Source organism: Chenopodium quinoa, unplaced genomic scaffold (assembly GCF_001683475.1).
Source record: "Chenopodium quinoa cultivar QQ74 unplaced genomic scaffold, ASM168347v1, whole genome shotgun sequence".
NCBI classification, from domain to species: domain Eukaryota; kingdom Viridiplantae; phylum Streptophyta; class Magnoliopsida; order Caryophyllales; family Amaranthaceae; genus Chenopodium; species Chenopodium quinoa.
This window is the reverse complement of record NW_018745569.1, coordinates 823,652-967,830: the sequence shown is the minus strand read 5'-3', so window position 1 is coordinate 967,830 and position 144,179 is coordinate 823,652. Positions and strand designations below refer to the sequence as shown.

The following is a 144,179-nucleotide window of genomic DNA, read 5'->3' as shown; positions in this document are numbered from 1 at the left end:
CACAATGGGCCCCGGCTTTTTAGTGTTCGTGCCGGATCCAGAAGACACAGTCGTCTGGCCGGCTGGTACCAGTTATGATGGCGCCTGCTTTGGCTGCTACGAGGCGGCCATCAAGGCTGGGCTGCGCTTCCCACTACATCCGGCTGTTCAGCGGATCTTGGATGGGTATGAGTTGGGGTTATGGCAGTTAGCCCCGAACTCCTGGGTCAACGTACTCGGCTATGTGGCCGGGTGCGAACTGCACGGGGTGGAGCCGAGCTTCGAGGCTTTCACCCACATGAACTACCTCAGCCGGACCCCTAAGGCAGGCGGTACCGGCTGGTATCAATTGACGAGCCACAGGGGCTACCTCATGACGAGAGGTAAAGCAAACAAATGGAAGGACTGGCGGAGCACCTTCCTCATCATTGAGAGTTCAGACACAGAGCTGAACAAGCGCTTCAACAGGTGGAACAGGAATCCGCCCCTTCTTGCAGGCGGCCGCATCATGCCGCCTGTTCCCCCCAAGGCTAAGAAAGAGATCCTAGATAAAGGACTCTTCAAAGTAGAGTCGAGGGTGAACTCTACTTCAGGGGTACGAGAGCAAGTACCCCTGCACTGCGTCCCGAGCTTCAAATGGCTCTACGACGAGTACTTTTTGGCTGCCTGTGGCCTCAGCAGTCGGTGCTCAAGAGGTAGCCGGCCTGTCGAATACTCTGTTGTTCCATGCATTTCTTGTTATGACTTTTATTAACTTTGCTATTTGTTTTTGCAGCGGACGCCATGAGCAAAATTACCGCCTCCAAGACTGCGGAGGCCATGTTGCGGGCCTCCATCATGCAATAGTCTTCAACCGACTCCCCCAACAAGGGGGCACCCTTGGTGGGCTTCGAACCTTTCACCCTCTTTTTGGAGTTGTGTTTATGCATATACTGACTCTTTTCTTCTTTTTTAGACGGGCGCTCCAAGAGCTTCTTCTTCCCAACAGCCGGACCCCAAGGCCCGGAGGACGACTGTTGCGAGCTCTCCTGGTTCTGCCAGGAAACATGCGGCGGCTGAGAAACAGCCGACCACTTCTTCTAAAACTCCAGCTGGGCCACCTAGAAGTATGAAATTATCCTTGTAAATTTTAGACTTGCTCCCTTCTTTACTAGGTCTAATCCGTTTGTTTATGCTTGATGCAGCCGGACCTCAGGAGCCTGACTTGGTCGAGGTGGCCAAGTCTATGATCAAAGCCGTTCCTCCAGCTGAAAGGGAGGCGGTCAGGGGTGTCGGCACCCTTGACCTAGACGGGATTGCAGGGGTCCTTGCTGAGGTATACTTAGCATATTTTTTAGTATTTGAATTCCAGGACGCCTGTTTTCTTTTTGTTTGGAAACTGACGCCTGTTCCCCCTTTTTACTTAGGCCCTGCTCCGAGTGAACGGCCTTCGCAAGCCGCTTGACCGGAAGAACAAAGAGGTAAAGGCTGCAAAAGCTATGGCCGCCTCTGACTGTGATAAGGCAATGTTTCAAATTGCCCAAAATGAAGTTCTGACCATTGATATTCTTTATTATCAGGTGCAGGCTACCGCCGCTATCCGGGCTCAGTTAGAGGCGGCCCAGAAGAGGAATAGCGAGCTGGAGGCGACCATCAACAACCTCAAGGTCGAGCTGAGACCTCTTCGCCAAAAGATGTCCTCATACGAAACCTTGGAGAAATCCTTGGCGAGCGTAAAGGTACGCCTGGTGACCCAGGAGAAGAGTCTTACTCAGGAGCTCTCGGAAAAGGCCGAGCAAGAAAAGAAAGAGCTGGTCCGGGAGATGATGGAAGACTCTGCTCAAATCCAGCGCATGACTTGGGGCCGCCTCTTCCCCAATGCCGACTTTGCCTCATGGGAAAAAACGTACCGCCAGTGTTCTGATAGATATAATCAAGAGATCCTGGCGGCTGCTGAGGAAGAGGCGTTGGAGGAGGCGTTGGAGGAGGAGCAGCCGGTAGTGGCGCTTGTGCCGCTTGGGGGTAATGCATCAAAGAAGAATGCAGCTGAAGCCGAGTCCAGCAAGAAGAGTGCTGACCAGGCGGCAGCTGCTGATATTGAAGATCTGCCCCCTTCTTAAGCTTTATGTCTTCTTCCCACGGCCTGCGTGCCGTTTGTTTGTATTTACCCGGCCAGGGGGGCGGGGCTCTGAATATTTTGCCGGTCTTTAATGACCGGCTTCTTTTTAATGAATTTTTTTTTGTTTTGCTTCAAATTTGTTTAAGTATTGAATATTCTGATATCCAATTGTACACTATACCGACTGTTTTACATGGCCGATAGTTGCAGACAGGTACGGATAGTTAGTCACGCCGCCTATGCCCCTGGACGACTGTTGTCTGTTTCCAGGCTAGACGATCAGTCGGCCATTTATCCAATCGGTATTCGAACCATTTTAAAGACTGGATCCCCTTTAGGCAGGCGGTCCTGTCATTTGTAAAATTAACCAAGTAGGAAAGTTGTTTCCTACTTGTCATGTTTTTAGGCTAGAGACTTTAGGCCGTCTAGGCCGACTGTTCCCCGCCATATTTAATCTAGTGTGAGCCGGTGCTGTATGAACACCTTTTTAGTTTCATACTAAATTTTTAAGGAGTGACCAAGTAAACATGATTGTTACCTAGTCGCCAAGTAACTGGGTAGTAGAGGTATCAAGCGGTGGGTACCGGTTGTTCCCCTTTATTCGTCAATGTTTGTTGGCTTTTAACTCATAGATTGTTAACCTAGCAGGAGTAGTGGTTGAGAGCCCCTGTTTTCTAAAAACAGGCGGACGACTCATACCTTTTAGGCTCCATACTAAGTTTGAGAGAGTGACTATGAGTTAACTTTGGTGTTACTCAGTCGCCGTCATTCTTGCTTGAGTAGTAAAGGTACCAGGTGGCGGAGGCCGGCTGAACCTTTTGATTCGCCAATGTTTGTTGGCTATTAACTCAAGAGGTACCCCCTGCATTTATCCCAAGTAATACAGGCGGTCATCTGACTCAGATGTCAACTGCTACCACTGGTTTGGTTAGTGATAGAGTTATCCTTGTCTCAAAAACGGCTACGTGGTTACCCTTGGGGACAGTCGTATAGGTGCCGTGTAATTAGTTTATAGAGAAATGTTCCACCCAAAAGGGAGCTTCTCTCTGCGACGAATTTCATCCGGAGGGATGCCGCCGGACGCCTGCTATGATGTTGGGACAGGTCGAATTAATTTTGAAGATTGGATCAGTTGGCTTGGCGCCTGGTCTGATCATTCGGCCTGTGGCCTTGGTTAGTTCTTGGTGAACGTAGGTGCTAAGTAAAAGGAGGGTAGCCGCCTGTTTAGGCTCAGGGTCGGCAAGGCCCTGATCATTTTTAGTTAAGTATAAGGGGGGTGGCTGTGTGTTTGGAACCAGTCGGCCCTCTTCTATGGAGAGTAGCCGACTATATGTCCAGACGGCGTGCCCCTATAGTAAAATATTCAATGGAGAGTAACCGACTGTAAAGGTACAGGCGGCATGCCCCTCTGAAGATAGAGTAAAATACTCAATGGAGAGTAGCCGACTGTAAAGGTACAGACGGCATGCCCCTCTGAAGATAGAGTAAAATACTCAATGGAGAGTAGCCGACTGTAAAGGTACAGACGGCATGCCCCTCTGAAGATAGAGTAAAATACTCAATGGAGAGTAGCCGACTGTAAAGGTACAGGCGGCATGCCCCTCTGAAGATAGAGTAAAATACTCAATGGAGAGTAGCCGACTGTAAAGGTACAGACGACATGCCCCTCTTAAGTAAGAATAAAAACTATGGAGAGTAGCCGATTGTTTGTTAGTAGGCGTGCCTCTCTTAGTACAAAATTGAATATTATGCAAACTTCTATTAAGTAGCCCTTGACTTTACATCATTCAAAAGAAATATTTCTTAAGATTATCTACATTCCAAGTTCGAGGCAACGGTTTTCCGTCTGGTGTTCCCAGACGGTAGGTACCGTCCCTGACCTCTTCACAGATTCGGTAGGGTCCTTCCCAGTTGGGAGTTAGTTTGCCAGAATCATTAGCCCTACCAACTGCTTCCATTTTTCTAAGTACAAAGTCCCCCACTTTGAGTGGACGCCTGTGTACTTTTTTGTTGTATGATCTATTCATTCTCAGGCGGTAAATTTCATGGCGCAAGACAACATTGCCCCTCCTTTCAGGAAGTGAGTCTAATGCCAGGCGCATGGCTTCCCAGTTTGCCTCTTCGTCATATAGCATTACTCGAAGAGTCGGCTCGTAGTGTTCTATTGGAAGAACAACTTTCGCACCAATGTTAGGAGGAATGGAGTTTCTCCAGTCGCCCCTTTTTCATTCGTCCTAATGGCCCAGAGAACATGTGGTAATTCATCCGCCCATAGGCCGCCTGCTCGTTCAATCTTTTTCTTGAGACCGTCTGAGATAATTTTATTAAAGGCTTCTACCTGGCCGTTTGCTTGTGGACGGCCGACAGATGCAAAGTAGTGTGCAATTCCTTGGTCACCCAACCAGCTTTTGAGAACAGGCGTCTCAAATTGGGGACCATTATAAAAAACCATAGACATGGGAACCCCGAACCGAGTGATGACTTTTTTCCAAATGAATGAAATTACATCCTTCGTCTTGATTCCCTTTACAGCCTCCGCCTCTACCCATTTAGTGAAGTAGTCGACGGCAACAAGTATGTACCTCCTTCCGCCTGTAGCATGCGTATATGGACCCAGAATATCCATGCCCCACTTAGCAAACGGTAGTGGGCTATGAATGGTAGTGAGGTCAGTAGCCGGACGGTGAATTAGCTTGCCAAACCTTTGGCACTTGTCACATTTTTTCACCATCTCCATTGCATCTGCTTCTAAAGTAGGCCAAAAGTAGCCCTGCCGCCTTGCCCGTTGAGCAAGCGTCCTACCGCCTATATGGGAAGCACAGTAACCAGAGTGAAGATCGTCTAGTATCTCTCGTCCCTTTTCTGGAGTAACACACTTTAAGAAGGGTTGAAGGTACCCCCTTTTGTGAAGTTCTCCCTTTATTATTTCAAAACTGGTTGCTCGTTTTTTCAGTGCTGCCGCCTGTTGATGATCATCCGGCAGGGTACTGTTTGTCAGATATGCCCTGATTGGATCCATCCAGGTTGAGCTTCTGTCTAGGATTCCAATAGGGTCTTCCTCGATGCTTCTCTTCTCCATTACTTCCCAAAAAACAGTTCGAGGAGTATCACAGGAGGCGGATGATGCTAATTTTGACAGTGCATCCGCCTGGTTGTTTTCTGATCTCGGCACTTGGGTCAGATGGAAATCCTCAAGGGAGCCGACTGCTTGTCGGACCGCCTGTAAATACTTGATCATGGCCGGATGGGTTGCTTCGTATTCGCCATTGTACTGACTCACTATCAATTGTGAATTGGAACAGGCGTCTATTTTTCTTGCCCCTGCCGCCTTGCACATGCGGATTCCGGCTAGTAAAGCTTCATATTCTGCCTCATTGTTTGAGGCCTGAAAACTGAAGCGTAGAGCATACTCGTACCTGTCGCCCTCTGGCGACTGACATATGACGCCTGCTCCACAACCATTTGAAGTAGAGCTTCCGTCCACATATACCCTCCAGACTTGGTCTGTAACTTGAGAGTCAGGAGGACGAGTCATCTCAACAATAAAGTCAGCAAAGGCTTGCCCCTTCACTGCTTTTCTAGGCTCGAAAGTAACTTCGAGGCTCTATATTTCTATGGCCCATTTGATCATTCGGCCTGACGACTCCATGATGGTCAGTGGCCGCTTGATAGGTTGGTCTGTATACACGGCGACTGCATGTGCCAAAAAGTAGGGCTTCAATTTTTTAACAGCCATGAAGAGTGCAAGACCAAATTTCTCCACTAAGGGATACCTCAACTCGGCATTTTTCAGTACATGACTGACAAAGTAGACCGGGAGCTGACAGCCGTCTCTTTCAGCAAGGAGAACAGCGCTTAACGCATGATCAGAGACGGCCAGGTACATGTAGAGTACTTCTTTGGGCAAAGGGCTGACCAGCCTCGGCAAGGAATGAAAGTGAACTTTCAATTTCTGGAAGGCCGCCTCAGCATCCGGCCCCCATTCAAACCTTGCCTTTTTCTTAATTGCCTGGAAAAAGTATAGGCATTTGTCGCCTGATCGGCTTAGAAATCTTCCCAAGGCCGCCAGACAACCTGTTAACTTCTGAACCTCTCGGATGGTACGAGGCGACTGCATGTCAATGACCGCCTGCACCTTCTCAGGGTTCGCCTCTATTCCTCTCTGATTGATAAGGAATTCGAGAAATTTCCCAGACTCGACTCCAAAGACACATTTCTTGGGATTGAGCATGACATGGTGCCGCCTGAGTGTGGCGAAAGTTTCTCGGAGGTCCGACAGATGATCTTTCTGAAGTTTAGACTTGACAATCATATCATCAATATATGCCTCGACATTTCTCCCAATTTGATCAAAGAACACAGTGTTTATCATTCGCTGGAAAGTGGCCGGGGCATTCTTAAGACCAAACGGCATGACCGTGTAACAGTATAACCCCTGATCAGTGACGAAGGCCGTCTTCTCCTGATCTTTCTTCCATAAAGGAATTTGATGGAAACCAGAGTAGGCGTCCATAAAGCTCATCAAAGCATGGCCGGCTGTTGAGTCGACCAGGTTATCAATTTTAGGCAGAGGGTAACTGTCTTTGGGGCACGCCTTGTTTAAGTCTGTGTAGTCTACACACATTCTCCAGGTGCCATTCGGCTTTTTAACAAGCACCACATTTGCAACCCAGTCTGGGAAGTAACATTGCCGAATGAACCCTGCATCAAGTAATTTTTTAACTTCGGCGGCTGCCGCCTGACTTCTTTCTTCGCCATGGTTCCGCTTCCTCTGCCTTACCGACTTCTTTTTCGGATCCACAGCCAGTTTATGTACCGCCAGGTCAGGACTAATGCCTGGCATTTCGTGGACTTCGAATGCAAAGATGTCCTTGTATTCTTTCAATAGTTTGTAAAAGTCGTTATCCAGGACTCTCAGAGCAGTCGTCCCAACTTTGACTGTTCGGTCAGGACGCGAGTCGTCTAAGATCAGGTCCGTATGCTCACCAGCCGGCTGAGGGCGGAATTCATCCGACCGCTCCTCTGCCAATGATTGCTATTTTCTGTCTTTTCTTGCGGCCCCCGTCTGGGATGCCTTTCTCTTCTTGTCGCCTGCTTCTTGAACAGACGCACTCTCCTTGACATTGTCAAGGTCTATTTTTCCACCACTCGACCCAGTGGCCATAACAGTGGGCTTGACATCCGAGAGATAGCACTCTCGGGCCATCTTCTGATCTCCCCTTAGGGACCCGATTGTTCCATTATCCCTCTCAAACTTGAGCAACATAAGAGATGGGATTATAACAGCCTTGGAATTATTCAGGGTTGGTCGTCCCAGAATCATGTTGTAGGCCGAGAGTTCTTATACTACCAGGAACCGGACTACCATGTGTCGTCCTTCCCCTTTTTCGCCCAGGCGGATGGGTAAATCCACTCGTCCCACTGGGTGGACTCCTCCTCCTCCAAACCCTACTAAAGGGTGGGATGCCGGATGTATGCAATCAGTCTGATATTTTAGTTTCGACAGACATTTGCTACTGATGAGATCTGAGGAGCTTCCGGTATCTATGAGGATTCGGCCAACTCTCTGGTTGGCCACTTTACATTCAATAACGATAGGGTCGTCATGCGGCCCTCTTACCCCTCCTAGATCTTCTTTAGTGATGACAATCTCAGGAAATGAATATTTGGAGGGCCGTTCTTAGTGAACGGAATTTACATCTAACCGTCTGATATTGTCTTTGTTGCCCCTAATAGTGGGGCCGCCTCCTGAGAAGCCGCCTGCAATGGTGTAGACGACTGCATCATCTGTATCGGAGTTGTCGGCCTGTTGATTCTTTTTGGTCGACTGCTTTTTTGAGGAAGTGTTCCCCGTAGATTTCTTGACATAAGTGTCAAGATCACCTTGCTCAGCCAGGCGGTCCAGATACCGCATGAGACTGATGCATTCATTGGTGTGATGACCAACATCTTCATGATAATCACAGAATTTTTCTTGGTTCCGGTTGTTTGCAGAACCCTTCATGGGGACCGGCTTCTCAATTGAGATCCGTCCCTTGATTTCCTTTAGGATAAATTGGCTATCCTTGTTAAACGCATACTTTGGGGAGTATGGTTTGAATTCTTTTTTCTTTTTCTGGGCCGGCTGTTTAGAGGAATCAGCCGCCCAGACCTCTTTTCTCTTCTCGTCTTTGTTTGACGATTGTTTCTGTCGTCCTTCTCTTTTGTCGGACCTTTTCCCGTCTGACTGTTTTACCGTACTACAAAGATCAGTCGCCTGTATATAGGCTTCCGCTTCAATCAAGGCCTCTTGAAGAGTCGCCACCCTCTTTCGGACCAAATCAAATTTGAAGGTCGACCCGTCTTTGAGACCTTTGAAAAAGTCAGTATAGGATACTTCATCCGGTAACCCTTGAATCTGTATTCTCATCAGGTTAAACCGCCTGATGTAAGAACGAAGCCCCTCCTTCTCGCCCTGCTGAATTGTTCCTAAATCAAGGGTCGTCTTCTTCGCAGGGATGTTCATGGCGAAGTTGGAGGTGAATAAGTAAGCAAGCGTCTTGAAGTTATTTACACAACCAGTAGGCAGGTTGCCGAACCATTGTTGTGCGATTCCTTTGAGAGTCGCTGGGAAACACTTGCACCAAGTGGGATCATCCAACCCTTGAAGGTACATCAGGTTGGTGAATGCCATCAGATGGTCTTCTGGGTTAGTAGTGCCGTCATAGGCGCCTACTAATACATTTTTCACTTTGGCCGGCTGAGCGGCTTCAGTAATTTCCTTGGAGAAGGCCGACGGCTGTTCACCAAGTCTAAGCAACCGTAGCTTCCAGTCCATAGGTGGACATTTTTTGCTGCATGTCCACCAAACGGAGGTGGCTGTAAAAAATACTGTTGTTGCGGTACAAACGGTAAGTTTGGTACCGCCTGGTCGCTATGAAAGCCGGACTGACGGGAGGTGCCGCCTGACTGACTCTTATGATACGACTGAGTATGCCTCATCGAGGTATTTCGCAGACTGTCTTGGAGGTTTGAAGTAGAGGCCGACTCTGACAATCGGTCACTCTTCTTCTGCTCTAGCAGTAGCCGAGCTTCTGTGTATGGTTTCCTCGACCCGTCCGCCTGAATACGAACGGTATTTTGTGAAATCAAGGGCAGGTGGCTCCCACTTCCTAGATTTAGGATGAGGGGTCGCCTCTCGCCCTTGAACTGGTTTCCTCTTCTGTGAAGTGGAGGGTTTCTTAGCCGACTGCTCCTTGTCCAGAGCAGGCGGCTTCTTGTTGATCAACTCTTGAATTTCTCCCTTGAAGTCCCTCATGAAGGTCATGAGTTCACTCCTTGTGATGGGAGCAGACCCATCAGTCGGCTGTTGCCGAACAGGCGGTGCGCCTGCTGGCTCGCTTCCTGTATGAAGATGTTCCCGTTCCCTCCTTTCGGTATGACGGGTACGTCGGGCCCTTAGGGTCCCGTCTGAAGCTGTGTGAGCTTCAACTTCAAATTCATTCTCAGTATCGTGGTCCGACTGAACTAGAGGGTCGTCCAGGGGACGTCTCTCTTCAGGAGTCGGTACAAACGTGGATGCCATCTCAGAAGTACTCTCCCCACAGACGGCGCCAAATGTTTCGGGGTTTTCTGATGTCCTGCGGGAGAGTTACAATTCCGAGACTGGAACCGGACGCATGTACCTGCAAAACAAACGGATGCTCCGGATGATTGGAGATCCGCCTCCGACGGTCAAGTTAGTACTTGATTAAGGAGTAATTAATGCGGAAATTAAAGTGATTGGGTCTCTCTAGGTGAGAGTGTTTAATGTGTGTAATCTCCCTTAATGAGGATTAAGGGAGGTATTTATAATCTCGGGAAACGTGACAATCTAGGTTTAGGTTAACCTTGGGCTGATTGGGCTTCCCCCGGAAGTTGGGCCTAGGTGACCGGTTATCCCAGGTGTCATGGGAAGGACACGTGTCGTGTCGTAATTGGTCCATAGTGGATGGATCATTGCTTGACACGTGGCAGACTCCTATTAGCCCATGTGACGGACACATGGCGGAACCTGATTGGTCCACTTGTCAGATGGTAATTGGTGGGGAAAAATCCCCTAATCACCTAAAATTAAAAGATACATGGAAATATTAAGAAGTTTACTAAAATACACCAAATAATATTTCTAATAAATATCCTATATCCTATCAAATATTAGGAAGTATAATATACGATAGTATCAAATATACTACTCAAACGATGTTATCTCAAAAAAAATGATTTATCTATTAACCTATACAATTTTTAATGAAGATACTTAACGTTGTTAGTTTTTTTATTTTTTAAATGTGTTTAGATATCACAAACTCCAGAGAAAACTACTTTGTCCAAGCCTTAAAAAAAAGATTCGGATATACTTTAATTCTAGAGACTTGGCCACTGAGCCAACCCTCCTTCTCACTTATTAATTATTACTCCGTACTATTGTCATTCTTAATTATAGGGATATTTGGCTATTCGGTATTAGAATTTGTTAGATATGTGTTATCGTGTAATTTTTAAATATGTAACTTTTATTAACATGTAATAAGTTAATGATAATTATGAGTTATAATCAAGTTGCATTTGAACATTTCTAATTTGTATGATCAAATATAATTTTGACAATAATCTGAATTGATTTATGTTGAAGAGAACAATAGTAGGAAGTTTGTCTGAAAGGGTAAGGATGATTAATATAAGGTCCAAGAAGAGTTTATGAAGTGTGACACTTTTAAGGGTTGTAAGTTTGTAACTACACATTTTGACACTACAAAAGAGTAAAATGTATAATTTGGGATTCTTTTTTCATACTTTTCATCATTTGGGGACTAATCTTACCTAATTCATCATTGTGACCTAAATTCCCAAATCCACTCCCTAATGTAATTTGATTACAACTACCCCAATAAAATTCATTATATATAATTAATCAACGAATTATTTGTCCTAAATTAAATTATTTTGCTTTTTAGAGATACGTTAATTTTTTTTTTTCCAAAACAAAATAGTACCTCCGAATATTAGGGAGGGTGATGTACATGTTTTAGGTAAACAACAAAAAAAAAAATCACATTTGCGTGACTCTTTGAAAACCATATTGCATGTGAAAATGTGAAACTAAAAATAAATGGATTTTCTTCTATTAAAATGATCTCATTATATCACTGTCTTGTTCTCTGAAGTTTTCTCATTTCTCACCCTTCTAAAACATCCTCTCCTCCTTCACTATCAATGGCGAACTTTTTGCCCCCATCCGTCAAAATTCCATCAACCTTCTTTCCTGAAGTTGGGTCAAAATTTCATGATTTTACAATTGTAGAACACGTAGGAGCAGGAGGATTTGGAAATGTGTATTTAATAAAGCGAGAAGAGGAGTCATTTGCTTTGAAACTAATTCCAGTTGCAAAGGGGGAGTTATCTAAAGCAGTGATAAGGGAAATATCACTGCTTTATGATGTTGAACACCAAAACATCGTTAGGTATTTGATTTTTCTACGTTTTTTTTTAATTTTTTTTGAAAGAATTTCTACATTTGGTTGAGCTTGATTTGTGTTGTAGGTTGATAACCGTTTTCGTGGAAAGAGAAAATCTCTGCTTGATTATGGAGTATGTTGGTGCAGACCTGCAGGGTGTAAGTTGTCCTATAGAGGACAATGACAAAATTAAGGTTCGGTTTTTTATTAATTGTTGAAAAAAATTAATAAATTTAAGGATGGTGGTTTAGGGTTTCGCTTATAGTGGTTTAGGGTTAGGGGTGGCCGAAAAGGGTAGGGGAAGGGGGGGACGATTCCGGTGGGGGAATGGGGAGGGGGGCCGATTCCGGTGGGGCTAATGAGGAGGGGGGTAGTTTCCGGTTCGGGGTGGGGGGTCGAGGCAGCAAGAAGGGAAAAAAGATGGGCGTTGGTGGGGGAAAGGCAGTGGGGTTTGGTCTTCGGCGCCGGCCAAAGCATTGGGCGCCGGTCGCTGGTAGGGGGGAGGGGTGGTGGAAAGGGAGGGGGGTTGGGTGGCTGGGTTTTTCTGTTTATTTAAACATTTTAATTTTTTTTTTTTTTTTTTTTTTTTTTTTGTATTTTCAATATTTCTTCTAATTTATTGTCATATATTTTAATCAAATAGTCATTTCAATAAAATCTTTGTCATAATTTTTTTTTTTTTTTTAAGAAATCTTTGTCATAATATTAAATTGACACACACATTCTGGATTTTGAAATAGAAATTATTAAAGTATTAAAGTACACTGAAGAAATTATCATGGCCGGCCAATTATGAAGGGGGTGACAATACTTTACACTGATAATCTGCGATAAGCCGATAATGAAATGATAATAATTTGTGAAAGAAAGTATTTGGAGTTCAATCTGACAGAGCGGGAAATTTGGGCAACATGATAAACGGAAAACACAAACCCAAAAGGGAGAGGAATTTTATATAGTACGAGTAGTATCTTTATATGTAGGAAATATATTTAGAATAATCTAACATTGTATATATATATTTTTAAATGTAGGATTGGATGTACCAAATACTTTGTGCCGTTTCTTACCTTCACGAGAGAAATATTGTTCACCGCGATCTGAAGCCGGGCAATATTCTCAGGACCGAAGATGGACGGTTAAAACAAGCGGATTTTGGTCTTTCTCGAGGCCATTTGTTTCCCGGAGCACAAATTACTCCCCTGGTATTCTTTCATGTTTTTTTTCTGAGTTGATTAATAACTGTCAAATAATAATTATGAGAAATATTGCTTGCTTGTATTATGCTCTGTTGGCCGTGAATATATAGTGTACAAAGGATAGATATGTTAATATTTGCTATAATCACAAGTTCACAACTTAACTAAATTCTATCTTTTGCCAACTAATAGTATCAAATCAAATCAAATCTTCAACATATATCTGGTAATATTAGCACAAGCTTTAAATTCTGATTTGTGACATATGTTAGGGCCTAGTGAAAGAATATGATTGGTTGCCTTTCATTAGAGAACATTGGAGAATATATACAATGTACAACTACTAATTCTCCTTACAGCCACGTTGGTAGCCAATGATTAAGGACCTGGGAATAGCTATAAATATTCACAAGATATATACGAAGTACTTAACAAAAATAAGATATATACAATAACAACCGAATATATTTGACATATAATCTAACACCTAGGTAATAATATTTGAAAACTTATTTAAATTTGCATTTCGTTGTTCCTCATAATTAGATAATGAAATCCCTTACAAAACTTTTATTGTTATTATATGTCTGATTTTTTTTCTTTAGTGATTGACAATCCATTATATTTCGTTGTATTCCCTTCTTCTAAATTTTCTAATTGGAGTTTTATTACCATCAATCTATTTACTGATTGACTTTGGTTAAATCTTTGTTGGACTTTGGTTAGATCAAAGCCTTCGACAACTCCTCCACCATGTCTTTGCCAATCTTAAAAGTTTTAGATGATCAAATATCAATTTATATGTTCATGTTTCAAGCATATATATATTGGATGGATAATTGGATAAAAATAGAACAATGGATGGGATAGATCTATCAAGCTCTCTGTGCTGAGTCATCCCCTCAATGTTGCAATCAATTACTATTATGATTGTTTCATTTAAGGACCTATATATAGAATCAGCAAGTAAAATCAGTTTCCCCTTCTTCTCAAGTTTCTAATTTACCATCAATCTATCTACTGATTCACTTTGGTTAAATCTTTGGTTGGAGTGTCTCTATGTATACGGCTTGCTTTGATTTTAAAGGTGTTGTGTGCTTGATCTTCGTGTGATCGATTATTTTGATAGTGATATTCCTTTCGTAGTTTGAATTAAGTGATTGACAATGATATTATACTCTAGTATTTCATAAATTTAAAGATATATTGTGTTTGAGAGAGTTCTTGTACCATTATACTGTTGGCTTCTGTTTTGGCCTTTTGAGTACTTGGGATGAGCGATGTGTCGGTTCTGTTGGAAATAAATGGCAATCATGATGTAATTTCTTTTTTTTTCAGGAAGCAACCCCTGAATTTAGTGCCCCAGAGCTTTTACTCGGCTCAGGGATGTATACTACAGCCATAGACATGTGGTCTGTGGGTTGTATTTTTTATGTGATGATCGTAGGTGAAAACCCCTTTAGTTCTTATGCTATGATTGCAAATATGTTCCAGTCTAACCCGCCATCTGATCATAAGTCAACAGTGATTCTTGATACCATATTTAGGTACTTTACATTAATTATTTAAGTATTTTTGTAATTTTTTTAATGTTTGGTTTTTGTAAAAAATAATTGATACTAATAAGAGTTACTATTTAATTTATTTGAAGGCTGTTAGGTACGCCCACGGAATTAAGCTGGCCGGGTGTCACCCAGTTCCCCAACGAGTAGGGAAGTTTACGGTGTAAAGGTAAGATATGATGAAGTATAAAAAATATGTAATTTTGTAATATTTATGAAAATAAGTACTTAAAATATACTTATGTTTGAATGTTTGATTTGTTTAGGAGTTGGATGTTTTATTCAGGAGAAGAAGAGAGGGACCTACTAAAGGTAATGTTTAATTATTGTATAAATTATTTTAAATCAATTTATTATTTTATTTCGTATTAAATAATAATAAAAATTAACTTTTTTTTTTATATTTTAATTTCAGAGATTGCTGTGCGTTAATCCTAACGATAGGATTAGCGCAAAGGATGCTCTCAGTCATCCATACTTCAAGGACCTATGAAGAATTGGTTTAATACTCTTATCACAAACATTTCCCGTTAACTTACTTCCGCTTCCATAAATTACTTGTATTATTCATCGTTAATTTTTCCGTAACGATTTTTAAGATGTATCGGTAATTAATCATGAAAATACGCTTATTTGTTAATCATACACTTTTAAATCCTCCATTCTATAAAGACCTTACTTTTCGTTCAAGCTAGTTTCACTTTTTTTTCCCCTACTTTTTCTTAATGCCCTGTTTATTTGGTATTAAGACATTCTTTCTCTTTATCCTATCAAAGCCAAAAAGGACACACTTCTATATCCTCCCTTTTCCTTGACTTCAATTAGTACAATAATTGATTAAAATCTTAAAGAAGATAAGAAATTCAATATTGTTCCATGATTTTTGAATACCGACAAAACTCAAATTTGAGCCTAGATATGTACCACCAATAACACTAGCTACAAAGCGGGTGTACACCAACTATGAGGTTGGATGCGCTCAATGGCGCGGCAAATTATTGTCGATTCCTCTAATTGATTCCGGTGAGCAAAGAAATGTTATATAACTAGCTCTACCTTCTCTTTAGCAAGCCTTACCTCAACTCAAATGACCTTTTCTCACATGAATAAATTATGAATTTTGAGAGCATATAATAAGTGCATGTTAAATAGGCTAGTTTTCATATTTTATGTTGAATTTTGATAACATTATTGTACTGTCCAATTAAAAGAAAAAAAAAAACCACAAACAATGTGCAAGTAATTGAGTAACTTGAATTGTTCCAAAAAAAAATGAAAAAAATTGAGCAACTTGAACTCCATATCTAAGTTGTAACAACACTATACAATTTTTTTTATTTTTTTGAGGAAACAACGCTATACAATTAATTTCACTCCAAATTTGTACGGAGTATTATTTTTACAATCATTCTGATTGGGGCATTGAATATCTAGAGAAAAATTAAAAATTCACTATATTTACTACTCGTAACTACTAGTAACGTGACAACTAAATCCGAATAAATCGTATATAGTATGTATACATACATATAAGAACAACTAATTATGTAACATAACATAGAGAAGGAAAGAGTTAACTTACCATCATCACAATGAACGGGGACTAGAAGCAAAAGATAAGCATGAAGTAGAACCACAATGACATTCTTAAATTTAAGAATTAAACTTAAACATTGTTCAAAATTAGAATTTTTAATGTCACAAATCTTCAACCAATTTTTTATTTTATTTTATTTTATTATTTTTTATTTTTTATTTTTTATTTTATTAATTTTTTTTTTCTAATTCATTATATGTGTTCCTTGAAGCTACTAATTTTTTTTGATGATTAACATTTATTTTTACTAAATTTAATTTAATTTTACTAAACTTAATTTATTTATATTTATTGAATATACTTGTAGTCTTGTATCAATTTAAGGTGAAGTGAATGTGGCCTAAATTACTGTCTTCATCTTAAATAATTGAATAAGTAAACATTTTACATAATAAATGAAAAGAATAAGAATGTGGTAGCTAGTTTGCGATTGACGACAATTAACATTAATGAAGACGGAATACAATCAAACAAAGAGACAAGGAGAATTTATCGTGGGAAACCCGAGAACCGGGAGATAAACCCAACAAATCATTATAAAGTAATACTTTGATGAAGAACAATGTAGTTTATAAGCTTTCAAAGCACCATGAAAGCTCCCACCTCCAGCTCACCCTTTCCCACTCTCAAACACTAAGAGTTAGGGCATTTACAATTGAGGCTCTTTCTCTCTCTCTCTACATTTTCCCCTTCATCTTCTTCTTTACCCTAATACATGACTAACAAGAGTATATATATAGAGCTAGGCCTAAAAAACGACCTCACGGACATAAACAAGCCACGTCGGCCAATTGCAAAACCCGCAAAAGATAGTGCCCGAGACCCGAGCACATGCTGCGCGAGCAGCTTGACCCTCTGCGCGGGTGCCTTGCTGTTGCGTGCGCAGGGCCTGCCCACTGCTCTCTCGTTTGTTCTTGCTTCATTTTCTGTGTCCGGGCTGCGTGCGTGCATCGTCTCATGCATGCGCAACACCCCTATCTTCCTTGCTCTTCGGTTCTTAATTTCTATTAGCTAATTGTATAATTACTCTATTTTATTCAAATCTATACTCTTTTTTACACAATTATCTATGATGTCAAGATTTATATTGAAATTCAGTATACTATTACTTTAACAATAAAGATACGAAATTTACACACATGAAATATGATTTCGGATTTTAATTCAATCATTCAGTTTTCTTTGAAACTAAAAGTTCAATTAAAAACATCACACTCTTCCAATCCCTTTTTATTACGGCAAAAAACATAAAATTCCAATTGAAAAATTTAATACAATGTCGAATAAAATAAACAGAGCCGACCTTAAGAATCAATTGGGAATGTAATTCAAAAATACATTCTACTAATAATACAATTAATTAGAGATTAAACTATTGTATACACAATCTAATAAAATCGAATTTCTATATAATAATGGGGTTAAGAGATAAATTAATTGGCAATTGAAACTATAAATAAATCCTACCTCTTGATTCAAGTGGCTTATAATGGTGTTGCAAGCTTCAAGATTCTTCGCCAAGAGATTATATTGATTCTTGAGGGGCTCGAACTTCGGAATTCAAGTAGTTTCTTAATGCGTAGCTAGGGTTGAGAGCTGAGAGATTTTGATGAGATTATGCGGTTTTCCAAAATTCCCACTATTAGTCTTTTTAATTTTTTAATAAGCCGCTTTTTTTTTATTAGTCCCGCGTAGTGGAATACATTGTGAAATAAAGGCGGGATTAATTTGTGACCGATTAAAGTGTCGAGATTACAAGATATATACGAAGTACTTAACAAAAATAAGATATATACAATAACAACCGAATATACTTGACATATAATCTAACACCTAGGTAATAATATTTGAAAACTTATCTAAATTTGCATTTCGTTGTTCCTCATAATTAGATAATGAAATCCCTTACAAAACTAGTATTTCTGTAAACTAGTATTTCTTTTAATCATTTTATCTTCGTACATGTTTGTGAATTGTGGCCCATATATGGAATAATTATATTTGTGCAATCTTATTATTTACAACTTAATTATGGTTTTAGTAAAGGTTTATGTTAGGTTATATGTAATTCCATTTTTCAGGAAGCTACTGCTGAGTTTAGTGCTCCGGAGATCTTACTTGGATCACGAGAGTACGATACAGCCATTGACATGTGGTCAATTGGCTGTATTTTTGCTTTAATGATCAGCGGCGAAAATCCATTTAGCACTGTTGTTTCTATGGCTGCGCAGTTGTTTCAAACCAATCCTCAGTCAGGGCATTCGATGTCCACTTTTGTTCTAAACAATATATTTAGGTAAATTACATTATTTATTTAAATTGTTTATTTCAATATTTTATATTTGTTTTTTTTTTCTTTTCGAAATTCGAAACTAACTAATTGTTATTATTTCGGTAGGACTTTGGGCACACCGGATGAGTCGAGTTGGGTAGGTGTTTCTGACCTCCCCAACTATCCCAAAGGAGGAGAAGTCCATAAAATTGATGTAAGTAATTAGTTTATTAATTTTAAATATTTTATTAAACAAAAAGAATTATTATATTATACTTATGTTAATTTTGATCCTAAAATTTCAGGAGTTGGATGTTCCGACAAAAGTTGAGGAGGAAGGGAAGGACTTACTGAGGGTATGTAGGTTTATACCTTTTGTTTTAAATTATTCTATTGTTTTATTTATATTAAATAAAAATAAAAAAAAACTAATTTTTTTTTTTTTGTTTCAGAAATTGTTGACTGTTAATCCTAATCACAGGATTTCGGCTAAGGAGGCTCTTGATCATCCCTACATTAGGAATCGGAAGCTTAAAGTCATACTTTAGGAATCCGGAATTAAAGCATTTCAATGTCATACTTTAGGCTCTTAATCAAGCTTTGTGAGACTGCTTGTTGCAAGCATTTCAATGTTTTGTTGTAGTTAACGAATCCCATGAACCAGAACTCAAACTCATCCGCAGTCACTACATGTAAATACTTTTGTGGCAGCCTTTTCATGTTCTCGCTTTCATTCCATCTTTCGATCTTTTTTAACGGTATCACTATCTGCATATACATGAACATTATCACAAATTAATTCAATTATTCAACATATACATACGTCACCTAATTAGCATGTACATATATATATAATCTATGATTTAGAGTTGATTATTAATTATTAGTTGCATAATGTAGTACCTTGTAGTGGAACCTAAGAGGTTCTCCGGTGGGGAGGAAACTTTTGCGATTGGACTGTCACTGCAAAAGGCGAGTTTCTCTGTTGTTGAATTGACTACCTTATATTTTGATGATTGACTTACGTAAAACAAACTCCGACTAATGATGTTTAAAAGAGTCTTGGTTAAGCAGAAGATTCAGGTTTGAAGTAATATGTTCCGGAGTAGGAACAACAAAGTTTGGAAGACTTGATGATGAATGCAAGCTTTCAAGATGTCCTCATATCTCTATATACTTAGTTACTCAGTGTATGAACTTAAGAAACAAAAGTGTTGGAAGGAACTAAGAAGAAACATGAAGTTCCTGAAGGAACCTGAAGTTCCTGAAGGAACTTGACGATTGACGGATGACTCAGAAAAGTTTTTAACAGTTTTCAAAATCCTTAATTTAAGGAAGAGATAAAATCAGTTTGAAAATATTGGGATAAAATCAGTTGAAAAGATTTATTTTATAAATAAATAAAATCTAAATAATTCTTTAATTTAAAAGATAAATTTATTTTAAATTAATTAATTGTTTAAATATCTTTTTAATAAATAAATATTTATCTTTTTAATAAATGTTCTTTTAAACTGATTTTTGACTTGGTAAAATTCTGTTTGCTTAAAAACAGGATGCACGTTGGATTTGGGAGTCAAGTTAGTGAAATCATGGTTCTCAACTTCCTCCACTTACATCCCAACTTCCCAGTATAGGTGAACGTGGGATTGAGGGGGAAGTAGGAACATGATGGAAGCTTGGATAATCTCCCTATAAAAACAGATCAACGTTAAGTTTTGAAAGGGTGGAAAAACAATCTTAAGTATTCTGAGCATAGAGTTTCAAAGTGTTTAAAAGAGAAGTTCCTTCCATCCTTAGTCTCTTAAGTTCTTTAGAAAATACTTGTAATCATTGTGTAATTGGGTTTGGGTTGTGAGAGTTGTAAAGTGTGAGATTTGAGAGAGTTGTTTACACTGTACAAGTGATTCGGAGTAGAATCACAAAGTGTGAGAAACTGTGATTGAGGGATCACAGTTGGGTAACTTGAGTTCCTCACGGAACTTGAGTCTAGGCAACGTATTAGTGATTGTAAATCATTTTTACATAGTTAATTTATTCATTGCCTATCTCAGTGTCTTTTCTCTTAGTAGTAGATTTAATTCCACAAAATTTACCATAGTCTACATACACTACAATTCACCCCCCCCTCTTGTAGTATACATTGTTCTATCAGTTGGTATCAGAGCAAGGAACTCGGAAAAGCAGGAAGCCCTGTCGAGTCAAGTTCCTGGAGGAACAATGTCAAAGGACGAGAGACTAGCTGAAGGTTACTCTACACAAAGACCACCACTCTTCAATGGGAAGTACTATGCCTATTGGAAGACAAGGATGGAGATGTTCATACAGTCCGAGAATTATCAAGTCTGGCGAGCTATCGAAGTAGGAGATTACGAGGTAACCAAGACCAATGCAGAAAATGAGGTAATTCCTAAACCTATCTCTGAATATGATAGAAATGACTTTGAGAAGAAAGAGATTAATGCTACTGCTAAAAAACTCCTAGTTTGGGGTTTAGGGCCAGATGAACACACTCGTGTTATGGGATGTAAAACAGCAAAAGAAATATGGGATTTACTATAAATAACCCACGAAGGAACTCATGAAGTCAAACGTTCTAAAATTGATATACTGCTTTCTAAATATGAACGTTTTGAAATGGGTTCAAAAGAAACTATTCAAGAAATGTTTACTCGTTTTAAAAATATTACTAATGAATTAGTTTCTCTTGGTAGAGTTGTTCCTATGGATGAACAGGTACGCAAAATTCTAAGAAGCCTTCCTGAAGATGAACGGTGGAGAGCCAAAGTGGCTGCTTTGCAGGAATCAAAGGACTTTACAACCTTTAACCTTGAACAACTTGCAGGTTCCTTGATAACTCATGAGCTTCACCTATCAAACAAAAGTCAAGAAAGCTCAAAAAGCCGAGGAATCGCTTTAAAAGTTGCCTAACCAAGTGATGAGGATTCCGAATCTGGAGAGGAAGAAGCTGCCATGCTAGTCAGGAAGTTAAAAAAGCTGTACCGCAACAAAAGGTTTGGTGACCAAAAGAAAAGGAACTTCAAGAAGAACCAATACTCCAAGGAAACAGGAGGTTGCCACAAATGTGGGAACACAGATCACTTCATCAAGGAATGCCCTCTCTGGGAATCAGAAAAAGGAAAAGGCAAAATGAAGGAACACGGAAAATCTAATACTCCTAACTTTTCAAAATCTGATTACAGGAAAGCCATGATAGCTGCGTGGGGAGACACAAGTTCTGAGGATGAAGAAGAATCCACGGAAGAAGAAACTGCAAACCTGTGTTTGATGGCTAAACACAGTGAAAGGTCAAAGGAGGTAAATCTCGAACCTAAATTTCTGAAATCCCTGTCAAAAGACAAATTAATTTCTTTGCTCATAGAAACATTGGATGAATATAAAGAAATATGTCTTAAACTTGGACAAAATGAAAAAGCTCTAGAAATCTATAAGGATCATATGAAATATTTGAATAGTTCAAGAACAGATGTTCAGGGAAGATTCTTTGATTTGCTAGATAGAAATACTATGCTTAAAGAAACACTGGAAAGAGTCAAAAATGAAAATATCATATTAAATGTTGAATTGACTCAGTATAAATTGCTATGCACTAACATTGATTCTAATAATGCTCTTCAATTGCCTTTAGTAACCTTTAATGATGATCTTGAAAATTTGAAAAAAGAATTGCAGGTTACTAAAGACAAAAATGAGTTCCTTGAAAAGGATCTAGAAAGAGCAAGAAACAATGAGAGTGTAATCCACATGGGAGTTCCAAAGTGGATACTTGAAGCTCAAACCAGAAGGACAGAAGGTTTGGGTTTCAACCACAAAAAGAAGAGTAGTAGTAAAAAGAAAAACTATGTGGAACTTCCTAGTGAGACTGTGTGTTCCTTCTGTGGCAAGTCAGGACACAAAGATACTGAATGCAAAAGAAAGGAACTTAAGTCCACTAAAAATATAGTTTATGTATGGCAAAAGAAAAATGAGTCTGCTGTATCAACGAAGGAACCCATGAAAGATGGGGTTCCTGAATCTAACCCTTAGTTTCTTTTGCAGGTCGTAGTGAGGGGGAACAACCAATGGTACCTCGATAGTGGTTGTTCCAAGCACATGACAGGAGATGAATCAAGATTTCTCTCACTGACGGCCTATACAGGAGGAACTGTGACCTTTGGTGATAATAAGAAAGGCAGCATTGTTGCCGTAGGAAAAGTTGGAAGGTCAAGTTCCCAAGCTATTGATAACGTTTTTTTAGTCGAGGGCCTCAAACACAGCTTATTAAGCATATCACAATTTTGTGATAAAGGAAACTCAGTAAGTTTTGATTCTGAAAAATGTAGCATCATTCAGAATGACACTGGGAAAGTTTTGCTGGAAGGAACTCGGAAAGGGAACACTTATACAGTGGATCTCAATACAGTTCCGAGGAACAACTTAACTTGCCTCAGTGTCATTGAGGATGATCCTTTACTGTGGCATAAACGTTTTGGTCATGCAAGTTTCTCTTTGATTGATAAATTAAGAACAAGGAACTTGGTAGAGGGACTTCCTTCAATCAAGTTCCTATGTGACAAAATTTGTGATGCTTGTGTGAAAGGAAAACAGGTCAGATCATCCTTTAAATCCAAGAAAATGGTGAGTTCCACGAAACCTTTAGAGTTAATTCATATGGATTTGTGTGGTCCTATGAGGATTCAAAGTAGAAGTGGAAAGAAGTATGTCTTAGTAATTGTTGATGATTATTCTAGATTCACATGGGTAATTTTTATGTCTAGCAAAGATGAGACTTTTGATGAGTTTGTCACATTTTTCAGGAGAATTCAAAAGTCCACCGGACATCAACTGATACACCTTAGATCTGATCATGGCACTGAATTTGAGAATTTTAAATTTGATGATTTATGCAGGGAACAAGGCTTAAGTCATAATTTCTCAGCTCCAAGAACTCCACAGCAAAATGGAGTTGTGGAAAGGAAGAACAGAACCTTAGAAGACATGGCTCGAACCATGTTAATAGCCAGCGATCTTCCAAGGAACTTCTGGGCAGAAGCCGTGAATACAGCCTGTTATATTATAAATCGTGTCATGCTAAGGCCTATATTAAATAAGACACCCTATGAACTTATGAAAGGCAGAAAACCGAATATATCTCATCTGAGAGCATTTGGTTGTAAATGTTTTGTGCATAATAATGGTAAAAGGAACATAGGGAAATTCGATGAAAGAAGTGATGAAGCCGTATTTCTCGGATATGCTACTAACAGTAAAGCGTATAGAGTTTACAATAAACGCACTATGTGTGTTGAGGAAAGTGTGCATGTTATATTTGATGAAACTAATCCACTTCCATGTACACAGGAACATGAGGACTATGACTTTGAAATTGGTCTAGTACGTCCTCAAGAACAAGAAGAAGATGCAGTAATTCCAAATAAGCAGCCAACTCGATTAAATGAAAATCATGAAAATCCAGAGAAGGAACTCGACATACAGACTGAAGTTCCTTCGAGAGAACAGCCTCAGAATGAAGAACCTGCCGAGGAACCAATAACACAAGAGGAAATCACTGAAGAAGAAGCAACAGGCTCAGGAAATCAGAATAGTCGAGTTCCTATCCAAACCTTCCAGCCCAAACCTTGGAAGCACCAAAAGTCACACCCACTGGACAAAATTATCAGTGACTTATGCAAAGGAACTCAGACTAGATCGCAAATGAGGAACTTCTGTGCCTTCAATGCTTTTCTATCTACTTTGGAACCTCGCAACCACAAAGAAGCCTTAGAAGACCCTGACTGGATTATAGCCATGCAAGAGGAACTCAATGAATTCGAAAGAAATCAGGTATGGCATCCTGAACCTAAGCCACTAGATAAAAAGGTCATAGGCTTAAAATGGGTCTTTCGAAACAAACTTGATGAATATGGTACAATTGTACGAAATAAGGCTAGGTTGGTTGTAAAGGGATATAACCAACAGGAGGGTATTGATTTTGAGGAAACATTTGCTCCTGTTGCTAGACTTGAGGCTATTAGAATTTTAATATCTTTTGCTGCTTTTATGGGTTTTAAACTGTATCAGATGGACGTAAAGTGTGCGTTTTTGAATGGTTTATTAAAAGAAACAGTTTACGTCGATCAACCCCCTGGATTCGAGAATCCAAATTTTCCAAACCATGTTTTTAAACTTGATAAGGCTCTCTACGGACTAAAACAAGCTCCAAGAGCATGGTATGAAAGATTGTCTAAGTTCCTTTTGGAAAATGATTTTAAACGAGGAAAAATTGATAAAACTTTGTTTTTAAAATCTAAAGGAACTCATCTTTTAGTTGTACAGATCTATGTTGATGATATTATATTTGGTGCAACTAACGAATCTTTGTGCAAGTACTTTGCTGACTTGATGTGTAGTGAGTTCCAAATGAGCATGATGGGGGAACTCAATTTCTTTTTAGGACTGCAGATCAAACAAACAGAATCAGGAATATTTATACATCAGCAAAAATATGTCAAGGAACTCCTGAAAAAGTATAACCTTGACAACGCAAAGACTAACCACACTCCTATGGGAACTAACTCTAGATTAGACGAAGATCCCTCAGGAACTTGTGTGGACCAGACAATGTACAGAGGTATGATTGGTTCCTTATTATATTTAACTGCAAGTAGACCTGACATTTCTTTTAGTGTTGGTCTTTGTGCTAGGTTCCAATCAAATCCAAAAGAGTCGCATCTAACTGCCGTAAAAAGAATACTGAGATATCTTAAAGGAACGACAGACTTGAGTTTATTCTACCCACTAAGTGATACATTCGATCTCAAAGGATTTGCTGATGCAGATTATGCCGGAGACTTAGTAAATCGCAAGAGCACGTCAGGTATGGTTCAATTCTTAGGCTCTTGTCCAGTTTCTTGGAGTTCCAAGAAACAAAACACTGTTGCTCTATCCACTGCTGAAGCAGAATATGTAGCTGCTGCTGCATGTTGCTCCCAATTAATATGGATAAAGCAACAGTTGCGTGATTTTGGCATAATTTTAGAATGTGTTCCTATATACTGTGATAATACTAGTGCTATTTGCATCTCAAAAGATCCAGTACATCATTCACGTGTAAAGCATATTCATGTTAGGCATCACTTTCTAAAAGACAATGTGGAAAAAGGCTCTATTAAATTAGAATTTGTACAAACTGAATATCAAATTGCTGACATTCTAACAAAGCCTTTGAGTAGAGAAAAATTCGAAAAGATGCGATTGGAACTCGGAATGATAAAGCTGAATTGAGCAGTTCTTCTTGGAACCCCAAGGTATGTCTTAGTGAAACGACTGAGCATTGCTATATATAACCTTGGTGTGAAAAACATAATCTCGAATCTTGCAATGAACAAGCATGTAATTCTAATGAGTGTGTGATCATGTGATTATGTCAATAAAGAAGACAAATTAAGCCATATTATTTTCCAAGTTTTTTTTTTTTTTTAAAAGCTCTGTACAGGTCAACCAGTATTTTACTCTGAAGTAACTTACTGGCATTTTTATTTATCTTTAAATTTTTAATTTTATCTTTTTTCATCTTATAAATTCCAAAACAACAAAAAGATTTTTTTTCTCAATTAGATTTTATCTTATTTTTATTTTTCTTTTTATTGTAAATAAATCACACAACCTTTCAACCTCCCCACTAACACGCTTTCCCACATTCACTCCCACATTCACTTCACCTAAACCGTCACTTCACCACACCCCTTAAACCGTCACTTTTTACAAACCCTTCAACTTCATCACCTATCATCACCCGTCACTCCCCACAAACCCCTCCTCACCTTCACGTTCCCACCAACCTCCATTTATACACTTCTCCTACTTTCTCAAAATTCACCCAACCATGAAAACCAACATAAATTCCAACCCCTTAGAACGACGATCCGGACGGAACTCACCATCAAAACCCGTCCCTCCAACTATGATAATCCCTTCCTCCTCTCACGCACCAAAACGCAAGGCTACTCAACCCAAGGAAAAACCAGAAAAAACTAAGGCCCGTCGCACCAAAGCCCGGCAAACCCGAAACGACAAATTCTTACTTGGGTATGCAATTGATCACTCATGGTGCACGGATTGTAAGTTTTCCGAAATTTTAGAGTTGTTGGATTATCAAAATTGGATATATTTGTTGGATGTATGTTCAAAGTTTCCAATTTATCCTACATTAATGGATGAATTTTGCTCCTCTTTTGTTTGCGTTGATGGTGTATGTAGTGCTACGGTTGGTGGTGTGAATATTGAGTTTGATGCAGGTTATTTGGCCAAATTGTTTAAAACCCCAAATATTGGATATAGAACCTATGTCAAAAACAAATCCAAATACACCGTAGATGGCCACAATGAAACCGAAATTGTCACATTTATTGGTGGAAACCCGAAAGTTACTACAACTAACCACAATGCCTTAACTCCTTTGCATAAACTATTGTTCAACATCATTTGGAGAGGAATTCTTCCTCGTTCCCAAAAACGCAGCACTGTAACCCTGTTAGATGCATCCCTTATCTTCTGTCTAGCAAAGAAAGTTAGCATTAACTTTCCTGCCTTAATGATAGCCCACCTAGACCATTGCATTCCCGACCTACACATACCCTATGGTTCCCTTTTGACAGTGGTGTTTCAGGATTTGAAAGTTCCTTTGCCACAAACCGAGACATACATTCTCAAACCTGAACACATCCTTCAAGAAAAATCATTGTTAAAGCTGAAATTAAAAGTGGTGAATGGGAATGTTTGTTTTGCATCTAATGTGCAAAGTGATTCCGAGGGGGAACACAGTGAGGGGGAAGGAGACAAGAAAGAGGAAAATCGTGAGGAAAATAAAAATGCAATTGGAGAGAAAGAACCAGAGAAGGATTGTGAAGAAGAGGTAGAAGAAGTTAAGAGTGATGGGGTAGTAGAGAGTGCAAATGAGGAGGAGGAAGAGGATGATCAAGAGAATGAGAAGGAGAAGAGGATGCTCAGGAGGCATTACTGCAAGAGTTACTTCAGGAAGTTGGGGGTTCTGTCAAACACACCCCTATACCAGGCAGACGAAGGAGGAGTGTCAGACTTGCTTCATCCAAACCCAAACCCTTGCATTCTGAGCTTGTCATTGTTGAGTTGGATGAAGAATCAACTAAAGTTTCTGAAGGAACTTCCACCCAAGTTCCTCCGGGCCCCTCCTCTTCTGTTCCAGAGGGAACTCCATCACCACCTCAAATTCCATCCCCTGCTCACCACACCATACCTTCTCCCCTTGCTTCCCAGCCTTGTACTTCTGGTTTCGGATTCAGCGCTTTTAGCTCTGGTCCAAGTCTCTTGCAAATCCAGGAGGAACTTCAGCATTTGTCCACTACACTTACACAGAGTATAACTACCCTTACCTCTAAAGTGGATCACTTGGCTACTACAGTTGAGGGGCTGCAAACTCAGATGATTTCTCTGGAAAATAAAATCAATGCTCATATGGACTCCTCATCCCAGGAAGTCAAAGCTACGGTGAAGGAACAGTGCTACAAGACCATTCTCAAGGCAATCAAAGATGTTCCTTTACCATGAAGCTCCTACCACTTCCACTCTCTGCCAAACATACCTACCCCACTGTCTCTTGTGATTTATGAACAATGTTCTTCTGTTCAGTTTTTCTTTTGTTAATTTTGGATCTTTTTTGGTTTGTTTTATAGATTTTTTTTTTATTCGGTTTGAAATCAATTGGCTTGATTTGTTTTTTAATTTGATATTCTCATTCTGGTTGCATATGAACTGTGTGCGCATGCTTAATCGTTCATGAATTCAGATTTACTACTCCCTCCGTAGTTTAGTACTATATATAGCATGCTCTTTCTATCATTTTGATAATGTCAAAAGGGGGAAGAGAAGAAAACAAACTCAGAAAGCTGGACTCAAACCGATTCCTCTTCAAGTCTTCATCGTTTAAGCAAAGGTATAAATCTCATAATTTATTAATTTGTAGAATGATGCAGACTTCTTAATACTTAGTTTATTTTTTTTCTGTTTTGTTTATATAATTAGTTTACTGTTAATAGTTCCGAAATTTGCCTGGATGATTATTTTGTTTTAACCGAGTTTGTTTTTGTTTGTCATCATCAAAAAGGGGGAATATTGTTGAATTGACTACCTTATATTTTGATGATTGACTTACGTAAAACAAACTCCGACTAATGATGTTTAAAAGAGTCTTGGTTAAGCAGAAGATTCAGGTTTGAAGTAATATGTTCCGGAGTAGGAACAACAAAGTTTGGAAGACTTGATGATGAATGCAAGCTTTCAAGATGTCCTCATATCTCTATATACTTAGTTACTCAGTGTATGAACTTAAGAAACAAAAGTGTTGGAAGGAACTAAGAAGAAACATGAAGTTCCTGAAGGAACCTGAAGTTCCTGAAGGAACTTGACGATTGACGGATGACTCAGAAAAGTTTTTAACAGTTTTCAAAATCCTTAATTTAAGGAAGAGATAAAATCAGTTTGAAAATATTGGGATAAAATCAGTTGAAAAGATTTATTTTATAAATAAATAAAATCTAAATAATTCTTTAATTTAAAAGATAAATTTATTTTAAATTAATTAATTGTTTAAATATCTTTTTAATAAATAAATATTTATCTTTTTAATAAATGTTCTTTTAAACTGATTTTTGACTTGGTAAAATTCTGTTTGCTTAAAAACAGGATGCACGTTGGATTTGGGAGTCAAGTTAGTGAAATCATGGTTCTCAACTTCCTCCACTTACATCCCAACTTCCCAGTATAGGTGAACGTGGGATTGAGGGGGAAGTAGGAACATGATGGAAGCTTGGATAATCTCCCTATAAAAACAGATCAACGTTAAGTTTTGAAAGGGTGGAAAAACAATCTTAAGTATTCTGAGCATAGAGTTTCAAAGTGTTTAAAAGAGAAGTTCCTTCCATGCTTAGTCTCTTAAGTTCTTTAGAAAATACTTGTAATCATTGTGTAATTGGGTTTGGGTTGTGAGAGTTGTAAAGTGTGAGATTTGAGAGAGTTGTTTACACTGTACAAGTGATTCGGAGTAGAATCACAAAGTGTGAGAAACTGTGATTGAGGGATCACAGTTGGGTAACTTGAGTTCCTCACGGAACTTGAGTCTAGGCAACGTATTAGTGATTGTAAATCATTTTTACATAGTTAATTTATTTATTGCCTATCTCAGTGTCTTTTCTCTTAGTAGTAGATTTAATTCCACAAAATTTACCATAGTCTACATACACTACAATTCACCCCCCCTTCTTGTAGTATACATTGTTCTATCATCTGTGGAGATGAATAGGCGGCCTGCTATCGCGCCTGCCGTGGTGTATAAACTGCAACGAGAAGCCCTCAACAATTGTCTCCTCGAAGGCTAAACACTCTTCTGAATAACTTGTCAACTCCTCCTACCAAGCTCAATTTCCCTTTCACTACATAGTTTGAATAACAAAAGTTAATTATAATCCTTAATTCATATTTTAAAAGCGCTAATTCCCTGTTACTCATTGTGTCATAGTGGCATTTATTTACAAAAGTCAAATAATTTTACATAGATGTGCGGGTAGGTCAACATTTATTTACAAAATATACATACCAAGCTTGTTCATCGTGGTAAAAACTGAATCCACTTTACGATGTTTCCAAGTGATCAACGATGATTGATCTACTTGGCCTATAGAAGGCCCAGGCAACAATTTGATGGTAGATGTTTTTCTTGTTTGATCATAACTTAATTTTGACAACCCATTTCGAAGGAGGTGATCTCCTAGCATACTCTTCATACTCCTTGACTTAAACGCCTCGGAAGCATTCATTTTAGCTTAATTATGATGAATAATAATTAATCGATCTCGATTACTTAATCTAAATTTTTGAGACAATTGAGAAATTTGTTTATAAGACGATGGAGCACATAGTGTGTAATTTGGTAGTTGGCGGTGGGAGGGGAGTTTGTGAAGGTGAGATTCAAGTTATATATATAAGGGTTGTATGAAAAAATTTGTACAATTTTTTAAGATAAAAATTAGGTGGAATTAGTCATCCATGACTCATCAAAAGGAAAACTAAAAGTAAACATTTAGGGCCATCAATTTACTTACTAAGTAAGTTGGTGATGATTCAAATCCATTCATATATTTTGATTGGCTTTTCAAAAAGTGATGACGAAAATCTATGTAATGTTCTCTTTAAATATAATTAATTAGAGTGATATTAAAGCACAAATAGATCATAGAAATATGTCATTCGTGTTTAAGCCTTTTAGCTTTTGAGTCCGCAGTGTTACTTTCTGATGCAACCACCCATCACTATTGTAGTCAAGAGCTAATTAAAAGGTTAATTTGTTTTCTAATTAAAAATTAACCTTATTTATTTTTAAATTAGTGAGTTAAACATTAGTGGTATGTATAATTTCGTGGAAGCCATAATATATAATGCGGTAATAGTTATCAACATATGGAAACTACCATGCACGTACATTACCATAATAGATAAGATCGTTGACACCAATTCAACTTGACCATCTAAAATTAATTAAAAGAAGTTTGGTTTGCTTATAAAAAATGGTGGTTTGTGATAATCAACGAGAAAAATGATATTATATAAAAGTTATGTGAGTGAGCTTATAATATTAACATGGGTCTTTTTAATTTATATTTATACGAGTAATAAAACCTAATGCTCTATATTGACACTTGAGATTGTCGATAATGTTAGACCAACGTGCGTAAAACATGACTGCCACCGCCTAATTGCTAAACCATCTTATCATATGTTTCAAAATCTACAATTTATTAATTTTGTAAATTCTAATATAAACAACATTTTATTGACCAATCCGTAGATAATAGGCATAAAAATACTTTTTACCAATTGACTAAAAGCTTTCTTAGGAATATGAGGAAATATCTTCTATGGAGTGCTTTTATGTACATATTAAAAGGTTAGGCGGCCTTAAAGGATAAGTAAAATTCGCACCTCAAAATGTTCATAGTAATCCCGGCCCATAATCCCTACATGATAATGGTTAATTACAATTTGATCATATCGAGCCGATCGATAGACCTTGGTAAGTATACACGCATGGTATTTCATGATTGTTAAAGTAACACATAAATTTAGTTATGTCTTGTATGTACTAGATATTCCCTTTATTCTTTAATGATAATAGACCGAATTTTTATATTTACCTCAAATTTAAAACATTTTCATAATACTCTTTATTTATGCACAATGCGATTCACCTAGAATCTATAAGGGCTGGTATGATAGAGATTTAAAATTATAAGTGTAAGCCTAATTGTTGCTGTACTTCATATATACTGATGAATTCCTTAAAAATAACCCTTACAGTTTAATAGTTGTGGACTAGTACGTACAATGGTTCATTTGCAAGCATTTTTGTTTTTGCCATATTCTCGTGTATTTATCAATGTAATTCTATAGTATATTTCACCTAATTAAGCTTTGAATCTTAGCAATCAATTCGTGTCCTTGAATTTGAAAAGTTATATATAATAATAAAAAATAATTGAATTAGATGGTCTCAAACAAATCACTATGTACAAGCTCATCAGCTACTATCAATCCTAGACAAGACAAAGTTGTATTTACAGAGTTACTAAAGCCTTAATTAATCAATTTTTACGTCACAAGTCAACAGATTAAGCTTTGGGAGACTGCTTGTTGTAAGCATTTCAAAGTTTTGCTGTAGCTGACGAATCCCATGAACCAAAACTCAAACTCATCCGCGGTTACTATTTCTAGATACTTCTGTGATGGCTTTTTCGAGTTCTCGCTTTGATTTAATTTGTTGATCTTCCTTAACGGGATAACAACCTGCACGAACACATTTCATTCGCGTTAGAAATTTAATTCATTTGATACCTAATACGTACAAACATACGTATAGATAATCAAGTGCATTGATTTAACAGTAAATCTCTGTTACTCACTGTGAGAAACATTTTTGTTTCTCACAATGACAGTTTCGTAAATAAAATGGTACCACCGTGACTAAAGTGGTACAATTTTATCATCCATTTCGTAAATAAAATGTATCACCGTGATTAAAGTGGTACATTTAATTTACGAATCTGCCAGTGTGAGAAACAAAAACGTTTCTCACAGTGAGTAATGGGGGCGCCCACTTGATTTAAGTAAGCTAAGGGTGGTATTACCTTGTAGTGGAACCTAAGGGGTTCTCCGGCAGGGGAGGAGACTTTCGCGATTGGCCTGTCGCTGCAGAAGGCGAGTTTCTCGGAGGATACGAATAGGCGGCCTGCTATGGGACCTGCCGTGGTGTACAAGCTGCAACGAGAAGTCCTTAACAACTGTTCTCCTTCTCGTACACTAAATACTCGTCTAAACACTTTGTCAAATCCTCTTACCAAGCTCAATTTTCCTTTCACTGCATTAATTTAAATAAACGACCATTAATATTGTACCCTCATGATTTTCAAAAAAATTATCCAAAGTATTATTACATACATGTAGGAGTATATGAATTGAAGGTTGGTCATACGTACCAAGTTTATTCATCGTGGTAAAAACTGATTGCCCTTTAATACGTTGTTGTTTTGAAGTGATCAAAGCTCCATCCACTTGGCCACCGGAAGAAGGTCCAGATAATAATTTGATCGACGATGTTTTCCTTGTTTGATCATAAGTTATTCTTGGCAAACCATTTCGAAGCAAATGATCTCCGAGCATACTCTTCATGCTCCTTGATGATTGAAATGCCTTCGAAATGTTCATTTTCGCTAACTTCGTGTGAATTAATGATCTCTCTTTTAACTCTTGATAAGACTAGAAGTTTCTCCTAACATGAATTGATGCAAATGCTAGTTGGTGATGGAAAATATGTTTGTCAAAAGGAGGTTTATATAGGAACAAAATGTTATAAAACTTTATAAATTTTGATGCATGTATAATTGTATATATTTCATTTGCTTTCCAATTTCTTTAATTAAACTATCTGTATATTAACAAAGTTATAATATTATATATATTTTCAAAAATGTGAAGTCTTAGAATGAATTAGAATTGAAAGTGGTGTGGGGTTAGAGAATATATATCATCCATGTGTAAGCATTGTAGCTTTTGAGTCGGCAATGTTGCTTTCTGATGCCATCTTTCAAATATTTTAGACCTAAATTGAAAGAGGCAAGGTAGGTTTTTGTAAAAGTTTTACTATACTAATTTACCTTATCTAATTGAAATATTATACTATATAAAACGAAAAGCTAGGTATATACTCTTGTATTAAAAATGAGATTGACATTGAATTGGCTTGCTTAACTAAGTAAGGATATCGATTAAAAAAAAACCTAAGTAAGGATATATATAGTTATATACTCACTAGTTGATGACTAACATAAGATACCCAACCAAATCAAATGCAGCGTAAGATTAAATTTGTTTGTTGAGATTGTGTTATGTGATTTTGAAGAAATCTATAGATTAAAAGAAAAAAGTTATCATAGAATTTATCTAAAAATTCATCATAAAATTATTTTTATCGTTAAATTTTTACATAACTTTAATTAATAGACCAAAATCCCTCACGCAAGCGTTACCAGTCCAGCCACCTACGTTACACAAATCAATATCTAGCTCTAACTTGACAAGTTCCTAGCTTATGACTACTACTAGTATATGTTTGACTACTTTTTCTTTTTTCTTTCGTTTGGTTTTATTCTGGATATTTTTCAAATAATGTTATAATCCAATTCAATGAGCATTATACAAGATGACTGGTTGCTGACAAGATGACACATGGAATTGTCGAAACGTGCAATTAATTTTGTTAACACCAAATATTGCCACTAAAAATTCAGCTTAATTGGAAGCGAAGAAATCTTATATTTTGTCACTATCTTCAAAATACATCATCTTGAGTTGACAATAATATTTTATATACGATGAATTTTTAGAAATCTGGATACCAACCCAAATATATGATGTCAGGAATCAATTTTCCTTAGTTATATTTTTGTATAAATAAGTATATATATATACAATCTAATAAGATATTAGGGCAAGTAACTTGGCTCATTAGCTATATAATATTAGACTTAACACCCCCCCTCAAGTTGGAACATGCAAATCGCAAATGCCCAATTTGCCAAGCAAATACAAAAATTGGTGTTTGCTTAAGGCCTTAGTGAATATATTTGCGAGTTAATCAGTTGTTTTCACATGAGATGGACTAATATCCCCTTCCTGAATTGCATCCCGAACATAATGACAACCGACCTCAATATGCTTAGTGTGTCATGAAAGACCAGATTCTGTGCAATATATAACGCTGATTGACTATCACAAAACAAGCTCATCGCACGTCGATGCGAAACTCCCAAACTGTCCAGCAGCGCCTTCAACCATTTCAACTCATAAGTAATGGCCGACATGGAACGATACTCTGCCTCCGCAGAAGACTTAGTGACAGTATGTTGTTTCTTGGTCTTACAAGAAACCGGGGAACCACCAAGAAACACCAACCAACTAGAAATCAATCGTCTCGTTAAAGGACAATTAGCCTAATCCGAGTCACACCAACCTTTCAAGTAGCGTACCGTACGAAGTGCGGCCTCCTAATGATCTTGACGAGGTGTTGCATAAATTGAGATAAGATATGAATTGTATAGGCCAAGTCAGGTCTAGTGAAAGACAAATAAATCAAATAACCCACAAGACGACAATACATATTGGGATCATCAATAAGAGGTATTTTCGATTTCACCAGAGTATGATTTTTCTCAATCGGAGTACCAGCTGGCCTTGCCCCTAACAAACCATACTTTGCAATAATATTAAGGGTGTATTTCCGTTGACATAAAAATATGCCTTCCGAACTTCGTGCAACCTCAATACCAAGAAAGTACTTCTAACACCCAAATCTTTCATATGAAAACAATCACTTGAGTATGACTTGAATGTAGAAATTGCAGAAGAGTTATTCCCCAAAATAATAAAATCATCAACATACACAAGGACACTAAGATGAATAGCCTCATGATTCAGAGTAATTAATAAATAGAGAATAATCGGAGTACGATTGTATGAAACCGTACATTTTGAGAGAGCTAGACAATTTGGCAAACCAGAAATGGGGTGCTTGTCGAAGACCATACAACGACTTCTGCAGGCGACATACTATCCCAGATTGAGACCCATGAAATCCGAGAAAGGGCTTCATATGATTGATCAAATATACCGCCCCAAGAACACATTCACCCCACAAATCAATCGGCAGATTGCCTTGAAACATTAATGCTCGACCCACATTTAATATATGTTGGTGTACGCTCAACCCGACCTTTTTGTTGTGGAGCACCAACACAAGAAGTTTGAAACAAAATGTCATGTTCATCAAAGTAGGGAAGCATGTGTTTAAATTCCGTACCATTGTCACTCCGAACATATTTCACAGACACATCAAATTAAGTCTTAATCATACCAAAGAATGAGCAAAAAGATGAATAGACCTCGGTTTTGTCATTCAACAAATAAACCCAAACACCCCTTGAGAAATCATCAACAAGGGTCAAAAAGTAGTGTGCACCACAAGTAGAGGGAGTTTTATACGACCCTCATAGATCACAATGTATCATTTTAAAAATATGCCTAGCACGACTACCACTTATAGGAAAGCAATCCCTGGTTTGCTTAGCTTGAGGACAAACTTCACATGCCTTATGTAAATATTTACTACAAGAGTACCTCTAATAGCAGGAAGTAACTTGACAACTCTTTCAAAAGGATGCCCCAAACGTCGATGTCATAACTCAAATATTGAGACCTCCGGACCTGTGACCGCACATACTTTAGGGATACAGTGGAAATAGTAGAGTTTATCTATTCGTTCACCTCCTCCAATCAGGCTCCCCGAATTTTGATCTTGGATAGCACATAAAGAATTAGTGAATCGTACATAACAGTGAGAATCATCAATTAATTTAGACACTGATATCAAATTGCAATTTAATTTAGGAACAAATAAGACATGTTCAAGAATAATTCCATCCTCCAGGAAAACACGGCCCTCCTTTATAGCGATTGCTTGAGCACCGTCCAGAAGACCAACAGGGCATGGTAGAATGGATTGAATATCTATTAGAGAAAACTCGTCACCTGTTACATGATGAGAGGCACCTGTGTCAATAATCCACGACAAAGAAAAATAATCAGTGATCCTCAAGTCTGGCGAACAATCGGGGGTGAAAGTATTGCAGGCTGCTGTCGTAGCGTGAGCCAGGACAGCAGTAGGCGACACATTAGCACCAGCAGTAGATAGAGTAGTGTACGGGGCAGCGATAACCTTCATTATTTCGTAATTGCCGTATTTTTCAAGCCACCAATCAGGGTAGCTATGGACCAAAAATCAAGCATCGTAATCGTGACCCGATCAATTGCAGTGGGTACAATATAAATTCGCCTTATCATGTTGCTTTGATAGAGAATCAGCATAATGCAAAGTACTATGTTGATTGTATAAGTGAGAAGAAGAACAACCTTCATCCACCGTTGTTCATAAGTAGTAGAGAATTACAGAAGAGAAGAAAGGAATTATTCTTTTTAGGGTTTAGAAATTTAGAGGCCTCGATAACAATGTCAGGAATCAATTTTTCCTTAGTTGTATTACTGTATGAACAAGTATATATATACTCCCTCCGTTTCGCATTAGTTGCAACAGAGACTTAGCTCATAGTTTAAGAAAATTATATACTAGGCTTATAGGCTTATAATATAAAGTAATGTTACTAAGAGATAGAAATAATGTGGGTGGGGTTGGTAGGAAGGATAAATAATAAAATATTTGTGAAAGTGGGGTTAGTGGGAGAGAGAAATTATAAAAAAAAGGTGGGTCCTTTCCAAATATAGTAGTGTTGCAACTAATATGAAACGGACGAAAATGAAAAGTGTTGCAACTAATGCGTAACGAAGAGAGTAAAACCTAACAAGAGATTAGGGCCGGTATCATTGGCCCATTAGCTATACAATATTAGGCTTAACATATGATGCACAATTTGATTATAAATTGAGTATTAAATAGATATTATTTTGACTATGACAATGACCATATAATATATATTCTACGCCTGGTCTCTATAATAATGGGCAAAATTTGACTACGCCTTGGCTCTTAGCCGCTTATTATTAGGTATGTTCACTTAGACATATTGTATGTAAGAAATTATCATGCATGCATGGAAATCATTTTAAATGAATTGAGTTAAATTTCACATTTAACCTTCTTCTCCACTTAAAATTTTAAGTTTTCAACATCAATTGCATACAAATGTCTTTTAATTATCGTCATTATAACGTAAGAACAGAAAAAGAATAATTTTGACACAAACTCAAATAAACATATATTAATTTTAACTTTGTAAAAATAACACAAAATCATAGCATATAATAATCAGAACATATAATTAAACCCAAATACTTCGTAACATAAGAAGTAATTGTATATAGTTAAATTCCAAAGAACATAAGTTGTTATTTTGACAAATGCCAAAATCCGTTTTGATTTATCCACCTACTATGTAGCTAGGGAGCATCTGAGTGTTATACACTTATGCAACAGAAGGAAGTAAATATATCCTCATGAATAAAATCCATGTGTTTATATTACACTCTAGCATCTTAAAAATACTCATAGCTCAATGAATATACACAGGTGAAGTTGCTTCTACCGCGGCCATTGCAATGCCATTAGAAGCGCGTATTTAATGTACAAATTCATCTGGCTGATAGCCTGTACTTTCCCTACATACCTTCCCTCCATCGCCGAATATAGTCCCAACCAATGTATTTACAGGTCAGAGCTATCTACTAAAATAATCATGTGTATCTACCTCTATACAAGGCCTAATTGGGCTAGGAAAACAATTCATTTTCCTGTTTTTCTAGAGTTCAACATTCAGTTCATCTTGTGTAACAAAGGCTCACAAGAGAGTGCCTGATGTAGGATTCTGAACGTCTTTTTGTAATTTAGGAATCCCACGAACCAGAACTCGAATTCATCATCAGTTACTACTTGAATGTACCTTTTCGATGGCTTTTTCATGTCCTCAATTTGGTTGGCTTTCTTGATCTTACTTAAAGGGATCACAACCTGCATTATACAGATCAATGCACTTTAGCTAAAATAATATAGCAGAACAATCTAAGTAACAAAAAAAGCAGCTGATAAATAATTGTACTGACAGTAATACTGTATTTATGGTATGTTTAAAGGCCTTTAAATTGATTTACCTTGTAATGGTATCTTAGAGTTTCCCCTGAAGGAGAAGAGTACTTTGCAATGGCTTTGTCGCTGCAAAAAGCTATCTTATCAGTGGAGACGAAAAGGCGGCCTGTAAGCTGTCCTGCTGTGGTGAACAAAGAGCATTGAGAAGCCTTCAGAAGCTGTTCGCCTTCATTCAGGTTAAACATACGTCTGAATACTTTTTCCACTCCGCCTACACTTAGAATCTTTCCTCCTAAACTCAGCTTCTCTTTTGCTGTGGAACAAAATCAATTAGCACAAAAATTTTAATTAGTCCTCAGTAAAACAGAATCCTCCTTAAAATTTACAGAAATAAACAGATATGACATGATACACTAGTATACATATATCGTGACATACCAAGCTTGTTCATTGCGCTAATTACTGATTCCTTTTTACCCTTCTTCATAATTTTAGAGTTGCACCCATCTACATTATGACTAGAGGGTGCAATCAATAGTTTCATTGGCTTGTGCTGATGTCTGAGGACATGATCCTCAAGTGTACATTTCGCGGACTGAAATGCATAAGCAACATCCATTTTTTTACCTTGTTTGTTTTTTTGTATCTCTATAGTTCAAAACTTGAGAATGGGTGTAGCAAGTTTTATGTGATGATTAGTGGAGGGAATGAAGCGCGTTACAACCATGGATATATATAATATAGCAAAGAAGTGAAGCAAGTTGGTGAAAGAATCTTGAAACTTTTACAAGGAATGAGTCATCCAAGGATCAGCAAGTATGAATTCTTAAACAAAAGAAGTTGATACCACTGTGTTTGATTGCTTTTTATAAAGAGGCGAAATCTACTTTAGAAAAGTATTTGTCTCCCTTTTTTTTTCTTTAGGTTTAAATCTTTTTTGTTTAGTTATAGTAACAGGTGGAGACAGTTGATAAAAATTAGCAAGTGGTGTTGGTGGACTTCAGGTAATTAAATGTAACATGTTTGTATACATAAATAGGTAAGCAGGGAATTTCTCGCTTTGAGGGTTAGTTTCCAAGTTTATCTTCTTGATAAACAATCAAAAGATCGTTTCAAAACACATCAAGATTTGTGACTATATTTCCTAAAAATTGTGACTGTATTGTAGGTAGAAGGTTTTTATAAGAACAAAACTTTATGTTTCTTTTACTTAAAATGCCAAATTAATATCTTAAGGGTCATTATTCTTGTACAAAACAAAACTTGTACAAAAATATATGGTGCTGAACAGATTTTTTATAAGGCCTACTGCAGCCTGTTATAAAGCCATTTTTTTTTAAAAGGACCTAACAATTGACCTGTACAAATCTGAGTTTAGCCAACTTAAAACTGACTTGGCTGACAGATTTGATAGTTTACTAATAACTGATGTTGATTTATACATCGATCAGCATATTCCACACATTACTTCCATTGTATTGCTATTTTCTTTTGGCTGCGTCTATGTTTTGTCGTTCTGTTTTTGTTTGATTCTGCTGAAGTGTAAGCTTGCAGGATTGAGGTGTGAGTGTGACACAAGGATTGCCGTCGTGGGAAAGATTAAAAAAAAATCATGGACAATAGCAATGTCATATATGAATCAGCAACATTGCAATCTATAACAACTTTTGAGTCAGAAATCATATACTTTGGGCAAGGATAGTTTACTTTTTCCTTTGATTTCCTAATGAAGGATATTCCTTAGGCTTGGATTCAGGTAGATTTGCTTTGGAAAGGGTAAAAATTAAAGCTTCCCCAAACATTTAGGATACTCACATGCAACAAAAAGTTTGCTGAATCAGCTTCTGGTCAGATGAAGGTCTGTTGACAGGAAAAATATCAGGAAGAGGTTGATATATAATTTATAAAATATCAGGAATTGGACATCCATTGATTCTTTCACTATCAATTAAGATTCAGAGTTACATAAAGTAAAATTAGCATCAAGATTAGACATCGACTATTTACTCCATTTCTAAATACAAGTAACGATTTGACTTTCATGCTTATTAATTAATGTCGAACTTTGATCATCAACATCTCTAAAAAAATTTCAAGGAATGACTAATCAAACGTTGATACACTGAATATATGTATTGAATCAAATGTCATGACATCTTATATAATAACACTTATGTTTTATTTATTTAGTCAAAATTAAAGTTAAATTTTGTATGTAAATAGTTCAGAAGTCAAAATGTTGTATATATGTACTAACCAAGGAAGAAGCATATATTACAGAATAGCAATAAGCAAGAGTATGAGTTTGGGGTAAAGGTTACCCCATGTATGACTACTAACACTTGGCATATCCAAATACTTCAGCAAGTACTTAAAACTGTTTTTCTGTCCTGCGCGTCCACTTGGTGATGCCTTGGTTGTATGATCAACTACTGGTCCATATCTATTTGGTCAAGCTAAGTAACCACTAACCATCTTCATTATGTGACCGTGTTCCATACATGTAGACGTCCTAAGGCAAACCCAACTGTAGTTGTTACGCAACCAAGGAGCCAAAAAAATAATAATTAAGGCAACAAACCTGACAATAGCTGTTATGCAACCTTAAGGTACACCATGTTGTAAGCTCTTCTGATCTATGTAGACAATATGCTGTAATTTTTTGGTGCAGCCGTAAATGCTAGGTAGAAATTCAAATTGCTCTAAAAATATACTTCGTATTTCCTCCCTTCTTTTACCAGATTTAATCTATTCCTTCTACATATTGTAGAGGGTACATAAGCATATAGAAACTTGTGTTGATTTTCCTCTAAATATGTAAGTTTTTCCATTGTAAGTAAGCATGTTAAACAAGAACAAATAAATCAATTGAATTCCACAAGTCTTTCTTTGTATAAAACTCGAGAAAAAGTAAATCTTATTTTACAATTCTCTTTTTCACACAAATGAATTCCTTGATTTTGATTTCTTAAAAATTATTCAGTGCTACTGATATGATATTTTTTTTAATATCTATGCTATTGAGTTGTAATACAATATGAAAATCAATTCGGGGCTCAGATATGTGCTGTTTATTACGTCTGTGTAAGGCCTAAAGATAACCATATCAAATCACAAATCATAATCATTTATTCGAACATTCATCAAATCAGAGATGGTTTAAAGTTTAAACCATCCTGTTTCTGAAATTTGAGTTATACAATGTTTGTCTACTTAATACTGCTGCATGGACAGGTTCATTTACTGAAGATAAAATGTTTCAGTAATCCTAAACAGCATTTACAAAGCTACTCTTGTATACATATATATCTACAGAAAGCTAGCCTGATTGATCATTGTGGAAAAATAAATGGTTTTCCTACTGATCCATGTCAAACTTTCATTCACTCGATCTCATCTAATTAAGGCTCATAGAGTCCCGGAAATTGCTTGCTGTAGGCTTTTGAAAGTTTTCTTGTAATTCAGGAATCCCGCGAACCAGAACTCATACTCATCATTGGTCACAACTTGTAGGTACTTTTTCGATGGCCTCTTCACATTTTCACTTTGGTTGGCTTGCTTGAAATTTCTTAGAGGAATTACAACCTGCATTTAGATTCAATAATACACTTCAGTTTAAACATTAAAACAGAACAGTCTGCAATATATTACAGATTGATTGACAGTACTATATGTTTAGTAAGTAAAATTGATTTACCTTGTAATGATATCTGCAAGTTTTCCCTGAAGGAGAAGAATACTTGGCAATGGCTTTGTCGCTGCAGAAAGCCAGATTTTCCGTGGAGATGAAAAGGCGGCCTGTAAGAGCTCCGGCTGTGGTGAACAAACAGCACTGAGAAGCCTTCAGAAGCTTTTCTCCTTCATTGACAGTAAATATTCTTCTGAATACTTTTTCCACCCCACCTACTTGCAGAATATTTGCTCCTAAACTCAGCTTCCCTTTTGCTGTAAAAAGAAATCAGTATACACAAAAATTAAGTCCTAGAAATCATTAAGAGTTTGGTTTTTAAATTTACATAATTTATTCTGTTCTAAACATACCGAGCTTGTTCATTGTGCTGATAACTGATTCTTTTTTACTCTGCATCATATTTTTCGAGTTATACCCATCTGCAATACGGCTAGATGGTGCTGGTAATAACTTCACAAGTTTGTTTTGATCATTTATCGACGACTCAATTTTAAGGACATGATCCCCTAGCATACACTTTAAGGATCTGAATGCATCTGCTCCTTCCATTTCTTGTAAAAATTTGGACCTTGTTAAACAATTTTTTTGCTATCAGTAAGCTCTTTTCGAGTTTGAAATCGAATGAGGACTTAGGATGCTTATGATGGTGAATGAAGACGAGCATATGTATATATACTAGTAGTAAGAAATTGGAGCAAGTTGGAGATAGAATAATCTTGAAACTTTTAGACAAGCATCCAAAATTTTATGATATATTTTTCTTATTCAAGAAGTTGGTAGTTGATACCATGTTCTGATGTTTTGTTCCTTTTTGTAAAGAGGAAACAAATAGATCCAAACTCAACTTTAGATAAATTGGCCTTAATTCGTTTATTTTAGTTTTACCTATAAACTTTCTTTTGGTTACATAAATAATCTAGTCTAACCATAATTAGTAATATATTATTAAGGCAGGTGATGATGCACAAACCATCCATGAATGCTTGTGTAAGCAAAGAAGCTTTTGAAGGATCGGAAAGGCCAAACCAATAGTACAAATCAAAATCTACCTTAAAATCGACGAATTTTGTATTAGCAACTAATTAAGGTTTGTTAGAGAAGGGTTAGAGGTACGTCGAGATAATTAACAATACTATATTGCAATAAATTACAATATTTTTTTATTGATCAACATTATTATTGTCCATTATTTTGAAAGAGGTTCTTCAATTGTTTACATGCATACTTCGTATTATAATACGGAGGCTAACACGCGCGATGCGCGCGTTATAGTTAGCTATGTCCGAAAGTTCTTTCGATTTGGAGTTGCTAGTAACTTTAATTAAGGAAAATATGTAAACAAATATTTTAGGGTTATAAATGTCCACATACTATTCTTAAAAGTTTAAAAAAGAATTAACATTAATGAGGGTAAATATGTCCACATACTATTCTTAAAAGTTTAAAGAATTAACATTAATGAGGGTAAATATGTAAATAAAAATTTTAAGGACATGATCGTCTCAATACTATTCATAAAGTGTGGTCATGCTTTTAATAGGAGTAAATACGTAAATAAACATTTTTAGGGTATAATAGTCTTAACACTATTCATAAGAGTTTACTCATACTTTTAAAAAAATAGGGATATATATAGTCTTTAATTGGTTATCTATTTGATTACTAGAGGCTAAAATCTAGCACTAGCTAGGTGCACTCGTTTATGTGGATGCCGTTAATAGTACTAAATTTACTGTAGTGTAATATTTTCTTTAATATCGATCTATTTGTTATAACGGAAGTGTGCAATGGAACGACTTGGGAACTCACACTCAAACATAATATAGAATAAATAGCAAAATACGATAATAAAAGAGACAATGTTTATGAAGAAATTTAGATATCTTCCCATCAAACAAAATATTATATTATTAAGTTCCGACAAAATAAGACAATAACCCATTTTCCTCCTCAATAAACCATCGTCTTTCACCCTCTTGATGATTTTCCTCCTCAATAAATCATCATTGATGAACCATCTTTAAACCATCATTTAATAATCTAGTAAGTCTAAACCCTCTTATATAGGCTAACCTAGAAACCCACATCAATTAGGATATTTTACTTGCTACCCAAGCCTAAATAATCTTAGATTGATTATATTTCTAAAATCTATCTAATTTCCTAATTACAATCTTCATCTAATTAGGAAAGCATAAAAGATAGATATAAATAAAGGATACTATATATCTTTTCCTAAAACAAATCTTGTTGATATTTGATAAGTTTAGTTTATTTCCTAACACTATTTTTATAACGGTGCTTCTATAATGATTTTTTTAGACTTTTTACCCGAAGAAGAACCACTCGACAAGTTAAAGTTTGGAACATGTTTTATTTATTTCCTATCCCAAATTGATTATAAAGTTGACGTATATCCAAACCTGAATTAGTTTGACACGTTTAATTTCAGTTATATTTCACTTTCTTGCTGATGTGTAAACTTGCAAGATTGAGGTGTGAGTGTGACTCATGCATGGCAAGTTTTGCCACCATGGAATTGAATTAGTAAAAACATGGCCACCATTTCATGCTTGAATCACCATCATGTCGTTGCAATGCGTAGTAACTTTTGAGTCATAAAACATACTTTTGGAAGTTGAAAATGTGCTTTTTTCGGTCTCAATGATGGCAATCTAATGATCTATTACTTCATGAAAATATATAGTTAAGATAAAAAGTTCTTTCATATTTAAGGATATTCACATGCAACAACGATTTCTAATTTAGCTTCATAAATCGTAACACCCAAAAGTTTGTTTGACATTCGGGTATAATTATAATCTCATTTAGAGTATTCCCTTTTTTCCCTTGTTCCCTCTTCTTAATGATGTTATTAAATAATTAGGTCGTGTTTAGTTCACATTATGATAAGAATCTAATTAGCTTGTATTTTCTCTTCTTGATCATATTCGCCGTACATTATTGGTGATTTTGATGTTTGATATTGAAGTAAAGCATCTTGAAGCAAACTGTAGAAAATAACATGTTTTCACATGTTATTCTTCGTATAGCTGTAATCTTTGGTGTGCATAGCTGTAGCCCCTTTTGTTTCTTTTTGCTAGCTGTTTTTGTCTTTTGTCCATGTGTACTATATAGGGTTGGCATATGTGGGGTTGTATATATAAAGCCGCAGTCTAGGTTGTAAAGGGTGAGATCCGCAATGCAGAAATCAATATAGATTTCATTCTTCCTCGAAATTCAAAATCATAAACCAAAAGATCAAAACTTTTACATGGTATCAGAGCAGCAAGGTTAGAAAAGTTTCAAGTTTTTTCCTTTCTCCTTTAGATACATGTTGAAACCAGAAGAAATTTTTGATTCTCTACTAATTAAGATGGCATGAGATAAGAAAGCAAAGAATGAGATTGGGTATGCAGGCCCATTGTTTCTTGCAAACTCAGACAATGCTAATGTTCCACTTGGGAATATTACATTTAATGGAGAGAATTTTCTTAACTAGAGCAGGAGCATCAAGCTGGCACTGGGATCTAAGAACAAGCTTGGATTCTTGGAAGGAAAAGGTGGTGAAACCACACACTACTGACGCAAAGTATGCACTTTGGATGAAGAACGATTACATGCTTAGAGGATGGCTTTGCAGATCTATGGATGAGAAGATTGCTAACAACTTTACATACATAGATTCTGTAGAGAAGTTATGGAGTGAACTCAAAGAAAGATATGGAGAGAATAATGCACCATTGCTCTACCCTCTAAAGAACCAAGTAAAGAGCCTGGAACAAGAACACATGCTAGTATTTGAGTATTATTTCAAGATAAAACAGATCTGGGATGAGATACAAGATGCAGAAGGATTACCTGAATGCACTTGTAGTGCAATGAAGAAATGCACCTGTGAACTACTCAAGAAGTTCATAGAGATACAAGAGAGGAACAAAGCCATAGACATTGTAATGGGATTGAAAAAGAAAAATGAAAATATAGCTGGAAATATAATGCAATGGAACCTCTTCCCACTTTGAACAGAGTTTTTCACTTGGTGCATCAAGCAGAGAAGCAAAGACAGAAAATAAAAGGGAAGAACACCACTAAAGCAAGTGCGTTTGCTGTGAACAGAATGAATCAAGGAAGAGTATAGCTGGAGGTTTTCAAGGAAGGGAGACAAGAGAAATAAAGATGAAGAAATGGTGTGAACACTACAAAATGAAAGGACACACAAATACACAATCGATGGATGCTTCATGATCCACGGATTTCCAGATTGGTTCAAGAAAAATCAAAAAGGAAAAGGTGGTATGAAATTATGCCGCTAATGCTGGCATACTGGGAGAGAAGAAGATGAGTATGTATGTCGAGGAAAAGCCCTTGGGATGTGGAAACAAGAACGGGAATGGAGAAGGAAAAGCTGACAACAAACTTGTATCTACAATGGTATAGGAAGTAATGAAACCTTTCAACAATTAGCAATCCTCTAGAACTACCAGTAGAAAAATGGCGAACTTTGCAGGTATAATCTTAGTTTCAAATGTTATAACCTTTAGTCGAAAGTATGATATAAGAATACTTGGATTGTTGATTTTGGAGCCTCTGATCATATGTGTGGAAATGAGCAAGTTTTTACTTGTTTTAGAACACTTATTAAACCTATCAAAGTAGGTTTTCCTGATGGAACTGTGAAATTAATTAGTTGAAAAGAGTCGAGAGGTAAGGTTGTCAAGCAAGCTGATTCTTCAAGATGTGTTGTTTATTGAGGAATTTAAACATAATTATTATCAGTGAGTAAACTAATTGAAACCAACAATCTCAATGTGGTGTTTGATACGGAGAGTTGTATCTTACAGGACCCTTATTCTAAGGAAGATGTTGCGAAGGGAGTGAAAGAGAATAGGCTGTATAGGCTGGTGATGAAGTGTGATGAAGGAAAAGAGAAAGAGAGAAGATGAGAAATAATGTAGCTGTCTGTAATGAAGAAAGTAAATTGAATGTTCTACATGCTAGATTAGGACATAGTTCTCTTTCTAAGATGAGACATATTGATTATTTGCAATTGTAATTCCTTAAAGAATTTCTTTTGTGATACATGTTGTGTAGGAAAACACCATAAACTTCCTTTCAAATTAAGTAATGCAATTGCAAATGGGATTTTTGATCTTATTCATGTAGATCTTTAGGGACCGTATACAATCCCTACCATAACAGGTGAAAGATATTTCCTTACTATAGTAGATGACTATAGTAGAGTTGGACACATATGCTTTCCTGCAAGGAACAGGGGAAGGATATTCTCAATACTTTCTTTAATTACATTGAAAATCATTTTAATGTACGAGTGAAAAATGTGAGAAGTGATAATGGAACAGAATTGTTCCAAAATGAATGTAGAAGAATGTTTCATGAGAGAGGCATAATGCACCAGAGAAGTATTGCAGGTGTTCCTCAACAAAATGGAAGGGTTAAGCGAAAACACATGCATTTGATTGAAACGGCCAAAACTATGAGAATTTATGTAGAGTTACCAAGGTATTTGTGGGGTAAATGTGTGATGGCAGCAACTCACATTTTCAATCTTCTTCCTGGTGTTGAATTGGATGGAAAACACCTTATGAAAGATTGATGAAGAAGAAATCGAGCTGTGATCACTTGAGAATCATAGGATGCTTATGTTATGCATCAAATACTGAGAGAAAGGTAGACAAATTTGGAAATAAAGGAGTAAGATGTGTTCTGGTGGGATATGCAAGTGATCAGAAGGGATATCAAGTGTTTGATCTTGAGAAAAGGAAGGTATTTACCAGCAGGGATGTTGTCTTTAAGGAAGAAATATTTCCTTTCCTTATTTCTATACACAACAAGGAAGGAAATAAAAGAGTTCTAAGAGAGTTTACAAATGAATAGGAAAGGATTGAAATTGTGGATGATGAAGAAGAGCCATTGTTTGAAGAAAGGCCGGAGAGATGAGCCAATTGAAATAGAAGATGAAGACAGAAATGACAGAGAAGAATATGTTGCAGACCTAAACATTAATCACGATAATCAAGAGATGATGAACATGGTGAAAGAGGAATGCAGGAAGTTCAAGAAGAGGAAAGAAATAAGTGGAAGGGAAAAAGAAGAAGAGTTCAAAAGGAACAGCCGAGAGTCTGTTCTTCCTATAAAGTAAAAGACTATGTTTATTCTTTTCCAGGAAACAAAAAAAGCAGCAACATGGTTGAGAAAACAAGTTTTGCAGCAACAAATTTAAGTGATCTAAGTTCTTATTCCAGAGAATACATTGGCAGAGGCGGATCTATATTTAAGGTAACGGCGTCAATTGACCCCACTTAATTTTGTAAAACAAATACTTGTTATAAATACTTGAAAGATGAAAAAAATAATAAGTTATATATTTAACATTGAATTGTTTTTCTTTTGTTTTTTTTAAATATAATGGCTACTCGACTATCGTAGTTGGGTTTTAACATTGAATTGTTTAATATGAGAAAAGTGATATAAATTTATAATTAATTTATCAATATCAATACTTTTATGTGTCAATAATGTTCAATATAATATATACATACTTTTCATGTAATTTGATAATTTATAAATAATTATAATATAATTTATTTATTTTTGATTTAATTTGAACCCACTTGTATAAAATGCTAGATTTGTCACTGTACATTGGATCCTTAAATAATAAATTCAAGATAAAAAAAACCACACAGCTATTATGAAGCAATCAAGGATGAAGGTTGGATAGTTGTAATAAGCAAGAGGCTTTAGAGTTTAGAGCAAAATGAAACTTAGGAGTTGACTGAGTTACCAGAAGGGAAGAAAGCTCTAGAATGTAATAAATGGGTCTATAAAACGAAGTTCAAGAAAGATGGAACTATCGAGAGATTGAAAGCAAGAGTGGTGGCATAAGAAGACAAGCAAGTGAAAGCAAAAGACTACATAGACACATTCTCTCCTGTAGCAAAATTTATATTTATATATATATATATACATATATACATATATATATATATACATATATATACATATGTATACACACACACACACACACATGAAGCCGCCATAAGGATACACTAAAGCAAAGGAAGGACAAGTGTGCAAGTTGAAAAGGAGTCTATATGGCATAAACTTACTAAATTCCTTAAGGAATTTGGTTAGTTGAAAGCAATCAAAGAGAGATAATTCTCAATTCACCAGAGTGAAAGATGGGAAAACTATAATGGTATTGGTGTACATGGATGACTTGTTAAATTAATCGCAGGAGATGAAGAAAGTTACATCGAAAAATTGAAGAATAGCCTTGATGAAGCAATCACCATCAAGGACTTGGGAGAAATAAGATAATTTCTAGGGATAGAAGTATCTAGAAATTAAGAAGAGATCATCTTAAACCAGAGGAAATACATTCATGACTTGGTGGAAGACTCAGGGCAAAAGCATAGCAAATGCAGCAAATTCCCTATGCAAAAGGGATTGAAACTGTTAGTTGATACAAGAGATTTACTTCCTAACCCTGAATAGTATAGAAGAATGATTGGAAGATTACTGTATTTGAGGTTAACTAGACCTGACATTTCATATTCGGTATAGCAGCTTAGCCAGTTTATCCAGACACCTAGAAAACCTCACCTTCAAGCAGTTCTACATGTGATTTCCTACTTGAAGGGAACAACTGATTGGGTAGTCATGAATTCTTAATTTTAATCTCTTTTGGAGATCAATATCAATGGTGGGGAGTCATGAATTGTGCAGTTCTATCTTTCTTATATAAATTCTTATACATGTGCTGACACACGATAACCCCAATCATGAGATCATTTTATTAATTAAATTACTTGTATATATTATATACCACTATATATGGTGAACTTCAAGTCACCTAATACTTGGCTACATATAAGTTATTGTGGTGAACTTCTGGTCACCTATTACTTGTTTGCACATAGAGCTGTTCAAAGTCAATACTTATCTCTTCATTTTTTTTTCAAATCAAACTAAAAAAAAATCACATGATTCAAATAGTGTTCAATCACAATGTCATGTCTTGGCTTAGCTTTTAGTCCATTTTATACATGGGACATGAAATAAAGTCAGCACATTATTTCTGTATACAAATTAAAGTTCAAGTTTTCATAATGGGTATGTACTTTAAACTCAAATGGCTTAACTTATCACATTCAATAATTTTTCGAAATCTAATTTCTCATTATTCTAACAACATTAGTGATCACTTTATACTAATTGCTTATGTATATGATGTGACATAAGAATGTCAACATTCATTTTTCAGCAAGACACACAATCGACTAATTATGCTTTATTTGATGATAACTTATTTTAAAATATCAATTACAATCGTGATACATGTCAAATTTATTGATCAAACATATTTTACTCTACAGGAGCATCCTATATATAATCTTGGCATATACCAGTTTTACTTGATATAATAATTCTTAACGATGCCTAATTAATATAGACAATGATATATGTTCATATCCATCTTCAAGATGGTGTCATGGTAAATATTTAATAATTATATTTCGATCCTTGACATTTAAGCTAATGTATATACCAAACATATCATTAATATAACATAATATTGGCCATGTGTAAGGATTATTACATAAAATAAGGTAATCTCCCCCTAAACCTTATATACGGGGAACGAAAATTCAACAACCTTTTAAGATGCCTTGCGCCATGTAAGTCTTTTAGTGTCTTGACAATCTCATGGATCAAGCAAAGTTTCATATACACATACATTAATACTTAATTATAACAATGTACATACATAATATGCTTAAATTAATATAATAATTAATTCTTATATTACTCTTAATCATGTCCCTCGTGCCTAATTGCATCAATCATTGAATTTAAAAAACCTCTTATAAGCATGGGTATAACAAATAAACTAATCAAGTTAAGTTGCTATACAGTTATATATGGACTCTCATAGTCAATTTCTTAAAATTATAAGTCATATGTCTTTCGTTATCAATTAGATAACTTTAATCATGTTTGAATTGCTCATGACTTTCACATGAATTGTAATCAAGAAATCAAATATCATGTAACCATAGTTGTTATCCTTTCCATCAAACAATCTCACATTCACTTCTAGGAATGAGTGTATCTAATTGGTTATAATTATCAATATTCTTTTTCTACCCATACTTCACTATTTTGTTCATTCAACAATAGATAATATATCAGTGATCTAAAATAAACTTTCTTAAAATTATCTGCATTAATACTGTGTCGACAAGATAGTAGTTTCATGAAAATAGAGCATATTGTCAAAGTATCCTTTGTCATTTCTTTCTAGTATTACTTTATAGGAAATTACATAATAATTGTTTTATAAAATTGAGGAACTTCAAGTCCATATATATATATACAGTTTTCATATCTTATTATGATTCTTGACAATATTATAATCCAATGTACTATTTAATTAATTAGTACTTCACTACACACTTTGACTAGCTCATCATAATGAAACTTTATTCTACAAAAAGAGGAATGTAGATGTTATAATAACTTGATTCAATCAAAGTTAGGCTCCTAAAGTTTATTTGTAACACACTATATTTATATATACGCTCCACAATAAAAAAAAATACAACGTTTATTAGTAGTGAACTAGAAAATAACATATATGCTTTAAACATGTAGGAGTAACTTATAAAAATAATTATTTAGCCCATATAAATTCGACTTGTAATTACTAATTTGGAAAAAATATAAAGAATATGATTTTTTAAACATATAATTGAACCTGATAAATTAGTCCTAATCCAAAAACATGCTTTCTAGTGAAAATTTATCAAAATATATACACAGCTCATGAGAACAGGATTTAAACAAAAATATTAAATCATGACATTTCTTATACGTACATCTTTCGATTAAAGAACAATCACTACAAGCACATGACTAATGACAAAATAAGCAAATTTTAAACGCATTGCATAAAAATGATCATAACGACCATCGTTGATTGTAAAACACACCCAATAATTTTCTTGAATTATTGGACCAACATAACAACAAATCTTCAATGGCTATAATATGGAGACAAGAAACAAAATAACTAATTGCAACCTAATTCCATGTATAAAGGCCATGCAAAATAGTTAAACTTTAAGGCTTTCAAATAATCTGTGGTAATATCCGCAGTACAACAACCTAGACTATCCAAACTATACATGAAATATAATAATAATAATAATTAATGTTTTATAAGATTCAACATAATACAATATACAAAGCACTACTAGAAATAGGACAACTTCCGACGGACACTTATTTCCATCAAAAAATTCAGAAATTCCGACGGATTTTTATTCCGTAGGAAATCCGTCGGAAATTTCCGACATAATATAAAATCCGTCGGAGTATATGGGCTTTCCGACGGAATATTCCGTCAATAATTATTTCCGACGGAAATAAAGTCCGTCGGAATATTCCGCCGAAATAATTATTTTCGACGGAAATAAAATCTGTCGGAAAATTCCGACTGTATATTCCGTCGAAATATAATTATATAATAAAAAAAAAACCCCGTAAAACCCTAGATCTACCGCCCCTCCCCCTTTATTTCATCAATTCTCTTTCTCTCTCCTTATACTGATTCTCTCTCCTCCTCCTCCTTTCTCATTTCATCTTTTGTCTCTCCTCCTTCTCTTCCTCTACGCCCTTCTCTTCCTCTCCTTTCCTCTCGTTCTCCTTCTCCCTCCTCTTCTCCTCTCTCGTTCTTCTTCTCTTTCTCTCCTCTTCTTACCCCTCTTTCGTTTTCGCCATTTTGTCAACAACATCAACAACAAATTTGGCCATTTTCGCCATCAACATCAACAAAAAAACACCGACATCAACAACAAGGTTTTCAAGTTTTCACCATCAACAACACAAGGTTTTCAAGTCAAATTCGACCATGAAAACCTTAAATCTAGGGCTTTCATGGTCGAATTTGGCCTCGTAAACCCAATTTCGAGGTTTTATGCGGTGGAATCAAGGTATGTATCTCTTTTTTTTTAATTTGTTTGTTGTTTTTTTCGGATTTTTTTGGCTATTTATGGTGGTGGTGGGTGGTGGGTGGTGGGTGGTGGGTGGTGGCTATTGGAGTACGACTTTTAGGGGGGTTGGCGAGGTGGAAATATGGGTTAGGGTAGGTTTATGGGGTTAGCATCTGGGTCGTCGTGGATATTTTAAAGATCTGGGCTAGGTGGGTTAGGGTTCGGTGGTCGTGGTGGGTTAGGGGGTAGGTTAAGGGTGGGGGTGGGGTTATGGTGGTACGGGTGGGTTGTGGCTAATGGGGTTACGATGGTGGGGTGGGTTGGGGTGGTGAGTAGGGGTGTGGTGGGTGTTAAGGGTTAGGGGGTGGCAGTGGGGTGGGTTGGGGTGGTGAGCAGGGGTGTGGTAGTGGTGGATCTGGGTGGGGTAAGGGTTAGGGTGGGGCTGTTTTTATTTTTTTTAACTTTTTCGACGGAAATTTCCGTCGGAAGGAAGTAGCTTACGTCGGTGTAATAACTCGGAAACTACTTCCTTTCGACGGAAATTTCCGTCGAAAACCACTTCAACTCCGACGAAAAATTCCGTCGGAAGAGGTATATTCCGACGTAATCTTTTCCGTCGGAAAATTGCGACAGACTCTCGATTAAAGTCAAAAACAGCGCCGACTGAAATAAATCCGTCGAAAATTCCGTCGGAAATCGGTCTTCTGACGGAATTTCCGTCGGAATAGGTCGAATTTCCTACAAAGGGTTTTGCGACAAAACATTCCGACGGAAGACCAATTTCCGACGGAATTTCAATTGTTTCCGACGAATTTTTTCCGTCAAAATCAAGTTGTTTTCTAGTAGTGAAGCAATATTATAGAATCAGGATTTAGAAAATTGAACATATTCTATAACGCTTAATCACTTATATTATATTACATACTTCTTATCTATAATCATATATATGAATATATACGGCTTTGGCCATACATATACATACCAAGCTACATTATAAAATACATGTATGTGACCAAATGCTATATATACATTTGCAATTCTACTAAAAATAATGGTTAGTATCATAATCAATATGATTGTGACAACAAGATCCAAGCATACAACAATTTCAATTCAACGAAATAACAAGACCAGACATATTAATTTGATATCACATGGAGAATTGTCTCATCATTTAAATTACACATTCAACATATACAAGGCTCATGATGAACTACTATGTATCTCGTTATTAAAGTTTTAAGAAAATACTTACCTCAATAGCAGTAATATCCCTTTTCTTTTGATTGTTCAGTTAGCTGGAGTTGGTGCTGATAACGTGTTATAAAATACATGAAATTAAAGGAAGAGTAAAAGAAAGATCTATAGAGTTGTTTTTATTGTCTATGTCCATTCTTCATTAGGCCATGCCCATACATATATATACATGTGAGTAGTAACTTCTCGAAGAAAATGTAAAAACGTCATTATGTGAAGAATTAGAGTAGTAAAAACATAAGAGGGTTACAAAGGAAGTAAAGGCATAAGGGGGGTTACAAAGGAAGTAAAGCTAGGGAGTTACAGAGATGTAATGGACATACATAACTCTATTTCATAACAAATCCCTCTATTTTCTTTTGTTTGTTCTATTTGCCTTTTCTTACACAGCTTTTAATGCAATAGAATATCTTAAGTTATGTATCAAAAATAATAAAAATTACATATTCATAAACTAAAAAATCAAGACGAATTAAATAAAATTGGATGTAATTGTTTTGAAAAATAAAAAATTGTTAAATTGTTAGATTCTATTTATCATAGAGTCTCTCAAGATAGATTAAAACAGAGAGGAAGTCGTCCTTAATGAATCAAAACAGATCATTATACTTTTGAAAATGCAACAAAGTACAAAAAAAAAATTATAAATAGACATTTTATTTTATATTAGTTGTCTAACTGTTATGCTGTATTAGGCAATCAGCTTAGTCCAATAGAGATGGAAAAATATGTCAAGTTTATTCTGGTTACAAAGAAACAATCAAGAAAAACTTTGCTTGGTTCTACTATACCTACCTATTGGCATACAAGTTAATATATTCATGAGACACACACACTCACACAAATAAAAAAAAACAAAATTAAAATATATATATATATATATATATATATATATATATATATATATATATATATATATATATATATATATATATATATATATATATATATATATATTTTTAAAGCGGTTGAGGCAGTTAAGGGATGTTAGTTGGGTAAAAGTGATTAAATCTTGTATACTTTTGGAACATCAGCACTGAAGCTTTTGTGCTGGCAATGCAACTTTTTGATGCCTAGGCTCTTTTGTTGTAAACTTATGATCGATCAAATTTTCATGCTTGAAAAAATTAGTACAACAATTTTAAACATTGCCATTTTTTCTTGAAAAATCTTGCCTTTTTTGACTTGTTTTTCCTTGTTTAATATAATTTATTAGTTTTTGTCTTCAAATTTTAATATATCTACATGTAACAAGTGTAATTTATTTTTGTTAGTTAATCTCCATTGTAAATAGAGTATTATTGGTCAGGTAACTTGTAATTGGTTGTATATAATTTGATTTTCAAGATTGAGATTTATGTGGTAATGTGGTATCATTATATCAAAACATAAGTGAAAACTTCGTTCAAGATTAGTTAAATCGTATCAAATTCAAATTAAATAAGTGCATGCCAAAGATCAATATATTTCCTCTTGAGAGGTTTTTTTTTAATATAAAAACGATTTAAAATTGGACAACTTTTCATATTCCATATACGACTAATTTAGCTATGTAAATTTTCAATCCTCCAATTTGATCATATACGTATATATCTTTTAGCTATCAATTTATATTGCAGAAGTCATATGACATTCAATTAATGAAATATAAAGTATTTAGCTTAAAATAAGTAATACACAATATTACAGAAAGACGATTTGGATGCAAAATTTATGCCAGGAGGGATGGCAGCAGCTCAAAAGTATGTATGCTATCATTATATAAACAATCAGTTTAGTTGGTCAAACCAAATCAAATTTTGTCATCCTATTGCTAGGGAAATCATTCATTATATTTAAACTATAGCCAATAATAACATTTGAGAATTATTGCAAAATTATGCGTAAAAAGTAACAAACTATATAATGCAAAAAGATTAATATAAAAAGAAAAAAGAAGATATCCTACCATGCTTTTTAAGATATGGAGTAAATGATTAATGATCGTAAGTCATAACCTATGTACATTGAAAGAATATGCATGAATAGTTTCATGAATATTATCAAATCTTCTTTTTTTCATGAATATTAGCAAATCTTCTTTAATTTCCTTAAGAATAAGACATTATTATTACTTCATCCGTTCTTTTTTTTATTGCATCATAAGGATTTTGGAGGCAAAATTTAGTAGTGGGAAAAAGTAAGAGAGGGAAACGTAAAAATACAAAATTGTCCATGTAATGTAAAGATAAAATAAAAAGTAAGTGTGAAAAAGTAAGGATATGTTCGGTATTTGCAGTGTGAACATAGATATTTTTTGTCCTAAAATAAAAGTGATGCAATATTTGTGAAACTTCCTTAAAAGACAAGTGATGCAATATTAAAATAACGGAGAAAGTATTACTAAAGTGATACATCGTACATGCATGAATATATTCTCATGTATTTGTGGTTGGAGGAAAAATACGTCCAGAATATTAATTATTGTCTAATCAAACAAATTCCCCACCTAAGATTGGGTTGTTGGAATTAATTACTTGCAAATTTTAGTTGGATTTTGTCGTGTGATTGGCTAATTTTTGAATGAAGCATATATCTTTTATGATAATCATGCAAAGAATTTAATTAGTTGGCTTCGGTGGTTGTATTAATTCATTCTTCAGTGCTAAGCAGCTGTTGCTAAAATTTTATGGAGCCATAACCTTTAGTTTAGCATTAAGCACCGAATTCTAAATGATGATTAGCATTCAGTCCATATATAATATTTGAAATAATGTACCAAAAAACCATGTTACTTTCAAGGATTAAAACTCAATATTGTAGGTATGTATGTTACATTCTAGTATTGTAACTCAATATTGTACGTTTATTTTCACGTCATTGAACAATCCGGGTGTATGTTCCATTTTACCAAAGTCTCGTGCAACACATGCATACTAATATCAACATATAAAGTATGTATAGACCATACAAATTGCTCATCATATAAATTACTTCGTATTAGATAATAACTTAAACGATAATGACCTTCACGACAATAATGATCATGAAGCTAAGAGATTATCTCAGGCAAAATTTCACATTCAAGAAGGCGTCCTACATGCGCCATGTCGCCATGTCATCAAGTTTGATCCCTTGTACAATGAGCTAGGCAGACAGGCAACACTTGATTTCCTCTGTTATATTTTCCTTGTTTTGTAATAACAGTTTGTAAAAGCAGTTGAAGCAGTTAATTGAGTATGGTAAATCTATCAGCAATAGAGCTTTTTGTGGTAGCATAACAACTTTCTGATGCCACACCCACCTTCTTGATTAGCGCGGTTTAAGTTAGCTTATCCACTTTTTATAAAAACTCTGATCCGATCAGCTGATTTTTGTAGCCTACGTGTATAGCCCATGGGCATGCATGTGAAGATGTTTTCTTTTGCAGAAAGAAGTACTAGATTAGTATAAACATTACCTTATATAAGTTGGTCCATCAAAAAGATGATTAAGGTCTAATTAAGAATTGTGATAATGTTGATTTAACATCTTGCTTACCTAGATTGATAGCTTTTTCTAACATTTTTTTTTTTTTTTTTTGAACTTTGTCATCTATATCTTTAATTATTTTCATATAGTAATCTTTCCTTATGTTATGAAACTTTGTGGTTAAGTATAAGTATAACTTACATGCATGTAAACTAAACTTGTATTTCTCTCCGTTTAATATAATAGTCATATATACGGATTATTGTTTTCTATCATCATCACAACTAATCGATTAAGAAATAAGGGGTGAATTACCAGAAGTTATATATGACAGTATGATAGATAAATTTGAATGGGGGTGTCATAATAAGGATGAGTTAATTGGAGGATAATATTCTTTAAACTTCAATACTTTAAGCAATAAGATTACATTAAATAAACTTCCTTGGCTTCAATAGTGTTAGAAGTTGGGGTCATACATTAAAGGTGGCTTTATTTTTACTCTAATTATAGAAGTGATTACTTATTAATTCGTCATCACTTTAGGAAAAGCAAATCAAATAAAAATGCATGAGAGTTGAATTGGATCATCAACTTAGCTAGCAAGGAATCATTTGTAGTCATTTTTACTTTTGCTGAGTCATTGACTTATTCCCACTAAATTTTAATTCAAAAGATATCCCAACCGACCTCTATAAATAGATTCAATCTTACATTCACAAACTCCCTTCCCACCATCAACTACCAAAATACACAATATTTGCTCTCCATCACCTTAAACAATCTTCTCTATAGTTTAAAAAAATTACTTAAATTAAAATATCGAGATCGATTAGCTTATCATACTAATTAAGCTAAAATGAATGCATCTGAGGCGTTTAAGTCAAGGCATATGAAGAGTATGCTAGGAGATCATCTCCTTCGAAATGGGTTGTCAAAAATAAGCTATGATCAAACAAGAAAAACATCTACCATCAAATTATTGCCTGGATCTTCTACATGCCAAGTGAATAAATCATTGATCACTACAAAACAGCGTAAAGTGGAATCAGTTTTTACTACGATGAATAAGCTTGGTACGTGTATACATTTTACTTTTAGTACACACAAGCTCAAATCACCCTTGCATTTATGTAAGGTTATGTTTGGATATGCGAAATTCAAGTTTATGAAAATAATTTGATTTTTTTTAATAATACATGGATCAGAATTAATTTTTTGCTGACAAGTTATTCAAACTATGCAGTGAAAGGAAAACTAAGCTTAGTAGGAGGGGTTGATAAATTGTTTAGAAGAATCTTTAGTCTTCGAGAAGGAGAGCGGTTGTTGAGGGCTTCTCGTTGCAGTTTGTACACCACGGCAGGTCCAATAGCAGGCCGCCTCTTCATCTCCACAGAGAAACTCGCCTTCTGCAGTGACAGGCCAATCGCGAAAGTTTCCTCCCCCACCGGAGAACCTCTTAGGTTCCACTACAAGGTACTACATTATGCAACTAATAACACTTTAACTCTGAACATTTTGAGTACTAATACTGACGTATGTCCAATTGAATAACTTAATTAATGTGGAAATATTCGTGTATATGCAGATAGTGATACCATTAATGAAGATCGGAAAATGGGATCCAAGTGAAGACATGAAAAAGCCGTCGCAAAAGTATCTACAAGTAGTGACCGCGGATGAGTTTGAGTTCTGGTTCATGGGATTCGTTAACTACAACAAAACATTGAAATGCTTACAACAAGCAGTCTCACAAAGCTACATTTATAGAAATACTACAAGCTAATTACACTCCTAACTAGGATTCAGACTCTGATGTAGCTAGGTGTAGACGGTAGTGTATGGCTAGCTCTGTGACTGTTAATTGATCAACTTCTCTGAGATGGAAAGAAGTTTTTCCACTCGAGTTTTTGATGGCATGCAATTCGGTTTTGTGCATTACTCCTTAATTATGTTTCTCATTCCGGTTGAGTACTGCATTTCAATCAGTTGCTTGCATTTCCAAAATTCAGAGAAACATTTCCGATTTCACTTGAGCGAAACATTTCCACCTGTAACAATTAGCTATGATTACTGCAGTAAAATTAACTTCAACTAAACAAAATTCAGAGACCAGAGTATCAGCACAGATGCAAAATGTCTTCGTATCTTACAATAACAAGCTAATGTCACTTTTTTTTTGACATAGCATTTCCATTTTTTTATGCCCAAGAGTAGAGAATCCAATACATCGATGCCATAGCGTTGTTTATTGACAAATTTACACTAAATGCTCATACAATCAGATTGATCACTATATTTCAGTATAAAGATCTGTGTTGAGAAGTTCTAAATCGGGTAAAACACATGGTACGAGATAGCGATATGCTTGTCCACCTCAAAGTGTCCGAAGAAAACTAGGTACGGAGTATATCTTTTTACAGAGTATGCAACACAATGACCAACTAAATTCACAAGGGCCAAAAAAATCTTTTAACATAATCAAAAGTTAATAGCCTGATTTAGATTGCAGCTACATAATGTTGGATTGGATTGAAGTAATTAGTTTAAGGCTATACGATAGAACCATAGAGTTAGCATGGCAGTGTCAATACTTGGATTTCTATTTATAACTAATTCAAGCTAGAAAACAATTGATCAGACTAGACTAGACCAGACCAGACCAGACCTTAGAAAGAAATAAATTGTGGAAAACCGAAGTTATTAATTCATGAATTATTGTTGGCCAAAAAATATGGACGGCCTTCTCAGATACAATTTTGAAGAATACCTAACTTCCATTTAATTTTGTCGCATGCCTTTCTAACATCATTATTTCAGGTAAAGAACCCAGATTTCCGTTATTCTTCCTTCCTCGTATAGTGCAAGATTCCATACTGCCTGATGTAAAATACCATGCGATTTTCTACATAAGGCGCATGTCCAGATCAGCAAGACAATAACAAGCCATATTAATTGACCACAGGTGCGCAATTATTTACTTCAGTCGGTCCAACACGACAAACAAAGGTGCGGCACGTCAGTGCTGAATCATTATACACAATAAACAAGGGTGATGCTCAAGATTTGAGATCGTATTCCGTCGATGTCATTCGTCCTTGATGATTCTCTAAAAATACATTTATAACAACCAGAGACCGCAAACAGTAGCACATCTTATCCCAAAACAAGAAATGGACCAAAGAAAGCGTAAAAAATAAGAAATTTATCATAGCAACATGTAGCCATTTCTTCTGCAGTTATCGGGTAGTGTGAAACACAGCACAAGAACTGCTTGCAAAAAGTCCAATTACAAATGAAAGAGGTCTTAAATGAAAACAGCTCAATAAAAAAAAATAAAAAATAAAAAAAATAAAAAAATAAAAAAAAAAACAATCCACAGATGAACATTGGCTAAGAGAAGCTCCTACACTACTTGCACTAATTAGCTGCTAAATAATAGCACGACAGTCTTTGTAATAAACTAGGGAACGAAAATGTCATTCCCCCTAAAAGCAGCAATAACCTACCACAGCTGCCTATACAAACTAAAGAAGACTGCATAGTTTCACCTTCCTATGAATTATTTTAGGTTTGTATAAGAATGATAATTTTGAGTGACCAAGGTTCCTCAGTACAACTGGAATTCCCAGGCAAGGCAACCATATTCTAACTCATTTCGGAAAATAAAGAACCCATTACCCACCCAAACTTGGGGGAAAGCAAACTTATCTTTCCTTTCCATTTGTACATCTAAAATAGTTGATCATCAATTACCTTACCTATGAGCAGAGGTGTGCGGCATCGGATACGTCAAAGGAGCCATGCCCATAGGGGCTCCAGGGACCACTGACCCAGGCACTGGTACCCGCACACCATAAGCCATGTGAGGAGGTGGAAGATTTACCGGAGTCCCAACAGCAGTAACCAATGGCCCACCAATTGGTTGTCCAATAGTTGGAGTGCCATACATACCCACTCCTGTAGGAGCAGCAGGGGGCTGAGCAACCTGTTTTTCAGTTTTTCCAGGCGCAGTCCCAGACGCAGGTGCATTTGCCTGACCAGTAATTGGCCCCTGGGATGCTGAAACATCCCCAGAGTTCACATTGGTGATATCATGAATGCTTGATCTTCTCCTATCTTTATTCATAGAGTTCAACCTAATGAAATACTTTTGAGCGTGGCTTGCCACTTGAGTTGGTGTTCTTGTCACCACAAAGTTCCGAGATATACTCCGCCAATCACCTTTTCCATATTTTTCCAGGCCAAGAAGAAATAGCCTGTTCACAAAAGATACACACCAAAATGAAAACCACACCAAGTATAAAACATACAACAGGTAGGATATATCTGAGACCACTATAGCACAATGTAATTTTATTTCATTTTTTATTTTGTTTATTTATTTATTGTTTAGAAAAGGTAGCACAATGTAAATTAAGAGACCCGCATACAAAGTAAAATGATTGCTGAGGCATAGCCAACAGAAAAATATAGCATAAACATGTTTCGTGCTCAAGCACTACTCTTCTTTATATCAAATTATAAATTGGATATATAGATAACACATATAATGTAAAAGTTCTTCCTTCAACTTAGTTTTTTAGCAGCTAAATAAGTTAAATGCCACTGTGTTACCCCAATTAAATCTGCCCAGATCAGCTAATCTTTTTCTTTTCTTTTTTTTAAAAAAAAAAATCCTATAAGGATAGTACACTGCCTCATATAGAGTAGTAACCACCAGGTACACCAAAAGGTTCATAACAGAAACATAGCAAAACACCCAACAAAGGCAACAATGAAACTAACACAAACAAAATAGAAGCAACTTCATAATATCTGAAGTTGCCTGTAATTATACAACATCCTAGGACTTTCCAATCCCCACCTAAGTCCTTCAAACAATGGAACGGAATCATTGGAGTGTTACAATACACAACCACATGGGTGTGTCCCCTAAATATACACTTTTTAAGACATAAACCACACTGTTTTTGAGTTTCCACTTTCATTGCTCAATTGCGCAGCGCTAAAAAGTATGCAATTTTTTATTTTTATTTTTAATTTACAAAGTTCCAGCAGTTTCCAGAATAAAAGTAAAATGGACAACAATCACAAAATTGACATACACTGTGCAATGTGATCTAAATGAACAAAAAAGTAGAGTGGGTCTTGTGTACAAAATTAAATCATCGAACTTAATCCCTATACTTCAACCATGCACCGTGAGTATGTTACTTACAGGTGTTAAAGCTGCTTAAGACAGGCAACAGAATAGCTATGAAATGAAAAGGCAACAAGCTGTTAAACCTTTAAGTTAGAAAATCAACTGTAACCATCAAAGGAATTCCAATCAAACTCGTTTTATGAAGGTAATCTGAAGCAGGAACTCGGACAGGTCTTTCCTGAATCTCACTGCAACTCGTGTCATATCAATGACATGATGGTTGTAAATCAACCACCATTTCTACAGTAAGGCAACAACATACTTGAAGCCAGAAATAATTTTCACTCTTTATAAAGCCATCATGTCAATTTAATCAATAATCACAGATCTTAGTTACCTTTTACCACAATCATGTCAATTTTCACCAAAGAATTCTCAAAAACAGCAATTTAAGTAAATAGAGGTTCCCCTTGCAACATTTGAGGCCAATCTATGCACCTTTATTTATTATGTAAACATAACAACATAGTCGTATTTACCATATACGATGAGCAAGCCAATAAGTATGGCTAGCGCAATGAACTCCCCATATGCATGGAGTCTCCTTTTGAACAATGTCCCTGGTTTTCCAGGATATGACAGCAAAGACAAGAAACAAAGTATTGGAGGCTCCAAGAATACTTTTAAAAGAGACATAACACTAGAACTCTCAATCAAACACACACAATAGAGACTTTTAAAAGAGACATGACACTAGAACTCGCAATCGTTCTGAAAATAAATGGTCTGAACTGGACATGCCATATACATGACAAAATTAAAGCTCTCACTGGGCTGCCGCAGTCTGAACACACCACGAAACAGGAATGGTCTGACCCAGCATGACACTTTGTGTTCTGGACCATGCCTAGGCCACATTTTCGGAAAGTGTACTCCCATCATGCCACAACAACAAAGTATGATAAAAGCACAATAATTAAGCCTAGGCACAGCACAACAGGTATGTGGGGTAATGCTGTGCTATGGGCCAACCCTTTGTACTTGATGGCACAAATAGCACGGCCTGAGGCCACCGTGCCACACCACAGGCCATTTCTGGTCAGCCCACAGGCACGAAGGCACAACACAGTAACATCCATAGTCACACCACAGCTAACAATGCTCAAATAAAAAAGTAAAACGCCTTGATTAGAATTAAAGTACATCCTCTTTGAAGCCATATGGTGACACCCCAAGCTCTAATAAAACTAGCTGGAAAACAAAAAAAAAAAAAAAAAAAAAGGGCAATGCACCATGATCAAATAAGCTCTCACGATAGGAATCTTGGTGATTTCAACTAGAGGAAACATAATGACTAATTCTGTTGTGCAGGCAATATAAATGCTCCCTGCACCACATATAACATTTTGCTATAAATTACTGCATATAAAATATGGTGAGGTTCTGCCTTTTCATTTTCCCAGAGCCTTAATTAGGCTCCAGATGGAGTTGGGGAAGGGGAAGACATTCATAGCCTTCTCTATACAACTACAAAGAGGATCTTTTAGTCCTGGACATATACAAAGAGGTTGTTTCTAAGGACGGAAGGACCTTTGATTTGAATAGCAATAAATTGACCTACCTACTACTTGACAACAGACAAGAACGCTAGAACATCAGAATTTGTTGTATGGTCACAAACAAAACCCTCGTGGAAACAGGTTCATATTATACTATGTAAGCACGAACTACAAAGTTGTCCCCAAGATCCATAAAGTTGGTGTGACCATCCACTTAGTACAAAGCATGATCTTAAAAGAAATTTCTTGTAAAATTGAAACACTGCTTCAGAAGAGAGCTTTTTGAATAGTAAGCTTCTGCTCCCTACCATCTTCTCAAGCAAATCAAGCAACTGAAGAGCAAGAGACATCAAGGAGCATTTACCAGACAATCTCAACTCTCAAGTCTTCTCACAACTAATGCAAATGTTGAAGAAATTATGCCATGTACTAAAAGACTTGGCTCTTGTCATAAAAAAAAGCATCACTGACTCACAAGATCAGCCAAATGTAGAAGGGAGTAGAGACTGCTGACACAATGTACAACCAAACTATATTACTGTCTTACGCTTGATGACTGAGCCATATTCATATTTAACCAATTACAATTCTGGTCCCAACAGAAATAAAATAACAGTTATCCACATGAAATTAGGACTTCATAATTACTAAAGCCCTACAGATATTGGCCAAGATGTGTGGTCCCTAGCAAGCTATTGAAAGAATTGCTTCATATGATATATGGCATAGATTTATGATAACTCTAGTTTCTTACCCTATTTAGTTTTTATCGTCCTATTGACAAACACCTAGTGCCTTGACATCTTTCCTCTTCATTGTAATTATTAGAGGAATCACCAGTAACATCCTTGCTAAATATCCTTTTTCCGGATGCTCAAACATAATAACGAAAACTCTTCATATTATGCAGTTGGTTTAGCTGTTGGGGGCTGTAATGAATCAGGCCAATACACCACCTATCCTTCACAGTTGCAGCAGAAGGCAGAAAAAAGGGGTAGGCTAACACACCACCACAAGGGGAAGCACTACCTTAAAGCTACTGTAGTTGTTGTGTTGGCTTATTAGCTGCCAAGTTGGCTTGTAGAGACAAAGACAAAAATAAGTAAAGTTAGCAATTAAAGTTGTACTTGCTTAGCTAAGTAGTATAAATAGGTAGAGTAGTAGAAGGAAGATAGGCAGAAATGTGTATTGCGAAACCTAGAGAGTTATGGCCTCAAGCCATGGTTAAAGAGTGATAGCCTCAAGCTATTTTGAGACTGTACTTGCTTAGCTAAGTAGTATAAATAGGTAGAGAGTAGTAGAAGGAAGATAAGCAAATATTTGAATTGGGAAACCTAGAGAGTTATGGCCTCAAGCCACGGTTAGAGAGTGATAGCCTCAAGCCACGGTTAGAGAGTGATAGCCTCAAGCTATCAACCTATCTTTTGTGAAACTTTTGTCATTGTCAACCAATATTTTTACCAAAAATCAGATTAACTAGTTTAATAAAAGAACCAATCTTTTTCTCTATTTTACTGTTATTAGCGTGAGTAATCTCAGTCCATTACAGGGGCAAGGTAAAAAAGCATCTAGCTATCTCACACGAGCATATTTAGACCTCCTTCCTCTTTCTAATATCAAATCTGCCACAGATCCTCTCCATCATCGGTCTCTGGCCATTGTTCTCCAGCACCTACAGCCTTTAGATACTCCCTAATCACAATCAGCATATAATTCCTTTCTATTTTATTATATACACAGATTATACTTAACCTAATCGTCAATTCTATCTATGTGTTTAATGCATTACTCAACTTAAACTTATTCCTTTCTGTTACTTCACACTTTCATCATTAAGTAAAAGCAAATTGCAAACCCAACCGAACCATAACTAAATCACAAAAATCCAATTTTTTTTTGTTAATATGCACTGCTACTCACTGCAATATAATCCAATATTGATCTATGTCCACTAACTTAACCCTATCCATCTTTTTTAATACGTACTATTATCTTCCCCTTTACAGTTGTATTAATTTTATCTCCTCTCACCAACCAATTTTTGAGCGGACAAAAAATTATCCACTGAGTCTTCCAGCAAAGTAGACAGAATTGGCTACACATTCTTCAGCCTGTTCTTTCAGCCAGATTCACATACATACATTCCCAATAATACCCACAACAAAAATAAGTTAGTACGACTACGTATTGCACTACATGTGAAGTTTGGAAAATTCTCAAAAAAAAAAAAAAAAAAAAAAAAAAAAAAAAAAAAAAAAACCTAATTGGCTAGCAAAGTATTACACAGTTTAAAAGGCATTATTGATATATGTCTACTAAGAGAAAGGGGACAGCTAGGCAAACCTCCTATTGACTATCCTTACTCTAGCTTCCTCAAATTGGTGCAAATATGCGCATTGCTCACTCATCAGGGCATCATACAGCTCCCAGTTGATGAAAGAAATGGAAATTGTACATAAAATAACAGTCTGCACCATATGGACTTACACTATATTAACTTTTTCATTGTGAATGAAGCCTGACTTACAAGTAAATAGAGATCTACCGCCCTAGATAGAGACTAAATGAATAAGCATCTTTCAGTTGGAGTGTTGGACATGGAAAAGACGGGTGAGAAGCTGCCAATTTTATATATTATGGAAAAAAAAAACCTGCAGTGTCTTATTTGCAAAACAAAAGACACTCTCATATAAGCAAGAAGCCAGCACCAATTTCATTTCTTATCTCTACTTGGCATTTTCTCAAGGAGGAGAAGGGGGAAGAGAAATGAAGGTTACAGTGCTTTCTCTTTTGCCTCATCACTAATCACAAGAGTAATATTAAATATGAAAATTGAAAACATCTAATGAAAAGGTGACACAATTTGCTGAAATAAACCAAATATCAGGGAAAGAAAAAAAAGAAAAAAAAAAACCAAAATAGAAGCAGGCAAGCAGCTGCTTATGCCAGGCAGGTAGAGGAACACAGAAATCTAGAAACAAAACCAAAATCAGATAGAAAACTTGCCTGTGTTCATCCTCTGTCCAGGCAATCCCCTTCCGGCGTTCCTGATCCGCCTTTGATGCCTTGCTGCCTTGATTGGGTTCACTACCTGCATTAGCAAACTGGCCCTTTTTCCCGCCATTACCTTCTTCAGCAGCAAGACCTGAAGATCCCTCTGAAGAAGAACTATACGACGGCAACGGAACACGACCAGCCTCGATCTCCTTTACATCCTCAAATAGAAGCTCATAATGATTCTTGACCTCTTCTAAGGTCTTCCCAGGCACATCTGCGGCTATCTTTTCCCAATTATCTTCCAAATCATCAGAATGAGTGGCAATTGCATTCTCAAATGCCTTATCCTGCTCTCTACTCCAAAAACTGCTATCACCCTTTTCGTCTACAGTCATCTAATCTTGTTTGAATCTACTCTCAAACATTCAGCCAGTACACTTGAAAAGGTTTAGCCAATTGAAGCAACAGTCAGACCAATATGGGCTTCAAAAGCACAGGATCCAGTACTAGGAAATAGAAGATAATAAACTTACTTCGGCTGAACCAATAACTAATTAGGATATAGGACAGTGAGATACAGGTGTTTCAGACAAGATTCGTAAACAATGATGGTGCAGACTCAAAAAAAATTTAGAGCTGACCGGTGAGGCGGTGACTAGCAGCTACCTCCAATCAGATTCATGAAATCCTGAACAAAGAGGGGGTGGAATGAAAGGTGACTGAACTATAACTCAACAATTGGAGTCATGTGAAATGCGGACCTATTTATTGAAAGCAAAAACAATATTCAGTTAAGCCTCAAAAAAATATCTCAAGAGGGCATGAAATCATATATGCAAGATTTGACAGGTGGATATTAAGAAATAGATGGTGTCAAGCTCACTCAAATAAAACAGAACTTGAATGAAAAAAAAATAAAAAATTTAGGCTATACACAATTAGGGCAATAGATTGCTGCCTGTAGAGAAACAAATCATACCAAACAGAGAAGCTAATAGCCTAATTGGTGGTTGATAGATTCATAAAGATAAAATTATCACTCAAACTGCCATTTCTGTATAAAACCACCAATTCCTACTTGACAAAGACAGAACTTACAGCCACAGGCCCACAACAAACTTACTAGTCTTTCACTCCTACTGTGATTTTGATGGTTTCTACCCCTTTCTTTCGGTTAATTTTTTATGTTTGGTAAATTTAGTTCAGGATTGAAGGTGAACAAAATTCAAACAATAAACTTTTATCTTTTATCTTTTCCTTATTCAAAATCTACCTTTAAGCCAAAAGACACATAATCCCCAACTTTAATCTCCTTTTCTTGTTCAGCTTTCTAAATTATAGCAATTACAGTTTCGAAATATCGAAACGACAAAATCGGTATCATAACATGACAACTCAACCGACACCTTTCTTATTCTTACATCTTCCCTTTTAAATTCCCCTTGTGCACACATATTATGCTAATGAAAACTCTAAAGAATTAAACCAAGCATCTGACAGTATGAAATTCCTTTAAATCCCAAATAAAATTGGATCAAAACTTCCAGTATCAAAAATAGAAAATAAACACAAAGATTATTGCAACAGTTGGCAGGAAAAGTGCATACAAAGATAGCAATAAATTGTTAGATATTTTGCCAGCCTTAACAATATAAACAATTCAGGAAAGCATCTAGTAAGCAAAAAACCCCCACCTCAAAAAAAAATGAAAAAATTTAATAATAAAAATAAAAATTCACTCCCATATAAGTTATATACCGATTTAGTAGGTATAAGCAAAAAAGAGAAAATCAAAAAAAATTATTTCAAAATTAGGAAATTACAAGGAAGTAGGCAAATAATGGAAATGATGAATGATGTAAATGGATTTATCCAAATTGCAGAAGATGAGATGGGGTCAGCTAAGCTGGTCCCAGCAATACCCTACTTGCATTTGCTCATTTACACCTCCAACCTCAATTTCACTCACCTTGTGTGAAGAAAATGACAATTAATTTACATTTTTAGGACTTTTTTCTGGGGTTCTTTACACCTACATAATTTTATAATAATTAAAGGGCCTCCAAGTTGCCTAAAGAGGAGGGGCAATCACTGGTATCTTTCATCCTTCCCCCATTAATTCAATATTTCAACATCAACATGATGAGAGTGACCCACAATATACAACTAAGGCGCGTACCCAGTAATCTAGAGCCTACTCGACTCCGTCTAATCAGGGATTTATTAAGATTTAAGCAACAGTGGTTTATAATCATTGTTACTCATCATCTGTAACCTATAATTCGAAAAGAAATTACATACCCATTAAACAGAAATTAAATAGAAGCATTTCAATTAATCTATGCATTCAATTGCAGAAAAAAATAAATAATTAGGCATAAATTCGAACAATTGCTTCAAGCAAAATCAATCCCTAGAACAAAAATACAATTTTTTTATTAGGGTATTAAGAAATTATAATCTGGGTATTACCTTGAAGAATCAAACTTCCCTTGAATCATTCATTCTTCTTAATCTGCAATTGGTCAAATTCAGAAATTTAGGACCCAAAATCACCATATAAAATTCAACAAGAACAATAGAACTTCAAATTCATCAAAATTCTTCTTTCTCTCTCTATCTTTTGAATCTCTCTTTCTCTGTGAGTAGACTGCTTGCTCAAATGATTCTCTAACTTTCTCTCTCTAGAAATGAGGAAGTATCGCGGCGGTTTGGATAATTTGGTGGATGATCCATTTTTAATATTTGTTTAACTTAATCAATCAATCATTAAGTAGATTATTTAGGAATACACAAGTACTAAGATATTTTCTTATCCGTATCATTAATTTATCATAAGACCCCACCAATCCTCATTAGAATAACAAAAACTTTTGTATACATCTGTTTTACACTAATTTTACTGTACATCGAGCAGTATAAGGGTAACTTTTACCTAATTTTAGGGTAACTTTTTGCCTTTTTTTGGGTAACTTTTAACATAATACAATTTTTATATAAATAGACAATAAGAAAAGTTTTATAATGGTAATTTAATTACATTTAATCACAAATAATTCATTTTTAGTCATTTAAAATGTGATTCTTTACTAATAATTTTTATTTATATTGGATTACTTTTATGCATATTAGGGTAACTTTTATTTATTTTAGGGGTAACTTTTAGTCAATCTAGTCTATTTGTATAGTGGATGTACAATAAATTATTGTACACCCCATTTTTTAAAAAGTTAGGGTTAGAATAAAGATTTTTATTGTCAAACTCTAGTCCACACTTGTGCTATTTTTACTCTGTTTGAAAAAAAAAATGCTATTTTTACTTGAAATTTTACATTAAATGAAATACAAAGTATATTATACTCGTTTTATTTTTCTTTTGAGGGTGTTTCAATTTACACGATCCAGGTATATTAAAAAAAAAAAAAAAAAAAAAAAAAAAAAAAAAAACTCTTTTAATATTGAGTTTACATTGTTACTACCCTTTCTTTTTTCCTCTACATTTTCTCTTGAATATACATAGAGTACTCACCATGACTTTTTTTAGAAATACGAGTACTTATTTATTTTCCCACTTGAAAATTATGTATTTACGTCAATAAAATTACTCAATAAGTTACCCACTTGCAGGTTTTATCACAAAATGTCATGTTAGCTAAGTATTTTATTTACCACCTCTATTTCATATTATTTTTAACTAATGAGTTTCCATGGTCTACTAAGCAAAATTTTGTTTGTGAGCATTAAAGTAAAAAAAAAAAAAAAAAAAAAAAAATGGTAGAGATGCAAGTCATAAGGAGAAAAATAAAAAGAAATGACAAAATTAAAAATAAAAAATAAAAACATTTACTACACATAATATAAAACGGAAATAGTCAAATAGTATATAATATAAAACAAAAATAGTCTAACAGGTCTAATATTAAAAATTAGCAAAGGGCCGTCTCAAGCGTTTAGGAGGCCCTTTGCTAATACTATCACTTAATTCTTATGCCTTTGAGTTTGTTAACTATACCAATGTTTTACCTGACTTAGCTTCTACACAAATGTCAATTGAATTGCAACACGCTCTTCCCATGACAATGCACACGGAGAGCCTCTGCTGAATATCTCGGATCCCAATGCTTATTTGACAATAAATTAAGAAAATGTTTTTACATCCACATGAGTTATTTTATTGTCTATCTTTCCCAGCTCTTCTCTTGACAATGCACTATGCACATCAGCACATGATGGGCCTCTGCTTGATTTCTCGGGGAACCTACGACATCGATGAAATATGCAATTATCTGGCAATGGATTCAATTCCGACAAAGTTTATACATCTTTATTTCAGATGTTGTCTGATGCCAATGCACCATAATCAATAGCAGCACCAAATGTACTTTTACTATATATGTAACCCTTTGTCCCAATCCTCCTCGGCTTCCAATTGAGACTATAACCTTCTGAACTCCTACATTGCATGTTTTCTGACAAAAGAAAAGATGATGAATGTTTACGGTTGTTATTATCAGAAAGTAAACGTGAGAGCCGGGAAATTTGGTGAACCGCTTATGAGGTCATTGGCATTCTTCACTCTTCGGAGTTCCCAGTGTTTTAGCTGCTAGAGGAGGCCTAGTCATTGCTCTATTTTGGTCTTCAAATTGATGCTGCATGTGTTGTTTTTGTTGCATTTTTCTTTGTTGTTGCAGCTCAGCTACTTTTATGTCTGCATGTTGTCAAGGCTAACTCTCTCTACCAAAAGCTGTGCCTCAAGTTCCTTCAGCTGAATCGTAAGACTTCTATTGATATTTCGTGCTTCCTTCAGCTGAAACTTTAAAACTCACCATGAGATCTATTAATACTTTGGTGCTTCCTTCAGTCGTTCACCTTTTGAGCTTTAGTCTTGTTTAACTACCTGCTAGCTTAGATCAACCATCCACAACTTGCTTCTAGTGCATTTTCTGTTCAGCAACTTTTTTCCTTTTACCATTATGTTGAGCCTTTTGGTTTTGATGGACAAATTGACAAACTCGACTAATGAATGTTTTGAGTCTTTGGTGAATAAAGGGTTCAAGCAAAGTTCGTTCCGGAGTAGGAACTTGGATGCGGAGTAGCATTCTCTAAATAGCCTCATGAAAATCTCACGTTCTAGTTTTAATTGTGAGCACTCAATAATATAAAGTCGGAAAGGAACTCAATGACTTATGTTATTAAAAAGACTACTGGAATAAAAGTTAGTTTTAAAAGATAATTTCTTAAAGAAAAGATAATTTATAAAAGTTTTATTTAGTCATCTATTTTTGAATAAAGACAATTATCGAAGATAATTATCTAGTTGTTTTAATATAAATAATAAATTTATCTTTTCAAATAAAATCTTTTTAAACAAACTTTTGATAATCTTTTTAAACAAATATTTGATAAAGTTAGCAAGCAGCGAAAATCTCTGTTTATACGTTTTTTCATAGCTAATGTTTATCAAGTTGTTGAGATAGTGGATTAGTGAGATAAGGCTAGGAAACCTCCTTCATGATCACCATCTGCCAAGATAACTCCACAAGTTGTTAGTGGGATGTTGGCATGTGGACGTGATTATAGTGGAGGTTAATGACTAAGCCTTCTCTATAAATACTCATGCAAACTATCTCAGAAAAACATAACTCTTGAGCATAAAAATTCCAGTAGCCATCTAATAACATAAAGAGAGTTATTATCCTTCTTATATTCTTGAGTGCAATAGGTATTTGTAATCACAGATTGTATTCAAGTACTTAGGGGTTGGGATTGTGAGTTTGTAAAGTGAGGTCAAGGAAGCTTCGCTGCTGAAGTCTTCTGTGAGAGTTGGGAACAAGTTCCTAATTTGTGGAACTTGTTAACGGGTTTGAATCTTCACTTGTAAAGAGTTTGATTACATAGTGGAAATTTAGAAAAGCCTATATCTTCTCTCGTCATTATTTCATTTAGTTAAATTCCACAAAAGTTTTTAGATTTCACCTCAATTACAATTCACTCCCCCTCTTGTATTAGCCAGTTAGACTTTCACATTACATAGTAGTGTATGCTGCAACAAAAAGAATGATACAAGTAGATTGATAATGTCAAAAGCTAGGAAAAAACAGAACAGAATAGAGGGGAAATAGTATGAACTCGGAAGAGAGCTAGTGATTTTCATTAGTACCAGTTTGTAGAACATTCCAAGAACCTAAGCCTCATTATAGTTGCTGGCATGTGCTTCAATCAATACATGAATTGAAGCACTCCTTCGCTGGTTTACCTTATCTCAAGCCTATAATATCATTACACAATTACATATCCACCCAAACCATAATATTGGACTTTTTTCACAAACACGATATTTAACAAATAAGATACTTCTATCATCAGTAATCCCTAATTATGATCCTGACCTGGCAATAAAAGCCAAAATTATGCTGAATTTCCAGCTAAATGCAAACCACAAGAAGGGAAGTACAAGCCATTCTAAATTTAATAGAGCAGCTAATCTGGTAGTGATAAGATATTGGTGAAAAGTTACCGCATGGTAGACAGTGGAGAGAGCGTACAACATTTAATAACCACAAATTAAGAGCAAAAGTACTGAATCTTGTTAATGATCTAGTAAAGTAGCTAATGTTGGTGCAGCTGTACTAGGAGCCTTTAAATGGACACCGGACACACTGTTGGAAGCTCAAGATCATATGTTGCTAAATCAAAGTGATCAGGTGCGACTCAGGGTAAATTCCACAATTGAAGGTACAATGCATTCACCCTATAGCCTATACGAAAAAAGTTTACTCACTTAATTAATTGGTATTTATCTTACATCTAAATAAGGTTCACAAGTTATAAAGTGATGTTTGATGAACGAAATATGAATCCCACATGAACAACAATTTCTAACCTTATATCCATTGAGAATTAAAGAAGCATAAACAGCCTACGTCTATGAAGCTACACTAAGCTGAGTTCCTGACTTCTAGAGCTTAAAAGTCTGTTATTTGCTAACTGTAAACCTCCAAGACACTCGCACATATTTTATGTTAAAAAATAGCTGATAATTTGGAACAGCACAGCAAGAGTCCTATAATAATTGATATCACGAGCATTATCTATCTTTCGTGCCCTCCATTGTGAATGTTTTACCAATCCCAGTCTACCCGTCAGTAAAAATACAAACATTGTATCCCTGAGGTCCTCAAATATATCAACTGGTTAAGGAAAATAGAGGATATGTAAAATATTCACAATTGAACTATTAAGTGATTGTTAACTATATCAAACTACCCTCATATGCTTGCAGACCAAAAGCAACATCAAACTTAATTGAATAACCATTTGACTTACGGTAAGCTCTTCATCTCTCGCAGATTCAAAATTAACGGATGCCTTATCTCCCGTGGATAATTCCTTTTGTTTCAAATAAACTCGTATATTACCTGCAAGCAGAACACAGGTCGACTGGGATTAAGTTCTCTACAATTCTTATCGCTACTTCTAGATGTTCAGCACAATGTCAAACCTTTAAACTTGGGAGAAATAGACCTCATTTTGAACACTCCATTACTTAATAAATTAAACCAACACGCATTGACTTGCGCATGAGCCCATGTGTAAAGTCATTTGTCAAACCTCAAACCATATTTAATTAAATTAGTAGAGTAATCTATGAGTGAAATTGTTACTTGTGCCAAGTGCCAAAACAATGGAAAACTTCGAATGCCCAAAATTCTGTTTTGGAATATCAGGAGAAACAGAACACTCAACCAAATCAGGCGCAACATCAACCTATCTGCAAGGGCTGCAACCAGTACGAGAAAACATATATACTGAGGCAAATCTTGTTATTCGGGTACATTATTAATAGAGGAAATTTATTCAGTATTATCCTTAATTGGATCAGTAAATCGCTGCGAACTAATTATTATTTTTAAGCTTTGATGTAATCCAGTTGTACCTGGGACATCCAAATTCACGTCTAATAATCATTTGGAAATCACTTCAAGCAAGTCGAAATTTCAGGTAGGCAAATCATCAAACATAGGGGGGGTAATTATCCAACATGATTCTTGAAGGTTGTGCAATCAGCTATTTATACATGATAATTTTAACATAAGCTACCCCAAGTAGCTAAAACAGTTGATTAATTAATAAATGAAATATTATTTGAGAGTTGGGAGAAATACTGTTAAAATCTGTTAACTATTTTTAACCGATTTTCCCACCAAAATCAAACTATTTGCTATTGAGCTTGGTAGGCGTGTCGCGTACCTATCAAAAATAACCTAACAGACCAATACTAATGTAGACTGGCAAGTAAGGGTCGGATCCCAAGAGACTAAGGTTCAAAAATAATTAAATAGACTCGAATTTCTACTAAGCAAGAATCAATTATAATCAATTATCTACGGAACTAAGTATAAGAAGAATTCGAAAATAAGCTAAATAAGATGATTAAATCAAGCACTTAAAACATCCAAGATCTAGTTTCACCACAATTATTATCGATGCAATTGTAATTCTACCCTTAACGTACGATTTCAATCGAACGGGGAAAAGTAAACCCTAATAATTACCAAGGATCTCTCTCGAGTATCAATGGCTTCCCTAACATACAATCAATCCTATTCTCATGGTATCATGCATATTAAAGACATTAAACACGTTACTCCCACTTCCCAATTATCAAACATAACTACTCTCGTGTTATGAATCAAACCCTAAATTAATTTACTCAAATCCGTTTATACCCAACTCTCGCTGTGATAAAAACAATGGAATAATCGCAATACTATAGTTACGTCTAACCTAGCATTGGCATAATCACAATCAAATTAGCAATTCAATTGTTAAAGTTGTTAAAGAATTTAAAGATTTAATTCATGCATCAATAATAATAGGGCTACACTAGATCTTGAATTAAAGAATCTACTCACACATGATTAAAGAAACAAAAACAAAAATAAATAATGAAAACATAATTAAATAACAAAGGATGAAAAATAAATACCAAATCTTGAATAAAATTGAAAGTAGAAAGCTTGAATCTTGAATTACAAAAACTTAGAAATAATAATGAAGAACTAGTTCTTAATAAGAGAAAATAAAATAAAACAATGCTTAATTAACTAATGAATGACCTCTAACAAAGCCCTAAAAGAAAATAAATATAAGCTAGAAAAGATAAATATTCGATCTAAGCTGGGCGCATTGCGTATTAGGGAGGCACGGACGTGCCTCTCTAAAAATAAAAACGCTGCTGAGTCTGATGATGGGCACGGACGTGCCTGCTCTGCTGCGCGTATCACTCATCTTAAATCAGTCATAACTTCATATCCGGAGCTCCGTTTGAGGCGTGTAATATATTGTTGGAAAGGTCTTCAAGTCTACTTTCCAATGAAATTTGAATCACTCCATTACCATTTGTATATCAAAAGTTATGAGCATAATAGTGAACAGGTGTCATATTTGTCAAGTATTTCATCAACGTTTTGCTTCATTTTCACTCAAGTTCGTCTCAAACACATGATTTAATATTCGTGGGCCTCGGCATAGCTTCGTGACTTCGCAAAATCTCCAAATTAGCTCCGTTAATCCTGAAATACATCAAAAACAACGAAACTACCCATAAAAGCATCGAATCATCGAAACTAAACCAAATTACACCAAAACGGACTCAAACACTCAACTAAACTAACAAAACTAACTAAAAATAAGCCAAATAATATACACAAAACACGACATATCAGAGCTTTATAACTCGATTATCATATCATCATCTTTGAATACATAATAATTTTATTAAGGGAGGATTAAACCAATATAAATTAGGAGGTGACAGGAAAAGATAGGAGGTCGACAAACTTTTAAAGGTATTGACAATGCCAATATTATTAAGAATTTTGAGAAAAATAATGTTTTGAATTTAAACCCGTGCATCGCATGGGTGACGGGTTAAGTAAGGTGAAAGATCTAATGTTGCAATTAAAAGAGAATCGATGAAAAACGTATATAGGTTAATTAATAATAAAATATAAAATATATTATTAAGAGTATAAGACATATATATTCCTAGGCATCAACCATCGACTTAAGCTTTTAGTTGAGTTGGTCCTTTAATAATTAAGTTGCATACTATTTACTTTACGATAGATCTTCACATCTTGCGTTATAAAATGATTGAGTACTAATGTTAATATCTCAATTTGACATACTTCACATCAAGTTTTCATGTTATTCTAATGACGATGATATTTTTACAATTTACATTTTAAATAAAGGAAGGAAAATGATAAATATAATCCTTAAGCCTTTGTATAAGAAGTCAAAAAAGAAACATAAAGGATAAAAAACATTAATTACACCGATTTGCTTGTTATTTTGTAACAAATTTCCAACTTTATTCCATTTTAGAAAGTTTATTCATTGCTTATAATTTCTGCAATGCCTTTCACTATTGTCTATTTTAAAGGGTAAAAATAAAGTCTTATAGGCCTCCAAAACCATTTAATAACTACTTTGATCAATAAATTCTAATGAAAAAAGTTAATCCTATATAAGTATTATTAAAAAAATTGCAACAAATTTTATATCATCAAGTACACATAATCCACCACTAATAATATATTTGGCTAATATATAAGTGAAATTTATAAAAATTTGATATTTGGAAAACATTAAGGTGAATCTGATAAAATTGCATGTTAATTATAACTCAATTGCACTTCGTATTATTTACAAGGCTTTAATTAAGGAATTTTGTGAAAAGCTATCTAATACATTTTAGATTTTATGAAAAACTACCTTATAAAAAAAAACGTTGTAAGAAACTATCTTATAAAGCACTAAATGTTGTAATAAATTACCCTTTGTTGAATTCTTGCATTGAATAAGAGACGATTAAAAAAAACTTTAATTAATCTACTCTAATAATGGATGGATTACACATGTCAAAACATTAGGGTAGTTTTTAGTTCTTTATTTAACAATTTATAGTTTTGGCTCTTGAGTCTTGACTCAAGTTGATCAAAGGGGGAAGAGATATGGTCCAAAAGCCATGCATGGAGGGCAACTCTTGACCCATCAACAATTCAACATGTACGTCACCATTATAGTGTACTAGTGTACAACAATGGGTCAATGTGACGTTGTAGCTTCTCAATAACATATTACCCCATATCATTAGGTTATAATATATATATATATGTACGTAGTGCATTATCATATATGCCATATTCATAATATTTTTAATGTATATTACATTTTTGTTGCTAAAAAAATACGAGTAATTTATTTGTTCAGATTAAAAAAATGTATTGAACTCTGCATTATATTTGGGGCTATAATATAATGTACCTTGTTTTAATTAAAATTTCTAATTTTCCCTTGATCGATTGATTACAAAAAAAATTATATACACACGGGTGCAAGGATCATCCAAGAATAAAATGCTCATTTTAATAATTTCTTTTGCTTACTTTAAAATTTAAAATGATGAAAAAAAAATCAAATAAGCAATAAGCTAGCCTGGGGTGCACCTACCTCTATGTACACCTACCTCTATGTGCACACGAATAATGTATATAAAAAGTGTTGTCGATTAATCACTCTACCTTTTAGCACGTTCAAGACAGATAAAACCTCATTAAAAGGCCACTACTAGTGCCGTATCATCCAAGAAGAAATCCAAACACAATGGACTTTCATTTGTAAAGGGAAGTAGATCGATCAAAAGAGTAATATATAGTTCGTTTTTGATAGGATGACCAAGTACCTAATTTATTGGTGCATGCGATCTGAGATCGTATATATAGTTTGATAGGTTATCTAAAACTTATTTTAAAGGATAATAAACATAATAAGAGGCATTATGAAATATAATCGGATCTGATCTTTTAATTTGGCCGTTAAGGATATACTTAGCTTGTATACTGTATATCAAATTAAATGATGTACGTGAAAAGATCGGACTTTATAAGTAATATGGAGTATTAGGTGTAAACCTCTTAAAAATTAAAAATAAAAATCAATATTGACCTTTGTAATGTCTGTAGTCCTGAGTGGAAGCAATATGCAATCCTACTAAGTACCGACCCATATCCATATCCTGCTTGCTTCAATGTTGTTTGGTGCACTACCAAGATCGATTAATTTAGGTCATTTTTGGGTGATATTATAGCCCTACTTGTTGCATCTTCGCCGACAATTATACATATATACTTCGTATATATTCTTCGTCATATTTTCAAAACTTATGTTTTCGGGTACATTTAAACTTAGTGTATATTTGGAGGTTGGGAATTTAAAATAACAATAACGATAAAATGAGCACATAAAAATCAATCAATAACTAGTTAAAAATTTTACCGCCAATTTTTCTTTATTTTTTTTTTCAAAATCTTCAAGAAAAGTATTTATAGTCTATAATATATTCTTTCAAGTTTTACAATTATATTTTTTCCATATACATTAGGCTAGAATTTTTTTTTTTTTTTTATTTTTTTACATATTTTTCATACTTCGTATATATTATATTATGTATTAAGAAAATTATAGATATATTAATAATGATTAAAATAATATTATCAATCTAAGATTTCTATAATATTATTTTTTGTCCTTTGTTTTAAATTTACTATTTTTGCAATGAAGTTTATTTCAATTAAAAAAATTCATTTTGGTAACATATCTATGTATATATATACTTTATTTTTCTACATTTAAAAGTTACTTAATAATAGCACGGGTATCAACCTAAATATTTTTTTAAAAAAAAAAGTAAAACCTACTCCCTCCATAGACCCAAATTATTAGTATTCTTCTTCTTATTATTTTTTATTTTTTTTTAATAATGTCTAATGCTTCAATTACCTTGATATTGCACATTGGTATAAGTATAAAAAATAATTTATACCATTATTTATGTAATTATATTTGAATTAGCATTGAAATTGGTTACAATATAAAATTTAGTAACAATAAAATAATATAAAATAAAAATACCCTTGGATACACCAAGCTCTAAGTATATCTAAGCTAGGAGCAAGATAAAGTTTCTATCATTATTTGTTTTGGTGTTTTCCACCCACTTCACTCTTTGGACTAATCCGAATTCGGGACCTTAGTTCTGAGTGGTTAGGTTCAAATCCTCTATTAATTGTTGTTGCGGGGAATCAAACACACGCTCCTCTCTACCAAGTACATGCGGTCTCAATCATCACTGCAGCAACAACCAATTGGTAGGTTTGTATCATTATCCGCAGGTTAACAATGCAATTATACTCATTACTTCGTATAATTTACTTTTTGTATACCCACTTGCCTCACCATTACACTACTAATTTATATGCACACAATGCATGCTTTAAATTTCAAATTAATTAATATATACCATAGTAAGTAAAAATTAAGGCATTTTTTAGGTATTAATCGTTAAAAACATGCGTTGGCAACCGTGATAATAGAAATGTGTCAACAAAAAACAGAGGAAGTATAATAATACTACTTTTCATGTCTCATTGCCCAATTAAATTTTACATTCTGATACTATTTTGTAAATATAGTGATACGATTATTGACGGTGCATACAATTTTATAATTGAAATTTAGGAAATCAATTTACATTTTACTATTTCAGGTTAAAGTCTTGAATTCGACTTTTTGGTAGTGGACCTTAGAGCATCTACAATGGGTAACTCACTAACCTCCCCACACCACTCTCTCTCATATTTTGGGGTTAGCTCACCATTGTAAATGGTGACTTCTGAGTTACTCACCCCATTAGGCACTTCTCTCTTCCAGGTAACTAACATCCTTGGACTGTGCGCATCAAGTTCATTATTTTAATTTTATTTTTGCCTCTAATTGTGTAAATCGACGTCAATTTTGCAAGAAAGTACCTGATTTCTGATGTTACGTCAGTACCACAACAGACACTTGGTTACCATTTGAATTTTGTAGCCGTTAGCTATTTCCATGAACATTTGCCAATAACTTTTATAGTTTTATAAGTGTTAAATATCTTATAACGGTAATAAAAAAATTCTACATTGCTTTTCAAAAAAAAAAAATTACCGTTGAGATTGTCATAATTTTATCTATAAATAGAGTCCAATATTGACATATTTTTTCACAACTAAATTTTTACCCTCTCTCTATTAACCCACAACATTCAATTTTCACATTGTCTAAATCCAAAAAATATTAACCCTACTTATGGATCCTAATAATCCAAATTAGGGAAATAATTTCTACTCCCCAAACAATCCAAATTACCAAATGAATTCCAATTCTCCAAAATTTCAAGCTAATTTTCAATTTGACCCAAATACCCTTTCTAATCCAAATGTTCAAAGAATGTTATATTATAACATTCCTAATCGGCCAATAATACCTCCAAATCAACAATTTTCTAACAAGTTCCCAAAACAATTTCCAAATCATTTCAACAACAATTTATGCATCAATTTCCCCAGAATTATTCATCTAGTGCAACGTTTCCAATGTTTCAACATTTTGGTAACCAACTAGATAATAATCCAGCAACTCCCGGGGGTGATGGAAGTAGTAACAAAACTCCTCTCGAAATTAATGCTACTGATGATGACAATGATGATGAAAAGGTTGACGTGGTAGATCCAAAAGAGAGCAACAACATTCCAGTAGTAAGTGGGGAGCACAAGAAGACGATGCACTTGTATCCGCTTGGATTCATTGTGCGCTTGATGATCCAGAGAAGGCGACAGATCAGACTTTGAGGGATATATGGAAAGGTATATATGATTTGTATGAGCTAGCTAGGGTAGAAAAGTCTTCTATCATCCAACGTAGAATTTTGAGGGCTAGGAAAGGTTGATGGGGTAGAATTAATAAAGAATTAAATAAGTGGGTTGGTTGCTACGCAGCAGCACAATGTAGAAATGAGAGTGGTACCAACAACCACAATGTCATGACTGATGCTCAAGAAATGTATAGAGCAACACAAAATGGAGCACGATTCACTTTACTCAGTGTATGGGAAGAGCTGCGTAATTGTGATAAATGGAGGCCAACAAACAAGCAAGCGTCGGAAACCGGTGAAAGTGATAACTCCAAAAGATCTCCTACGGATGACGGAAGGCGTGGACGACCCGATGGGGTGAAAGTGGCTAAAAGAAAAGGTAAATCAGTTACTAGTTCTGGAAAATAGTTTAGATTCATTCACCCAAGCCCTATCAGAGATGAATATGATGAAAGGGCAATACTTAAATGTTGACGATGAGAAGCGAGCAGATGTAGCAAAACAAATGTTGGATTATCAAAAGGAGCGATATATCATGAAGAGACAGAGAAAAGCGGAGAAGAAGAGGTTCAAATTATTCAGTGTTCTACTTGCAAAATCACACCACACCGAAGATGATGAAAAACTTCTTCAGAAACTAAAAGTGGAAATTAGCCATCTCTTAGGTTAGTTTGAGCGGCTTTTAAGTTAATTTAAGCTTAAATTTGTAGTTTGTCTTAAGTTATGATGTTTAGGTTATTAATTTGTAATGTTATGGTTATATTCTTTAATGTTGTAATGCTTTTATTATTTATTTAAGGAGTGTTTTAATTAGTTATTGTTATATCCTTTAATGTTGTAATTCTTTCATCTTCTAGAATGGGATGTCAGACATTATGTTGTAATTGGATGGCAATCTGAGAACATTATCAATAATATTATCTACTAGATTACCGTGTGCCCATACAATGAATCGTAATTGGATAGAAATCTAATCCTTTATCCAAAATCTGATCGTCTAGAGTTGTGTGCATTAACTTTAATTGTTATTGGATGGAAATTTAGATATCTCATCAGAAATCTCATCTTCTTGAATTGTGTGCCCATATACCTTATGAATTTCTATATATAGTAGTTTACCTTTGTAGTTAATACACGCAAATAAAAATACCTTTTGTTAACAAAATAAAAACCTAAGTCTAAACACTACATTCTACTTTCCATTTTTTTTTTAATTTTCAAAAATGGACTTTGATTCAAATTCATCAAGTTCAAGAGTTTTTGAATATATGGTGAACGATTATGTTGAGTGGAACGAATCAATTACTCAGCGACGTAAAGAAGATGAATTGATTGAGGAAGCAATCAATTCCACTGTTGTCCCTCTTGTGACCTCATCTTTTCAAGTCCCATCCACTCATGTTGTGAAGAAAAAAAGGGAGTATGTACCAAGAGACCGTGAAGATCAGATGTTGACTCAAGGCTATAAAACGACTACTTTAGTCCACAACCACTTTACAATGACACTATGTTTCGTCGAAGAATTCACATGCGTAAACATATTTTCCAGCGCATTGTTACAAAACTAAGTGAAAGTGATGTATACTTTCAACAAAGGCCTGACGCTACAAGAAGACTCGGTGCATCTGCATTACAAAAATGCACTGCAGCTATGAGGATGTTGGCTTATGGTTCAGCAGCGCAGTTGATGCAGTTGACGAATACCTCAAAATTGCAAAAAGTACAGCTAGTGAGTGTCTTGGACACTTTGTCGAAGGGGTTATCTCAAATTTTGAACAAGAATATTTGAGGAGGGCGACACCCACAAATGTAGAACGACTTCTTCGTGAAAGAAATGTTCGTGGATTTCCTGTTATGTTGGGGAGCATTGATTGTATGCATTCGGAGTGGAAAAATTGTCTACGTGCTTGGAAAAAAATGTACCAAGGAATAAGTAAAACAACAACCATCATTTTAGAAGCAGTTGCGTCACAAGACTTGTGGATATATATGACATGCTTTTTTTTGGCATACTAGGCTCCCTCAATGATATAAATGTCCTTCAACGGTCGCCCATATCATGTTTGATGATATTTGTGAAGGTCGAGCCCCACAGGTTAGTTTCAATGTTAACGGCAATACATATCATATGGGATACTATCTTACAGATGGTATATATCCAAAATGGGCAGCATTTATCCCAGCAATCAAGCTTCCACAAACCGCTAAACAAAGATTATTTACACAAAAGCAAGAAAGTTATCACAAAGATGTTGAACGTGCCTTTGGAGCGTCACAAGCTCGATCGATTCGCTATAATACGCCAACCAGCTCTCGCATGGATGGTCAACATAAATCTTTTGGAAAATTATTATGGCATGTATTATCATGCATTATATGATTGTTGAAGATGAACGAGAAAGTTATTTGCATTACGATACATTTGAATTTATCTCTGACCAACCTCAAAATAATGTTGGCGAATCATCAAATTAAGGTGACAACGAACCATTCATAGTGAGACGTGGAAGATTAGACAAACTAAGTTTAGCGGGTTATATGTCAAATAGAAATAATGTATGAAATAGAGAGACTCATATGTCATTGAAGAAAGACTTGCTGGAACATATATGGCGTCACTTTGGTAATGAATAATGATGGTAACTAGTAGTCGCAGAAAGCTTTTTATTGTTTAGGATATTTCCGTTGTTATGTTTTTATTATTAATCCAATAATTTGATTGTAACATTGTTGTTTTAATTTATATAATAATTTAATGTATGTTTAATAATTTTGAAACTAATCATGCTCAACAAGACTAATTAATAATAATTAAAACATAAGGTCATTAATTAATTATTATTGTAGACATTAATTATATTATTAAATTAAGTAGTGACTACTTTAATAATTAAAAGAATTGAATTTGTTAACATTAAATCACTATAATAATAATAATAATAATAATAATAATAATAATTGGTGGGGTATCGATAAAAGTAGGAAAGATAATGTGGGGTAACTCACCATTGTAGAAAAAATTAAAAGAGTGACTTACAATGGTAACTCATAATAGTGAAAAATGACGTGGAGTAAAAAAGTAAAAAAGAGAAAATGGTGAGCTAGCCACCAATGTGGGTGCTCATAGTTGTCGAGCAACATTGTACCCTGCACTTTTAGATAGCTGTACGTGATCTTGCACTTCTATATAAGAATCACCACATGTATGTAGTTTCCTAAACTTGCATATCCTAAACACTTCCCTATCTACACCATATACATAATCATCATTACTAATAAATTTTTCTTCTTTAATTACTTATTAAGCAAGCTTGCTTGATCGATCCTTTCATCCAATAATCCCTCCATACATCTATACATACATACATTTATATATACTATATAGAAAAAAAAAAAATGGATTCAAAATTAGGTGTTAATAAACCAGGCATAGAGGTTGTAATCGGCGATACACCAATGAGTTTTAATAACAACCATAAGATGGTTGTTGTAGGTTTTTACGATCATTTTGTGTCTTCCATACTAGCAAAATTCCATGCAGGCTTTTTTAGAATAAGCCTTGCCTTATGTGCTCAAGTGTTGTTATGGAAAAACCTAGTCCAAATTACAAAAGACAACCATGCTCGTCAATTCCACCCTATGCTCTTGTCCCTCCCATCGACGGCCACTAATTTATTATGGTTGACGGCCTTACTCGTTTTGATCTCGTTATCTATTCTCTACACGTTAAGGTGTTATCATCACTTTGACAAGGTGAAGGACGAGTTTTTGCACCATGTAGGAGTAAACTATTTGTTTGCTCCTTGGATGTCAAGCCTGTTATTGCTTCAAACTTCGCCTATGCTTGTTGTTCCTGATGGTAGTATTTGCCAACAATTAACTTGGTGGATGTTTGTAGTACCTATAATTATGCTTGATATCAAGTTATACGGGCAATGGTTTATTAAGGGAAAACGAGTTCTAACGAAGGTGGCTAACCCGGCTTGCCAACTATCCGTCATAGCAAATTTGGTAGCAGCAAAGGAAGCTATGTTTATGGGATGGTCAGAGATGGCGTTGTGCTTTTTCGCATTGAGCATGGCTCACTACTTGGTGTTGTTTGTCACCCTTTATCAAAGACATCCAGGGAGCAATGGTGTTTCGCCGTCACTAAGGCCGGTTTTCTTCTTGTTTATTGCGACTCCAAGCATGGCTAGCATAGCATGGTGCTCAATTGCCGGGTCCTTTGATGTTGTATCAAAGATGCTCTTCTTTCTCTCCATGTTTCTCTTCATGTCCTTGGTAAGTACGCACTATTTTTCCTATCTTTTCATCTACTTTAAAATTGCCCTTTGAGTCACCTTATGTACCTAATTATTCCACCACTAACAATAAGATTTCTTTTTCATTGACAAAAAACACGTGTTTAGCAAGAAACTATAATCTAACAATCTTTTACATAATAATAATTATTTTAAATATTCATTACTCCATAGTTAAGAAAATACTTCATATGATCAAATTTATTGCAAAACTTTACGTACAATTACTATAGAACAAAATAATGTTAGAAATTGAGGATTTGACTCAATATTACATAGTCCGATCTGTACATAAGAGTATATGTAGACGTGTTTGTAGTTGATTTATTGACCAGTGTTTGCTAATGTTGCAGGTATGTAGGCCAACATTATTCAAGAAATCACTAAGAAAGTTTAGTATAGCATGGTGGTCTTTTTCACTTCCTTTGACAACACTGGCTTTGGCATCCGTCAAGTACGCTCAAGAGGTAAAAGATGGTGCAGCACAAACACTAGCACTTGCCTTATCAATTGTTTCTATGATGGTTATCCTTGCTCTAATGGTCATCTCCACCATCAAGATCAACAAATTGTTCCTTGCTACTCATAAACCAAAATCAAATACCAATAATCCTAACTAATTGTTAGCGTAATTATTAATGAATTACATTAATGTACTAATTGGTTTCATATTTCTCCTTTCCTTTTATTGGGAACGAGGGAAATTATATTAAGAGGGAGCTAGTATTTCATATATGCACACCAGCCTATAATTATATATATGTAGTGTGATCTGCACATCTCAACTATGAAAATCCAATACTATTTGTGTTACCAATCGATGTACTCATTTAAACATATCATTATTCTTTTCTAAACCTCGAAAATAAGTTGAGGATGATTTCAATCATTTTTGGATTGAAACAAATATAGTATAGGATTTTATAATAAGATACTCACTATATAGTTAATTAAAGACTAAAGCTTTTGGGAGTGGGAAACTAAGGGAGTGTTTGATATAGGGATTTTATAGGGATGGAAACGGAATCATATTAGCGTTTCCGTTACATTGTGTTTGGTTACGGACTAAAGTAACACAAACCGTTAGTTAGGGGTAACCCAATCCACCCAATTGTTTCCCCTGTAATAGGTGAGGAAACAAATCCCCTTTCCTTCCTCTAACACAAAAAATAAAGAAAATTCTTGTCTCTCCTCTTCACTTGCTTGATAATTCTTTGAAAATTCCCAAAAAATTTCGACGATTCTACGAGGAAGATGCAATTCTCCAGATCTTACTCCTAAATTTTCGATTTTCTTCTGCAAATCTTCAGAAATTATCACAGGTTTGCTATCTTCATTTCTCTCATTCAATTTCTAGGGTTCATGTAGTATCAATTTTTGCGTTTTTGGTATGAATTTATTACTTGCGTGTTCAATTGCAACTTCAGAAAGTTGTTTTCGTTCAATTTCTAGGGTTCATGTAGTATCAATTTTTGCGTTTTTTGGTATGAATTTATAACTTGCGTGTTCAATTGCAATCTTAGAAAGTTGTTTTTGTTTGATTTTTGATTGTATTATTATAATTACTTCAAGTTTCAGCTACGAATGTTATTGTTTTAAGCTTCAATTCACTTGAAATTATTTAACAAACATTGGAGTTTTGTATAATTTCTTCATTTGGTAATTATATCTATGTTATGAATGTAATAGATTATTGGTGGTGCTGAACATGTCTTATTTTGCTCCATATGTATGCATTACGATGAGAAAGTTGCTGCTACTATTTTGAGTATATAGACCATGGTTTTCTGGTGCTATACATGTCTTATTTTGCTCCATATGTGTATACATTACAGTGAGAAAGTTACTGCTACTCGAGAAATCTGATGGGGGCCAAAAGGCTGACTCCGCCTCAGAGCCGAACGACTCTGATGGCCAGCCGCGGTCAGGAAAGTCTGCTAATATTGATAGCAGGCCGGAATTCGAGGAATCCAACTCTAAGAGCATGGAGACGGATGACCTGACCGAGTCAATAGAACTGACCGTAGGAGATCCGAACAGATGTGTTAGCATCGGGTCGTCACTGGAGCCAAACACCCGTGCGGCACTCGTCCAACTCCTACGGGCCAGTGGAGACGTGTTCGCCTTCTCAGCCGCAGAAATGCCCGGGATTGATCCGGACTTCGTCTCCCATAGGCTTAATGTCGACCCCTCCAGTCGACCCATTAAGCAGAAAAAAGCGAACTACTCCGCCGAAAAGAACCAGAACATCGCAGCTGAGGTCGATAAGCTCCTAGATGCTGGGTTCATTGAACCCTGTCAGTATCCGGAGTGGCTGGCCAAATGTTGTAATGGTTCAGAAGGCAAATGGTAACTGGAGGATGTGCGTTGACTTCACGGACCTGAATAGGGCATGTCCCAAGGACTCCTATCCGCTGCCGAGGATCGACCAACTGGTCGACTCGACAAGCGGGCATGCTCTGCTCAGTTTCATGGACGCATTCTCCGGGATACCATCAGATCTTCATGCACCCCGAGGACCGAGCTAAAACAGCGTTCATAACAAGTTCCGGGTTGTACAATTACAGAATGATGCCCTTCGGATTGAAAAATGCGGGGGCAACATATCAGAGGTTGGTTGATCAGGTTTTTCGCCGAGCAAAAAGGCCGAAACATGGAGGTTTATGTTGACGACTCAATCGTCAAAAGCATAAAAGAAAAAGATCATGTCACGGACCTAGCCGAAACCTTCGCCACCCCTCAGAAAATACAAAAATGAAGCTGAATCCGAAGAAATGTGTCTTCGGCGTGAAGTCAGGCAAGTTCCTCGGCTTCATGGTCAGCAAGAGGGGGATTGATGCAAACCCCGCCAAAGTACAAGCTGCTTTAGACCTCCCCGAGCCGAAGACAAAAAGGGATATTCAGCGTCTAGCCGGGAGAATGGCTGCCTTGTCCAGGTTCATCTCACGAGCCTCAGACAAAGGGCTCCCTTTCTTCAAGGCGCTGAAGCTCCAAAATTCAAAAGGCATTGAATGGGGAGACGAACAAAAGTCAGCCTTTCAGCAGCTCCGTGAACACCTGGCTCAACTCCCAACACTGGCAAGGCCAGTCGTAGGAGACATCCTATACTTATACGTGGCGGTCAGTCCAGCCACGGTAAGCGCGGTGCTGCTAAGGGAAGAAGAAAAAAGTTCAACAGCCGATCTATTTCGTCAGCCACACCCTGACGGATGCCGAGACGCGCTACCCATTGTTAGAAAAAGTGGCTTATGCAGCGGTGGTGGCTGCTCGGAAGTTGCGACCCTATTTTGATTCTCATCAAATAGCGGTTCTAACTGATCAGCCGTTAGAGAAAGTCCTCGGCAAGGTTGAAAAATCCGGTAGACTAGCAAAGTGGGCTTTCGAGCTCACCGAGTTCAGTATCGGTTATCAGCCGAGAACAGCCATCAAGGCGCAAGCCTTGGCAGACTTCTTGGCCGAGTGCTCCTATCAGGAGACTCTGGATGCAAGGAGGAAAATCTGGACCGTCTTCACGGATGGGTCCTCCACCGTGAACGGTTCGGGGGCAGGGGTCGTCATCACCTCTCCCGAAGGCAAAACCTTCGAGTATGCACTAAAATTTTCATTCAAAGCCTCTAACAACGAGGCCGAATACGAAGCAGCCATTGCTGGCTTAGACCTGTGCATATCGTTGGAAGCCGAGCATGTCTACCTCAAGACAGATTCTCAGCTGGTCGCCAATCAGATCCGGGGGGAGTATGAGGCTAAAGAGCCTTCAATGGCAGCTTACCTCACAAGGATCAAATCGACAATTGCGAAGCTGAGATCTTTCGAAGTAGAGCTGATCCCAAGGGGTCAAAATGCTCAAGCGGACGCACTCTCCAAACTTGCAAGCTCAACTCTGACTGAGTTAAGCCGTTCTGTCTATGTGGAGGTGCGCCGAGAAAAGAGTGTAGCCGAAGCAATATCAATCTGCTGCGCTGCACTCGAGCCGAGCTGGATGGATGACATCCTGGCTTATAAACTCAGGGACGAGCTCCCCGAGGATAGGAATTCGGCCTCCAAGATAAAGCGGATCAGTTCACGATTCCTCGTCTTCGGCGGCCAACTCCTCAGAAAATCCTTCTCCGCTCCATTATTGAAATGCGTGGGTCCAACGGATGCCGACTATATTCTCCGAGAGATTCACCTCGGCATCTGCGGAAACCACATAGGAGGGAGAACCTTAGCCCACAAAGCTCTCAGGGCAGGGTATTTTTGGCCTACAATGATCTCGGATGCAAAGAACATGGTCAGAAAATGCGAGAAATGCCAAAAAATTTGCACCGGTAATCCATCGGCCATGCCTAGATCTCCAGCCAATTCTTAATCCTCTTCCATTTGCACAATGGGGGTTGGATATTCTGGGACCCTTTCCCGAGGCCCCATACAAAAGAAAGTGGCTGATAGTCGGAATCGACTATTTCAGCAAATGGATTGAAGCGGAAGCTGCTTCAGGCATATCTGAGCAAACTGTCAGACAGTTCATCTGGCAGAACATAATAACTCGGTTCGGCATCCCAAAAGTTTTTGTGTTCGACCACGGCAGACAGTTTGACAACCTGCCCTTGCGCCGATACACTGATCAATTCGGGATAAAATTGGCTTACTCCGCGGTTTGCCACCCTCAGAGTAATGGCCAAGCCGAAGCCGCAAATAAACAGATCCTTAACGCTCTCAGAAAAAGAGTAGAGGATCAAAAGTCCCAAGTGGGTAGAGGAACTTCCGGGAACCCTCTGGTCACTCCGGACAACCGAGAAGGAGGCAACGGGGCATTCACCTTTTCAGCTGGTGTATGGATCCGAAGCAGTGCTTCCAGTGGAAGTGGGCTCAGAAAGCCTACGAGTGAATCTCTTCTCAGCCGAGGAAAATGAGCAGCTCATGAAAGAGTCCCTCGACTTCCTTGACGAGATTAGAGATCTAGCCCGAGAAAGGATGGCTGCACACAAGCTCAGAATGAGCAAGTCCTACAACCGAAGAGTCTATCAACGACCTCTCAGAGTTGGGGATTTAGTTTTGAGGAATGCTGCAGCTGTTCAAAAAAGTCGCATTCATGGCAAACTCTCAGCATCTTGGGAGGGACCTTATGAAATTTATCAAGAGCTTCAGCCCGGTACCTTCAGACTCAAACAAATGGATGGCACCGAGCTGAAAAACCATTGGAATGCCGATGTGCTCAAAAAATACTATGTGTAAATCCTTCGGATAGTACAATCTATGTAAGTACACTGATTTTGTTTATAAAAAGGCCATCGAGCCAGTATTCATTCAGATTGCGTGTATTCTTTAAGTCTTTATGCTTTCTACGGTTTTTCAAAAATTCAAGGTTTCATTCGGCGCTGTCCGGGGTATTGCATAATGATGCCTTGTACCTCGGCAAGCCGTAAAACCTGCCAAAAAAAGATACAAGCCCGAAGTATTGCATAGTGATGCCTTGTACTTCGGAGAATCTGTTCCTTTGGGCAAAAAGGCCATAGACTTATCCGAAACATAGCCTAAAAAATAGGAACTGATAAAGCCCCGAAGTATTGCATAGTGATGCCTTGTACTTCGGATGAATCAGTTCCGGGTGGTAGTTGCAACTCTGAAGTATTGCATGATGATGCCTCGTACTTCAGATAAACTGCTGCCCCGGCATGGTGTTTCGGATAGTTGTTCCCTTGGATGAATTGAAGAAAGTGTCACAAGAGTACCATCTCTAGAGTGAAAACTCTCAGGTGGGAAATCAGTACTTTAAAAACAGATGTAGAAAATAAAGCAAAGTGTTCAAAGATCCTCGGCTTAGCCGAGAAAAATTATCAGCCATTCCAGAATTCAGAAGACCTCATCTTCAGATTTCTGGGGGGCAGAGGGAAATAGAGAAATGGCACAACTGATCTAATACCCTTCAGCTCAGCCGAAGTTTGATACTTATGTCAGTTTTTTCACAAGTTGAAAACATCCGAGTACAAACGGCAAAAAGAAGTCTCAGCAGAAATGATTCTCGCTAGCCGAAGTTCTGCACTTAGCAAATATTTGAAAGATCATTCAAAGAAAGCAGTAAAGTGCGAAGACTGGTAAAGCGAAGAAAAAAAAAAAATACACAAGAAAGCTGAGAAAGTGAACTTCTTTGAAATAAAAATGTTGAATTACAAAAATAGTCGGCAGCCGCCCACAAGCGGAAAGTAACAGCTGCCGAAATACGTACAGGCAAAATAAAAATATAATAAGCTGTTGTACGATAAGGCAAGCTGAAGCAAAAAAAAAACAAAAGGCAAAAATTCAGAAAGCGGCAAGTCTAAAGTTGAGCGCATGATGAACCGCAAGATTCTGAAGACGACTGCCCGAGTTCCTATGCTTCAGCCTGAGGATCAGACTGATCAGCTTCATTGGGCCCAATGGTGGTCTCAGCTCCAGCAGCAGAAGAAGCAGGCTTTGCACTTTGCCGAGCCTCCCTTTCCCTCTGCTCAGCCTCCAACTCCATCCTCTCAGCTTCTTCCTCGGCTTCCTCAGCCTTAAGGATTTCAGCTTCGATTGGAGTGGCATACTTCATGTGAGGGTCTTCGGGATCTTGGACCCATTCAGCACATTTGGACCAGTCCAGCTTCGGCTCAGCATGAAGGCAGACCCTTCGGCACACTCTGAACCCGTTTCTAAAACCCATTTCATACTCTTCTTGGGTATAGATACGGACTTTGAGTAGAGCCTCAGCATCGGCCAACTTCTTCTTCGTCTCCTCCAAGTCTTCCTCGGATCTCTTCAGCTCATCGACGAGCTTGGAGGAGGAGCCTTTCAGCTCGGTAAACTCTTGCTGAACCTGGGAAGCCTCGGCCTGAACTTGGACCATTTCTTCCTTCTTGGCAGTGAGCTGATCCTCAGCCTCTTGTAGCTTAGCTCTTTGAGCTTCAGCAGCAGCAGCAGCCCTTGAGAGTTGGACATCCCTAGCTTGGAGCATCTCTTCAGCAGCCATTCTGCTGGCTTCAAGAGATTCTAGCTGATGCTGCACTTCAGCCTGTGCAGCAGCTCCTTCTTGGATTCGGCTCTCGATAGCAGCCTTGAACTTGGAGATGTCCACCCCCAGGTGCTCTTAGAGGAATTTTTCCCCTTCCATCAGTGGGGGAAAAACTTCCTTCTCCATAGCGTCGCAGAAGGTCTGGAGGGCTTCAGCAGCCTTTTTCTCGTACTCCTCAGCCTTCTGCTGCTTCTCTTCAGCTGCTGCCTGCTTCAGCTTAGCAAGCTTTAGCTCTTCCTCGGCTACCCTTTGATCGTGCTCGGCAGCGTCCACCCTATCTTGTAGGGAATCTATCAGCTCTACAGTGAGAGTCTGATTGTGCACGAACTGAAAACAGGGGCACAAGTTAAAAAAGTAAAAAATAATAGCTGAAAGGTTGAGTTCAGAAAGAAATCAAGGCAAGGAGAATTACCTGCATCATCAGCAGTTGGTTGGACCTGGCAGGGTCAGGAACTGATCTGCTGGATTCGCCCATCCCAGCAGTGGCCTTCAGCGACCAAATCCTTGCCCTATCTACTTCGGACAGGCCAGCAAAATCGCCGAAGTAGGCTGCAGCACCTTCTCGGTTCTGACCCATATGAGGTCCCAGATGTGGTCTGGGACTGGAATTCGGGGGGCCGAGAAACCCATTTCTCCAGACTGCAGCGTCTGGAAGGAAGGGAAGGATGACGATGGAGCCTCTTTAGCTTTGGGTGGCTCAACGTCCTCCTCCTGCTCAGAAGAGTCAATTATTGTGACCTCTTCTTCTTCAGGTGTGAGGACGAAGGCCCCAACCTCTCTGGCAATGTCCGCCGTGAAACCCTCAGCACTGGGCATCACGGCGTCTCCATCCTTGTCCTCGGCGGCACTCTCTCGAGCTTCTTCCAGAACCTCTCCCTTAGGTTTGGGAGTTCTCTGATCCACCTCCATCTCGGGGGGTGGCGGAGAGGCCCTTGGGGGTGATTGAGGCGGTGGCCGGGGAACCCTCGGCGATCCATTGCCTTCCTCGGGTTCCCTTATTTCAACGCCGATGGTCATCGGCCTCCGCTGAAAGTCATGCGGGCCGATGATGGCCATTCTTCGGCGCCTCTTCTGAAGCGGCTGCTCGTCCATACCCGAGTCTGAAGACTCTTCTTGTACTTGGTCTTCGGGACGAACAGGGGCTTTCCCTTCCCTGTGTCTGCTGCTCTCTTCAGACTGTAAAGGGCAGGCAGGGGGAAGAATGTGAGTAAAAAAAAAAAAAAAAAAGAAGAAAGACAAAAGTTAAGTCTAAAGGCTCACCGAGGTCTTCAGCAAAGCCTCGTCTTCTTCAGCTGCCCTAGCCGCAGCTTCTTCAGCAACTCTGGAGGACCCTTCTCCACCTTCACAAGCTTCAATAACCCGTGCAACCTCTTCGGCTGTACGGGCAGCTTCAGCTTCTTCTTCCAGCAGCTGAAACAAGGGATCTCTCTTCTTCCACCAAGGCTTCTGCCTCTGATACAGAGCAACAGCCTCAATTTGGAAGTGGGAAGAGTCTAGGTGAACCTCTCGGCGCCTTGGTTCAGTGATAGGGGGAGCCCGATCAGTTACGACTCGTTCTCGGTTGACGCCAAGGCGAGCGTAATCAATGCCGACGTTGGTCTCGTCCCGTTCTGAAAAAGAAAAGGGGAGAAGTCAATTCAGTTAGTTCGGCACATCACAAGAAAGCAAAATGAAAGAAGAAAAGAGATAATTAAAAGGCCTCGGCCCCAGCCGAAGAAGATTACCATCCCTAAACTTTCGGCTGAGGCCGACAGCTGCCAGCATATTCTCTTGGAAAACATAGTGCGTATCGGGGAGCCAAGTCTCCGGGATATGCTGCATTCGGCCGCTGCCTCCCCGGTTCGGCAGCTTGCCGAAGATGTTCTGCTGATTAAGGTTCGGGTCTGGCCCGCTATCTTCGGGAGGACCTAAACTTCCCATATCAGGATCCGGCTCGGCAAGATACCGGGGAGCGCTGAAAACGTAAGGGTGGCTCGGCTCCGTGGGTGCCCTAACCCAAATCCATTGACCTCTCCAGTCCTTGTCTGAAGAGTCGTTCGGCCACATGGTTAGGAACGGGGGCCGAGACTCAATCCGATACCACCCAGAGCCATGGCATCCGTGCCCACTTTGAATGTTTGGCACTAGCCGATGGAGCCTTTTGAAGCAATGCAGGTTCGGCACGTACCTGAAGAATTTGCAGACCCATAAGTACGTCATTACCCTTCGGATGCTGGTGGGGGTCAGCTGGCACAGGGAAATGTTGTAATGGATCAGCAAGTCTCGGACGAATACGTCCAAAGGGAACCTCAGCCCGTACTGGAGTTGTCTTGTGTACACCCCCACATACCCCGGGGGTGGACGGTGGATTCTATCGGAGGCCGTGGGCATTCGGCACCAATACCCATCGGCTTCAAGGATGCCGTAATGCAACTCAATTTGCTCGGCAAACCGGTACTGATCAGCATTCTCCACCCACCATGAGTAGGGGCGGTTCTTTATCATGGCCGAAGCTACTTCGGCATCCTCCCACTCTGAAAACCCTGGGAGGATATCCCAAAGGACAGCGGGAACTTCATCATCCCGTCCTGAAGCGCTCACCCCCTCAGCCCTCTGAGGAGGAGCCGAAGAAATGGGAGTCGCCCTAACCCCTTCAGCAGGGTCAGACTCTGTCCTTCGTCCATTCCAGGTCCCAATCCTGTCCCTGGGATCGGGGATTAGCCTTGCTCTTCTTGGAGCACGGGCTCCACCTCTAACTCCCCTCACCATTGACGAATTTCGAAGGAGAAAGTCGAAAAAGGGGAAAGAGTGCAAAGTCGAAGAAAAATGAAATAAAATCAAAGGAATTTACCTTGATCTGAAGCAAAAGTCGCCGATTTACGAATTGGTAGTGACAAGTCTCAGCTTCTAAGCTTAATGCTCGGGGAATTTGCGAAGTTTTGATGCGGGCTCTTGAGCGTTCTTGAGAATTCTGGGTTTGTGTTGATGAATGAGTGGGGAGAGAAGACGCGCCTCTATTTATATCTCCAGAAATGGGAATTCAAGGAGTCTGCGTTTCAATTTCTCTCAAGCACCCCACTAAGTAACCGTTAAACACACGACCTTGCAGTTAAATCGCCCACTACCCGTCCAACTTCCGCAATTATCCACATTAACTGTTGTTATCTCATTAATCATGGGTTAATTACGGTTTAAATTCACATTTTTGGATTAACAAATCATTCACTTCCCTCCTTTTCTGATTAAATCAAACCCGACCCGTCATCCTTCCAAATCGGGTCTGGGGGGCAAGTTGTTTGGGTCCAATTTAGTCCAATTGGGCCTGGTCACTGAATGATCCAATTAAAAGCCCAAGGTTAAGGTTCAACTCTCCAAATGTGCTAAAGTCAAAAATCAAACATCCTCAAAGCCATGTCAAGGTCAGTCAACGGCCCAATCAGCTTGGCCCAGCCCAACTGACTTCCGGGCCCAATCCGCCTCCTTCATTAGCCAAGGTATAAAAGCCAACAATTTTGGTCAATTCTTGGTAAGACAATAAAGCCTCAAGCAACTAAACTCTTGCACAGCTTTCTCTCTCTAATATACTGACTTAAGCATCGGAGGGGCCTTCCTCGGCGTCCCCCCCGAGGCTAGTTTACGTGTATTTGTTGTGCAGGAAACCCTCGGCTCCTGCGTCGTTCGGACCGAGACCAAGTTCCCTCAAGATAAAAGGATCTTCCGAGATTCGATTGTTTTCATCCGAAACACTAGCAAAATTCCATGCAGGCTTTTTTAGAATAAGCCTTGCCTTATGTGCTCAAGTGTTGTTATGGAAAAACCTAGTCCAAATTACAAAAGACAACCATGCTCGTCAATTCCACCCTATGCTCTTGTCCCTCCCATCGACGGCCACTAATTTATTATGGTTGACGGCCTTACTCGTTTTGATCTCGTTATCTATTCTCTACACGTTAAGGTGTTATCATCACTTTGACAAGGTGAAGGACGAGTTTTTGCACCATGTAGGAGTAAACTATTTGTTTGCTCCTTGGATGTCAAGCCTGTTATTGCTTCAAACTTCGCCTATGCTTGTTGTTCCTGATGGTAGTATTTGCCAACAATTAACTTGGTGGATGTTTGTAGTACCTATAATTATGCTTGATATCAAGTTATACGGGCAATGGTTTATTAAGGGAAAACGAGTTCTAACGAAGGTGGCTAACCCGGCTTGCCAACTATCCGTCATAGCAAATTTGGTAGCAGCAAAGGAAGCTATGTTTATGGGATGGTCAGAGATGGCGTTGTGCTTTTTCGCATTGAGCATGGCTCACTACTTGGTGTTGTTTGTCACCCTTTATCAAAGACATCCAGGGAGCAATGGTGTTTCGCCGTCACTAAGGCCGGTTTTCTTCTTGTTTATTGCGACTCCAAGCATGGCTAGCATAGCATGGTGCTCAATTGCCGGGTCCTTTGATGTTGTATCAAAGATGCTCTTCTTTCTCTCCATGTTTCTCTTCATGTCCTTGGTAAGTACGCACTATTTTTCCTATCTTTTCATCTACTTTAAAATTGCCCTTTGAGTCACCTTATGTACCTAATTATTCCACCACTAACAATAAGATTTCTTTTTCATTGACAAAAACACGTGTTTAGCAAGAAACTATAATCTAACAATCTTTTACATAATAATAATTATTTTAAATATTCATTACTCCATAGTTAAGAAAATACTTCATATGATCAAATTTATTGCAAAACTTTACGTACAATTACTATAGAACAAAATAATGTTAGAAATTGAGGATTTGACTCAATATTACATAGTCCGATCTGTACATAAGAGTATATGTAGACGTGTTTGTAGTTGATTTATTGACCAGTGTTTGCTAATGTTGCAGGTATGTAGGCCAACATTATTCAAGAAATCACTAAGAAAGTTTAGTATAGCATGGTGGTCTTTTTCACTTCCTTTGACAACACTGGCTTTGGCATCCGTCAAGTACGCTCAAGAGGTAAAAGATGGTGCAGCACAAACACTAGCACTTGCCTTATCAATTGTTTCTATGATGGTTATCCTTGCTCTAATGGTCATCTCCACCATCAAGATCAACAAATTGTTCCTTGCTACTCATAAACCAAAATCAAATACCAATAATCCTAACTAATTGTTAGCGTAATTATTAATGAATTACATTAATGTACTAATTGGTTTCATATTTCTCCTTTCCTTTTATTGGGAACGAGGGAAATTATATTAAGAGGGAGCTAGTATTTCATATATGCACACCAGCCTATAATTATATATATGTAGTGTGATCTGCACATCTCAACTATGAAAATCCAATACTATTTGTGTTACCAATCGATGTACTCATTTAAACATATCATTATTCTTTTCTAAACCTCGAAAATAAGTTGAGGATGATTTCAATCATTTTTGGATTGAAACAAATATAGTATAGGATTTTATAATAAGATACTCACTATATAGTTAATTAAAGACTAAAGCTTTTGGGAGTGGGAAACTAAGGGAGTGTTTGATATAGGGATTTTATAGGGATGGAAACGGAATCATATTAGCGTTTCCGTTACATTGTGTTTGGTTACGGACTAAAGTAACACAAACCGTTAGTTAGGGGTAACCCAATCCACCCAATTGTTTCCCCTGTAATAGGTGAGGAAACAAATCCCCTTTCCTTCCTCTAACACAAAAAAATAAAGAAAATTCTTGTCTCTCCTCTTCACTTGCTTGATAATTCTTTGAAAATTCCCAAAAAATTTCGACGATTCTACGAGGAAGATGCAATTCTCCAGATCTTACTCCTAAATTTTCGATTTTCTTCTGCAAATCTTCAGAAATTATCACAGGTTTGCTATCTTCATTTCTCTCATTCAATTTCTAGGGTTCATGTAGTATCAATTTTTGCGTTTTTGGTATGAATTTATTACTTGCGTGTTCAATTGCAACTTCAGAAAGTTGTTTTCGTTCAATTTCTAGGGTTCATGTAGTATCAATTTTTGCGTTTTTTGGTATGAATTTATAACTTGCGTGTTCAATTGCAATCTTAGAAAGTTGTTTTTGTTTGATTTTTGATTGTATTATTATAATTACTTCAAGTTTCAGCTACGAATGTTATTGTTTTAAGCTTCAATTCACTTGAAATTATTTAACAAACATTGGAGTTTTGTATAATTTCTTCATTTGGTAATTATATCTATGTTATGAATGTAATAGATTATTGGTGGTGCTGAACATGTCTTATTTTGCTCCATATGTATGCATTACGATGAGAAAGTTGCTGCTACTATTTTGAGTATATAGACCATGGTTTTCTGGTGCTATACATGTCTTATTTTGCTCCATATGTGTATACATTACAGTGAGAAAGTTACTGCTACTATTTTGAGTATATAGACCATGGTTTTTTGCTTAATTTTGCTTGTTTCTTGAGTAGTTTACTCCTCATGATTTGGTTGACAATATTTGTTATTTGATTAACTAGATATTGATATAACTATTGTTTTGCCATTTATCAGGTTCAATTGCCATTTATTTTCTGTGTTTCTTGTACAATGCCTCGACTTATGCATTCTATAAGGAAGAAAAAGCTAAAACAAATACAAATAGTAATTGCAATGGTTATTATTATGTTGATGATGTATTGGATGTGGTATATAATTAGCGTTGTTACAATAAGGGGGGTTCAAATAAAAGATAGGAAAAGAAACAAAAAATTGTTACGGATGTTAGTATTGAGAGGGCTTTATAGGAGAGTGATGTGAAATGAAAGAGTGAGCTTCGCGTTAATAGAAAAACTTTCAATATTATTTGTGAGATGCTTAGAGACATTGGGGGTTTGAGTGGAACAAAAAACATGTCGCTTCAAGAGATAGTAGCCATGTTTTTATACACGTTGGCTCATCATAAGAAGAATAGGTCTATTGGACATTACTTCTATAGAAGTGGAGAAACCGTGAGCCGGCAATTTCACCTTTGTCTAAGGGCTTTTCTCAAGTTGCATGAAGTACTACTTTACAATCCCACACAAATATTGGATGATTGTGAAGATGAAAGGTGGAAATCCTTCAAGGTATTGATATTTTCAAAGCCCCTAAATTTTGCTAGGATTTTCTTATTTTTGCTTGTTTGTAAGTAATATTTTTTCCTATTTTTGTAGAATTGTTTAGGGGCATTAGATGGGACTTACATTAATGTAAATGTGCCTTCAAAAGAACGACCAAAGTATAGAACAAGAAAAGGAACGATTGCTATGAATGTATTGGGTGTTTGTGCACCTAATATGCAATTTATTTATGTTCTTCCTGGTTGGGAAGACTCGGCCCATGATATGCGTGTACTTCGAAATGCTCTTTCTAGACCAAACAGTTTTAGAGTACCTTGAGGTAAGTGAAGGCCTTTTTTGTGAGTGTATATGTTTTATTAGTTTTGGTTGGAAGTAATTATTTTTTTTCAATAACTTTGAAGGTAATTATTATTTGGCTGATGCGGGGTATACGAATTGTGAGGGTTTTCTTGCTCCATATAGAGGTCAAAGATACCATTTAAAAGAATGTTTTATTAGTGTGTTTTTATGTATTGTTGTAATCCCATCATTCTCAATTCAAGATTAGTTAATCCTATTATGTTGTTTTGATTGTAAAGTTTGGTGTACATTGATCTTGTATTGAAACATAAGGCTTCATTGGTCTAGATTTACTATTAGGATTTTGTCTTGGACATTATATTTTCTAGTTTTCATTGATTTGTACTAGTGTGCTTCATTGCCTTCATGGTTATAGGCTAGGAAATTTTGCTAAGGCACTTTAATACTGATGCATCTTAGGCACTCCAGCCTCTTTTGACACAATTGATGGATCTTTGGGTGCTAATTAAATTTATGTACCTTTTAAATCTATTGTTGAAAAAAAAAACTCATTAATCTCATAATCTCGATAATTTTACTCTTAAGTCTTGACATCTCATAACCTCTACTAGTCTGCTTGTTATCCTTTCAGTCTTTATTGCATCTGTACCACTACCTTTTTTATGGTGTTATGTTTTTGTATGTTAACATTTTCAATGGTGATTGTTAAATGATGTCTTTATTTTAAAAAAATCAGCATTAGGTCAGTAGTAGCTTCAATTGATTTTTGGTTTTTTATTTTTTGTTTTTAATTTTTCAGATGGAGGCTAGTCAAGCTAAGGGTGAGGCAAGCAATCGAGGTAGAGGTAAAAATAAAAGGTATTGGACGTATGAAGCTCAGCATCTTCTATCAAGCTCCAACTAATATGAAGAAACAATATGCAATTGATCTTCTTAAGAAGAAGTAGAAAGTTTTGTCCTAAGTTGTTATTGGAGTTAATGTTTTAATGGTTTTTAAATGCTTTTTTTTTATTATTTTTTTTTTTTTTTGAGAATACTAGAATTTCAATGCTTTTGTAGTCAACAACTTATGTGACTTTGCCTATATATCTAGCATATGATATATTATGGTAATCGGTTCAAAAAATATATATATGTATATTATGGTAATTAGTGTTGCTCTACATTGTATAATGTATATCAAAAGTTAGCCAAGACATCAAAAATTAGAAGGAAAACTATTTGTTTCCAAGTTATCTATGCCAAACAAGAGGAAAGGGATTGATTACAATTATTTACGTTTCCTTAGTAATACCAAACAACTAGTAAGGGTAACACTATATATTACCCTTTCCCCTTCTAATTTGTTTCCATTCCCTTACATATACTAATTTGATACCAAACACCCCCTAAGAGTGCGTTTGTGCGTGGAATCCCTTTCCCTATATTGAGGTCTTATTGTTGAGTCGAACCTATGATACTGTGTAAAAGTCACAAGCTTTAACAACTGGTATACTATAGTATTCTACCACTAGATAATATCTGACATAGCTTAAAGAGTTAAAGGCTTAAAGCTATAAATAAGAATTGACAATGAGCTATTTAATTATATACTAATTTAATGTTGTACGGAATCAACAAAATGCCTTCTTATATCAGTTATATGCTTTGTCCTCGTGTATTTTTGTTGTAACAAAGTGTGTATGGGTGTGAATTTTGTGAAAATCACAAAGTCCTACATTAGTGGGAAATGAGAGTTTTTTCCTCCTTTATAATGTATTGAGTGGAGTACTCGGGTGCGGCCCAAGGGCTACCCACATTTTGTGGAGAGTGATGACTTACCTATCTCACATACCCGCGTGTCGAACCGAACTGGGTTGATTTCAGGTCGGGTCAGGCTATTTTTTGGGCATGATTAACACTTAATATGCCGTTATACTGTTAGTGAGTTTCAAAATGGGGCTATAAAAGGAGAATGAGTTAAGCTTTTTAAAAACACAGAAAAAAATTATCTTCTAATTTAATCTCTCTTCTTCTTAAAATATTCGAGCAGTTTCATTACATTTTTCAGTGTTTAGTTGCCCGGTGGTTCCGTGCAAATCCACCGGTACTTTATAGCTTTGAGAGGCTGTTTTTATCCTGGGGGACATCCGGTGCTGCTTGCACAAATTCAAGGCAGTGCCGTGAATGTTCTAAAGAGAGCGACATAGTCCGGTGACATTATTCTTATTGTTTTTGTTCCTGCAGTTCTGTTTACGACAATTTTTACTCTTTACATAGGCACATATATTTCCTTAGAATTTACTTCTTATGCACCAAAATAACTAAAATTAAACACCATTGTTTTAATTCTTAAGGTTTCTTCAAGCTGCCACTCACGCACGAATATTTATTATCTCCTAAAACCGATTCCATAATAATTTTCTAGACTTCATGCATGGATATATGGAAACTTAGACAAATCATTATTTACAAACATTAACTAAGGGGGGAGTTGAGACATTTTTGAAGCTACATAATACGGAGTACGAAGTAGTTTACGAAGTGGTTTATCACCATGATTCTTCTGTCTATCAATAACTGCGTGCATTGCACGGTGGATGTGAAGAAGTAGACCATTATCTCGGCCTTATTCTAGGCATTCTACATGCATGATTTTCATTATTTGAATGTTTAGTCTTGTTAAAATTAGAGCTGTCAAAAACTGATCCAACCTAAAAAATTTACCCGAGTTCGATTATTAACCGACCCCTTTAAACCCGAAAAAATGGCGACCTGAACCCAATATGATCCGACCTGAAACAAACCCTAGACCCGAGTTAACCCAAGTATTTGAGACCCTAACCCGAACATGAACCGACCTAGAGATGACCCAACCTAGCCTGAATATAACCCATAAATTATTGACCTGAACCGAACCCGACCTGAACCGAGATTGACCCAAACTCGTTTTAACCCGTTAAAATCCAAATTTAATCCGACCTGAATTCAACCTAACCTGTTCCTAACCCAACCCGAATTTTAACCCGACTTGTTACTAACCCGACCCGAAATTTAACCCGATCTATTACTAACCCGACCCGAAATCAACACGACTTGTTATTGACTTGATCCAAATTCAACCCGAATTGTTCCTGACCCATTTCGAACTCAACCTAACCTATTATTGACCTGACCCGATTTCAAATCTCCTTAAATTCAACTTAGACCACCTTATTAATAAATAGTTATATAGTTACGTTGTCACTTGTGTAGTTGTGTGCTTGTGCAAACGAGTTAATATGATAAGTTCAATAGTCAATTATTCAATTCATACGACTCCTTACATAGACTAATAATTATAGCTATTTGCTCATTTCTATTTGTTAGAATATATTTAGTATATATTCTCTAATTATTGTATATATCTTTATTATTGTAGATATTAACTAGCTAAATAAAGATATATACAATAATTAGAGAATATATACTAGATATATTCTAAGCTACTTGTAAAGTCATAACTTCGTAAGGCTAAAAAATGATATAAATGTAGTAAATGTAGAAATTGATAATGATTAAACATAAACGTCAATACATGAACTATTAACAAATCGACCCAAAAAATGTACCCAAACCCGATATGACCCGACCTCAAATCAATCCGAGACTCAAATTAACTCAATATTTGAAACCCGAACCCTAACATGACCCGACATGATTATAATGCGCAAATTATTGACTTGAATTGAACCCGACTCAAACCCGAGAATGACCCTAACTCGTTTTAAACAAGTATGACCTAGTAACATGACATGAGTTAAGAAATTGAACCAATTCAAGCTTGTCATTGTCGTTCCACCTTAATTAAACAATTAACAAACCAAAATTTGTGATTAAATAAAATGCAAGTCAAAAGATTAGTAGGAGAAAATCAGGATACTAGTAGTAATCTAGATTTAGTACTCGTACGTACTTCAATTCCCAGCAAACTCCAAGATTTGCCTTCAACAACAATCTGCACGGCTACCCCGTGTTACATCACACCACCTCTCTTCCTCTCTTTCTCTCTCCTCCATTTTTATCTGAATCAGTCCACATTGGCAACTCCAATCTCTCTCCTCTTTTCCAACAATGGTGAAACTATCTATAATTCTCTACATTATCATCGGAATCTCTCTCCTCCTCTTCCTCTCCCGTTCTCCAACCCGTGACGACTCGCACGGCCACCTTGACACCCACCGCAATCACCGCCGCACCAACCATCGTCGCCTGAAACTCCGGTCAAATTTCACCTTCACATCGCAAGACCACCTTGAACACCCTGACCCACACTTGGAGTTCCGCCACCATCACCATGACCCAGTTGCGTTCGATCCGGTGGTTGCGGAGATGGAGCGCCAGCGCGAGGACAAGGAGTGGGAGCGGATGTACTTCGAGGAGCACCACCAGGAGATCGCCGGACTTTCCCGGCACGGGGAGGAGAGAGAGAGTGAGCATCAACACGGCCGTGTCGAAGAACATCACGCTCCCGGGTATGAGCAACAGCCGGAGTGGGAGGATTTCATGGATGCTGAAGAGTATTTGAATGATGAAGAGAGATTTAATGTGACTAGTAGATTGTTGGTGTTGTTTCCAAAGATTGATGTGGACCCCATTGATGGGTTTGCCTCGGAAAATGAGCTGACTGAGTGGAATTTGCGGCAGGCTGAGACGGAGGTTTATCATAGGACTCAAAGGGAGATGGAGTTACATGATAAGAATCGTGATGGGTTTGTTTCGTTTTCTGAGTATGAGCCTCCTAGTTGGGTTAAATCTGCAGGTTTACTTTCTTTCCAATTTTTATGTTTTTGATTGATTTTATGTTGAATTTGTTTTTGTGAATCTGTAATGTATGTTGAAATTAAACCAAGAATGATTGGGGTTCGTAACGAGTTCAAACGGGCTCGTGGGTGTGTGGTGGTAGTGTTTGGGATGGGGTGATCACATTTGGCTGCTTTACTGAAGTTGATTAGAATTTTAGAATGTATTATGGTCTTTTCAAGTGCATGACTTGTTTTGGGTTTGTGGTGGCTTATGTTTGATATTGAAGATGCTGAATTATGTGATTAATTTGTCTAAGATATGCAACACTTTTATATTAAAATTCAGAGGGAAAGTAAGATACAATTTTTGAATGGTGTGGTCTAGGGTTTGGTAGTTTTCAGTGATTTTGAAAATAAGGGATCAAGGTCTCTAAGATAATGCAGCTTTCAAGGTTTGACTTGAGTAATTTGCTTTAGTCTTGGTGGGTTAACAGAGAACATTTTGGTTTGTTTCTCTTGATTCAATTACATCGTTCTTGATGGATATTATTGCAACTTGATGGACTGGGAAGTTATAATTTCTGTTTCCAATAAAGATCTGATTTTTAAATGCTGGGCATTGGTGAATCCTGAATCTAGTTAGGTTTAGTGAGTTTGGCAGTTATGTTGTTGGATAATCTCTTAATAATCAAAGTCCCCTGTTTATCAAGGAAATATATCTTTAAAGAGTTTGCAATTAGAGCTAACTCAGGGGAAAAGAAAAGAGGGAGGGCTTTGTATATGTTAAATGTTCTTTACTCACATTTTGAAGTTTTTGATGCACTGACTCCTATTGGTACACTGCTATCCTATGGTAAATTGATAATGGACCCCTTAATGAAATGAGATAGTCATACCATCAAATTGCCTAATTGAGCAAGTTTCTTGCATAACAAAGTAATTGCTGCTTAATGAACATAGCCAAAAGTTGATATTGTGCTTAGATTTATCTCAGATTTGTTTGCAATTGATACTTTTCTGACTGCTGGATACATATAGCTCTTGGACCCCATTGATCGGTGTTTCTAACAAGACGTGCAAAGAAATATTGTTTTTTGTGATCCTTTTATAGTCGTCAATACCGCTAATCTCTGTATATGTTTTCATTTTTTTCCCCTCGAGTCTTGATTAATATCTATTAGTGTGCCTAAGATCATCAAGTGTATGTAATAAACTATTAAATTCAATTGTTGTAGGCCATTCCTCAGAGTTACTTAGTTTTGTCATGAGTTGTAAGGTTTGTTAGGGTCGTGGGGGCTTTACTTATCCATTGAGTGAGTTGATTGATATATCTGTGCTTTACATTCTAAGCCCACTTATGCCCAGGGGCATGAATGTTGGTTGTGCTTGCCAGCAAAATTGACATTTCACATTGTTGTTTGAAGTTACTGGGTTGATATTTTAATGGGAAAAGGGTGTTAGTACCAAGTTTCAATTGTTTATTTAGTTCAATCTTTTCTATATCCACATTTTGATTTCCATTCAGAATCTTGATATTTTACAGAGTATCATATTTTGCCATTTATCCAGGTGCTAGTGTTAAACTGCTACCAAATCTATTATAAACTTTGCCTTAATTATTGAATAACATCTAATTCTGCAGATAATAGTACCTTTGGATATGAAATGGGTTGGTGGAGAGAGGATCACTTCAATGCTTCTGACATAAATGGAGATGGTCTTTTAAATATTACAGAGTTCAAGGAGTAAGCTCCCATTGTTACATCTGTCTAAAATTCTCACTTGTGTCGTTGGGTGCTACTGGTTTTTCATAGATTTCCTAATCTTTTCTCTTTGTAATTGATAGCTTCTTGCATCCTGCTGATACGAAGAACCCAAAGTTACTTCAGTGGCTGTGCAAAGAGGAAATACGGTATGTTGAATAGTTTTCTCTTTATCATAATTTTGTCTTATCTTTTATGTTCTTTTGAGTTTCTTCGAACCTTTTTGCATGTTTTCCACGGAGTATTTTAAAGTTTGTCCATGCTGCAATGGGTTGCCATAAGTTTATACTGTTCACTGATAGGGTGCCTTGCAACAATAATACCAGTTTTGGAAGTAAATTCCGTTGATGTTTAGTGAATCTTTTCGGAAATAAGCTATTCTTTTTTGTCCCGTGTTTTCAAGAAAATGCAATTGAATGATTGGACAATTTATGATGCTGGAATTGCTGAACTTACAAAGATCACTTTTGCTGTATGTCATGTGTAATGTGGTATAATGTTGATGATCCTCTTCATTTTAGACAAGGGGGAAGGGTTTCTGCTATGAAATCTGGGTGCATTCTAAAAGGACAACCAAAACGTTGGTCTTCCTCAATCAGGCTCTTAATTCAATCAATGATTCAATTTCAAATCCATTCTAGATAAACTTTTGGGTTATTAAAGCAAAAACCGCACAGAATATATTTATGATTTAAAAAAACCAAAAGGGATTTAGGTTTTGAATATCGAGAATTCCCTTTCTTTATCCCCTCATTTGAGTGCCACTTTTGGAGTGACTTACTTTATTGCCTTTGAATCTTTTATTGATGCATGCTAGTTTCTTATTATGAATTCTGTGAGTTAAGAACACCAGAAATTCTTTCAAATATCTTGAGTAAATGATTAACATTGATGTGACTGGGAACTTTGCTGCAACGATGTTCCTATCTTGATAATTTTAGTAAGACTATCGTGTGTTTCTTAACTATTGTCTGATGGTTTATATGTTGTGGTGTTTGTCTATATTGTTAGAAACGTTTTAACTGGTTCTAGATTTGCCATATGATTTTGTGGCTTGATGGTCAAGGATCTTTCTGATCTTGTTGTGTCCTTTTTAATTTGCAGGGAAAGGGACACAGATAAAGATGGAAAGGTCAACTTCAGCGAATTTTTCCATGGGCTTTTTGATTTGGTGAGAAACTACGAAGAAGATGGGCATGGGCACAATTCTACTCATCATTTAGATGATTCTACTGAAACTCCTGCTGCTAGGAAATTGTTTAATGAGCTTGACAAAGATGGTGATGGGTACATCTCAAAATTCTTTGGATTTTTTATTCGTGCAGGACTCTTCTTCTTTTCATTCCCACATATTACAAATTAACTGTCCTATTGATTTGGGCTCTCTGATTTTTTTTATTTTTATTTTTTTTTTTTAAATTTCTTAGGGCTCTCTATTTATGGCTTGTAATAATTCCTTAGGGTAAAACATGACATATTTCTGCTTACAGGTTATTGTCAGACCCAGAGTTGTTACCTATAATTGATAAGCTTCATCCTTCAGAACGCTACTATGCCAAACAACAGGCAGATTACATCATATCTCAGGTATTCCTTTATTTTACTTGGTTATGCTTATGCATTAAGTTCTACTTGTGGCTAGAACATAGTGTTGATTTGTGAGAGCATTATGCTATGTTTTTACTTTTGTATGATTCTATGATTTCTGCTAAGTGGCTAATGCTTCAATTCTTTATCATACTTAGCAACTGTAGGGTTAGGTTGGTAACAAAGGATTGAGTTATTACCCTGTGACTTGTGATTGTGGTGTGGTTGGTTGGTGTCATGGTATCATTGTCTTTGCTGAAAGCATTAGAGAACTAGTTTGCTCAGTTAAATGCATAGCTGAATTGGCAAAGTCATCACCAGTTCTCCAGTTGTCATGTTTGGCTTTTGAAAGACTGTGTTCTGTAGAAGGAATTAGTAGACTCAGTTGTGTAGAACTTGTTGAAATATGGCTACAAGTTATGGTGCTCCTAGAGGGAGGATGCTATTTTCTGTTTAGCTGTTCTTAGATTGATTACCTGAATTTTTAATGTTTACATTTGATGTAGATGTTATAACATTAAGTTACAGTGTGGAAAAGGAGCCCTGGTCTAAAGTTTAGGTTTTTCAACAACTTATATAGGCTTTCTCTTGACTTAGTATACTTAATTTGAATTGTTTAATGCTTGAACTTTTCATGAAAAAAAAAAAAAAAAACTCTGAACTTTGTTCAACTCTTTTGGAACATTGTTAAATGATTCTAAATTCTTAATTTGTAAATTTAATAACTACTGCTCATCATGCTCTTATGGGTTTGACTCTTCTTGGAACTTTCGTTTTAGAAGTGATCCTCATGAGTAGGGGTTAGGGGAGCTTTGTGAACATCCTCATGAGTGAACTGATGATTCATTTGGCTCTTTCACATGCTGCTTATTCATAGCTACCTAGAATGCCCTAATCTATAACTTGCCCATCTGTCAACCCTTATTTGGAAGGCTGTAATGGTTAAAGCTGTCTTTGTCTGTTGTAATGCTAAATTGGAGTGTGTATACCTCTAAGCTTCAGTTGTTGTAGACTTCTCGTCCCTTATTTTGGGTAGAGGGAGAATTCGACCACGTAAGAAAAGCTACATCTACTACAATAGACTAAATCAAGGCCATTCGATTATGCAGTATTTGGTTTAGGATTTCAACTTCCTTGTAAAAATAATTTAAAATTTATCAATTTAGGTATCGAGCCTCTTATAATCAGGAGAGTGAAAAGCAGAGCTCATAATGAGCTATCTTTTTATTTTCATTAAACGAAAGGAGGGAGGATTCCTATTTATACGAGTAAGAGCTTACAAAGCTTTGTTACAGCAAAATCTGGAAATAAATTGAAACTAATTAGTACTAAGAATATTAAGTTACTAACTAGCCACCTCAGCATGACGTAATTAAAGTAGAGAATTACAGTTTGTAATTCCCACATATAAGTAATTATTAAAGCTATTATGTTTACTAATGCTATTGGAATCACTAACAAGCTTATTATAAGCACTATTTGTTTTGAGTTGTGAAGGTTCTTTAAAGTTGAGGCATGTGGCAGTAACATGTATCATACAATTATCCACACATTTCGCATTTTACATGTTTTTTTCCACCTAAAATACGATCCACCACAGGTCAACAGGCCTTGATATTCCTTGTTTGTGCATAAGCTTAAATTTAGGTATTAGTGTCTGGTTATATTTCTGAAATTTTGTGGTCAATGGTCCTACCCAAGTACCCAACAATCTAGTTTTCTATTGTTAATGTTGTGACTGATTAAATGAATTTACTGGCAATGGATATCTGGGGGTACTGAAACTGACGGGTATTGACTCTGTATAAAATGTGATGCTGATAACCAAATGAGGCTACTGGCCAATCATATATGGAGTTACTGATTCTGATAAGCAATGATTTTGGTGCTAATGATTCGATGGAGTTAATAATAAAGTTTTAGAGGAGTTTACCAATATTGGTTTGAGGTTACTGGTTTTGTCACTGTCAATTCAGCTTGTGATTATTCACTTGGAAGACCAGCTGCCCATTTTGTCTGTCTGTAATTTATGTTATCCTCAGTTTTTCAATAAGTTTCACTTGTAAAACAAAGAGTAGAGAAACTTTAACAATGGAAAATAATTTGAGGGAGGATAGAAATTTCCTGACCTTTGGCCACTGGATTTTAGCGAGCATTATCATGGATGGAAGTTGCTGTTGCATGGAGTATCCGAGAATTCAAATTTCTAACATTTATATGTTTCTCATTGGTATCAGTGTACTTCTGGGTTAGTGTATTTTGAATGCTAAGCCTAAATAGTAAATATACATAGTTGGACTGATTGCTAACAAATGAGGTGTTTGCTTAGACTGAAGATGAGAACAAAGGATAGAAAATTGATAAGCAGAGGGACACAATAGAAAAGAAGAGAAGAGAGGATTGAAGAGGTGAGAGTGACTTGTTGGTTGTTGAATAAGTTGTGAACCTACATGAACAAATTGTTGGCAGTGAGTTGTTGAGAGTTGGAAATTATTTCCCTGCCATCAAAAAAAATGTTGGACTGAGCCTTTTCCTTTGTATTGTGCTGGATTAGCTATAATTTCCTTAAATCATGGTATTGCTACCATCAATGACTTAGCTCTTTTTTCTCCTTTTTGGAAGGAGTGGGGATGGAGAGTATTCTGCTGATTTCTGCATGTTAGCCTAGTAGTCTTTTGTTTTTTTTTCCCTCCCCTCCTATTTGTCTTTGGTAGTTCTAATATCCCTGCTCTATGTATCTCAGGCTGATACAGATAAAGACGGACGGCTTTCACTGGGAGAGATGATTGACAATCCATATGTTTTCTATAGTACTATTTTCAGTGATGAAGACGACTATGACTACCATGATGAGCTTCGTTAATTTTACAATAGGTAATTGACACGCTATCCATATAGTAACAATTCCAATTTGAGCTTCTTACAGTATGTTTAATCCTTAATCTAATGTAGTTGCACTTCTCTGCATGCAGGATGGAATTTTTTTTTATCAAGTAACATTTGCAAGTTGTAGAGTTGGTATAACAAAGATTTAAATGTGATTAGGAGCTCAACTGTCCAAATTTTAAGGTGCATCTCCTTTACTCTTTTACCATCACGATAATAGTGTAAAATAACTTGGAATGTTATCTCTGATGTTATTCATCTATTTTGCAGATTATGGCTCTCATGCTGTTTTCGGAACTTCCTCGGAGTTAGATGACATCAAGAATTTGACTTTGAAGCGATGACATTTAGTTTTTGCACCTAGTTTAGCTACATACTGTTTTTCCTTGTATGTTTACTAGTAATCTGGTATGTTAATAGCATACGATAGCCTATTATAAAAGGGTCATATAGTTGAAATACATGAATAGGGTTAGGTGGTTTTGGGGGGGGGGGGGGGGGGGTGGGGGGGTTATGGAGGCAGTTGCCTTGGTTGGCAATTGGATGTTGGCTAGTTTGATAGATTGTTTGTAATGGCTTATTTGTTGGATGTCTGTCTTTTTAATTGTTACAAAAAATATTGGGTTAAATCGGTTCTTAAATGTTTTTACTCCCTCCATTTCAAATCAATTGCAACACTTTTTTTTTCATTTGTTTATGATGAACTGCAACACATTTATGTTACTAAGCTCATTATTGTATATTGTTCATTGTTTTGTAGATATAGTTAAACAATATACACAAAGGAATTAAAGTTTCGTTTTGTTCATCTGATTGTATCTAAAATTATTTTATCTGAAATTATATTATCTATTCGATGTGGCCAACCACCACAGATTACTCGGTTAGTGTTAAGGAGGGTTATAAGATTACTTAGTATAAGGATTACTTAGTAGTAATAAGAGGTTACTTTGTCAGCGACGTAGGAATTACTTTGTTGTATAAGGGTTATTCAATAAGTATAATATGACGTTAATATATAAGCATATTGGTTACTCTATCATTTATTATAGAGGTCACTCCATTTATTAATTTTTTTGGGAAATTCTACACCATAATCCCAAGTATTGACTTTTCCAAGCCGTGTCCCCTCCTTTTGAAAATTACACATTGTAAGCTTCAACTTACAATTATGTCTCAACAGTGACCTTGTCATTATCCTACTGTAATGGTCATCGTTAGTGGGACCCACTTTGCACTTTTTAATATTTTTTCTCGATTTGCGTGTTGAAAAAATATCCCGTTAAAGGTTTTAGGGGTCATTTTGGTTCTTAAGGGACCAAATTGAGCTCGGATTTGACAAAAGAAACGTAAAAGCCCCGTTTTGTGAATTCTAAATTTAACTACAGAAATCTGAATTCACAAAATGGGGTTTCTATGTTCTTTTTTTGCAAAATCCGAACTCAATTTAAATCTTTTAAGGATTAAAATAACCCCTAAACATACATTTAAAAACACACATCGAAATTCAGTCAAACTTAGCATGGAGTACAAATCAAAGTTACCTAAATTACTTTTAAATTAATCGTCTTTTTAACACGGAGTAACAAATTGGATCAAATTTTGTTTCGGATAAATGTACGGTTCCTTAATGTCTTAGTTAATGTGCTCGTGCATTTTGTTGGACTTGAAAGAAAAATCCAAGGCCGGCTAAGGCCCTGTGCAAGCTGGTCCAAGCACAGGGCCCCAGTGGCCCAACTTTATTTCAAGGGCCCCAAATTTAAATACAAGTATAATACTTAAATTTGTAGTTAATATAATTAGATTACCTTGATGGCTTAGTGGTAGAATAGATAGACATGGTTAATGAGTTTACACAGAGTTTGAGAATCGAATCTCAAGGAATACATTTATTTTATTTTATTTTGTCTTTTTTAATTTTTTTTTTTTTTTAAATGCGTTCTTCTCATTTTTCCCCCTTTTTGACTTAGGTTTGGTTAAAATATTCTACCGTACTTTTTTACTGTTATTATTTAATGAAATATAAAAAATAGGAAAAATTTGTCAAAAAAAAAACCTTTTAAAAGCACCATTTTACGAAAAAAACCCTTTTAAAAGCTTTTTGGTTACAAAAAACCACCACATTCATTTTTTTTTTTGCGAGAGGAAACTTATTTCCCTAATTACCCTCTAATTAACTTAATTAAACTCTAATTTCTTCTCATTTCTTCTAACTAACCTCTAACCCACCCAATTACTCAATTATTAGATTTAATTAATATATATATATAAAAAACCACCATCCCTCCCCTTCCTCTTCCCATGGCATCAACCCTCTCCCCCACTGGACCTGCTATCCAGAGCCCATCCACCTCTGACAACCTTTTCCATCGCCAGATGACCTTCCCTTTCCCCCTAATCACCGCCCGACAACCACCTCCTTGATTTTGAAAAACCCTGAAAAATTGATTTGGGGGTTTTTAATTTTGTGCATCTTGCTTGCAATTGATGCTTGTTTTGACTTTGATTATGTATATATGTGATGCTAGGGTGATTTAGAAGCAAATTGCAATTGATTTGGGCTTGATTTGAGCAAGTTTGAGTAACTAGGAGCCAAAAATTCGAAGGGAGGTGGCGGTCGCCAACGGGGATAAGGGGGAAAGGGAGGGTCATCCAGAGGTGGAGGTAGGTTGCCGAAGGTAGGTGGATCTGGGTGGCGAGTCCGGTGGGTGAGGGGGTTGCTTCCAAGGGAGGGGGAAAAGGGGAGGACGAAGGGGAAGGGGTGGTTGGTCGGTGGTTGGGGTGGTTGTTTTTTTTACGTATAAATTAAATCTAATTATTAAGTAATTGGGTGGGTTAGAGGTTAATTAGAAAAAATAGGAAGAAATTAGAGTCTAATTAAGTTAATTAGAGGGTAATTAAGGATATGGGTTTCCTCTCGCAATAAAAAATGGACGTGGTTTTTTTTTTTAACCAAAAGCTTTTAAAAGGTTTTTTTTTTTTAACAAATTTTCCTAAAATTTTTTACCATATATGATATATTTTTTGTCATTTTCACATAATTTACTCGATTTTTATTTTTTTTATTTTTTTATTAACTAGATGGTTTTTTTTCATTACAATATAAACATATAATATTATCTACATTTTACATATATATCACTTACAGAGTTACATGGTATATGATTGTATACCATAATTTCTATATAAAAAAAACTTAAATGTTTATATCATTTTCTTTTCATTATTACCGATAAGTTAAACTAACATTATAATAAAAGTAGCACAGGCCCCTAATTTATATAAGACGGCCCTGGAAAAATCAATCGACTTCTTTCCTCTAAATTATCACTACTTCCACAGAACACTCATCAGTGTTGTCACTTTAATTAGGTAAAATTCTTTTTCTAAATTTCTTCAATTATCTTTGGTTTGAATTGTATTGCATATATCTTCTCAACTGTACTCTAAAATTTGCATCAATTCTCAACATTATAGCATTTTTTATTGTTTAATTATGAAAAATTGTTCAATTTATTGGTAACTAGGGTAATTTGGTTGTTGATTTGCATAAAGATTGCATTTTTTCCCCTTTATTTGTGGTTGTTGTTGTATTGTCAAATGATGAGCATTGCACACCAACTGTTTGATATATTGTACAAATGAGAATTGGGTTTTGAACTGCTGTTTTTAGAAAATTCGAATTATTTCTCTATACATGTAAACTCCAATTGAGTGGAGAGAGATGAAATTTCATAACTTTTAACAAAGTTGCCCGTTTTATGAAATATTCTCAAATCCAATGAATATGATGTTGAATGTATTAAGAAACGGAGGAATTAGTTTTTAGTTGATGAATGCACATATATTTTTTTTACAGTAAATATGGAAAATTTGCATTCAAGAGAATGAAGAGATGGGTGATTTTTATTAATTATTTGGGTTATTTTAAATGACAAATGGGGTGATTTTTTTTTTTTTTTTTACTTTCGTGTTTATACATTCAGTCATTCATCTTATTCTTTGTGAACAAGTTTTTTACTTTGCATCATAGTTTGAGCTGTTAAATCTAAGAAACATCAATGCTTTTGACAGGAAAGAATGGTTCTCCTATGTTGGAATCGTCCGTCATTGAAAGATCAAAAGGCTTGCTTGGAAAAGTAAATCAAGGTTTTAATTTCTGTTTTATGCCTTTGTTAACTTTTGTCTGTTTCTCAACGTGATTTCTTTTTGTTTCTTTTATGTTATTTGCAGGACTGATTCCTTCAATTATGATCTTAAACGCATAGGAGCTACTGATAGGTCAATATTTCACTGCAGAAAGATGATCAGTTATCAGAAGAGGTTTTTTTATTAAATCATGCTCGCGTTCTAATTGGTTCTGGTCAAGAGACATATGAGAAAGGAAAGAATGCACTTCAGAATTGGAGGTAGTTTTGTTCTCAAGATTTAGATAGTGTGAATATAAGAACCTTATTTTCACTGATTAATTTCCCTGATCGTCATGTATATACAGGCATTTCCAAATGAACTGGACATTCGTTGAACCAACAACTCCGATCAAAAGTGGGGTAAAATTTTGTGTTTGTGTCAAGGAGTTCCTTCCATGGTTGATGATGCCTCTTCAGGTGGTGTATGTGAATGAAAACAAGCATTCTGGGAAAATGAAAGCCTCCTTCAGCTTTGGTAGTGGCACCCTTCAAGGTCACCTGCAGGTCAGTATCTTTTCCTTCTTCACTGCTCTTCTATACCTTTGTTCTGATTTTGTGGTATGTCATACATGATTGAATTTTGTAATAACTTTGCTCTATTCTAGTGGTATGTGATTGAATTGTGTACTATTTTTCTCCTTTTCCCTACAATCCCCTCCCTCTAACCCTCCTCCTATCATGTTACAATGGCAATTATGTGTTCAAATACTTGAATATTAAGGTTCGAAGAACCAAGTTTGGATTCTTTGAATGAAATAAATATTTGTGAGACATTAGACCTGTATATCCAGAATTGCCTCGCATGCTATGTTTTGGAAGTTCCAGAATGTTGTCTGTGGATTTCCTTATTGCTGTAAAACTACTAGTTTGGTCAATTATTGTTGATATTGAAGGGCAATAACAATATATATAACATGGTTTGTAGAACCAAATTGCAGTTTATTGGTTTCTAAGTTAGGATAAGGTCATTACTTGGTCACTCACTCATTTGGGTCTCATTGGGGTCTTCTTTCCTTGGCAAGGTCTAAAAACTGCACAATTTTTTTATTTTTTATTTTTTTTTTTGGTTAAAGCTTAAAGGGATAACATTAGATTACCACACATTAAGTCGTGCTTAGGTTTGTTGGGCACATAGGTTCAGGATAAACCATGTTCAGAAAATATGAGATACATAAAAATGTCAAAATTTAACTTACAATAAATTGTGAATGGGCTCACGTCGAAACTGCTCAGCATCTTGTTTTCCTTTGCTAGCTTAACCTAATGAACAGGTCACTGTTATTTAGGGTAACTGAGACACCTGAAATAGCCACTCTTGAATCAGTGAATATGGATGCATTCTCCCAAATGCTGCAGGCTGCACACTCTAATCCAATGTGAAAAGCTAGATATTCTGCTACATTCTAGCCTGTAGAATTAGAGCTCCAGAAGAAATCTCAAACCCATTGATCATTTCTGTGGTCCTTCACACCCCTCCAATCCCAGTTGAGAAATTTTTGGTGGAGCCGTGGAGGTGACAGTTTAAAACATGTTGAGGTTAGAGAATGATCTCAGGGGCTCAAAATTTTTCATGTTGGGGCTTTGAATTCTTTCTAAAAGGGGTGTTCTGGCATAGTGAAATTCTTGGGTGAGCTAATTGTTTTGCTTGATAACCTGGGTATAAGCGATGTATTTTTGTTTGAAGACTCAAAGGTTCCTTCTCTTTCATAATCCCCAAATTGTGAATGCCAACCAGGATGGCTAGGGAATGTTATTCACAATAGGTGAGAGGACAGCTGTTAAATTTGCATTGTTATGGTGAATAATATTTTATCATAGGGATTCTAAAGTAGCCTATTTTACCAAAGTTCTTGACGTTGGCACACACAGGCCGGGGAAGAACGCTTTTCAGTAGAGCTGGATGACAAGAATCAAGTGTGGTATGAAATACTTTCCTTTTCAAAACCTGCACATTTCCTTTTCTTTATGGGTTATCCTTATGTACAGTTTAGGCAGAAGTATTTCGTGAAGAAGTCTACAGATGCTGTATTGAAGCATATATCTGCTGACTGATACTAGTTGCAATTGTTGTGTTGGCTGGTTTTATGGATGTAAGCTCTTAATTTGAATAGAAATTCTTTGAGCATTTAATGTTGTAATTTGCAATTGATTGGCTTGATTCTATGTTAAGAGTGAAGTCCTGATGTACCAGGGCACGTATCATCAGTCTGGTAATTATCTCATATTATATTGTGTCACAACTTGCTACAAACCTCATTTCAATATGTTTTCATACCGTAAGTGATGACTTCAAACAATCATAATTTAAAGTTGATGTTTGAACTCCTAAAACGTTACAGTTTAAAACTCAATGAACCATGTCGAGGTTATAATACAAATTTTCGACTTCAATAAAACAAATGCCATAACCATGTATCATGTACATTGGTACATGGGGCAACTGTTTCTAGAACAAATATTGGCTTACCAGTTACAACTTATATCACGCTTTCTAGGCGACAAGGAAATTCAAACATCCTAAAATAGTTGCAGTTCTGCACATTACTGCTGTATGAAGCTTCTTTTGAAGCGCCTTTGCTAAATGTCACCGTCCAAGCCTGCATCAGACCTTCTCATGCATATTGCCGACATCGGCTACAACCCTTATGCTAACCATGGTTCCACCTCTAAACGAGGCAACGAGTGGCTGACGATAAGGGATGAACAATTAACTTATTACGAGTTCAATGTTTGATCATTTCACCAAAATGTTCATATCATGCCCTTGTCTACACAGAACTTCAGGAAGACACAGATTCTTGGCAGTTTGTTGGAAGAGTTGCTTATGTAAAGCTCTTAAAAGTACTCTGATAAAGGATTTTAAAAGTAATCCGATAAAGGATTTTCCATTCGACCAAAATATCATGAGCGCCAAATTAAAATGTAAAGCTCTTAAAAGTACTCCGAGAAAGGATTTTTCTACATAGTGTCCCCTGTAAGAACAACTTTTCCAAGTTGTCTCTGCAATTTTTCTATATTATACTTGGTAGCCCTCAAGAATAGTTTAGTAATCCATTGTATCCTTGCCGTTTACCTCCCGATAAAGACTTTCGTTAGTTTTATGCTTTTCCATCTTTTAACCCTTTTTGGCAACTCTTCCTATTTTGGAATTTTTTTGCCAAAATTACCACGGTTCCATCTTACAAAGATGTTTGATAGGTATTGAATTTAGAAAACTAGTATTCAAATAATCAACAGCCAATTAATTTTTTACAAATAGATTGTAGATTGTTGTACAATTACTTACTAAGTAGTTGCATTATAGGGAAAATTTAACTAATTTATTTTCAGGAAGACTAAACATTATGTACTATAGGGAGGTTATGCAATGAAGAGTTTTTCAATGAGACTATTTAATATGGAACATTAATTCAATGCATATGGTGAGGGAAGACCGGATTACACACAATTACATAGCATTCTTGTAGTATCAATTCATATTGAAATAAGAGTGACACATGACAGTATATTGTTTGACTATTATTAACGGTATAAAAAAAGTTGCTTATTATTTCATTACTAGTTTGGTGCCTCGTGCGATGTCCGCGTTGTTTATTGAATTTTAAGATAAACTTTTTATCTATGTACCAAGTTTTAAAATATATCATTGATACAAAATTAGCTAGGAATTGATGTGATTTCGTGATGGTTTAAATTATGTAGTAGGCATGTAATGACTAATTATAACATTGGTGAAAATGTTCAATTTAAATTATTATTTTTTTTTAAAAAAATAGCAAAGTAAGCTTGAAAAATTAGAAATTTCTAAAAATTAGCGAAAAATAAATTAAACAATAAACTGTTCTAAGCCTGTTGAGTTGACCCGAACCCGAAACTTTGGGCTAGCGTTGAACATTTCTTAACCCGTGACCTGAAGTGACTCAACCTGAAATGACCACGACCTGACCCGATTAACAGGTCTACATACAGTAATAAAATCATGTTAGATTGTGAAGTATTTTATATCATTCAATCAATTAGAATATTTAAAAAGAATGTTGTACGTTTTGGACTAGTTCCTTTGCTCTAAAAAAATAATATATATAAATAAATTTATATGATAATTATTTAATTATTTTCTACGTGGCGCGGCATTGGTGAAAAGTTGAAACGCCAAGTATCACTGTCTAGTGGTCTGGTTAAACTTATAATTTATTTTGTACCTATGAAGTATTGGTATTTTATCGAAAATAAAACTCTAAACCAACATTTGTATCCTATAAATCTATCCAAATTTTATTGAAAATAAAACTCTAAACTAACTATTTTTATCCTACAAAATCTATCCAAGTTTTTATCCTAATAAAAAAATACAACTTTTTTATTCATAAAAAACATATCCAAATAAATCCTACATGTCATACGAATATTTAATTGTTGTCTACGTGGTGCGACACTTGGCGAAAAGTTAAAACGTCAAGTGTCGCTGTCTCATAGCCTGACTAAAAGTTTAGCTTTATATATTAGTTATAGTTTTATGCCTGGGCGATGCCTAGGTTGATGATAAAATTTTAGGATAAACTTTTGGCTTGAATGTTAAATATGGTCATATAACTCCTTTTGATAATGAAAGATATTTAGACATAAAATATCATATAATAGTGTAATTTTTGTAGCTTAATAGATATCTATGTTATTATTGACTTGAAATTATTTTTATTGAACTTAAATTATTTTACTGAACTGAAAGTATTTTTACCAAATTAAAATTATTTATATTGATTAAAACTTATTTTTACTAATTTTTTTATTAACTTTTTCAAATAAATTAATATATTGTAAATGGATCTTTTTTAAAGAATTTTTTTAAAATGAAACGAATTTTATGATAGAAATATAATTGAATTATAGGATATTTATTAAAAGTTACAACTAATTTTGTATATATTAAATATTAGAAGTATATCGATAATATATTTCTATAAAACAATTTGATCTTAAAAAATCTATCCAAAAATCGCTTACTTATAGCATCATATGTGTCACAATAAAACCTATTTGTCGCCTACATGGCGCGACACTTGGCGAATAACTTGAATGCCAAGTGTCATTGTCTCATAGCCTAGCTGCGAGACCGGCTTTATTTATCAGTGATATGATATGACTAGTTTTGTGCCCGGGCGATGCCTAGATTGTTGATAAAATTTTAGGATAAACTTTTGGCTTGAATGTTAAATATGGATATATAATCCCTTTTGATAATGAAGATATTTAAACATACGATATCATATAATAGTGTACTTTTTGTAGTTTTGTTTGTAAATAGATATCTGTGTTATTATTGACTTGAAATTATTGTTTTGAACTTAAATTATTTTTACCTGAACCCAAAGTATTTATACAAACCAAAATTATTTTTACTGATTCTCTATTATTTTTTTAACTAAATTATATATATATATATATATATATATATATATATATATATATATATATATATATTATAAATGGATCTTATTTTAAAGAACTTTTTGAAACAAACTTATGATGGAAATAAAACCGAGTTATATGATATTTGTTAAAAGTTAAGATTAATTTTGTATATATAAAATATTAGAAGTATAGTGATAATAAAACTCTATAATACAACAATTTTATCTTTAAAAAATCTATCCAAGAATGAATTGCTTACTAAGCATCATATATGTCACAATAATACATATTTGTTGCCTATGTGGCGCGATACTTGGCGAAAAACTGAAATGCCAAGTGTTGATATCTTGTGGCCTGGCTGCGAGACCAGCTTTAAATATTAGTGATATGATATGTGCACGTACAAGGATATACATACCAAGTATATGTTCATTTTTTTTAAAAAAAATACGAAGTAGTATTTGGTAATTGACCAAACTTATAATGGAATTTAATCTATTATTCTAATTCGCCATACATATCCGCTAAATATAAATTAATGGAATTTAATCTATTATTCTATTTCGCCAAACATATCAGCTAAATATTTTTTTTTGATAATTTGTAAATAACCACCCAATAATAGGTCCATTTTTAAGTTATTTTTATTTAACCACCCATTAAATTAAATAATCACACAGATGACCACCCATTTCAAATTTCCGGTGGAATTTCCGTAGTGGGCCCCACATAATTTATTTCCCTCCCTTTTTTTCTTGTTCTATTTCGACTTCCCTCTCTGTTGAAGTTGCTGAACTCACTTTCACTCTCTTCCTCATTGAATTTCCTCATAAATTCTCTGAAAAATCCATTAATCTACTTTGTTCTCCCTCTTTGTTCATAAATTACCAACAATTCTTCAAATTAAAACCCTAATTTTTGCAATAAACCCTAACTTTGTGTTCATAGACACCCAAGTACTTAAATAACAACACTCAAGTACTTAAATCTGAAAACCACCTTATTCTCCTCCATTGCTGCCACAACAATTCCAACAATAACAATCAATCAAAGTCACTCATGGAAACCCCAATTCATCAGTACCAAGTACCCTAATTGTGGAAATAACACAAATAATTCGTGCTTTGAACACAAATAATTCGTACTTTGAACAACAAGAACCCTAATTAACTAATCCCCCAATTTCCCCCAATTTCAGTGCACCAAGAACCCTAATTTTTTTTGTAAAAAAATAAGAATACCTGTTGTGAATTCAGCTACTGTATTCCTTGGGGATGCGTCTGCAATTAGGGGAAGTCTTTTTTCTGGGATTTTGGGAGAAATTGAAGAAGAATTTTCTATTTGATTGAGGGGAAGTGTTTTATGGGAAAAAATCAGGGAGGAAATGAATTAGAAAGAAAAAAATAGTCGTCACTAGCCGTTGGGTGGGGCCCACTGACGGAAATTCCACCGGAAATTTGAAATGGGTGGTCATGTGTGTGATTACTTAATTTAATGGGTGGTTAAATAAAAATAAATTTTATTTGGGTGGTTATTTACAAATTATCCTTTTTTTTAAAGAAATTTTTTTATTAAGATATGTACGGAGTCTTTTTTTTTTTTTTTAAATAAAAAATAATGTGGTTAAGATTAAAAATTGTTAATTGACGACCAAGGACTTTTTTTTTTGGTGAAGGACAGGGGCAAGCCTCAAAATAAATACAAAAGACACAGCTCACCGAGCTAAACCAAAAACAAAAGCAACACAAAAATAAAAGACACTGTAAGCAAAAAATAAAAAACTACTCGTACTAAGCTACTAGGTCTTAGTCTCGGGAACAAGACAAGGCCAAGCCACCCCCTAGAGGTCCTCCAATAAAATAGCACGAAGGTCCTCCGGGACCGCTCTAAATAACACCAATCGCTGTGATGATGATACTCCATAATTTGCTAGCCAGTCTGCAACTTTATTTGCTTCCCAGTAACAATGAGCAAATCTCACATCCCAACCATCACGACTCACAAACGCTATGCACTTCCGTATGATATGAATATAAGGAGAGGTAGAGGGACATTCCTCTACTAAAAGGCGAATCACCACCTCATAATCTATCGCAACCAACACACAATTTCTATCTTACTCCTAGAGTACCGTGAACATGGTATTCCAGGGTCAAAACGACTTCATTTTTAGCTTGGGCAATAGGTATACAATCAGCCTCTTCCTCTATTGTCCCCTCCTTCCCGATTTTCTCCCTTTTCTTCCTAATATAATTTGTTTTCCTCTATTTTCTTTCAATCTCTATGAATTTAATCCTCTTTTTTTCCAATTGCAAATTTTTCGTTCTGAATTTTCTCTCAATTCAATCAATCACTCTTTTTCTCATCTCTTTTCATCAATTACTTTTCTAAATTGAAGATGATTTAATGAAGTTTATGTTATTCTGAAATTCTTACTGAAGTTTTTGTTATTCTAGAAATTTGATGATTCTTTTTGAAAAGTAACATATAGTTTAATCTAAATACATAACGTCAATTAAAAATAACATGCGATTTTACAGTAGGCCAACGCGCTTAAAAATAACATAACGTCAATTAAAAATAACATGTGTTTTTACAATTGGCCAACGCGCTTAAAAATAACATAACGTCAATTAAAAATAACATTTGTTTTTGAAAAGTATATGTTTCTATGTTATTTCGTTTTGTTAATTTGTTATTCATGAAATAAATTCTAATGCGCTTTTCTTAAGTAAGGTTTTTAGCCCATTTATTAGATTAGGTCAAGAGTACGACTAGGTACTCCAGAAGTGCTAAATACTAATTGCCTCTGATATTTTATCCCACCCATTTTTAAATTCCACCATTTTTTGTTTCGTGCGGAGGGAATTATCTCCGGTAATAATGACATCTTCCATAAACCAAAACCGAGATGCCTCCGAAAACATTGGATGACCAATAGTAAGAACCTTGCCTCAGTTTTTCCGCTATTTAGTACTTTTTCTATTTTACTGTAGACACTCATGACTGCATGCTCCAAGTTCGGGATTCCTAAAACCAAATTCAGTCGATCTACATACGCGCGCAGATCTCTCAAGTCCCGTTTGGGATAAGAATCATGAAAGAAAGTTGCCCTATACTTTCCGTTATCTTGATATGCCCTAACATAAAGGTCAGTGACATTTATGGCCAAGGTTAGCCATTCCGTATTACTAAACTTAAGATTTCGTAATACATGCTCTCTGCCTTTCAATGGAGTATTTCTTGTTGATTTTAGGCCACAAATCATGTCGAGGCCGAAATCCCCATGTAAAGGCAAAGCCACCATCTAAACAATTTGATGCCTTCATATTTGTCAATGCACAAAATCTTGAGTTTAGTTACACCTACATGATTTTAGATATACTAATCAATACAGTACTACGTACTAATAAACGTTTTGAACTCATCTTAATTGAATACATGTGTTTCATCAATCTTCCAATCTTATAGGTCCTGGCCTCATTTCAATTTATCTATTGTCAACCTTACACTACTCTCTATTTCTTAAATATAGTCACATTCGTTTGGGAGTAAATGTATTACAAAAAATGAGTCTAATAATAAAAATTATCGATCACAAATTTAAATTTAAATTTACATCTTCATCATATTAAAAAAAGAGGGTGTTTGGTTAGGAAAGGTATGTGGCAATATATATGAGAGGTTTGAGGCAAACGAGAGGTTTGATATTAATTAAACCTCTAATGTGTCTGAGAGAGGATATAAACAAAGTTTAAATTCATAAGGCTTATTGTGAAAATATTGGTATAGTGTGTAATAGTGAGGGGAAATGATTCATCTACCTAATATTTAACAAATTTACTACCCATAATCAAAATTTTGCTCAAATTAATACAATAAATTATACACGGATTTTTATTATTGGTTATTTTACATAATAGAATAACTATCATTTACGGAATAATAGCTAGGGCTGGCAAACCCTGACCCGACACGAAAACCCGACCCGAACCCGACCCGAAGTTACTGAGAGAGACCCGAACCCGACCTGAACCGAACCCGAACAACCCGAATTCGACCCGATTTGACCCAAATTTCATATTACGTAATAATATTAAGTTTTACACTATTTTTAATAGTTTCTAAGCATAACCCGAAATCGACCCGAAATCTGACCTGAACTCGACCTGCTGACCCGAATTGCCACCCCTAATAATAGCTAGTTAGCAAACACTTTTACATAAAAAGATAATACATACAAGTAGCTAATCAATAATATATGTATGGTCGTATGGAGGTCATATTGTTAGATGTAGAAAATATCTACAATAGTTCCTCTAATAGCATATTAGATTTTACATAAATGCAAACTTATTACCAAGACATAATATTAGTTAATGTAATCAGTATATATGGAAGTCATGTAGGTGAAAATTCCAAGAATTTAGAAAAATATGTTTTTGGTAGTGCATGATGATTTTAGTTGATACATAGTTTTGCCATCATTGAGCATAGAACAAAAAGCAAACCGAGATCTATCAGCATGGGAGGATTTCAATCTCGCTGCAAATGTAAATCAAACAAAATCTTGCCATTGCTATTAAATTATAATTTGTACTCGTATCTTAATAGTATTATCAAGTAACTTGATTGTTAGTCAATAAATTAAACAATATATAATAAAAGAACAAAGTGTTATAATGTACTTCCGCGTAATTAACATTTTACACGAGATCTTATTATATTTATTATCTTTAATAATATCATCAAAATGTCAATCAAGTTTTATAATGTACTTCCCCGTGATTAACATTTTACAATATGATGAAGGCGATTATACGACCATGAACAAATAACGTGAAAGAGTAGTTCAAATTATGCAGAGAAACAAAATACTTAAACAAAATCGTAAATATATCACCATTGTAAGGATAACCAAAAACTTAAACAACCCAAACATATATACTCAAGTGAAGAAAATAAGGCAATTTTTTTTTAAGAAAAATAGCAATCGTAACTTAAATATATAGATATTCAACTAAGAAAATCTGAGGCAGAAATTATTTAGTGATATTGCTCAACAACAAACCCATTTAATCACCGAAAATCATAAAATCAGGAATTTCAAATACAAAAATTAAAATGGAATCATACCTTATCGAATGAAGGTCTTATGCATGGCAGCTCAATAATTGAGTGAATGTTTCACTTATTCTCCAATCATTACAACCATGCCCATATTGAGGTGGCCAGTGGGCCGGGTTGGACCCAGCCCACCCTAATCCGCACAGCTGGTGGGTCACGTGGGTCCGACCCGGTTTCAACCCGGCACAGCTTGGATTAAACCTAGGTTGTGTCGTGGGTCCAAAATTTTCGACACAACCCATTTCAACCCAGCTCGGTTTAACCCGTTCGATTCGACCCAACTCGCACAACCCGTTTTGACCCATTTAATTCGACACACCTAGCCCGTGAACCCACCTAACCCGACCCACCTCGCACAACCCAGCCCGCACGGCCCAACCCGCCCAACTCACACGACCCAACCCGCACGGCCCGCACAACCCACACGGCCCGCAAGGCCTAACATCATTTTTTTAAAAAACGGCTAGTTTTTTGTATGTAACGGCTAGTTTTTTGAGTGTATGATCATCCCTTTAATTTTCCCTATAAATATCAATTCCATTTCACTCAAATTTCCACACAACTCAAGCTTTCTTTCTCTCTTACTCAAAAATTCTTAATTGTTCGCAAATTCTCAAGGTTATATAGAGTTTTATTTTTGTTAAAAAAAAATCTCCTTAATATTATTATTAGTATTCTTAAGATTCTAAAAAAAAAAAAGTTCTTCTCCATTTATAGTTAGTAATCATAAAAAAAAAAAAAAAAAAAGGGCTCAAGAGGAGGAAAGGGAAGGAGTCAAAGTGGTGGTCGAAGTGGTGGCTAAAGGAGTGGTGGTGCAAATTTTTCGTATGAAATTAATACGGAAAATTTTAACCAATTTGTCAATGAATATGGAGATTATGGTTTAGAAAATAGGCAAAATATTCAAATGTCTCCACCACAACATTTCTCCACCAATCATCGAGTTCAACTATGCCACCTCCATCGCAACCAACATCACAACCAACATCTCAACCTTCATCTCAAGGTAATATCTAATTAAATTTTTATTGTTATGAATATTTTAAAAAAACTATTATTAATGATTATAAAATTAGTTTAGTTTCCAATTGTCTATGATTTACAATTAGTTAATTACCATGAAAAATGCGTTTAAATAATTATAATTAAAATGTTTAAAATTTAAAAGCTTATTTTCATGAATTAAAATTAATTTCAATAATTTGATTTATGAAAGGTGGTGGCGGTGAAAGTAGAGGTCGAGCACAATTTTCTTGGGTGTGGAAACATTTTGAACGAGTTGAGGTCACACCCCCGGGATGGCAACCCGGTCAACCAAAGAGGTTCATGTGTACATGCCTAGTTTGCAAGGCGCTAGGTGCAAATGTCAAGTCATATAATTGGAAAACGGGAGATGGAACCGGAACCTTGAGTCGGCATTTGCAAAATAAACACGCTTGTTCGAAAATGGCCCCCGTCCTTCGATGGGTGGCATCCAAACACAATTGGGTGGATACATGAACCAAACCGGCGGAGGTACATCTTTCATTTATAATAAAGATAGAATGATTGATGAAATGAGTACTTTAGTTATTGCTAATGAATACCCTTTTAGTTACGGTGAAAATGCAAACGTTGAGCATTTTAATAAAGTTGCATTACAACCTGCATTTACTCGTGTCCCCCGAAATACCCTAAGACGTTATACACAAACTTCTTATTATAAGTATAGGAGTGGTTTGATTGAAATATTTCGTACTTTTGATGGCCGTGTTAGTTTTACAAGTGATACATGGACTTCTAGTTTTGGCGAACCTTTTCTCTGCATTACTGCTCATTGAGTGGATGATGATTGGTTTAATCAAAAACGTATACTATGTTTTCAAGTTATGGAAGAAAGGCATACCGGTTTTAACATCAAAGTTCGTATTTTGGATTGTTTAAAAGAATTTCACTTGAATAATAAAGTTTTTTCTTTGTATCTTGATAATGCAACTGCAAACACAAAGTGTATTGACTATTTGAAAAATGACTCCGAGTTGCATTTGTTATTGGGTGGTAGTCTCTTGCATGTTAGATGTTGTGCTCATATTTTGTCTGTTCAAGAGGGTCTCGCTGAGTTGCAACCATTGCTAAACCCAATTAGAACAGTTATAAAATGGATTAGGATTACTCAGTCAGTTAGAAGAAAGTACATAGCTATGTGTAAAGAGAGAGGTCTTAAAAAAAGACTATGGTCTATTGATACCCCTACCCGTTGGAATTCTACTTTCAAGTTGTTGAGTGTTGCTATAAAGTATCGTGACATTTTGACCCAACTTATAATGAGACTCGTGTTGATCATACTGAGTTAATAACCGAAAGTCATTGGACTAATGCTTCTTTTGTTCGTGATGTTTTAAATGCTTTTGATAATGCAACTCATATTTTCTCTTATATTTATGAGCCTAACATTCATTTAGTCATAATTGAGTGTGTTAAAGTTGTTCACACCATCGAAGAGCATATAATAATTGATGGACTTCGTCCCGTTCTTGATAGCATGAAACGTAAGTGGCATACTTATTTTAGTGAATTTCCAATCATTTATGGAATTGCTGCTATTTTTGACCCTGGTGTCAAAGCTGAAGGTTTGGAAAATCTTTTAGAATTTTACTATACAAGTTTAAGTATCGATTATGATGTTAGTGAATATATTAATAAATGCAAATCTGTTTTGGGAGACCTTTATGATCATTATGCATCTATTTATGCTTTTGATTTGGCAACACCAACTACTACTAGCACTTCCGATTCTAGATTTGGTTTTCGTGATTAAGTTATGAAAAAAAAAAATACACAAAGCATCTACATCATTCTCATCATCATCTTCTTCAACACTTGCTATTAATGATTATTTGTCATATCAACATGAGACCAACAACAACTTTCAAATTATAAAATGGTGGCAAGAACATAAAAAAAGTTTTCCTATATTGGCGAGAATTGCAAAAGATATACTTGCAGTTCCCGCTTCATCCGTTGCTTCCGAGTCTGCTTTTAGTGCAAGTAGAAGAGTGTTGGATGAAAAAAGATCTCATTTTACTCCGGAAAGCATTCAAATTTGTGTTTGTAAGAAAGATTGGGATCAAGCTGAAAGAAGAACTCAAGGTTTAAAGGAAGACGAAGACGATGAAGATAATCCTGTGATGAGATTGGAGTCGTCAATGGATGATGCAGCTTCCGGGGATGATGATGCAACAAACATGGGTGGCTAGAAAAGTCTAAATCAGGTACGCTAAGAACTACGTGGGCTTTGATTCTTTCGGGATACGTAGACAACTTATTTTTCGAAAATTACAATTTAATTGCAAAATTAAATTTTAGTTTTCTAAAGATAGGTCCAAGCCCCCCCTCCCCCAAATTCCAAAAGAAGTACAATATAAGAATTACGTGGGCTTTGATTCTTTCGAGATACGTAGGCAACTTATGTTTCGAATACAATTTAATTAAAAAATTAAATTTTAGTTTTCCAAAGATAGGTCCAAGCCCCCCCTCCCCCCAAATTCCAAAAGAAGTACAATATAAGAACTACGTTTACTTTGATCCTTATTTTATAATATAAGGATACGTAGGCATCTTAACTAAGAGCAACTGAGCAAGCCATCAAATTGTTAATTTTGTAAAAATTAAAACACCACACAACCCACCCGACCCTAACCCACGAACCCACCCAACCCTAACCCACGAACCCACCCGACCCTAACCCACCTAACCCACAAACCCACCCGACCCTAAACCACTAGCCCACCCTTCGACCCACCCTAACCCACTAACCCACCTTGACCCGTCTAACCCACGAACCCAGCTCGACCCACCCACGACTCGTCTAACCCACGAACCTAACCCTGGTGTGTCCAACTTCTCCGACCCAACCCAACCCACGACCCGGCCCACCCTATCCTACTTGTGTCGTGTCGTGTGTCATGAAACCCCAACCCGCGACCCACCTAACCCTAACCCAGCTCGCACGACTTGCACGGTGGGCACCCCTCTGGAACTATTCATAAAATAATATGATCATTGGTCTCTATAATAATTAGCTACGTTATCAGCTTATCACGTGTAACTATCATTTAAGAACGGGTTAATCTGAACATACACAAGAAAACTTCGAATATATTAATTCAGATCTTTAATTTAAATTACTTGTAAAAGTCTACACATGTGATAACTCTCACCCTTGCACGTTTATCCTATCATGCATGCATTTTCTTATTACGTCTCAATGTATAATTATTCTGTATATAATTAATGGCTGACAAACTGTTGTATTCTTTGTACTAATCACATTTACTAGATGTATAATGTAGAATGGATATGTAAATTTTCAGAGGTTCATAATAATAGCATCAAATTTACAGCGTTTTTTTTTTTATTATTCTCTTGAATTCTATTTAGAGAAGATGGTTGCTATGTTGAAAATGAAGATGATGACGATAATTCACTATAAAAAGAATGCCAACTTTAGAACGTTATATATGCTTCACAGTTTTTTTCATTCCCATACCCATCACCTCATTGAGTCATAGTCTATACATGTACACCTTATCCATCGTAAAGTTGTGACACATTTTTATGTCATATATTGTGAATTTGTGACCTTTAGAATTTTGTTTCTTTATACTTCCTAAGCCCCGTATCGTTCTTTTATTTTCATTTGATACAATTTGACTTTTAATATTATTGACAAACTCTACCTAAACTAGATTTCATGGTTTAGAGTTATGCTTGTGATATCTTATAAGAATCGTATCAAAACATATTTTTATATTATCAGCTTTTATATTTTATACTTAATAATAATTAGAGATTAATAATTGAAATTGTGCATTGGCAAACGTCATAACAAAAAAAAAAGTGGGTCAACTAGTAAGAGAAAAAAGCTAATTACCAATGGCCAAAATCCATCTATAAATGTGTTAAAAATCGTCAAAAGCGGTGTTACTGTTGGTTGCACTAGCCATCGATAATTGGCCATCAACGTATATATTTCTAGAATTACCGATGAAATTAGCTATCAAAATCAAATTTTCCAACGATTTTGATTGTCCATTGGAGATTTCGCCGGCTTTAACCAACCATCAGCAGTTTTACGCGTCATTTATTAAACAAAATGAGCAAGGAATTACCCATTCTTTGTTAATTAATAGGAGAATCAAGGAATTACCCGTTCTTTGTTCATTTTGTCAAATAAGCAAAAATTCATTGTCCATATTTAAAATGAGCAAACAATTCTTTGCTTATTTATCAAATGAGCAATAATTCTTTGCTCATTTATCAGACGAGCAAACAAATCTTTGCTCATTTATCAAATGAGCAACAATTCTTTGTTCATTTTATCAAATGAGCAAACAATTCTTTGTTGATTAATCAAATGAGCTGATTAAAAATTTATAACATAGAAAATGATTACATATGATAAACGTATTAGCTCAATTGGTATAGCACTATACAAATGCATAGGGGATGTAGGTTCAATTCCTACATAGATTATCTCTATAAACAAAATTAATTAAAAAGAAAAATCAAATTCGTACTAAATTATATAAGCAAAAAAATGGTTTGTTACAATTAAACTCTCATACAAACTTGTGTCTCCACATTACATAAATGAACCTACGTGGGATTCGAATCCACATCTTTTGTGCATCTGCACAATGTTGTACCCTTGAGCTGGTAGGCTAACGTATTTAAAACATTCAAACACACTCACAAATGAGCATTACTTTGACAAAATGAGCATTAAATAGTTTGCTCATTTGACAAAGGAACATTGAATTTTTTTGCTCATTTGACAAATGAGCAAAAATTAATTGCGCATTTTTAACAAATTAGTAAAGAATAAATATTAATTTTTTTACAAAATGTGATTCTTCCTAAAGTCAACCACTACTAGAAAACACCTTATTTACGACGGAAAAAATCCGTCGGAACACCATGACAATCCGTCGGAAAAGGCAGTTTCCGACCGAATTCCGTCGGAAGACGTCGTCGAATTTCACTTTGTAGGAATTTTGGCTTCTTTGGAGGGATTTTCCGTCGGAAACATCCACACCGACGGATTATAACTTGTCAAAGCCTAAGTTTGACCAAAATGGGAAGTCCGTCGCAAGCTTCCGACGGACGATATTCCGTCGCAAGGAGCTGAGCTTCCGACGGATTTTTCCGTAGGAAGCAGTTACATTTCCTACGGAAAAATCCGTCGCAATGTTCCAACGGATATTTTTCCGTCGCAACCTACGAACGGTATATTCTGTCGGAACATTATACCCTTTGCGACGGATTTTAATTCCGTAGGAACTTTGCGACGGAATTAACAACGAAACTATTTCAAGTTTGACTATTTTCCTACGGCACATTGCTACCCTTTGATACCTGTACTTCCTGCTTCTAATATTACAACAGAATAAAATTATTGGTTTTTGTGCAAAAATAATTATATATATATATACTAATTCCAATGTGTACAACCAAGTAATGTAATCTAAAATTAGTACTAATAAACACTACGTAAATTAAAGCTAAGCAAATGCAGGAGTGCCCTGGCCTGCTCCACCACTACCCGGGTCGTCGTCCATGGGATCTCGAAATGGAGGTCGCACGGTGGAACATGTATCATTGGGGTAACGACTCATCATCCTTTCTTCCAACCTCTTCTCCATTTCTTCCATTTAGGCTCTTACTGAGGCTTGAACTCGGGCTTGCATCTCGAGTTCCATTTCTTCCCGAAGAGCCTGCACCCTGGTTTCCATCTGATCCTGCATCTGAGAAACAGGGGAGGGCGTGTACTGCATGGAAGATGTGGAAAGTCGACCCATCTGGCTGCCATAGTAAAGGTCAGCACTTCTGCCAAGTTCCTTCACACATCCTTTTTTGTTCCGACCACCCACTGTCTCCCAGTACAGCTCATTCGGACTCTTCTGAATCCTTTGAGTGCTAGCCTCCTCAACCCTCTTTTGGTAGGCCTCCTACAAGATAAACATATGAAAAGGAACAAAAGTGTTAGTAAGTTATATAAATAAGCTTTGGGTACCATATTCATGAAAAATAAACCAAGTACCATGACGTAGGTGACTTCTACTTAGCCTAATTACTTCATTTCTTAGAAAATGAGCTCTTTTTTTCTCATTCCATATCAATTAAACATAGTTTTAGGTGTCTAGGGCTTGAAATGACAAAAAAAAAAAAAAAAAACAAAGTAACAAAGTTTTAGGTACAATATTCATGAAAAATAACCAACTAGGGCCTAAGTGACTTCTATTGTGCCCATTTTCTTTATTTCTTAGCTAATGTTCTCATTTCTCATCCAAACATTTCAAATGTACATAGTTTTAGGTGTCTAGGGCTTGAAATTCCAAGAAAAACATACACATTAAGTTTTGGAAGCCATATTGATGAAAAACGCACCAAGTAGGGCCTAAGTGACTTCTATTGTGCCCATTTTCTCTATTTCTTAGCTAATGTTCTCATTTCTCATCCAAACATGTCAAATGTACATGGTTTTAGGTTTCTAGGGCTTGAAATTCCAATAAAAACCAACACATTAAGTTTTGGGAGCCATATTGATGAAAAACGCACCAACTAGGGCCTAAGTGACTTCTATGTTGCCCATTTTCTCTATTTCTTAGCTAATGTTCTCATTTCTCATTCAAACATGTCAAATGTACATAGTTTTAGGTGTCTAGGGCTTGAAATTCCAAGAAAAACATACACATTAAGTTTTGGAAGCCATATTGATGAAAAATGCACCAAGTAGGGCCTAAGTGACTTCTATTGTGCCCATTTTCTCTATTTCTTAGCTAATGTTCTCATTTCTCATCCAAACATGTCAAATGTACATGGTTTTAGGTTTCTAGGGCTTGAAATTCCAATAAAAACCAACACATTAAGTTTTGGGAGCCATATTGATGAAAAACGCACCAACTAGGGCCTAAGTGACTTCTATGTTGCCCATTTTCTCTATTTCTTAGCTAATGTTCTCATTTCTCATTCAAACATGTCAAATGTACATAGTTTTAGGTTTCTAGGGCTTGAAATTCCAAGAAAAACATACACATTAAGTTTTGGAAGCCATATTGATGAAAAATGCACCAAGTAGGGCCTAAGTGACTTCTATTGTGCCCATTTTCTCTATTTCTTAGCTAATGTTCTCATTTCTCATCCAAACATGTCAAATGTACATGGTTTTAGGTTTCTAGGGCTTGAAATTCCAATAAAAACCAACACATTAAGTTTTGGGAGCCATATTGATGAAAAACGCACCAACTAGGGCCTAAGTGACTTCTATGTTGCCCATTTTCTCTATTTCTTAGATAATGTTCTCAGTTATCATCCAAACATGTCAAATGTACATATTTTAAGGATTATAGGGCTTGAAATGCCAAAAAAAAACCTACACATTAAGTTTTGGGAGCCATATTTATGAAAAACGCACCAACTAGGGCTAAGTGACTTCTATGTTGCCCATTTTCTATATTTCTTAGCTAATGCTCTCATTTCTCATAAAAACATGTCAAATGTACATAATTTTAGGAATCTAGGGATTGAAATGCCAAAAAAACCAACACAATAAGTTTTGGGAGCCATATTGATGAAAAACGCACCAACTAGGGCCTAAGTGACTTCTATGTTGCCCATTTTCTCTATTTCTTAGCTAATGCTCTCATTTCTCATCCAAACATGTCAAATGTACATATTTTAATGAGTCTAGGGCTTGAAATGCCAAAAAAACCAACACATTAAGTTTTGGGAGCCATATTGATGAAAAACGCACCAACTACGGCCTAAGTGACTTCTATGTTGCCCATTTTCTATATAATTTAGCTAATGTTCTCAATTCTCATCCAAACATGTCAAATGTACATAGTTTAAGGTGTCTAGGGCTTGAAATTCCAAAAAAAACGCACAAAGAATCTAAGATTTCAGTACCATTTTCATGAATAATGAACCAAGGAACTAAGTTTACGGAATTTGTTACCGCAATTTCCTTAGCTGTGGGGTTTACTGGACTGTGTCTTTCCAGGCAGCTCCTTGAAGTGTGTCTTCAGAAACAGCTCAGGAGCTGTTGGTAGCTGGCCCTTGTTCTTTGCCGCCTTTGAAAAAAAAAAAAATAGGAATAAACGTTAACCATGTCACACCCTTGTTACATTGAAATACACAAAAATGCCTTCTAATATAAGATATTTTTAAATAAACTTACCATCCTTTTTGCATGTTGGACAGCTGACAACGAACCCTAAAAGTGGGTCCTTTGGACGGGTTTTTCCAAACAACCGCCCCTTCTGTTTTTCTTGTTTTGCGCCGACCTCGTCGCCTTGTAAGTTGGATCCGTGGCAACAATGTCCATCATCTCCTTGTGGATCTCCTCACTCAGCCAACTTGGCTTGGCGCCATTCATCTTGTGCGTGATGGTGTGGAACATTTCATGCAGGCGTGTTGCTAACCTCCTCCGAAATGTGAGCTTCACTAGCTCGTTCATCTGAGGCGCCCATCTGAATTGTGCCTGCAAATGATAATATACAAAAGTTATACACAAAACTAAATCAATACAATAACTAAAACATGTATTAACCAAGACCAAAAATTATCATACGCTAAACAAGTTCCACCAGTGTTCCTTCGTAGCTGCAGGAACTTCTCCAAAGTTCCTCCAAGGGGCTCGGTAGTATCCAGTAATCGTACCGGATACCGCACTCCGAACCTTAGGATCATCAAACCTACAACAAACGGGGAACAACAATGTTCAACAAGTTCGAAAATAGTAATATAAGCCTTGTATCTCATCATCCATATCATGATATGTACGTACTAGAGCGTAGTAGGGTCCAAAGACGGGAGCTCTGACTCATCCTGTGACTCATCCCATGGCCCATCTTCTAGAGGAGTGGATGGGGCATCTGATCCTCACCCAAATCGTGTGCCTCTACATCGAACATGTCCTCATCCTGGTCTTCGTTGTAGAGGGCGGCCATTTTCGCTTTCCCCTTTGCTTTCTTCGACGATTGCCCACTTTTTCCACCCGCCATGACTACCTGAATCAGATGTTAGTAAAATGACAATATATTATAAATAACAAGTGCAGTGCAATGTAATATGGCTTTTATACAAACACTAAAAAGTTTTACATAAGCCTAATTAATATTTTGATTTTACAATAAGAAGCATATTGTTAAAGGAGATTAACATATTCTCCTACTCAGTACTCTCAATACTACTTTCACTACTAGAGTCATCACTACTATCATCTAATACTATATTGATGTCATCATCATCGTCACTATCACTAGAGCTGATACTAGATTCATTGTCTTCATCGCTTGAGATCACAAAGCCATCGTCATCGTCTTCATCATCATCATTCTTGGATAGTCTAGAATGTCATTCGGTGGGCAAAGTGTTGCATGTGTTGTTGGGGATGGTGATTGCAAAAACTCTAAGTCCACCGGAGCATCAACCACTGACCTTGCTTGTGTTTTAAACACATACCACCATTGAACTCGGTCCCGTTTCAGGCTAGGGTATGATGCGTAGTACACTTGAATCACTTGGTAAGATAAGACAAATGGATCATATTTGGGGTATTTATTAATATGATTTACTTTGATTAGCTTGTATTGTTCGTGTATGTTCATTCTCCTACCACAATCCATCTAATTGCACTTAAACAAAGAGCTCATTTGATACCGAAGTACTCTACGACATAATTGAACTTGTCGGCATTCACATTTCGACCAAGATCTCAAGTTTTAGTGTCAATTGTCGACTGAAAGTAATTGGAGCAGAAGTTTGCTATCTCTTCAGTGAGATAAACATTGCATATGGACCCTTCAACTCGAGCCTTGTTCCTAATTTTCCGTTTCAAATGATTGAGGAACCTGCAATTATACTTATGTAACTGTATGAACAAGTGATTAGGATGTAAAACAAAGGATGTGAAATAAGGGTCTTTGATTTACCTTTCGAAGGGATACATCCATCTGTATTGTACAAAACCACATAACTTCCCCTCATACGGCAAATGTATAGGCAAATGCTCCACGGCGTTAAAGAATGTAGGAGGGAAGACCTTCTCAAGCTTGCAGAGGATCTTAGGTATGTTTTTCTCCAATCGCTCCATGTCACTAACTGATGTTGTATAGCAACACAAGTCGCGGAAGAATTGGCTGATCTTTATAATTGCATTCCAAATATGGCCAGGGAGCAATTCCCTCAAAGCTATGGGCAACATCCTCTCTATGAACACGTGACAGTCATGGCAATTCATTCCATGGAGCTTACGCGCTTGCAAATCTACGCATCTGCTCAAATTGGAGGCGTAACCATCAGGAAACCGCAGCTATTTAACCCACTCACACAAAACTTTTCTCTGAGCCTTGTCAAGAGCGAATGGAGCCTTTGGCATGACCTCTTTTCCTATATCATCCTCTTGAAGATGAAGCTGGGGACGTTTACAATATCTGGCAATGTCATTCCGAGCTGATGGCGTGTCACACGTATGCCTTTTCACATCCATTACAGTGTGAATTAACTGATCAAAGAAGTTCTTCTCAACGTGCATGACATCTAAGTTGTGACGAATGAGGAGATGCTTCCAATATGGGAGCTCCCACAAGGTGCTTTGCTTGAACCACCCCTTCTTTTCATTTTTTAGCCTTTTAATTGAATCGGGTCCATTTGTAGCCTTCGGAAGGTCCTTAACACATTCCCACAGCTCCTCTCCTGACATGATGTGTGGAGGGGCACCTTTCTCTAATTTGTTTTTACAGAATGCAGTTTTACTGTTCCGAAAAGGTGATCTGTCGGAAGGAATTGCCGGTGGCAATCAAACCAAGAAACTTTACCACCATGTTCGAGCCAAAATGCTTTGTTCTTCTCCATACAATGTGGACAAGCTTTCTTACCAGCTGTGGCCCAACCAAACAACATGCCATAAGCCGAGAAGTCACTAACGGTCCATAGGATGGTTGCTCGAAGATTGAAATTCTGTTTCATCGAAATATCATAAGTAGCCGCGCCAACTTCCCACAACAGTTTCAACTCCTCTATCAATGGTTGTATGTAAACATCCAAGTTGCCCTTAGGGTTTTTAGGACCAGGAACGAGTAACGAAAGGAACATGAATTGTTTTTTCATACACATTGAGGGAGGCAAGTTATAAGGGGTCAAAATGACAGGCCAACAAGAATATTGTCCCCCAAACTTACCATGAGGAGCAAAACCATCTGTACACAAGCCAAGTTTCACATTACGAGGCTCAGAAGCAAACTCTGGAAAGAAACTATCGAGGTGTTTCCAAGGTTCACTGTCACTAGGGTGTGCCGTTGTGCCTTGAACTCGGGGATTTTTCGAATGCCATGTCATTTCCTCCGAAATGTTCTTGGTTGCAAACAGTCTTTGCAACCTCGGTGTGATCGAGAATCAAAACAAAACATTTAAAGGAACTAGGCTACCTTTGGAAGTCTGCTTGTATCGGTCGCTGCCACACACCCTACATGCAGACAGCTGAGCATCATCCTTCCAAAACAACATACACCCTTTCGGGCATGCATGAATCTTTTGATGGGACAGTTCCAACCCCTTTACAATCTTCTTCACCTCGTAGAAAGTGTCGGCCATATGGCTGTTGTTCGGACGCCTCACTTAGCAAAGAAGCAAACCCATCAACACATCTGTGAGGCAAATTATACTGACACTTTAGATTAGTGATTCTAGCGGCCATCTCTAACACAGACAAAGAACTCCCTTCGTATAATGGCCTTTCAGAAGCCTTCAACAAATCCAGGAAATGCTTAGCTATTGCATAAGGCTCCTCCTCTAATGATGAAACACTAGCCTGATCTGAGGGCCCCTGATCTTCAGTATGACCAAAAGCATCGAGAACCATGTCACGATATTCATTGGACCGCCGTTCGGGAACTCCCGGATACCCTTTCCCGTGACACATCCACTTATAGTAGTTAGGTATGAAACCTTTTCGATACAGATGAATTTTAACCGTATCCGCATTCCAAAGGCGTTTGTTCTTACATTTAACACTTGGACACCTAACTTCATTCGGGTTACTACTCTCGGGATGATCTGGACGTACTGAATGAATTCATCAACTCCTTTCACGAAATCTGGGTTAATACTTTGCCCAACCATCCTTGCATACATCCACCTACGTTCTCTTCGTTTCATGATTACAACTTCTACACAGCTCACGCATATGTACAATCACATTAGTCATAAACCGTATTTCGTAGTCATTATCCACCAAAGCGTTATGGAAATGCAAATGAGATTTGAAATGCTTCGAAAGGGTCCTTATCACTCCAACCTAACCCATCCTTGTACGTTTATTCCCACTAGTGAATGTAACCCAGGTTTTCAATTCTATGGAAAATCCGCCAACATTTCCCTACTGTTTTCCAAGTACACGATGTAGGCGATTAAACACACCTACATATGTACCCAGAGAACACGGTAGAGAAATGCATGTAAAGGCAGGATTTCCCTAAAATAAAAAACAAGGCTTACATTCACCACCTAAGTGAGAATAAGCGTACAAGGACAGTCCCAACCGGGGACTATTCAAGATATACTCCTAATGTGTATGCCTTAAAAGGGTATCTAGGCATATGAATATGCAAATGATTCATTTATTATATATATATATATATATATATATATATATATATATATATATATATAAAGTGAAGGACACATGCATTTTACTAAACAGAGATATATCATAATTAAACTAAACTAAGCAAATAAATAAGCACGCTTATTAAATATTATGTTAAACATTATATCAAACAAAAATATTAAACTAAATACACTAACATACACTTTATTAAACTAAACTAAACTAAAATAAACTAAACTAAACTAAATTAAAATAAACTAACATACATTATTATATTAAACTAAATTAAACTAAACTAACATGTTATAATACAATAATTAAAAACTAAACTTAAATAAACTAAACTAAATTAAATTAAAATAAACTAACATACATTATTATATTAAACTAATCTAAACTAACATGTTATAATACAATAATTAAAAACAAAACTTAAATAAACTAAACTAAACTAACATGTCATAACACAAACACATTCCTTTCAAATATTTAAACATATTAGAATATAAATACAACAAATTGTATACACTACACTAAAAACAATAATAAACTAACATATATCTACATACCATTAGTCACTAACATGCCAAGTATAAACTAAATATATAATTTTAGCTTTTATATACTCTCTAACCTGTAGATCTGAAGTTGTTATTGCCAAAGAACCAAGTAAATCTACAAATCCTACAAATAATTCCAATTAAAAACTTAGTAACTAAGTTTATGCTTGCAATTTAAAATGAATAAATGCTGTAAACTTATATTAAAAAATAAACAAAAAAAATAAAATTAAAAAAACGGGAATTCTACCTGCTGTCGGCGGCGGCTGGGCGTCGTCTGGTTGTAGACCGGCGGCCGGCTGGTGTTCAAGGTTGTGGGGTTCACATCTGAGTTTAGTAACAACTCCAAAAAAAAAAAAACACCCAATCACCTGAAACCATTGAATTTAAAAAAAAAAACCCAACAAAACAAACACCAATTACCACTATCCAAAGGCGGCGGCTTTGAGTCTTGGTGGTTGTGGTGAAAATCGGCGGTGGGTGTGGTGAATTCCGGTGAAGCCTAGGTGACATGGTGGTGGTGGTTAGGGTTTTCCGCAAAAATGTTTGAAAAAAAGAAAAAAAAAATACCTAAAATGATACACTTACCTGCAGCGTTCTAGCGGCGGGGTGGTGGTGGCGGCGCCGCTCTCTTTCTTCTTCTTTCTCCTTCTCCCTTTCTCTCTCTTCCTCTTCCTCTTTCTCGTTCTCTCTTTCTCTCTCTTCAGTTGTTGTTTTGTTTCTGACTTTCTGTCCTAATTGTACGTTATTTTTTTTTAATTGTTACAGCGTTCTGACGGAAATTATTCCCTCGGAATTTACAGGTTCCGACGGAATATTCCGTCGGAAACGGTTTTCCGACGGAATATTCCCTCGGAACTTGAATATTCCGAGGGAAATAAAATCTGTCGGAAAATTTCCTACGGTTTTTTCCGTCGGAAGGTACCTTTTCCGACGGATTTTTCCAACAACTCCAATTTCTGCCGGAAATTTCAATTTTTCGAGGGAATTATCGTCCGTCGGAAAATAGCCTAATTCTAGTAGTGAACTTGTCATATGCAGACAAGGACACAAATAGTAACTAACATCAAAATAGTAACCAATGAAAAGCATATCAACTTCAGTCTTCTCTATCGTGAATTCTCTTGGATTGCTTCCACCTTGGGGATGCTACTAAGATCATATCATTGATAACTAGCTTTCTTAAGTTGCAAGTTTGCAACACTAGCGTTCTTCAATTTTTTTTTCTTTTGACCATTTTTTTTTACAGATTCAATAGTATTTACTTCACTTAAAATAATTGAGAGGCTATATACTTTGAACGAAATTTTTCAATGATGATGACTTGCAAACAAATCAAAAGTGTAAGGAGAAAGAGAAAAAAAAATGAAGCAATAAAATGATACTACAGAATCACGTTACTCATTGTTTATCAGATTGATTTCATTAGTCATCGGAATGTTATGAGGTTGAACAAATTAGCTATTAAATAAACTTGCAGCAATTGATTCTATCATTGAATCATATGGATCTTTGGTTATTATTTATTGAATATATAGTTTGTACAAATGAGCAAAAGAGTTAGTTGCTCATTTGTCAAATACTTATGTATTCTTGCAGGGTAGGCCGGGTCATCGATCTCAAACAATTTATGTTTCTACATTTCTTCCACAATGTCATCGATCTATAATTAGACATTTTAAATTACACTCTGTATAGGATAGACAGTTCTTGTTCAATACTTTTTCTACCATGTTTGTAAAGTTGAATTCATAACCTTTTATATACACTTGGATGCACGGTGCACTCAAGATTGGTTTTTTGCTCATTTAATATTTTTTTTTTCATTTTAATATTCTTAAGTGAGCAATAAATATTAAATGAGCATAATATACTTTTGTAATACAATGTATCTGGGTGTATATAAATTCCATTTTTCAAGTTAAACTTGATTGGTGATAGAGTATAAAATATATTCCTAGGTATTAACCATGAATTTAAGACAATTGGTTATATAAATATACAAATAAATAAATAAATAATAGTAATAAAAAAAAAAAAGAAAATTATATTCAAAAATCTTATGGGTAGAGCTCATGGATCAAAGCGTGAAGTACTGACGTCCATGTAGCAAACGTGTTACTGGTTTTAAACCATGTTAGTTGTTGTGTTCATAAATGCTAAGTTAATTACCATTATTACTTATTTGGTTCCAAATCTATTTAGGGGCCTTATTTTATTTATTTATTTATTTTTTTTATTTCTTTATTGCCCTATCTGACTATCTCTATAAAAATGTTGTCCTTGATCGTATGAATGATATTTATTTCAAGTCGAATTTTTCCATTCAATTATTGTCCTTTCGTTTGTTTAGTTGAGTATCAATTGTTGTTGATCCACGTTTTTCTTCTAGTAATAAGTCCTTTTTTTTTATTTTTTTTTATAGCTAATTCAATATAATGTTTATCCTTACTATGCGATAAGTTTGTGGACTAGATTCATTAATGAGGACATTAAAATAAAAATAAAGTCATCAACAACTAAATATTGGGCAGGCTATAAAATGAGGTCTTTCAATATCAATACCACCAACACATCAAACACAGCTTCACACAAGAAAATAATTTTGTATGTGTACCTATAATTTATGATCAAATTTCATCTATATAGAAAAAAAAAAAAAAAAATACAACTCGTCATAGTAAAAAGTCCGAGATGACCAAAAACATGAAAGTTGGTCATGTGCTATTATTCATGGTTGCCATTGTTGTGGTAGGCACCGTGACACAGCCAACTTTGGCAGTGCGTCGAACTCCGCTCACCACAAACACCATACAACAGAATCCCCTCTCAAACATCATGCTCGAAACGGTCAACAATGGAGCTGCTGGTTGGTGCCAGCAAAGGAACGAAATCTGCAATGCTTACTTTAAGTGTTGTCCAGACCTTGTATGCTACACTCGTGGAACTTGTGGAGATCTGGTCTAACAACTTTGCACTGCGGTCGGCATCGAGATACTTAAGTAATTATAGAATGTATGCTGTTTAAGAATAATATACGATGTATAAGTTAATATGAAGCTTTGGGTATACCATGCTTGTCAAGTTGTCAATAATGCATGTAACGAAACGAATAAGGCCAGGCCATAATAATACGTTATTATTGTCTTGTGTTTTGGTATTATATGTGTTGCAATATCACTCAAGCGCAAAGTTGTACCCGCGCCTAAACATAAATATAAAGTACATAAAACTGAATATATTTTTTATCTCGCAATTTTTAATATTTATAAGTCACAAAAATGGAGAAAAT

The 144,179-nt window shown here is 36.0% G+C and overlaps 11 protein-coding genes and 2 pseudogenes across 13 annotated transcripts; 9 read left to right on the top strand and 4 right to left on the bottom strand.

Annotated features, from left to right (window-relative positions):
* The first annotated feature begins 11,096 nt into the window (after positions 1-11,096).
* LOC110716279 (cyclin-dependent kinase 3-like) lies at positions 11,097-15,004 on the top strand. Its single transcript, XM_021894887.1, has 7 exons — positions 11,097-11,559; positions 11,639-11,747; positions 12,588-12,758; positions 14,091-14,299; positions 14,404-14,483; positions 14,581-14,626; positions 14,730-15,004. Exons 1-5 carry the CDS (start codon positions 11,312-11,314, stop codon positions 14,462-14,464), a joined length of 798 nt encoding a protein of 265 aa, XP_021750579.1. The 5' UTR covers positions 11,097-11,311; the 3' UTR covers positions 14,465-14,483; positions 14,581-14,626; positions 14,730-15,004.
* Positions 15,005-17,806: 2,802 nt separating this feature from the next.
* LOC110716362 (cyclin-dependent kinase 2-like) lies at positions 17,807-19,203 on the top strand. Its single transcript, XM_021894980.1, has 5 exons — positions 17,807-17,827; positions 17,993-18,207; positions 18,310-18,397; positions 18,489-18,539; positions 19,084-19,203. Exons 1-5 carry the CDS (start codon positions 17,807-17,809, stop codon positions 19,201-19,203), a joined length of 495 nt encoding a protein of 164 aa, XP_021750672.1.
* Positions 19,204-31,731: 12,528 nt separating this feature from the next.
* Positions 31,732-33,138, bottom strand: LOC110716295 (annotated as a pseudogene).
* Positions 33,139-37,655: 4,517 nt separating this feature from the next.
* On the bottom strand, positions 37,656-39,606 carry LOC110716283 (GEM-like protein 4). Its single transcript, XM_021894892.1, has 3 exons — positions 38,855-39,606; positions 38,482-38,729; positions 37,656-38,341 (listed from the first exon to the last, which is right to left on the bottom strand). Exons 1-3 carry the CDS (start codon positions 39,033-39,035, stop codon positions 38,147-38,149), a joined length of 624 nt encoding a protein of 207 aa, XP_021750584.1. The 5' UTR covers positions 39,036-39,606; the 3' UTR covers positions 37,656-38,146.
* Positions 39,607-41,488: 1,882 nt separating this feature from the next.
* LOC110716282 (GEM-like protein 4) lies at positions 41,489-42,835 on the bottom strand. Its single transcript, XM_021894891.1, has 3 exons — positions 42,458-42,835; positions 42,114-42,361; positions 41,489-42,001 (listed from the first exon to the last, which is right to left on the bottom strand). Exons 1-3 carry the CDS (start codon positions 42,654-42,656, stop codon positions 41,825-41,827), a joined length of 624 nt encoding a protein of 207 aa, XP_021750583.1. The 5' UTR covers positions 42,657-42,835; the 3' UTR covers positions 41,489-41,824.
* Positions 42,836-45,586: 2,751 nt separating this feature from the next.
* On the top strand, positions 45,587-46,132 carry LOC110716361. The gene has a single exon (XM_021894979.1). The coding sequence runs from the start codon at positions 45,587-45,589 to the stop codon at positions 46,130-46,132; it is 546 nt and encodes a 181-aa protein (XP_021750671.1).
* A 12,434-nt stretch (positions 46,133-58,566) lies between these two features.
* Positions 58,567-59,954, top strand: LOC110716277 (GEM-like protein 4). The gene is made up of 3 exons (XM_021894885.1): positions 58,567-58,911; positions 59,082-59,311; positions 59,424-59,954. Exons 1-3 carry the CDS (start codon positions 58,695-58,697, stop codon positions 59,619-59,621), a joined length of 645 nt encoding a protein of 214 aa, XP_021750577.1. The 5' UTR covers positions 58,567-58,694; the 3' UTR covers positions 59,622-59,954.
* A 1,071-nt stretch (positions 59,955-61,025) lies between these two features.
* On the bottom strand, positions 61,026-70,303 carry LOC110716334 (transcription factor SRM1-like). 3 transcript variants are annotated; one of them, XM_021894955.1, is made up of 4 exons: positions 70,010-70,303; positions 68,071-68,298; positions 67,547-67,974; positions 61,026-62,094 (listed from the first exon to the last, which is right to left on the bottom strand). In XM_021894955.1, the coding sequence occupies exons 3-4, from the start codon at positions 67,930-67,932 to the stop codon at positions 61,593-61,595; spliced, it is 888 nt and encodes a 295-aa protein (XP_021750647.1). In that variant the 5' UTR covers positions 67,933-67,974; positions 68,071-68,298; positions 70,010-70,303; the 3' UTR covers positions 61,026-61,592. The 3 variants fall into 3 exon arrangements, with proteins under 3 accessions (XP_021750647.1, XP_021750646.1, XP_021750648.1); XM_021894954.1 differs by having other exon boundaries at positions 67,547-68,298; XM_021894956.1 differs by having other exon boundaries at positions 67,547-68,225.
* Positions 70,304-85,441: 15,138 nt separating this feature from the next.
* On the top strand, positions 85,442-87,310 carry LOC110716336 (S-type anion channel SLAH1-like). Its single transcript, XM_021894958.1, has 2 exons — positions 85,442-86,576; positions 86,950-87,310. Exons 1-2 carry the CDS (start codon positions 85,692-85,694, stop codon positions 87,214-87,216), a joined length of 1,152 nt encoding a protein of 383 aa, XP_021750650.1. The 5' UTR covers positions 85,442-85,691; the 3' UTR covers positions 87,217-87,310.
* A 7,079-nt stretch (positions 87,311-94,389) lies between these two features.
* Positions 94,390-100,246, top strand: LOC110716360 (S-type anion channel SLAH1-like). Its single transcript, XM_021894978.1, has 4 exons — positions 94,390-94,486; positions 97,335-98,093; positions 98,444-98,461; positions 100,101-100,246. Exons 1-4 carry the CDS (start codon positions 94,390-94,392, stop codon positions 100,244-100,246), a joined length of 1,020 nt encoding a protein of 339 aa, XP_021750670.1.
* Positions 100,247-100,333: 87 nt separating this feature from the next.
* Positions 100,334-101,423, top strand: LOC110716313. Its single transcript, XM_021894924.1, has 2 exons — positions 100,334-100,654; positions 100,742-101,423. Exons 1-2 carry the CDS (start codon positions 100,400-100,402, stop codon positions 100,964-100,966), a joined length of 480 nt encoding a protein of 159 aa, XP_021750616.1. The 5' UTR covers positions 100,334-100,399; the 3' UTR covers positions 100,967-101,423.
* Positions 101,424-104,845: 3,422 nt separating this feature from the next.
* LOC110716280 (reticulocalbin-2-like) lies at positions 104,846-112,450 on the top strand. The gene is made up of 8 exons (XM_021894888.1): positions 104,846-105,728; positions 107,354-107,456; positions 107,558-107,623; positions 108,579-108,761; positions 108,965-109,061; positions 111,805-111,935; positions 112,034-112,130; positions 112,218-112,450. The coding sequence occupies exons 1-6, from the start codon at positions 105,041-105,043 to the stop codon at positions 111,922-111,924; spliced, it is 1,257 nt and encodes a 418-aa protein (XP_021750580.1). The 5' UTR covers positions 104,846-105,040; the 3' UTR covers positions 111,925-111,935; positions 112,034-112,130; positions 112,218-112,450.
* A 2,531-nt stretch (positions 112,451-114,981) lies between these two features.
* Positions 114,982-118,361, top strand: LOC110716315 (annotated as a pseudogene).
* The last annotated feature ends 25,818 nt before the right edge of the window (positions 118,362-144,179 follow it).

Bases quoted from the DNA above. Each gene is read 5' to 3' on its own strand.
- LOC110716277 (XM_021894885.1), top strand. From the start codon at position 58,695: ATGAATGCATCTGAGGCGTTTAAGTCAAGGCATATGAAGAGTATGCTA. The intron at 58,912-59,081 runs GTACGTGTATAC...CAAACTATGCAG, and splicing joins TACTACGATGAATAAGCTTG to TGAAAGGAAAACTAAGCTTA. The intron at 59,312-59,423 runs GTACTACATTAT...GTGTATATGCAG, and splicing joins CTCTTAGGTTCCACTACAAG to ATAGTGATACCATTAATGAA.
- LOC110716313 (XM_021894924.1), top strand. From the start codon at position 100,400: ATGCTTAGAGACATTGGGGGTTTGAGTGGAACAAAAAACATGTCGCTT. The intron at 100,655-100,741 runs GTATTGATATTT...CTATTTTTGTAG, and splicing joins AAAGGTGGAAATCCTTCAAG to AATTGTTTAGGGGCATTAGA.
- LOC110716280 (XM_021894888.1), top strand. From the start codon at position 105,041: ATGGTGAAACTATCTATAATTCTCTACATTATCATCGGAATCTCTCTC. The intron at 107,457-107,557 runs GTAAGCTCCCAT...TGTAATTGATAG, and splicing joins AATATTACAGAGTTCAAGGA to CTTCTTGCATCCTGCTGATA. The intron at 109,062-111,804 runs GTATTCCTTTAT...TATGTATCTCAG, and splicing joins CAGATTACATCATATCTCAG to GCTGATACAGATAAAGACGG.
- LOC110716334 (XM_021894954.1), bottom strand. From the start codon at position 67,932: ATGACTGTAGACGAAAAGGGTGATAGCAGTTTTTGGAGTAGAGAGCAG. The intron at 62,095-67,546 runs GCAAGTTTTCTA...TTTTGTGAACAG, and splicing joins TGGACAGAGGATGAACACAG to GCTATTTCTTCTTGGCCTGG.
- LOC110716282 (XM_021894891.1), bottom strand. From the start codon at position 42,656: ATGGAAGGAGCAGATGCATTCAGATCCTTAAAGTGTATGCTAGGGGAT. The intron at 42,362-42,457 runs GTATGTTTAGAA...TTCTTTTTACAG, and splicing joins CAGCACAATGAACAAGCTCG to CAAAAGGGAAGCTGAGTTTA. The intron at 42,002-42,113 runs GTAAATCAATTT...ATCTAAATGCAG, and splicing joins CTTGCAGATATCATTACAAG to GTTGTAATTCCTCTAAGAAA.
- LOC110716283 (XM_021894892.1), bottom strand. From the start codon at position 39,035: ATGGATGTTGCTTATGCATTTCAGTCCGCGAAATGTACACTTGAGGAT. The intron at 38,730-38,854 runs GTATGTCACGAT...TTTGTTCCACAG, and splicing joins TAGCGCAATGAACAAGCTTG to CAAAAGAGAAGCTGAGTTTA. The intron at 38,342-38,481 runs GTAAATCAATTT...TGTATAATGCAG, and splicing joins CTCTAAGATACCATTACAAG to GTTGTGATCCCTTTAAGTAA.
- LOC110716361 (XM_021894979.1), top strand. From the start codon at position 45,587: ATGGAGAGAATTTTCTTAACTAGAGCAGGAGCATCAAGCTGGCACTGG.
- LOC110716362 (XM_021894980.1), top strand. From the start codon at position 17,807: ATGAAATCCCTTACAAAACTA. The intron at 17,828-17,992 runs GTATTTCTGTAA...TCCATTTTTCAG, and splicing joins TGAAATCCCTTACAAAACTA to GAAGCTACTGCTGAGTTTAG. The intron at 18,540-19,083 runs GTATGTAGGTTT...TGCATAATGTAG, and splicing joins AAGGGAAGGACTTACTGAGG to TACCTTGTAGTGGAACCTAA.
- LOC110716336 (XM_021894958.1), top strand. From the start codon at position 85,692: ATGGATTCAAAATTAGGTGTTAATAAACCAGGCATAGAGGTTGTAATC. The intron at 86,577-86,949 runs GTAAGTACGCAC...CTAATGTTGCAG, and splicing joins TGTTTCTCTTCATGTCCTTG to GTATGTAGGCCAACATTATT.
- LOC110716360 (XM_021894978.1), top strand. From the start codon at position 94,390: ATGTCCGCCGTGAAACCCTCAGCACTGGGCATCACGGCGTCTCCATCC. The intron at 94,487-97,334 runs GTTTGGGAGTTC...CCGAAACACTAG, and splicing joins TTCCAGAACCTCTCCCTTAG to CAAAATTCCATGCAGGCTTT.
- LOC110716279 (XM_021894887.1), top strand. From the start codon at position 11,312: ATGGCGAACTTTTTGCCCCCATCCGTCAAAATTCCATCAACCTTCTTT. The intron at 11,748-12,587 runs GTTCGGTTTTTT...TTTTAAATGTAG, and splicing joins AGGACAATGACAAAATTAAG to GATTGGATGTACCAAATACT. The intron at 12,759-14,090 runs GTATTCTTTCAT...TTTTTTTTTCAG, and splicing joins GAGCACAAATTACTCCCCTG to GAAGCAACCCCTGAATTTAG.